Below are 144179 nucleotides of genomic sequence, written 5' to 3' on the forward strand. Positions count from 1 at the left end.
TCAAAAGTCCCCATAGTCTATCACAGTCTCAACAATGTTTAGAGGTCCAAAGTTCAAAGTCTCTTCTGGGATCTATGCAATCTCTTAACTGTAGTCCCCTATAAAATCAAAATAAAGAGACAGATCACAGCCTTCCAACATAGAATGGCACATTCCAGAGGTAGGGAAAGGAGCATAGTGAAGAAACACTGGACCAAGGCAAGAGTAAAACATCGGCTGGGCAAACTCCAAACTCTTTATCTCCTTGGCTGACGTCAAAGTGCTCTTCAGATCTCTGACTCAGCTTTGTTGACTACACACCTCTCTCTCTTTTCTGGTTCCACCCCCCTGTTAGCAGCTTTCCTTGTTAAGTATCCCGTGGCTCTGGCATCTCTCATCTCTTGGGGTCTCCAAAGCCATCCAGGCTTCACCTTCACAGCCTCACTCCATACAGAGGGACCCCACACAGGGATAACCATGCATGCCTGGCCTTGGTTTCAGAAGGAGACTCCACAACCCCTTTCTTCTATCCTTGACTTTCAAGCAAGAACCACATGGCCGAAGCTGCCAAGTTCTGCTACTTGCTGGGGCTGGAACATAGCCCCCTCATTCAATTACATCTCCAACCAAAATATGACAAGAATGATCTCTGGGCAACAAACTAAAACTCTTCACCTCTGAAACTTCTTGAGCCAAGCCCCCCGCAGTTCAAATCACCCTCAGGACCGCTTTCTTCCATGCTTCCGCTCCTTTCCAAATCCAAAATCCCAAAATTCACATTCCTTCAAAACAAAAGCGTGGCCAGGCCCGTCATGGCAATACCCTAGTTCCTGGTACCAACTTCTGTCTTACGGTTTTATTGGTGTGAAGCAACACCATCCTATAAAGGAAAACATTGAACTGAGGCTGGCTTACAGTCAGAGGTTTAGTCCATTATCATCACAGCAGGAATCATGGCAGCATCCAGGAAGACATGGTGCTAGAGGAGCTGAGAGGTTTGCATCTTGATCTGCAGGATGCAGAAGCCTGTTCCAGACTGGGCATAGCTTGAGCATAGGAGACCTCAAAGCCCACCTTCATAGGGACACACTTCATCCAACAAGGCCACACCCACTCCAACAAGGCCACACCCACTCCAACAAGGCCATGACTCCCAAACATACCACTCCTTGTGGACCACGACTTAAAACACACCAGTCTAAGGTGGCCATACCAAATTAAAGACTAAACCAATATATTTTGAAATATTTGTGTTTACCAGGCAGGATGACTCACACCTGTAACGCTAACCCTTAGCTGAAGTGAGCGAATAATAGCCATGAACGCGAAGTTGGTCTTAGCTACATAGCAGGCTATAAGGTGAGACTTAAAAACATACATACAGCAAATGAACATAAATTGCGTTGCGTTAATTCATTGAAAATAATAACAGCAAACCATTTCATGTTAGCATTTTTTTAATATAAAAGATTACACTTTCCAGGACAAAGCTATGCTAAGAAGATGGACCTCATTACCCTGTAGCTTCTCAAACTTCTCACTCTGTGAGGTGATGAAAGGAAAAGTAACACTCAAGGACTATTACTAATTCATCCTCTACCTTGGAGATCCACCAGAAGGGCCTCTGGGACCAGATAGAGCTCCTGGAGCACTCTGTGAGAACTGACATTATAAAATAAGCTCGAACCTCCTACAGATGGGGCCAGTGGCATTTCGGTGGTGGGATGTGCCGGTGCACTGTGCTAGTCTCCATCTGAGAATGCCGGTTTGCTTTCGTAAGCTTTCTGGGAGAGCTTTTCCTTGTATGTGCGCATGCGGAGGAATGCACGCATGCGCAGCAGCATCTGTTGATCTGTGCTGTGGTTCAGATCCAAGTTTGCGTGGGCTTTCACGTGTTCTTGGCATTTGGACCGAAAAGGGATGGGGATTGGGGTAGAAATGAACACCCCTTGTCTTAGCTTTCTCTGAGGTTCCGATGAGGAGTACAGCTATATGGGTAAGATTCTAGTCTTGCTTTTCTTCTGAAACTTTGTTCAAATCATGGCTGGAGGCAAAAAAGTCCCAGAAACCTCCATTGCCAGTGGGATGTCTCTGCTTCTGACCCACTCACAGTTGCTGGGCTTAGTTGACACAACATCTGTTAGAACAGCAGTTGGAAAAAAAAGAATTCTTTCTCCCCTCCTGAAAGTCTTAAGGAAATAATCACACCTTGAACCATCCCTGATGTAATCAATATTGATTTTCCTGACACAGGCTCCATGATACCAAGAAATATTCTCTGTGTCAGGTAAACCTGTCAGCTTCTGCCGACACTGTCTAGGCACCACGTCAGCTCAGTGAAGAGGGGGTTTAAATGTTGACTTACAACGCTGAAGTCTTCATGCCAGAGAGGTAATCAAGAGGTTTGATGTTCACAGATTGTGTATCTTAGAACAGCACAGTCAGAACTTCCCTTAAAACCCAATTTACACTCTAGGGTAGTAATTAAGAACAAAGTCTTTGAAATCAGGACGGGTCTACATAGGCATCCATCACTCGTCTGCTAATTGGGAGAATGCCAATCTTTTGAAACCTCACATTCTTTATCTACAAAAACAGGATGAATTTGTTTGGGTTCTTGCTAGGTCAAGGCCTGAGTCAGTGGGTTGACTGCAGGGAGCTTGGTGGGAGGATGTGCTGAGAATGACCACAGCAGGAAACATGTAGGAAGAGGAAGGGAGGTATGGGGCTGGAGGGATGCTCTCAGCCGTCGGACACTATCCTCTGACAGAGGATGCAGGTTCAGTTCTCAGCACTTACGTTAGACAGCTCACAACTGTTTGTGACTCCAGCTCCAGAGTATCCAACACCCTATGGGGCAGGGCCTCTACATATATGTATATATGTATGTATGCATGCATGCATGTATGTACGTTTGTATGCATGCATGCATGTATGTACGTTTGTATATGTGTGTAGTATGTATATATGTATATAACATATACATATAAACACAATACCTATATACATAATTAAAAAGTAATAAATTAAAATTAAATGAGAAAAGGAGGCAGCTTAAAGGAGCAGGAGTCGCTGAAGTGAGCTATTGAGCTGGTTTCCGTTGGAGATGACTGGGGCAAGCCAGTTACGAACTCTCAGGTCAGCTGTAGAAACTGCATCCAGAATGATCCCTCTGGAGGGTGGAGCATCAGACTTTGCCCCAGACTTGCCTCCCTCATTGGCTGAGAGCTGCCTCGAGAGGGAGGGAGGGAGAGAGAGGAGGGGTAGAGGGGACAGGGAGGGCACCAGTTTCCTCTGGGAAAGCGTAGCCTGCTGAGAGCATCCCGCTGCAGCTGCTTCTGAAGTCAGAAGTGGGTCATGCATGTGTTAGGAGGCTGGAAAGGTATCTGCTTCAGGAGACACATGATGCTCTCTGAACTGTTGTGGGGACTGACTGGCTTACCATGTACAAAGCGCGGGGCCTCGCGCCTCACGTCCAGTTAAGTGCTTAGTGTGTGCTTGCTTTACTGTTGCTGCTAGTGCTCTTGTCATTGGTTATTATCATTGTACCCCACTAAGTGGCAGGCAGGTTAGAGGGCTAACATGGGCTAGAGGTTTCCAGGAAGGACAGAATCTGCAGCCTATAAGGCTTGCTGTGACCTCTGACTAAGTAGGCCAATTATGGATTGTTCCTGGATAGCAGTCCGTGGGGGGGACACCTATAATACCTCATGTTAATGCTAGGTAAGGAGTCGCTATACTGTATTATTTAGGGACTAGGGACAAGGGAGAAAAATCATGGCATGCTCAATACAGATGAAGATTGTTTTCTAAATGGTTTCCCCCCATGAATGAATATTAACTTTCTCTTCTTCTTTTTTTTTTTTTTTAGTTACATTGTCAAATTTTGAATACAAGGATAAAATATGCTCCGTTGTCTGGGGTTGGAAAGCAAGCTACCATTGCTACAGAATAGCATATGACAGGACTCTCTGCTGTGACAGAAATATTCTGGATCTGTTTCATTCACTATGGTAACTGCTGGCTGAGTGTGGCTACTGGACACTTAACATGTGATCAGCTTATGTGAGGAGATGAACATTAATATTCCTGAAATCTACAGCTAAATCTACAGCTAGCTTTGAATAGTCACGCACGGGCAGAATACAGGGCGATCAGCCAGTGATTTCAGTGATCTTAATCGGAGAAGGAGTCCCCTCCCTCAGGCCTAAGCTGTCTCTGGTCACCGGCCCTGCAGAAGTCTGCAAGCCTTTAAGTATCATCGCTGAAATAAAGGATTGACAGATGCCCAGCCCATGGCACAGGAGCATGGATCTCACTCAGATTGGTCAGGAGAGAAGGGCAAGACCTCCATTCAGCTTTGGACCATTGTTCTGTGTGGAGAACTTCATTTTCAGTGGCCTTAAGGCTGGAGGAGTAAAGGGAGGTTTCTATAAAGGGTATCCCTGACTCCCGAGATGGTTATAGTTTCCCAGAGAGACAAGATTCTCATGTGGTAGGCTATTAACGTCAGCATCACCCCCTCTGGTTCAGAATCCGTCTCTGCTCTCCTTCCAACTTCCTGTGTTCTTGGGAACCCGCAATTGACTTTTATTTTCTCTGTTAACCCACAAACTCCATTCTGTCCACTCTGACACAGCACCTCAAATACTGCAAAATACCATTTGTTTGGAGGTAAAGGGTGAAGTCAAAGGCGGCCATGATAATCCTGAGGGGATTAGCTCAAAAATAAAGAGATTGAGGAAGCAAAGAGTCACAGGGCAGTAAAAGGGAAAAGAACCCTGGCGAATCAGGAAGATTGGCAAGGCAGGGCCAAGAGCTCTCGAGCCTTGAAGGAGGATGTACGTGGCTGGAGTAATGTGAAGCAGAGCATCATGGGATTCTAAGCCGGGCCATATCAGTCAGTCTGGCAAGGAGTTCAGTTACCTTGGGACGCCTGTTCTGCCCATGTGACCATGTCTCCAGTCCATACCTAGCTTGTGAGACCAGAGACGTTTGCCAGGCACTTTTCCTGGGACTGTCACCGCCTTTTCCCTGTAATTGCTGGCCTGGTTAGAGCTGATAGTGTCCACATGCTGCAGAGGGAAAACACAGAGGAGAACAGGGCACACGCAGGACACGACTGAGCACAGGAAGCCAGCTGGGTGTACGGTGGACCTGTTTCTGGGCTCTTCTTAGGCAGTTGTGACGATCCTGCCACCTGCAATTGAAGGAGCCCGATTCTAGACCACCTGGGTGCCGTTGCCGAGAGTGGGAGGATGTGAGAGTGACTGTAGCAGTGCGTGCGGTAGAAATTTGGGCACAAGCCACTAAGGGTTTGAGCCAGGGAGTGTGTGTGGCTAGCGAGGAACGTGTGCCGGGAGCTGAAATTGGGCTGCCTAGTGTTTGGGTCTTCTAGGGTTGCTGGCAAGTAGTGGCCTCCTTCCCCATTGTGTCCTCCATGACACCTGCTTGTCCGTTTTCTTTCATTTGGCCACTTTTTTTTTTTTTTATTTCGAGATGAGGTTTCTCTATGAGCCTTTGCTGGGCTAGAACTCACTTCGATACACCAGGTGGGCCTCAAACTCCCAGCTCCACCTGCCTCTGCCTTCTGAGTGCTGGGACTAAAGGCGTGGGCCACCATAGTGGGCTCTGTTTGGCCACTCAGTAAGACACATGAATTCAGTGGTCTTCCCTCAGTTTCATAGCAAGGAGTGTTTATGGGTTTGGGCCGAGATCGCATGGGAACCTGGCACCTTGTTCTAACTCTTCAGCTCACTCAGTGGGCTGAGAGTGAGTATCACATGTGCCTGAGGTCACCAGATACCATCAACCTGTGACTTAGGGCAGGGATGCAGTTTTCCAGCTCCGCTGGGAGTTCTCCCTGAGGAAGGGCCGGGAACCCAAGGGTCCCTTCATTGAAATCAACTCTGCCTAACTCTCCTGATTCTAAATAGAAGAGAATGTAGATTTGGGGCAGAACCAGAGGGAAAGGGATTTCCCTTGGCAAATTATTTGCAATTTGTGGATTGGAGCTGACCCAGCTCTAATTCCCTCTGTCACTGCGAGCGCTGACTAAAATGTGACTGGCTTATTAAAGAAGGAAAGCTGGAGAAGGTCCTCCCAGGGGGCCCAAATGAAACAGGAACAGAGCCAAAGCCCACCCACATCCTCCTGACAGGGGCTCAGGCCAGGGGCTGGCTGGCTCCTCACCTGCCTTTCTGTGTTTACTCCTATGCAATCGGTGCCTTTCTTTAGCAGCAGGAGAAGCAAACAGCGCTAGAGAGGGACCAATAGTCAGACAACAGGCGGCATGCAAGGGAATGCATGTTGTTAGGTCAACATCAGAGAATATGAGTTTATGTGTGTGGTGGGGAGGGGCAGGATCTTTCCTTTGAACATGCATCTCAGGTAATTCTGAGAAACAGTGATGGACTTGGGATCAGTAAGGTACGAACTCCGCCGCATGGCTCCTTCACCCATGGGTTAGAGAAGCCGACGATGCTGACGAAAGTCCTAAGGGAGCCAGCGCCTCCTTCTTCACTAGGAACACCTACTCTTGGTGCCATCTGACGGACAGTCAGGAGGCCTTTCAGCAGAGTCTAAACTTTAACTTTAGCCTTTAACTCCACTTACTGGGGGAGGTGGTGTTGAGACAGGAGGATTACAAGTGTGAGCACTGCCTGGGATGTAGAGTGAGCTCAGGGCCAGTCTGAGCAATACGGTGAGATCCCGTTCAAGTGTTTTCAAAGCAGAAGACAGAGCTGAGCTTCTAGCTCAATGAGCTTTTCCAGCGTTTATGCAGCCATAGGTTCGACTCTAGTACTGAGGGGGGTGCCTTTGTTGACTGAGGCCTTCAAGGAGCTTCTGGATCTAGAATGCAAAGGGCCTGACTTCTCTAGTAAGTTATAAAACCAGACAGAATAATACACTCTGAGTGGGTGGCACTATCGTGTAGCTACAGCAAGTTAAAATCTCTATACAGCTAATTGGTCTCTCTCTCTCTCTCTCTCTCTCTCTCTCCTCTCTCTCTCTCTCTCTCTCTCTCTCTCCCTCTCTCTCCCTCTCTCTCTCTCTCCTCTCTCTCCCTCCCCCTCCTCCTCCCTCCTCTCTCTCTCTCTCTCTCTCTCTCTCTCTCTCTCTCTCTGCTCTAACCCGCAGAACTCTGAAGATGCTCCCTCCAGTGCTTGTTTCTTCCTGAGGGCTGTATATAAGGCACAGTGACTAAGGGAGGGGAGATTTACACAGAGCTCCAGATAATATGCATTTCTCTCTTCTTTAAATCTGCTACGAGCTGACTCCTCAAGAGAATCCTTTTCTCTGTCTCCCTGTCATTCTGTATTTCCAGGCCCCTCTCAAATCAGTACTGATGTGGGAGGTGGCCCACAGGTCCTTGCAATGAAAGTGACCCCACAGGAAATGAATCTGAAAATTCCGTTTATTAAAACAAACACACAGTTCATGTGGGATAAAGGTGTGCACATCACATTCAGGTTTCCCTGCTTCCGCGGTTTTTAAGCTGGGCGTGGCAGCTCACGCCTTTATTCCCAAGCACTCAAGAGTCAGAGGCAGGGGAATCTCTGAATTCGAGGCCAGCCTGGTCTACAGAACAAGTTCCAGACAGTCACAGCCACATAGTGGGACCCCATCTTGAAAAAAACAAAAACAAAAACAAAACAAAACAAAGTCCAGCCAACCAAGAAACCCCCAAAAGCAAAAACCCCACCAAAACATAAGATAACCCACCCCCATTTTTTCTGTTTTCTCCTCTTCAAAGACACATTCTACAGATCTTATACAGGAAAAGCGTGGCGATCTGAACCGTGGTACAATTGTTGGCCTGTGAGACACAACAGACACATAATAATTCATCATTTTCAGGATTGGCTAGAAGCAAACACCAAGGGGGGAAAAAGCATTAAAAAAAAATCTGCTAAAGGTCACCAGCTTGATTTTCTCAAAACTCATGTGAGTACAAGCATGTGGGGAAAAGTATGATACTTGTCCTTCTTCTTAAATCTGATGATTTGACTTACATCACACTTACTTTCAAACTTGAAAACATTTTAAATTGGAGTTGATAATAAAATGGTTCAGGTATCTTAATAGACACTGCATTATAAGTATGATATTTATTATTTATTAATTCCAGGGCAGATTTTAATTATTTTCCTGGTATAGAGAAACGAGGGTCTTAAATGGTTAAACTGAAGTTTCCTATTAGTTAACCCACGATAAAATTATGCTGGTGACAATGGTGGTTGACATCCCGAAAGAATTAAGCTCTTTGGAGCCAATCCAAGTAAACAAACCCTTTTTCCCCTTTAATTAACACAAGCATCAATGAGTCAAAACTGATTCCAGCCATAGCTCCATACCGAAGGATATGAAATTGTAAAAAAGACGATTATTTTCCTGAAACTTCTGTGTGGAAGAGGACAGAACTTCCTGCCCTTTTATCCTGTGGGCATGCTCACAAGTAATTTGCAAGTCCTGAATGTTTAATTGCTAGACCTGTACAAGGGGCACTCCAAAGATTAGGTTCCCGTTTTAACTGCTTCAGAGATCTAAATTTGCACAGAAGTCTGGAATCCTCCTAGTGTACCCCACAACCAGCACAGAGTGCCCCAGTCACGGATGTTGACATGTGAACACAGGTTCATGTCTCTGCTCACTTTGAATGTGATTCTTTTACCGGATTCTACAGTGTTATTAATTGCATTATCTGTAAGCTGACAGTGGTTTGGTGTTTTTTTTTTTTTTTTGTTTTTGTCTGTTTGTTTTGACCATTAAATCTTCATGAGCATCCCACCAACTGTAACAAACCCCCTAGACCCTCCGGAACAGAAGTTTCAGGTTACAGAATTGCATTTGCTCATTGATAATCAGTCCTGTACCCTCTTCTCTCCCACCCCCGGCAGAAACTTTAAATGGGCATAATTCACTCCTTTAGCTGAAAACCCATAAGAGTTAGGAAAAATATCTTACCAAATCTATTTTGAAAATGTGTCCTTGCCATAGGAAGTCTTTTTACCCTCTCTTCCCTTCAGAAGTACTACCAACTTTTAAAATGGGAAGAGAATGGCAAGAGGAGGAAATAGATTTTACTTGGGTTTAGTGGTCTTTTAGGATTTGAAAACAAAAAGACGTACGTGTAAGAGGCTCTCCTTGACTGCGTAGATGACAGAAAGTCTGGAGGCAGCCGAGGCCTTCTGCTATTGACGGAGGGTTTAACTGTAATGAAAAATACTCGCTCTCGGTGCCTTATTGTGGGAAGAGAGCACTAGCCAGAGGGAGTTGTAAGTAAGGCAGAGAGGCTCTGAGAAACAGGGTGGAGAAGAAAGCAGTGAATGCTTTGAAATCTTGGGGAAGTGAAAAACTGGGGCCACGTCAGCCGGAAGAAGAGCCAGCCTCGAGGTCTGCTCAGAGCACAATTCAGGGACTTTGTCTCTTAAACAAGCATCCCGAGGCTGGCCGCCTCCCTTGGAGCCATGGGCTTATTTCTTCCGATGCTTGAACTATAGAGGGCCGTGGTTGCCTAGCTATGAACATGGAAAGTGTTCCTTTGCACATGCTTTCCACGGTTCCTGGAAGTGGGGACGTGCTGATGTTATATTCTGACAGTGCCTTCCCAAGCCACGATGGACACCTGCCTGGTCTCCAGTGCAGGGGTAACCCAGCTGCCCTGGACCCCGGGTGAGCCCGAATGCCATGGGTCGGGGTACTTAACACCACAGGTCACTAGGAGGTATTTCAGGCATGGCTAAGGCGCTGAAGTGATTCAATTATCAAAGTACAGAGGATCCCGCCCCCCCCGCCCCCTGGCCTCTTTTTTCTCTCACTTCTCTTCTTAAGTTTTCCAGCTAAACAACGAAACTTCTGAATGGATGCGATGTAGGGACATGTTCATGCAGCGTCACTCAAAAACTACCACGGATATGAAAGCACCTGTCACAACACATGGTTTACTTTTACTCGCAGAATCGAAACTATCATATACAAATATCGAGAATAGTGGTAAGGGGACACACAGAGAGCCGGCATTGTGGTGTGTGTGCGTGCGTGCGTGCGTGCGTGCGCGTGTGTGTGGTGTGATTTCTTTGTTTTCTTATCGTTATTCTCATGAAGAAATCCCATGGGGGAACATCTTTCTAAACATCTCAGCTGTTCACTCCGCCTTGGAGGTGAACACACAAACCCAGCCTAATCCCCCCAGCCCTCTAACAGAGAGGGGTAGAGAAAGAGAAAGGGAAGGAAAAGAAAAAGGCACAAAAGACTATAAACGTGGGAGCCATTAAACTGGACTGTGGCTACACGGGGCGACATCTTATCAGAGGGTACTTGAAGGACAATTCTCATTCCCAGGATGTCAGCCATATCTCAGCTCAGGACACCAGCTTTAATGTTTATTTTGTTTGTTTATAAATATGAAGCAGAAATGTAAGGTCTTGGGGGGTGGGGGGTAGCAGAAAAGAAGTGACACCAATCTCGTTTTTTTTTTTTATACACTCCCCTCCTCCAGGCCGGTCTGCAGGGTCAGATCTCTAAAGTTGGGACATGGAATCAGCTTTCATTCTCATGAGGGGACAGTTCTTTAAACATGCACAGCCCGGAGTGTCCAGGATGGTTCTCCTTCCTCTCTTTAAATGCTGCGGACGAGAAAGGCGCCCACTCTGCTAGGAACTCTACATCAATGTCCCGGGAGCCCCGAAGATCTTCAGCCTCCTCTCAGAGACTTAAAGGATGGCGCAGAAGAACTTCTTCTCCCGAAAGGGATTTTCTGAGGCCGGGACTGGGGTCAGCAGGGGATCTTCCTTGGCATGTGCCTCACAGTAGGCCATCAAGTCTGCAGCTGCCTTGGACACCTGCATGGGAAGGCAAAGACATCTGAGAGGATGGACAGGCACGGACCCAAACACCACCGCTCAGCCACTCAGGACCCCAGCTTTGGGGTCCTCCACCTTGGCGTTCTTCCGGCTAAGCACTTGAAAGCCAACGGATGTAAGTGAAGGGCTACACCCTGCCTGCATAAGCTCTGCTTCCTGGTTGTCAGCGGAAACCGAGCTGACTGACAGCGCTGTGGCCAGCAGGTGGGGATTTAGGAGCGAAGCAGTCAGGGCCTCAAACAGAAGAGCCACTCAACTCGAGAACCGGAGAACCGCGCAAGAGCCAGCTTTCCCCTTAAACCTTTGTGCCGTGATACCTTAGTTGCTGCCCATGAGTCCCAGCACTGGTGGCAGAATTATGCCAGTGAGATAACCTAGGGAAGATATCGAATCCCACACAAAGGGTGCTCTTGACCTAGGAGAGTGATTGCTATCTCTCTATAGCCACGCCCCTGCTTCTGGAATGCTCCTTAGAATGCCTACAGCCAGACCCTTTCTAACTAGAAGGCATACTAACACACACACACACACACACACACACATGCACACTGATATCATATAGTATAGAACATATACATTACAGTAGCACCATGTGACTCCAACCAAGAAGGCTCCCCCCATTGGAGGAGCTTCCGGGATTGGGGAGGTGAGGTGCGCACTGCCAGCTCCCTGTGAGGAATTACCAATGGTGCTATCCTCTGCAGTTGTTGCACGTTTTTGTTACTTGAGGAGCTAGATTTAACTCTGAGAGATAAGCTGACATCTGTCGATGGGGTAGGTGATCCCCCAGAAGAATGTCATTTGGAATCAGAAACACGGAATCAGTCATTGGATTCTTACATGACACTGTATGCCTGTGCTGAGGGTCACCAACTGTAGGGCATGAAAGTCTCTCACGGTGACCACTGCAAGTATAAGCTTCTCTAAGACTCGGGCAGATTATACTATAACTACATTCCATGCTTCACTCCAGGTAGGCTCCATATATCTGCACAGTGATAATCAGACTAGCTTATATCACAAGTGATTTGTCCTGGCCAATGAGATGTGAGCAGAATCGATGCTAATTACTCTGGGGCAGACGAATCAGTGCATGACCTGCCAGGCACGCTTCTCTCTCCCTCTCTGTCCATTTGAACGAACAATCAGGACCTTGGCCCAGTTCACAAGTCTCCAGGAAGGGATCAGTGGCCACACCCTTGCTCTGGTCCTTGCCCGAGGACCAAGTGGATTAGACGTCCATCGCTTAGAGCTTACAACAGTTTTAAGATTAACAGGTTGGACACAGAAATCAGTTTTACGTTCTCAATCAGCAAACGCTCAGCTTTTCTTTCTCTGTTCTCTTAGCCGCCGGCCAGACAGAAGCACTATTCTAGACACACTGTGCCATAGGCCAGGGTGACAGTGACTCGGTGTGGAGTGGCTGCTGCTCTGGTGAGGGAAAATCTCACAGTAGCTCGATAATCATAAGCCTACTTTGTTCTCGACATCAAGTTAAAATTTCTCTTGCTCTATAGTAGAAGTAAAACTTCTCTGCTCTGCAGAGTAGACCTGTGTAGAAAGTGCCAAAAAATAGGGGAATGATTACTGCTGGGAAGGCCAGCTTACCTTGATCTGGATATAAACACAGAAATAAGCATTTGTTCCCCGTGACTGCCTTGATGCAGCATTACCAACCAGGTGGCTTAACGCAGCGTCAGAAATGTGATGTTTGAAATGAAGGTGTCAGTACGGTTGGTGCCCAACCCTCTGAGCGAGAATCTGCCCCGTGACACTCAGCGCCCAGTGGCTGTGGTGACCTTTTGGGATTCCATGCCTTGAGCACAGAGCACTCCAATGCTGACCCCTACCTTTTATGTGGCATTCGTCTCTTTGTTGCTCAAATCCGTCAGTCATTGCACGAGGGTCTGCCCTCACCCTGCTCTAACGCGAATGTTAGACGTGTCCCACCGAGCATCTTTCCTTCCCATCTCTGTGACAGTGCATTGGTATAAATCACCATCCGCCTTGTGTAGATGAAGGCTTGAGACTCGGGAGATTCCCGGAGCTTGCTTGCAGGCGGGCAGAGACGCACGCCGCAGAAGAACTCGGATGCTGATGTTTTGCCATTACGGGCGCAGCTGCCCGCATGCAAACGACTGAAATGCCTGGCTAGTTCCAAAGGTGGAAACGAATTCTCCATGCATCTTCCCTAAACTCAACGATGATGAAATGAAAGGAAAAGGACTGTTCTAGCCGTGGCTCCCCGAAATGAGGGCAAAGGTCAGACTTTGAGGGGAAATAGTGAACATTTTTTTCCCTGTGGCTTTTACTTATTCGAGCAATAGGAGTGGGTGGGTTTAACAGGACGCAGCAACTGTAAAATCCGCACTGCCGTACCCACATTTGTTAGGAAGAGCTCTACTACTCAACCACGGTGCTCGCACACAGGCACACCGCATGACGTTTCTGAAGCACTCTTTACCTGAGATTTTATTTTCCCTTTGTGTGTGTGTGTGTGTGTGTGTGTGTGTGTGTGTGTGTGTGTGTCTGACCGCGTGCACGTCTGTGCACCCCATGCACGCAGCGCTCCAGGAGGTGAGAAGAGGGCACTGGATCCTATGGGACCGGAGTTACACAGACTGCCACATGGGTGCTGGGAACCAAACCCTAGTCTTCCGTAAGAACAGCCAGTGCTCTTATCACCAAGTCATCTCTGTGCATCTCAAAGTACTCTTTATGGCACAGAAGATACTAGAGCGGGAAAATTAATAACATGGAACCGTTTGTAGTTTGTATCTGAACAAACAATTCTGAGCGATTTCCTTTTCAAAATATATTTTGTTTCCTCCCGAGATTGCTGTCTCTTGAGGATGATGACCCCACACAACACCGGAATCTTGCTGACAGCTGGAACAGCTGCTGGTATTTATGGCCTTTGCTGTGTCCAAACTGTGTAAACCGCTTTACGCCAAGTGTCGTTGTTAGTCTGTAGAAGAGTTGTATGAGTCTGTAAGTTACTAATACCCTCACGCTTTTTTCAGTTGATTTCTTTGAGACAGGATCTTCCTATGCTGTCCCGGCTATGTAGCTCAGGCTGGTGTGAAACTCTGGATCCTCTTATCTCTTGGGCACTGGGATTCCAGATGTGTGCCATCAGGTCAGCGTCCTGTCCTCAACGTGGGCGTATGGATTCTAGATTTCACTGAGTAAGTGCTTGGCTTAGGCGTCAGCTCAGAAGCAGAAAAATGTTCATGTTCATGTTCCTACATAGACCGTTACACATGTCCCTTCCCTTACAGTAAATCATGTGGTGCTCTTCCTGGATCTCACGCTTTGGGGTTATCCTTTCTAACACTCTGCACACAGCGTCTTTTATATTCACAGGCCTAGTTGTTCATGAAGACTCTCTCTGAACCTTGGAACAGTCCAAGAATAGCCTACGCTTAGATCCCTCGCCGTCACCTCCATTCAGCCCCACAGTTGGAAGCCCTTCCTTTCCAGGACAACCGAAGGGGCCCGAGGATAGAATTAAAAGAGTGGTTTGTGAAGTTGGATGATAAAAATCATTCCTTTATTTTTCACTAACCTCGAATGGAAATTTATCATCTCCTTTCATTACAAACATGAGCTGAGCAGGAGAGCGAGTCAGTCAATAGAACAAGATATTACAGTCACCTTCAGATCTCAACATCGTGCTAACAGTCACCCACTTTATGGTTATAGACATGGTATTAGACACTGTAAATAAAGGGACATATCTATAACCATAGTATATACTATATGGGTTTTTTAAAGTATTTTTTTAGAGATGTGCTATTATCTAAAGTGCCTTATAAAAATATTCTGTATTTCAACATAATTAGTTTCCTCTGTAATGTAAAAGGATCATTCTGAGAAGGGGAGCAAAAGCTTCAGCGGACAGCCAGTTGGGTCAAGGACATCAAAATGTGAAAGGAAGCTGGGTGACCCCCCTTGCTTTTGAAATGGTCATGAGTGCTGTCGCCATACTGTGACTCTTAACAGTAGTTTAAAAGTCCAGATTGGCTTATGTAATCCCCCATTTGAAATCACCAGTTCTTGCTCACTACACCTTGTAGAAACAAAACCATAAACAATATATTAAGTGATGGGCCCTGAATGTGTGGAACTCACTCCTCTCCTATTTCTTGTCCCGTTACTTTTCCCTTTCAGTTTTGAAAGCCCCAGAGTCCTCTCTGCCTTACGGTTTTGTATGCATGATTCAGAAGAACATCCTCCCACACACCCTCTGCAGCCAGCTCCCCTTTTCTCCAGGAAAGCAACGGAAATCTGACTCCTGAAAGGGCACTCATTGATCCCTTCCTCCAAACCGGCTTCCTTTACCTTTTTCTGTTCGGGCGGGACACTCTTCTCAGGCACAGAAGCCACCCCCTCCCCAGCGTGATTCTCCTTCTGAGCCCGTTTACTGGTTGCTTAATATGTTCTATCCCTTCAAGAACTATGCTGTCTTCCTCATCACTGTGTATCAGTGCTGATGCATGGAAGGGGCTCAGGTCAGTGCTAAAGGCGTTCTCAAATGCAACCTTCGTGAACAGACACTTCACTCAGCTAATGGCGGTGCATTCTTAAAAACCCCCGTGGAGCGAGAAGCAGGCATTGCATTTCTTGGTGCTAGAGCTGCAGGCAGCTTCACAGCATCCAGTGTTCATAAAATATCGCCAATAGCAAATAAGAAGAGGAGGGTTCTACTCTAGGGAACAGATAAACTCATCGGACAGAAGGACACGACTGGTGTGGTCCGTGGAGTTGGTGGACAGGGATGCCATCAAAGAAGCTATTGCAAATACTCTCTTTATGACCAAGAGCACAGGGTAAAGACAATTATAATCAAGACAGACACAAAGGATGAGCAAGACTCTTTCTTGGAGAAGGGGAGGTGTGGAGTGGAAACTCGGTTCCCACCAGGGGGCAGTCAGACAAGGATGAAGGGAGATGGCGTCTCATTGGCAGTAATGGGGGCTCTAATTGTGGAGATTAAAAAAGATGACACTGAACCCTACGGTATAGCACAGGACTGGTGGTTTGGGTATAAATGCATGGTTATAAATCCACACACATACAGACGTAGTAAAAAGGAAGACGTGAAGTGTGCATGAGCATATACGTGTGTTTGTATGTGAACACGTGCGTGCACTTTCTAGCTTTGTCCAGGGGAGGACCCGGGAGCAGTGAGCATGCCGCACATCCAGATCTGGGTTCTTAAATACCATTCTCCAAGGACCCAGGGCTCACCGGAGGAAAGGCTGACTCTGCGGCTGAGAGAGAAATAAAGAGGAGAACCTGCTTTCGCTCCAAACTAGGCAAATGCTCAAAGGAATGAAGGATTCACACCCAAAGGACACAGTAGCCAGCTTTTAGCCTGTGCTAATTTAAGATCCAAACAATAGATTACAGGAGCTGGAGAGAGAACTGGTGGAGTGGTTAAAAGCATGGCTGTTCTTCCTGCAGGTCTGGGTTTAATTCCCAGACATGGCTGCTTATAGGGGATCTGTGTCCTCCCTGCCCTCCTTGAGTGCCAGGCACACACAGAAATGCATGCAGGCAAAAGGCATGGACCCAAAAAATAAAGTAATAAATTGACAAAGATTATAAACCATTGATTAATGGGGAATACCGTAGCAACATAATTAAATACATAAAAAAAAAAAACCCAAACAATGTTTTATGAGGAAGAAAAGAGATACCCAGTCTTGGGCTACCTCTCCTAAGTTCCAAGATACTGAAGCTACAAAGGGAAGAAGAATTACTTCTCACGGGGAGACCGTGAGGATGCCACCTTAGGTAATAATCAAAGCTAATGTCACTAGTAAGTGACAAAATCAAGTGCCACTGGGGTGGGGTTGGGGCGGGGGAAAGAAACACTTTATATGGTCAAGGTTTTCTAACTAGAATTTAATCAGACCAAAATATCAGATAAGGGAGACGGCAAAATAGTTCAGTGGGTAAATGTCCTTGTCACCAGGCCCCAGAACCTGAGTTTGATCCCCAGGGCCCACATAGTACAAGAAAAGAAATGTCAGACAAGCCCAAACTGAGTGACCTTGCATAAATAAATGGACCACAATCTTAAAAAAATGTGTCAAGGTTACGAGAGGAGCTGTGTTGCACAGGACAGCTAAGTGAAGACAGGATTTCCAGTCAGGTCCTTTCGCTAAAGAAATTATTATTAGGGTAATTTAGTATTTAGATGGGGTCTCAAGATTAGAATGGAAATATGGATCACTATTGGGGCTAACATTGCATTACGATCATGGAGAAGAATGCCCTTAGGAAACGGACACTGGAGGCGGTAGGCCCTTTTCTTGACTTATTCTAAATGTTAGGAAAATAAAAGCCCTTGGTACTGTACTTTGTGACTTGTCAACTGAGATGCCTCCAGGACAAGAATAACTTTACAGAAGAAAGAATGTCATCACGTTTGAAAACACATTTATTTTTATTTATGGATGGTGTCAAATGCCCAGGGCTGGAGTCCCAGGTACTTGTGGGTTGCCTGACATGGGTGCTGGGAACTGAACTCCTAGCTGCTAAGCCTAAGGCATCGCTTCAGTCCCTGCTTTGGTTTTTTTTTTATTTTTTTTTATTTTTTAATGGGTTTCTTATTGGTCTGGGGCTTTCTGATTAGCTAGGGCGGCTGACCAGTAAGTTCCCCTCTAGCCCATGAGTTTACTTCCCACAGTAGCATTGATCTTCCCAGACTGACAGTTGCTGAAATCCAGGTTATGGGTAACCTCACCAAACTCAAACCAAGGAGTGAGGAGAGGGAGAATCTAGACAGCCCTGACAATGGCCACCGGATTACAGTTATCAGCTTTGAAATAAAAAAACAAAACAAAACAAAACAAAACGATTCTAGGCAGACAGATGAGATGCCTTGATGTGTCTGAGAAGTTGCTAATAGGCAGCTGTCTATGAAGACAGAAGTCAGACCTCCTGTCACATTGAACTGGAATGAAAAGCTGCAGTTCCACCTCTATTACGTCCGGAAATGGAGCCCATCTTCAAATTCATGCCTCAGAATGCACACAGGCCATCAGGCAAAGAAACACGCCCCGACAGGCTGTCATGGCCTCTGCCCATGGGAAGTTGTCTGTGCCCTGAAGGTTATCAGTCATGATGTCACTTCCTCAGCTGGTTTGCCTGCATGAATGCAGTTACCCAGAGCTGCCTCAGTCTTTAGTGTAGTTGATATTACAAGCTTACCCCACCAGGCTTAGCCGAACAGTCTTTCTTTTCTCTCTCTCTCTCTCTCTCTCTCTCTCTCTCTCTCTCTCTCTCTCTCTTTCTCTCTCTTTCTCCTTTTTCTTTTCTTTTTTCTTTTTGAGTAAGGGAGACTCCACTTTCACTGAAAACCAGGCTATTTCAAAAATTTAATTTCTCAGGGACTTGAAACTTCTAAACTTTTGTGGTATAAATGGAGGATCTCAAATTCTTGGACCACTGTGTTTTAAACAATTTTAATAAAAAGTGGAACACACACACATACACACTTCTTGTGGCTAAGACACAAGTCAAAACACAAAATTCGTTTATATTTCATGGACCTCATGCATCTAGTCTGAAGTTAATGCTTTCTAGTATTTTTAGTGAGCTTATACTTTCACTATGACCCTTCAGTGTGTGGAAGTTTCCTCTGCTGGCACTGTCTTGGTGCTTAGGACGTTTTGGATTTGGGAATGTGTTGGGTTTTTGAACTTAGACGCTTCCCCGGTGGCTATGTAAAATACACAGGGAGAAGGATATACTTGGTGCTGGACCAATAGCTACTGAGTTCTTAAGTATTTTATCAGCCTTCATGAAACAGACATTTCTCGCTCATATCAACCCAGACCAGAATTTAACTGAAATGCTTTTGCTTCATTTCCAGCAGCTACAGTAAATTAAGGCTGGCCACACTTGAATGTCTATAAGGCTATTGTATGTTTTACTGATTTTATCATCTACGGAAAATGTTATCAATTGACCCATAAAGAAGGGTATACCTTGTTTTTCCTAATAAAATTGAATATATCACTTTGAAGAAGGGATATTAAAGCTTTTAGCTCAAATGTTGGAAAAATATTTACAAAGTCCCACACCGAGTCTGTGTCCATTCTCCAGCACTGTGCATATCTAACTAGCTCACTTCTTGGATGCCTCTCTGTCTCTAAGCTCTCTGTCTGTCTGTCTGTCTGTCTCTCTCTGTCTGTCTCTCTCTGTGTGTGTTTCTTTCTTTCTCTCTCTATGTCACTGTCTCATGCCCTCTACCCCAGGGTCTTGTTATGCAGCTCAGGCTGCCCTCAAATCTGGTTTAAGCTAGTTTATTTCTCAGTACAGGATTCTCTGAAGTTCATTTCCTATGTGGTATATGGGTCTATATCAGCAAGATGATAGAAATTAGAAATGTTCAGACTTGACTCCCTAATTTATGTAGCTTCCAATTACTGAAACCAGCCTGTCTTTTATTTTTGGATTGTTTTAAAAGGCACACTGCAAATGGTGTCTACTTGTAGTCACACTGTAACACACAACAATTTGACTTTAAAACCACCTCTCCTACCCCTTTACGGATGTCGTTTGAATTCTCTCTGATTACTGCAGTTTTATTTAGCTCATCACATTCATGCTTCGAATCTTCAAGGAATCACAAAGGACACAAACACCGTCTTTGACTTTAGGGACCATGTAGTCTGTCAGGAAAATTTATCTAATAGAAGTTAAATTAGAAAATTTGGTAGGAATAGAAAAGAATTAATGAACAGATGAGAGTTTAAGCTAACACTTAATGAAGGAATATAATTTACACAAGCAAAGAGGGGTGTGGGATGGGGTGGAGTGCTCCCAGTGAGGAACTCAGAATAACCAGGTAAGTGGGAATTTACACAACACGTTGCTAGAGCAAGAAGGAGAATCTGTTGAAAAGGTATATTAGAAATATTTGGGAGAAATATGTGGGATCAATTTATGAGTCTAGCCAGATAAGAAACAATCACTCCCTTCATGCTCCTGGGCTTGGATTTTTTCCCCTTACCTTTAGAGTCCTTTTTTGTAACATTAAGAGTGGCCTCTGTCAAAGGAGTTCACCCTAGCTTATAAGTTCCTGGCTCCTTTTTTATTCTTAATTCCTAGAAATCATGATTTTTATACTGCAGCCTGACTTTGATGGCTAGAGATGTTTTATTTTTGTTAGCCAGAGATGCCAGACTATGGTGGTGAAACTGGAAAAACGTGGTAATAAGTCTTGCTGTTTACCTTGGGAGCTGAGGACGGCCATCTTGTGTCTGTCACATGCGCCAATCAGCTGAGAAATTCACTCTTCCCAGGAAACACCAATGGCAGGAGAAGCAATGGCTCATCATGGAGGGCCTACAGTTCCCAATGGCTCCCAGTCATCCCTTCAATTGCTGACCCTTCGACTGCATTCCTGCCCCTGTATTCTACGACATCTTGTGTCTTCTATAATTCTGTTTGATACCCAAAGAGTCCTAATATGGCAACAGTGAGATACTTCCTGAAAACCTACCGTCCTCCTCTTCTGTACACCCCGCCCCGCGCACTCTAAGGAGCTTTCTCCCTGTTTCACTATTAGCCCTTGTACACTCCCTGCTTTAGAAATCCGAGCATCCCCGTTCCCAATCCCTCTCTACCCCTCTGCTTCCACTCTCTTGCTTTTACTTCCTGCCCTTGATGGAAATGCTAACAAAGAAATCGAGAACAGCTGAGAAACTCATTTATTTATTCCTGGACTCATGAACAGATCTGAGTCCCATTTAGTCCAAATCTCCCAGGACATGATACAAAGGCTGAAAACCAAGGAAGGTTTCAAAACAAAAAAGTGTTGTCGGGCTGGGGATTTAGCTCAGTGGTAGAGCGCTTACCTAGGAAGCTTAAGGGACGTGGGTTCGGTTCCCAGCTCCAAAAAAAAAGAACCAAAAAAAAAAAAAAAAAAAAAAGTGTTGTCCAGGTCCAGTAGAGCAGGCTGGGCTACTCTGAGGGATAGGACACCTCTTGCTTATGGGTACTTTGGAAGCTCCAGTGGCGGCACCCTAGCTCCTCTTACTAACGCTCCTCCTCAGGTCACTTGGCTATGGCTGGTTCTTGCAGATGCACAGAAAGCTATTATGTGATGAGGCAACTGGAAGAACCACAAGCCTAGAATCATCCAAAAAGTCTGCTCTTAGCAGTGGTGGCACACATCCTTAATCCCAGCACTCAGGCGGGTCTCTGTGACTTCAAGACCAGCCTGGCCTACAGAGCTAGTTCCAGGACAGTCAGGGCTACACAGAGAAACCTTATCTAGAAAAACCAAAACAAACAAGCAAACAAAAGTCCTCCCCCAGGCTTCTGAGAGGCTCAGGCCTAGAAAGTAAGTGGAGCAGCTGAGAAATCTCGGCGTCCCTGAAGGATCTCTGAATGTGGATAACCAGCTAGCCGAGAACGGTGTCAATGTAGTCACAGTGTTCCCCAACAGTGAAACTAAAAATAATCTGTCATTTCCCCACAGTGTGCCTGCCTGGCTGTGAGGTACAGACAGATGCCAGCGTACAGGCTGCTGCAGTATTTCCATCAACAGAAGGTCTGATGACATCAAGGAGGACTCGGATGCGACTGTGAAGACCACCTGGGTACTGGCCACTCCCTGCACGGTTCACTGGGCTGACCCTTGCCTGTGCTCTCCCCCCCAACCCCCATCTCTCAGAAGCTATCTATTTGTCTCTTCCAAGGGCAATCACGAGTAAGCTTTGACATCTGTGGTAACTATCCTTCCAGGATACTTTCGCTTGTTCTGATAACAGGTCATGTTCGTATCTTCCGTACCTACCCCTCACTAAACCACACGTAAGTGAGGGCACGAATCCTATCTGTTCATTTCTAATCTCCCAAAGCTAACGAGTGCCGGAAACATAGAAAATCTCAGTAAAGTATTGATTAGACAAACAAATGAACGAATGGATAGATGAAGGAAATCTACGCATCACGGGGAAGGTTCTGGAAAGCTTCTTTGAGAACCTAATGATTGGCCTGAATCATCCCCAGCGAGACCATGCCCTTCTCGTTAGTAAAGCGAGAGGGGAAAGGCAGAAATGGAGGATGTTCAAGGCACTCGGGGCTCCTTTCGAGGGAACCAGAGGTGGCTGACATGACCAGTGTGGGCAAGAGGAAGGGGTCAAGCTGAAGAGACGCGCAAGGGGACGCCGCCGGATGGATAGGGAGCTATGGAATAATACAGTTCTCTGTGGGAGAGGAACACGATGAAATTTTATTCTGGAAAGCTTTCTTGGCAGCAGTGTGACAGACAGGTGATGGACAGCTGATGGAAGCCGGTTGAAGCAGACTGCAGGGACCAGGAAGGCAAGAACCATTGTAGTTAAGGATTCACTGAAGGGATGGCCTGGTGGAAGAGGGCTTTTCAGCTCCCTCTCCTTCAGGACCAGTGTCTAGCGATCGTGAAGAGTGGTGGAGATGCCAACCACAGCAGAGCTTCATGGGACAAAACCCCTGTTTCTCAGGACGATGATTGGTGGAGTCTCGGTCCCTCATAAAGGAAATGGGTGTCTCTCTGATACAGCAGTCCCTGGGCCACCTCCCGTCTCCCAGCGTTTAAAACGCCCACCAAGCTCTGTACTTTTTTTTTTTTTTCCAGTAAGGGAATGAAAAAGAAGAAGCAATGAAAGAGGAGGAGACAGAGGAAGAAAACACACAGGAAGGAGCCTTTGTCTCATTCACATGCAAGGAAAAAAAATAAACACCACAGAGAACAGCGGGATCTGAGGATGGTGTGGCCCAACACTAGGAGCCCGAGTTTCCAGGGGAAAATGTCCTGAATATTTATCTGCCCAGCTTCCTTATGAAGGTAGACAAGCTCTCCTTTCACTACCGAGGACTGAGTAGACAAAGGGAAGAGGTTCAAACCCCTTGCCCTGAGGTGGCAGGTCTTAACCGTGGCTATATATTGGAATTAACTGAAGATTTAAAAAAAAAAAAATACTGGGACCTAAGCCCTAAACCCAAGAGACCCTAATTTAATTGGCTTTCCTTTTGGCATATTTTGGGAATTGGTCTGTTTATAGAGTCCTTTGGGTGATGTGAACACCAACATGGGCTGAGACAGCTGCTCTAAACCGAGAACCAACAGACTCACTTTGTAAAGGGACGGAAGGTCATTATGTGGAGTCCTGTGGGCTGCGTAATCTCTGCTAACACCTCTGTTCTATGGCTGGAGTGCGACTAGAGCCACCCACAGAATGTAGGTGAATGACTGTACATGTGTTCCAATAATACTTGGTTTATAAAAACAGCGTGGGCTGGGTTTGTGTCCCGAACCACGTTTTATTGCCTACTGCACTGTCCAATGCATACGCGGACCGATCCAGATTTTTTTTTTTTAAGGTGTAGAGGAAGGAAAAGTAGAAAAATGCTGTAGGTCTTTAAAAAGGCAATTGGAATAACGTTCTATTTTTATTTTAGTACAGTGAGATATGTTTCTGAGTTCCATTTCCTGAAGTGTTTCTAAGGAAGTGCAATTGAGAGAAATTTACCTCTCCGGCAATCCATCCTATAATAGCCGTCTACTCCCAGTGACAGTGGGGCTAGCTTCACACTCGAAATACGCCAAGGGACTGAACAAAGCCTGGCCTTTATCTAAATTAGCCCCAGTAAAGCTGTCAGGTTAAGTCTGGGGCATGAAGTGACAGCAGATTACTAACCTTCCTTAAACATCCACGTTGCTCGACTTTCTAAGGGAGAATAATAATGACTCTGTGTATGGACATTGGAGGCCGGAGGTGAATGCCGGACATTGTCCTCCATCTTTCCCAACCTCAGTGTTTGAAACAGGGTCTCTCACTGGACACAGAGTTTGCTGTTTTTGTTAACTGGCAGGCTGGCGAGTCCCTGAGACCTGCCTATTTCTGAGCACTACCACACTTGGATGTTTTCTTTTTCCGTCATTTATTTACAGTGCCCCCTTAGTGTGCGTGCGTGTGTGTGTGTGTGTGTGTGTGTGTGTGTGTGTGTGTGTGTGTCTGTAGGGGGTAATATGTATGATGTGTACGTGTATGGTGTGTGTGTAGTGAGTGTTCGTGTATGTGTGTGGTGTGTGTGTGTGATGTGCACATAATGTGTGTGTGTGTGTGGTGTGTTGTGTGTGTGTGTGTATGTGTGTGGTATGTGTGTGTGTATGTGATGTGTGTGGTGTGTGGTGTGTGTGTGTGGTATATGTGTGTGGTATGTGTGTGTGTTGTGTGTATGTGTATGTGGTGTGTGTGGTATGTGTATATGTGGTATGTGTGATATATATATATATGTGCATGTGGTGAGTATGTGTGCAATGTGGTATATATGTGTATGTATGTGGTAAGTGTGTGTGGTGTGGTATGTATGTGTGTATGTGGTGAGTGTGTGTGTGTTGTATGTATGTGTATATATGTGGTAAGTGTGTGTGTTGTATGTATGTGTATGTATGTTGTGAGTGTGTGTGTGGTATGTATGTATATGTATGTGGTGAGTGTGTGTAGTGTGTGTGGTATGTATGTGTGTGTATATGGTAAGTGTGTGTGTGATATGTATGTGTATGTGTGTGTGGGTGTTGTGTGGGTGGGTGGGGGGTGGGTGGTTGGGGTGTGTGTGTGGGTGGTGTGTGTGTGGTATGTATGTCTATGTGTATGTATGTGGTATGTGTATGTATGTGGTATGTGTATGTATGTGGTGAGTGTGTGTGTATGTGTGTGTGTGTGGTGTGGTATGTATGTGGTGTGTATGTGTGTGTATGTGGTAAGTGTGGGTGTGTGTGATATGTATGTGTATGAATGTGGTAAGTGTGTGTGTGTGTGTGTGTGTGTGTGGGGTGTGGTGTGTATGTGTGTATGTGGTAAGTGTGTGTGTCTGTGTGTATCACAGTGCACACATGGAACTAAGATGGGGTCAGTTCTTTCCTTTTACTCTGTGTGTTCCAGAGCTTGAACTCAGAATGCTGGGCTTGGTATCAAGTAACTTTCCCATGGAGCCATCTTGCAGGCACCCAAATCCGACTTTTGTGGGGATGCTAGAGATGCAAACTCAAGCCCTGATGTTTGAAGGAAGGCACTCACTCACTAATGTGTCTACCTAGGCCCCAAGTGTGAAAAAGAATCAGTAAGATATAAAGATGAAAAAATTGTCAGTGATGAATGAATAAAACAGATTAGACTCCTAAAATCAGCACTAAGTCTTAGGTACTGAATGGGACAGAGAAGGTTAGAACCCAAAATGAGAAGATCCTTATGGGGTCTGGGAGGCGGCCATTGATGTCTCAAGTGCCCACCCTCTTCCTTGGCTGGAACTCAGACTGAGCCCATTTTTCTTTTTGCTGTGGTATTTATTTGTTTATGATTTTTTTTTTAAGACAGGGTTTCCTTGTGTATCCCTGGCTATCCTGGAACTCACTCTGTAGACCAGGTTGGCCTCAAACCCAAAGAGCCGCCTGTCTCTGCCCCCCGACCATGGAGATTAAAGGCCTGCACCCCCTGGCTTGTTTCTGGTTCAACCGGGACCCCACTTCAATGCCTATCATCATTTGACGTTGGGGAATCCTCAAGAAACCAAAGATACTTTAGAGAAATTAGTATCCGTGGGATTGTTAGATCCCTCTCCCTTCCTTCCTGGTATCACCCATCTCTGTGAAAAGCCAGTCGAATGGCAGTTGGGCTGCAAGGCGTTTGCTCCCTCGTCAAGTTAGACGAGCTGCAGATGACATCGTCCTCACCTTTATCCTGTCGATGCTGGCTTCCATCTTCAGCTGCTCTACCAGTTTCCTGGCTTGCGCTATGCTGGCGGTATTGTTGCTGGCCATTGGAGAGCTGGACAGGGTCTTCAGACACTCTAGAAAGCACGGAGGAAGACGGCGTCAGAGAATCCACAAGCTGCCAGACACGCGGTCCTTCACCGCTGGTGGCTCTCAAAACAATGCTGGTAACCAGGCTCAAGTCTCCAGCCACCTATACATCCCAGTCAGCATCATGTCTAACGAGCAGGCATTGATTTCCCATTTCTGCCCTGCCCCAAAGAGTTTCACCTAGTCAGGCAGAGAAAAACGCACTGACATATACATATACACAATACGTATATATGATGTTAAACCACTTTAATTTAATTTGTAAATGCCCTGGAAGCGGTAGGGTTCTGGTACACACCATCACTGTGCGGCTGCCGTCGGTTGTGGGCTGTCTATTGTCTGGGGCTGGGTAAAGTGTCCTTAGAGAATGAGAGGGAAGGCTGAGCAGAGCGATCAAGGGCAAATTTGATTTTCCTTTCAGGTCTCACATTTTCCAAGAGCCTCGCAGACTCAAGCTCTACTCCGCTGCTTAGCTGTGACCACCTCAAACTGCCTACCACAGGGATGCCAAACTGGGACAGCAGGGGTGGTGATGAATATGGGGGTGGCTTTCCAATGCCACTTAATTGCACACTGTGAAGAGCTGTCCCCAAGTACTCTGACTGTGTCTGAGTTCACAGCTCTTTGCCCACAGCTATTTTTCTTAGTCCTTCAGGGACACGTCCACAGCGTCCAGGGGAGACAGAACCTTGTCTCAAATGCTAAAAGTGTGCCCTTGTGCTTTGAAAGGGAAGTTCTCTGCCAGTGTAGATGGAGAGACGGTGTTTCTGCTAGAGCTCCCAGGCCCCCTCCTGTGGCATGCCTCCCACACCCTTCCAAACCTATCCTAGGTTTTATTGCTCTTCCAATTGTTTCTTGGCTTACCAGATACACCATCTTACTGTATTCTTACTGTTCTTTTAAAAGATCATTCTGTTTCATGTTTGGTGGTGCCCTCCCCCAGCTCTCGATTGGGTCTTGCTTCTCATCAAGGTCCCACGTTATCATTTTTAAAGCTGCCCCTGGAGGTTGCTGACATTTGATAGGGTAGCAATATCCAAGGGCTTTAATTTAACTACAGTGCCAGACCCAGGAAATGAAACACGACACATGGCAGAGGTCAACACTGGTCCGTTCTTGTTCTGGATCCGTTATATTAGCAGCTGAAATGCTGGCTCACTTTGGGGAACGTTTATTTTTGTGTAGGGATGGTAGAGGACCAGGTTCTTCTCAAAAATGAACAAGGGCACAAAGAAAACCCAAGGGATGAAGAATAACACATAGACAATGTTACCCATCACTTACAAAAGACTATAAGTTATCTCTTTAGTATTAAGAACAAAAGTCTGTAAACTATCTCTTTGGTATTTTTCCATGCATAATTCTTCAAGATGAAAGAGGACATTTTGTATAATTCTCTGTCAAGTTCCTTCTGAGAATGAATGCTGAAAACAGGCCGCTCAACATTTGCAGTGTAAACGGGGAGGCAATTAACCGTTCCCTCAACTTTGCTTCAAAGGGTTTCGAGACAACACAGTGAGGGAGAAATTGAAGCTATGTCTGAGGCAGCAAGGAGCTCCAAACTGCTGTCAGTCACTTGAAGATAAGGAGAGGGAGAAATTCACGTTTAAAAAAAAGGCTGGGTCTTGAGGGATGGGTAAATGAACTTGCTACAAAACCTGACGACCTAGGTTCAATCCCCTGAAGGCCCATATGGTGGAAGAAGAGAAATCATTCCTTCCAGTTGTCCTCAGTCCAACACATGTGTCACACACACACACACACACATACACACACACACACACACACGAAATAAAAGACTATGATTACGTCAGCATGGCTAAGAACCTAGTCATTGCATAGGGATATTGTATGTCCAAAACCCAAAAGACATTTGACATCCTAGCAAAAGTTTATAAAGCCAAGACAGAGTATTGACTTCCAGTCAGCCTGAGATAAAGACCGCCGTGATCTCCAAGTCCCTGGACGCTCTTCTGTGAAGCTAACATTTCTGCTGAACTGGAATTCATTCATTACATTAGAGTGCAGGTAATCATAGGATTACTGAACCTTCACTGGGCCCGAAAGAGATTTGGGAGTCTGGCCAGCTACTCTTCTGCACTGAATTGAAACTAAATCATACAGTAGCCTGATGTGCAGACCATAATTTGCCTCCCAGTACCCTTTCCTCATAATGGTACCTTTTCTTTCAATTTCTTTTCTTATGTGTATGTGTGTCTTACCTATTTGTCCATGCTCATGTGTCTCGTGTGTGTGTGTGTGTGTGTGTGTGTGTGTGTGTGTGTGTGTGTGTGTGTGTGTGTGTGTGTGTGTCAGGGGGTGTAGGCCAGAGGTCAATGTCAATTGCTCTTTACCTAATTTTTTGAGACAGAGTCTTTTATTGAAAAAAGAACTCAATGATTCTTCAAGGCTGGCTGGCCACTGAACTCTAAGGGTGGGTCGTCCTGTTTCTGCCTTCCAGTCATAGGATAACAGGTGCAAGCCCCTGTACCCAAAGGTTTTGCGTAGGTTCTGGATTCCATGCTTGTGTGGCAAACACTTGACCAACTTAGCCATTTCTCAAGCCCACATTTTTCTGTTTCAGAGATTACAGGAACCTTGGACTTTAGCTGGGTATTGTCCGCTGAATGATCTGTTTTCTAGCCTCCTTTGCAACTCAATATGACTATCCAAGCCTTGGCTAATGAGAGACAGCAGCGATGTCCTAGAGGAGTGGCCCCCACTGTCATTTCTCTCCTGTTTTTGGCCATCTTGAATATTACAGGATGAGCAGAAGGAATCTGTGCTTCTTCCCTCTTTTTTAAAGTTTTAGGGCTGCACCCTCTCTTCAAAAAAAATAGATTCATTAAAAAAATTCCTGTGTCTGTTTGTTTGTGTGTTTACACATGGTGTGGAGATTGAAAGAGAGTGAGAGATGCCCTAGAACTGAGGTTATAGACAGTTGTGTATCCCCTGAGCTTGGTCTGGGAACGGAATTCAAGTCCTCTGAAAGAGCAGCTCTTAACTTCTGAGCCATCTCTCCGGGCCAGTGTAAAGATACCATGTTAGCTGTAGACTGGCCACCTTTTATGTGTTAGAGAAACGAGGGGTACCTTGATTATAGCACTGTTATCGAGAGTTTCCCTGTTGCTGACCAGCAAACCAGCAACTGATTAAATGCTCCAATCTTGGTTTTGTATCCCATGGAAGTCTGTATGTTGTTGGCTCTTCTTGCTCTGGAGGGGACAGATTTAGAGTGTGCAGTTCTGCTGCAGTAGTGTATCATGCACATGCATTCAGCTGTCAAAGCAGCAGAAAACTATCTTGCGCTTCTGGACAGTAGAGGTATGGAATGGGTGTCACTAGGCTAAAGTCTAGGTGTAAAGAGAGGTGGCCTTCTGGAGGGGGGAGGTCTAAGGAAGAACTCGTTTCTGGGTTTTCATGTCTTCCAGGGAATTCTTCATGGCTGGAGAAGGTGAGCAGATTCCTTCTCAGATCACTGCCTTGACTTTCTGGGAAGCCATTTCTCCCCTTGACTCTAATTTCGATTGTCCACCTCTTCAAGGATTCTTCTAATTCCAATGTGACTTCCCTACTCACCCCAGGTATTCTTCTTCTCTTTAGATCAGATAACCAAGGGCCTTAATTTCACCTGCAACCTGAAGTCCCCTTTGCTGTGTAGTCACGGGTTATAGGAAGTGGAACCTGACCAACTTCGGGGAAGTTGAGAATAACCAACGACTTTCTAATTGGATTTAAGGTCGACTCCATGAGATAGAACCCAGAGCTAACACTGTTAAAGTGGCCCAGCCTTGAGAGTAGATAGGGCATAAGCCTAGGGGATAATTTAATCTACTATTCTGCTAAAGGAACATAATGGTAAAATGGCCCCTAATGTCATTCTGCTAGACGGTAGATCAGTGTCCCATTCACAAACAGACATGGTGCAGAGAGTAGGAGACTTTGAAACACTTAGTTCTAAATGGGGTTTTCATCAAAGCCCTCCCTTCGAGGATCTATGTGGAAGAGGAAATGGAAAGATTGTTAGAGCCATAGGTGATGGTTGACTCGAAGGCAACACTGTCCTCCAGACACAACAGAGAGATGAACCATCAGAGACTGGGGAAGCATTCACAAGGCCTGTGCAGTTTCAATCCAGAAGGGGTCCCAGCACTGTGGATAGAGAGGTAGATACAGGCTGCAGACCCTCTCCAAGAAGCTATCCCCAGTAGATACCCATCAGAAAAAGAAAAACCAGCTCTCTCCAATGGAGTCTGACTGAGAATATTAACCACACTTCATGACAGGCCCCTCCCCCATGCATAAGAGTAGAACAAACATAGAACAAACTATACGGTACTTTTGTACATTTTTTTTTTGGTCTTATTTTGCTTTGTTTGGGCATTTTTTTGTCCTGTTGGTCTTTTGTGTGTTTATGTGAATGTTTCTTATTTTGTTTAAGGAAGAGGAAAAGAACATAAAGTTGGGTAGGTAGGTGGGAAGGATCCGGAAGGAACTGGGGAGTATATTGTATGAAATTTATTTCAATTAAGAATGAATGAATGAATAAATAAATAACATAGCATGATAGCTTAAAGATTCACGAAGGATGCAATGTATATCAAATGTTCTTTCTCTTACAACTTATTGTGTGTGTGTGTGGTATCACAACTTAAAAATCCATTCATTTCTTGGTTACCTCCATATTTTAGCTATTTTGAACACTGCTATGAAGATATACCTCTTCCATATCATGCTTTCAACGCCTTAGGGTAGAATTCAAAGGGAAATTTCAGATCTCTCTCTCTCTCTCTCTCTCTCTCTCTCTCTCTCTATATATATATATATATATATATAGTGTGTGTGTGTGTGTAAAGATATAAATATATAAATAGAAGAAAATGATAAACTATATAAAAATAGACTAAAGGATGTACAAATATATAATGACAAGAACGTATAAATATACAGAAATATACAATATATAAGTATATGTGATATACAGTATATATTCTGTGTTTGTAACTATTATACTGGTTTCCAGCATGACTATGCCATTTTATATTTCACCAAAAGTGCATAAGATTATAATTTTTTTCAAAGGCGGTTAGTTATCTTAGTATTATTTTGTTGTTTTCTTAGATTTACATTTATGTGATCAGTGCAGTCGGGCTTCTTTTCACTTGGGAAATGGTTGCCTTCCTTTGGAATCTATTGCCCATATAGTTTTTTTTAAAAAAAACCTAAAATGTATTCTTCTTTTATCTATTATACCCCACCCACAGTTTGCCCTCTTTCCTCTCCTCCCTATCCCTCCTCCCCACCTCCACCCCCAACCCCATCCACTCCTCCATTTTTCTTCAGAAAAGGGCAGGCCTCCCATAAATATCAACCAAACATGGCATATCACGTTTATTACTCCCTTAAAAAACACTTTTTATTGATTCTTTGTGAATTTCAAATGATGCAGCCCAACCCCACTCGTCTCCACGTCCCTTCCTTTCCACCCTCCACTCCTGCCATCTCCCTCCCAAAAGAAAATACAAAATAAAATAAACAAATTAAACCAAAGCCAAAACCATCTCGTTGGCTGTGGAAGCTGTAGAGCGTCCCACAGCATACGCCTTTGTCCACACGTCTTTACTCGCAAACGTTCACTGCAGTGAGTCATCCCGACCCTGAGCTACAGATCAGCCTTCTTTGATCCACTCTGAGTTCATTTTGCTTATCGTGTCGGGTGTGTGTCGCTATTTTGCCTATCTGATTCTTCCAGCTCCATTTGTTGGGGGAAATATCTTTTCCCTCACTAATTATAAACTAGGAGTTTGTTTTGTTAAAGCTTGCTACCTGCCCCCAATTTAAAAGTGGGGCCTTTGGGAGGAGTTACACCATGCAGAGGGAGGTCCCATAAATGTGAGTAGGAGGACACATAAGAGAGGATGTTGCCCCCCAACCCCCAAGAAAAGTAAGGAAAAGCTCGACACCAGCACAGTGGGAAGAGGACCCATGGCTGTGTTTTTGTTGCTGCAGACCAAACCGATTAAGATACGTGGTCTTAATACCCTTGTCACAAGTTGTCTGACTAGGTAAGACATTATTCTGAGTGTTCTCTCTTGTCCCACCGGTCTATAGGCAGGTGGCCTCTCTCCACTGCTCTGCTAAACTGTTTTGACCACACAGCTGTAGTAGGTTTTGAAAACAGCAAGTGTGAGGACTACTTTGATTTGCCCTTTGAATGATTGTTTCAGATATTTGGGACTTTATATAAATGCTAAGAGGTCTTGCTATGTTGGCTTAAAACCACTGTTGGAATTTTGGTAGGTGTTCTTAACGTAAAATTCTTTGGGGGTAGTGTTGGCGTATTGGTGGTCATTCTTCAATCCATGGATCTGGACTATCCTTTCGTCTGTTTGTGCTTTCTTCAGCCGCATTGGTCAGTTATCATTGCAGTTTTATCTCTGGCTAATTACTAAATATTCTTTTTTGTTGTGATTATAAGAGCAACCACTTAAATTTTCCCTTTGGTTCATTTCTTGTTCCTGTATAGAGACGGCGCCTCACTAATTCCCAGGCTGAGTTCGAGGTGGCGGTGTACGTACATGGTGAAGCATGGTTGAGTCATGTACTGCACTTTGTGAGCACAGCAGATTTAAGAGAAGTGTATCCCACCAGATTCTCAGGCACTTCAGTAGCGAATCACCCACACAAAGTCAACGCCCTGCTAATGTTCACTTTCATCTCATAGGTAAGTCTAATTGGACAGCAAATGGCTGTGAAAAGTAAGGGAAATTCTTTTGGGAATCACACAAAACTCCCGATCATACATACCTCTTAAAGACCAGTGGACAAAAATAAAGCGTCTTTGTGTTAAAATGTATTGAGTGGTAGAGCATTTTTCTTAGCATGCCAAGGCCCTGAATTCAATTCTACTTAACTCAAATCAGTTCATTTCAACTCAATCCCCAGTATAACAAACCAAACCAAACCAAACCCCAATCCAACCCAACCAAAGCCAAACCCAAACTTAAAGCGATAATTTCCACACACTTCTTCCCTGCTCTCTCAGCAGCCTGGTCCTTGGTGATGCATTTGAGTTCTTCAGAGTCCAGCCCTGAGCCCTCCAGACTCCAACAGAGAAGTGCCGGGCAGTGGTGGTCATCTTGTCCAGGAGTCCAGAGGGCAGAGAAAATTGAGTCTGGTTTTAGTTCTTTGAAGGAAGGTCTAGAAGACCTCAGGGCATTTCTGGGAGTCAGCTGCAGAGATGGTCAAAAGCCAATCACTAGAGTGACTTTCTTTTGATTGGCAGGTTGTCCTGGGCCTAGCAATTGTGGTAGTCACCAAGCCCGTATCATTTGCCAGTCATCATGTAGCATGGGATGTGTGTAGTTACATTCTTGAACTCTTGAACTCTCTCTCTCCCTCTCCCTCTCCCTCTCCCTCTCCCTCTCCCTCTCTCTCTCTCTCTCCACCCTCCATTTGCATAATCTACTTTATGGTGACTTCAAGTGGATCCAATCTTTGTCCCGCACTCTCCACTTGACCCACTGTCAGTGATACCAGAAGGCATTTGGAACCGTGTGTCCTTTTGGTTGTGACAATGAATGGAGACATAAGTGGTATATAATGTGCTGAGGCAGACACTCGGTGTTCTGCACATGCCACTTAACAATGAAGTGCGCTGTTCCAAATGCCCCTGGTGCCCTCGGTGGAAGACCTCTCAAAGGACAGCCATCAAGCCCTGCACAACAAAGCGGCTCACAGAACACACACCACGCAGAAAGCATCCACTGCCTACTTTTTAGAGCCCGATATTTTATGATTCCCGTGGCCCTCCCAGTGATGAATGGGGGCTAAGAGTTCATGATCTCATTAGCATCTCTGTGCTTAAGGGATCTGTGATTCCTGGTCCTTTAACATAGAACGCAGTCTCTGTGTGCCTCATCCTGGTAGGCTGAGATTATGTGGAGCTGGATTTGCCCATAGTCAAAACAAATAAAATAAAACAACAACAACAACAAGAACCTCAACACCCCCACAGATATCTCTAGAAGAGTCACAGAGATGGTATGTGACGGACGGTAGAAGTCTGCAGGAATGTCACTCCCACCTGAATTCCAAACCCAAGAAGCACACACAAGACATTGTTCTATTCAATTCACAAGTCCCCACCCAACCCAAGGACTAGGAGAATTAGACAGGGGCAATAACAATTTCCTTTCCTTCAAAACACAAGTAAAACTTTCATTTTCTTTGGGAGGAAATTTTTGGTTAAAGAACCATACGTTTCCCTGTCACTTGGACTTTGTAAAAGAAAAAAAAAATTACAAACCCTTTATCGCCATGACACAAAGATAAATCCGTGTTTTGAAACTGCCCTAGAGAATCAGTTAATTGTGGAGTGTTTTAGGTTTTCATCCTTCAATGGATTTTTGTTTTTTTTTTTTTTAAAGCATTCTGACAAATTTCCCTGGGAACTTTTAATTACTGAGTGCATTTCTCTGCACCACATTTTGATATTTGCTGTAGGCTTGTGTGTGTGTGTGTGTGTGTGTGTGTGTGTGTGTGTGTGTTGGGGGGGTTGATTAGTTTGTTTTGTATTAAATTGTTAATGAACAATCTATAGATCTGGAATACAAATTAGAGGTTATGGTCTCCCAGCCTCTTGATAATGACTTTGCTGTCTTCATTGGTCAGCTGGCCATATCACTGGTGCATAATGGTTAGTTCATTTTAAATTAGAAGACCAATTTTAAAATGTTCCAATTAAGCATTTTTTCAGAGGTTTTACAGTGGTTTATCTTCATATATATATATATGTGTATGTATATATATATATATATGTATATATCTGTGCTAAATAGTTCCACCATAACCATCCAAGTTGAGCTTGGGCACTTTGTCATTCACATTTTGATTCTTATTCAAATTTATCACAAATACATTGACGCTATATATTGTGTATAAAATATATGATAAATGACATTACACATATATCATATATATCACGAAATTGATAGTATCCTATATACTGATGAGATTAGCATTTGTACTAATATCAGGTTATATGCGCTCATAATTTCACCATCAGGATATTAGTGGGCATCTGGACCAATGATGGCTGCACTCCAAATCAAATAATGGTAACAGGAATCTGCCCGGTCTCATGGTAGCTTTGAGTCTTGCATCTCTTCCTGCTACCCGTCGGCCACTTGGACTTGGAAATAGCAAATCAGCGAATGGATCAATTGGCAGGAGCTGGGGCAGGGTGCATATGTGGTAATTATGGTCAGGACGCATGTGCGTCCATATGTGTCCACGCCAACACATATAAGAGCTTGGACGAAGAAGGTGCTGAACAATCCTGGGTTCCAGTTGTCCCTGACTTGTGTGTAGAGGGAAGACAAGGGACGGGAAGTGGACCGGGGGCAGAGGGCAAGAGGAACGGTGGGAAGATACAGCAAGACAACCATCCTAGGTAGCCTCAGGGAGTTCACAGGTCCGCCATCATGCCATGCATGGGATGGAATGATGGCACTGGCTAAAGAGTAGATTGGACCGTAAGGAAAACAGAAATCTCCCAAGTCCCCAGCCCCGTTCCGTCTCCTGGCTCTATTCTTTCACTGAGGGACAAGGAGTTCACGTGAATACGTTTCACTTGTACACCAAGAGTTTGCCATGCGTCATGGGTGGACCAGGATCATTCGAGCATCACCCTACTCAATCCTCTGCACAACGCAGGGGAAGTGCAAGCACTCGCTCCCTCCTCAGAGGAGACACTTAAGTGGAAGGTACATTAGTGAGAAAAATGTCCCTGTCTTCCTGGGAAAGGCTTTCTTTAGCCGTTTCTCAATTCACATCTTCAAAGCGCCAGTCTGGTCCTAATCCAGGGTCTGCACAGACATAAAAGGCATTTCTTGTGCTCTGTGGGTCTCTGTACCTTCTGGGGGAGCTAACGTGAATGAAATCAAGGAGCAGACCCGCTACTGGGCTAACTGGGAAGGCATCAGGCTCAGGGAATGACTTCAGATTCACACTTCTATCTCCCTGAGAACCAAGGGCCACTTAGGGAAGGAGAGAAAGCCTACTGCAGTGACTTCCTTCTGCCCACACGGGGCTGACTCCCCGGTGTGGGTAGTGAAGTGAGGCAAGCTCTGCACAGCCGGAAACGACAGCTCTCCCATCCCCAGCCAGCTGCTGATTTTGAAAACATTTTCTTGTACGAGACAGAGCCTTCCTCATGAACACAGGGCAGCTGATTTTCATGGCCTTCATGAAAAACACAGACCTCGATAAAAGTGTTACTTTCGAAAACCCCAATTTTGTAAAAGGAAACAGGAGAGGTTGCACTGCCACCCTAAGATGGCTGCCAGCTTTCAGTTTCCATCCGAGCCTTGGATGGAGCCCTGGCTTGTCTCATAAATGGGAGCTGGTATTCTGGATATTAGGTAATCTTTGTTCCCATCAAGGAAAGATTAGCATTCTGTATTATATATGCTTTTTTTTTTTAAAATTACTATTGGAAGGAAGCCTTGATCACAAACCACAGGATTCCAAGGACAGAGAAATACAAGCTAGTTTCTATGGCAATGGCCGTCAACACCTACTGACATCTAATCCTCTGTAGCAGCAGGCCATGGGGAATCCGACGGCCGGCAGCCTTCTGCTTCCTTGACGAGATTATCTATTGGCTAATTAATTTCTTTATAAGAAACTGGCGCATCATTCTAAAATCCTTAATAGATCCCAAACCTAAAAAAAAAACGCTTCCTGGGGTTCGGAAGACTTCTCTGCCTGAACTTTCTTGTGGAGGCTCCAACATTCATGCTGGCTTACTAAACGAGACAAGTCAGCTGGTCAACAGAGATGCCGGGCTCTCGGAATGCGACTGGGGTCTCTTCTACTCAGGTTTGCTTTCCTCGATGTATTGCCTGGGAGTTCTCCTGATGCACGTGATAAACGACACAAGACTGAAAAAGCATGCGTCAGGTGACAGGAGCGCCGGATTCCAGTTGGCACTGGAGCTTCTGGCTGTGACACGGTGGAAATGCCAGACTTCCTAGGGCCTTTCTTGTCTAACCATAAAGCTAGCATTTCACAGGTGTGTCTAGCCTTGCAGCAGTAAACTGCGGAGTGCTGTGCAAAGTACAGAAAACAGCGACTGCTACTGTTTACAGAACCACCCCTGAGCACAGTGACCTAAAAATACTATACAAACATGTACATTCCGTACGGCAAAGAACACGGAAAAGGAATCATGGAATAGAAAGGCAAAGGGGAAAAAATCTATGAACTCTAGTAATAAAGAACTTAAATAAGAAATGAGAATTTAAACAGTTCAGGGGCAGAGATCTGCTTTGGAGGAGAGAGCAAGGAAATCCTCAGGTCTACCCCTGCCATTTCCAATTTTCATGAGCAATCTGTCAAAGAGATGACGGTAATTTGAAAGTCAATCATGATTTTAAATTATCAAGGATTAATTGAGTACTTAACGGGTGGCATCCAGAAGCAGCAATCACGTAGTCTATTAAAGTTTCTACGAGAGCCAGCTGCTAGGCGGACTCTAGAACACGCTGTGAGCTTTCTCAACGATCTAGAAAAACAGCTCCTCTCACTGTTCCCTTCTGCGGGGCAGACCCGTGTCCACAAGTGGCATGTGTGAAGGTTCCTTTGTACCACAGAACAAGCTGGCAAGCCTAGCAGGCAGGCTTGTGGAATTGGCTGCTGCGTCTCTCCTCAGGCCTGTTTCCTGTATGCAGAGGGCCAGCAGAGCCCACAGCAAGTGTTTCTGGCAAGAGGAATGCTGCCTGCCCAGGGCTCACATCACCAGCTCTGGTCTTCAGCCAAGTTCTCTGCTCTCCCAACAACGTAGCTCGCGTCTGTAGCAGCTGTGGTGATTTTGCATCCACAGCAGTTTAGAAACCTGCACCAGGAGAAACCGAGCCTTTTCTCTGACGTTGTTGTTGTTGTTGTTGTTGTTTTTGCTTGCTGACTGGTATTATTCAAGATCATTATTTTGCTCAGCCATTTATACAATTTAGACCTGCTACTGAACCACCGAAATAGCTGTGTATCTGTCCTCACTAAATGGTCTGGTCCAGGTTTCCCCAAGGGCCCTTTGCACATGCACCGTGGCATTGCGAGTGGAAAGACTGCATACCCCGCCCACTTCGGCCTCTTACATTTTGCCTCTAATCACTCCTTATAAGTAAAAGGATGTTGGCATGGCCATTTGTTTTATGCACGTAGAGAGGGAATCTAAAGCAGTATCGCAGGGATAGAAGGAGGCTCTGTGCTGTGCAGTGTTGCTGACGGAACTTCTCATTAGGAGGTATAATAAATGTTGACACAGGAGTGACAGGGAATGTTAAAGTGACTTCATTTTCTAGAGGAGGTGTGTGTATAGTGGTAACTCTTGCAGTGTAAACAATGACTCGCCCCAGAGAGTCAGCCACTGCATGGGGACCAGCAAATGAGGACTTCTATTTAACCTCCCCTCAACCCCCATCTGCAATGCTGTCACGTGGTACTGCCTATGACCTTTTCTCACGCAGGGCCAGGTTCAAACATCAAGTCCCTGATTGTGTCTCTGGAAGGGCCTCCACCCAGCTCTGGCAGACCACCCTAGTTCTTTCCTTCAGTGCACCATAATCCCTTAATGTAGTACGATACTGAATTAATTTAGTTATCAACAATTTCTTTCCTTCATTAATGCAAACTAAGAACAGCAGCGGCTTGGAAGTGCTCCTAGTACATCCTGCTAGCTACTGTTTAATGAATGAAAGTCCTCCGTGGCACTCTGCACTCGGCCTTCCTCTATATCCTCAGTGTTCAGCCTTAAGGATGAGCAAATCATCAGCACAGGCTCTTGCTCTCCTACCACATGTGCTCCTGGACTCTCTGGTGGTACAGGGGCCACCTGACAACATCCCAGGAGGGAACTACCCAGCTTCTGAGTCTGGCTCTTCTCCCCTTGGAGCAGTCAGTCACACATTCTTGAGACAAACAATAAGCCGAACACTAGTGTTAGCATTTTCTGGCAACCGCTCAAAAAGGGCTAATCTGCAGCTGACCAGACGCAATCTAGGTTGGGTTTTTGCCTTTTCGGGTAGACAGTGACGCACACACACCATTAGAAAGGGAAAATTTGGCCCAACTAGGAGCTCTTCTGTCAGCCTTTGTTCACTGGTCTCCGATAGAATATGGAGTCAAAGGCCCAGGCCACTGACAACACAGTATGCCTGGGTGAGTTGAGCTTTCTTTTGTAAGTTCAGGGTTAGGAAGAACAGGTAGGACATTGCCACTCAGTTCTCATTGTCTCTCCCATTATCTCCTCTTCCTTCCTTCTTTCCTTTTCTTTCCTTTGTGGTGTTAAGGATGGAACTCAGAACCCCAGGCTTCAGGCTTGCTAAGCGTGTGCTCTACCACTAAGCTGTCCTTCTGATGCTACCACTTTCCGATGCTACCACCTCCCTGCTTTTCTTTTTTTAAATAAATATTTGTGTGGGGTGTGTGTGTGTGTGTGTGTGTGTGTGTGTGTGTGTGTGTGTGTACATGCCACAGGACTTACGTGTGGGTCAGAGGTTAGCTTTCAGGGGTTGGTTCTCGTCTTCCACCAGAGAATGGAAATTAGGTTGTCAGGCTTGGTGGCAAGTGCCTTTACCTGCGAGCTCTCTAGTTAAACTGGCCCCCTTCCTTCTCATTCAAGAGCTACATAGCTATTTTTAGGAAGCCAAAAGAGCATAGTCAGAAAATAAGAATTCCATATAATCCTTTCGGCTAGACAATTAAGTCAACTTCTGCAGTAATTTCTCAGTGTTTTCCCCCAACTTGGAGTGCCTCTACGTGTGTGTGTGTGTGTGTGTGTGTGTGTGTGTGTGTGTGTGTGGTGTCCCTGCTGAGAAGATAATGTTAATGAATAAGTCTTCATTTGCTGGTCCCCGTGCAGTGGCTGACTCTCTGGGGCGAGTTATTGTTTACACTGCAAGAGTTACCACTATACACACACCTCCTCTAGAAAATGAAGTCACTTTAACATTCCCTGTCACTCCTGTGTCAACATTTATTATACCTCCTAATGAGAAGTTCCGTCAGCAACACTGCACAGCACAGAGCCTCCTTCTATCCCTGCGATACTGCTTTAGATTCCCTCTCTACGTGCATAAAACAAATGGCCATGCCAACATCCTTTTACTTATAAGGAGTGATTAGAGGCAAAATGTAAGAGGCCGAAGTGGGCGGGGCATGCAGTCTTTCCACTCACAATGTCACTAAGCTAGAAAGTAGACAGTTACTGCCTTTGTTCATCCAAATAAGCAGAACTCTGAAATGCAGCCAAAAGCTAGGATGGCACAAAACTCCGTATCTGACCTTCGTGATGGGCGGTGGGCGAAACACAGGAAGACTAAAAGCACTATATAGAATTACCTCGAGGTTCTCTGGGATCTCTCTCTATAGGAGAGTACTGTAAAGTCCAGAACAAAAAGTCCACACTTCCGGGTCCCAAGTTTTACAGATCAGACTAATACAATACACACATGATGTATACCTTTTATATACCTTATCACTTGGAATTGCCAATAATTGTGTAGATTCTAAAGCCACCATCACCACATGTACTACCTGAAGGAGCTGTGAAGCCATCTGTGATGCCCACCTCCTTCCATTCCAGCCTACCTGGATAGAAATGAGGCCCCAGGCTCCAAGAGCTGTTCTGAAAAGGCCAAGGTTGTAACCTTAACTGACCTTAGGTAACACACCAAAAGTTCCTAAGTACCAAGGTTAAACAGAACCTAAAAGTTGTCCTGTAGACAGGACCATATATCCAAAACAGGGATTTTTTTTTTTTTCAGAGCTGAGGATCGAACCCAGAGCCTTGAGCTTGCTAGGCAAGCGCTCTACCATTGAGCTAAATTCCCCAATCCCAACAGGGATGTTTTTTATAACCACCAATTAAATACTTTATGCGTATGTCATACGAGTTAATGGTACTCAGAGTGACACTGTTTTATTTAATAAACGTGGTGTCTTTTTTATTTTTGCAGGGGGTTAGGGAGGTAGCTCATAAGAGAAGGCCTTCTCCAGGAACTGGCTGAGGATTTTTCTAGGAATAAGCAAATTTTAAAAAGGCTCTCAAATCCGTTCCTTTCATTCACTTTAAACAGCTATGAACTATGAGGCATTTGAAGCCTGTTGAACCACGGCCCTTATGTTCTAGGTAAATTAAGTATAAGAGACAGGAGGCTTATCTGAATTGCCTTAGAAAATATGACTACATCGTTGGCCCACTTCGGTGTACTTTTTTTTTACCGTTTCTTGAATTTTTAGAAAAGCGTCTGGCAGCCCTTTTCCCTAACGCTGGACGCATTATTGAAGTCCAGACTTCTCACTAAGTTGTCTTTCCCTCCATTCAGATCAACAGCCACCACTAGCCCATCCGTGTGCGGAGAACATGAAGACGGTCAGTGAGTAGCCCTCCAGCTCTGTGGACCCCGTGCTCCCTGGTGGTCTTTCTGTTCCGATAGAATGAGATCAAAGGCGCCAGCCCAGATTCACTCACCTTATTATAATTTTCGCGCTGCTTTACGAAGGTTTTAAATGAAAGGGGGGAAAAAGTGAACTACAAAGGCTTCCTGATTAGAGTGTGAAGAGTGTTTGCGGAGTGGGTTTCTGCACGCCAATAACAAGGCTTAAATGTTGTGCAGGGGAGAAGGGTAATTGGGTCGCTCACCATGGAGATTTTGGAGGACGTCTTTCTTTTGTAAGTGTGGTATCTTGTGATGGAAATCGGAAAGGAAAGATAGAGAAACCAGGAGGCTTAGAACTGAGCTATGTCCTCAGCAGACAGCCCTGCAGGGCACGTGAGGGCACGAGGGCACGTGAGGGCACGGGGCACGAGGGCACGAGGGCACAGGGCACGAGGGGCACGAGGGGCACGCAGGGGCACGCGCAGGGCAGGGCACGAGGGCACGAGGGCACGAGGGCACGAGGGCACGAGGGCACGAGGGGCACGAGGGGCACGCAGGGCACGAGGGCACGAGGGCACGAGGGCACGAGGGCACGCAGGGGTGAGGGCACGCAGGGCACGAGGGCACGAGGGGCACGAGGGCACGTGAGGGCACGCAGGGCCCCGAGAGCACTGGCGCAGAGAAGGGCCCTGCAGAGAGAGACTTGGTGCTGCAAGCTCAGGCTAGCACTATGGATCCGAATTTCAGCTTTAGTGAGTGGCTATGCATGATCTATCTCACAGCGGAATTTCCAGTACTAGCCTTCACGATGGCTGCTTCCTTTCTAGCTCTGTTAGCTCAAGAGACCTGGTGGGGTATTTATTGCCTCTCTTCCTGTATCAGTGGATCCCACAGATTTGGGCTGTCAGGCCACACCCCAAAAGCAAATACCTTAGAAACATGGGGGAAATGTATGGAAAATCTCCGAGGCCAACAGCAACCCAGGTGAAAAGGGGGTTTCGGACATTCCCACCCAAGGCATCATTCTTGGTGATTATTCCCAGACTCTTCCTCTCTTTGATCCACCACCCCCAATCCCTTACCCCTCCCCAACCGCACCCCCAGCCCGAACTGCAATTTACTGAATTCACTGCCGTTTACCTGTCCCCCAAAGCTGCTGGAGACAGATCTAACCGGACTCACACGCAGTCATCTATCAAGGTGCCTCCCCTGCTCCCAGCAGCCTGGACTGGTTCTTTTCCTATGACACTATCTGGCAAGCTCCCCCCTTCCTCTGACCCTCCCTCTGCTCTCCACACCTCCCAGCCCCAGTGCTGGCAGAACAGGACACTCAGGTGAATCTGGAGCAGTTAGAGAGTGCTAAGCGAGCACAGACCACAGGACCCATCTCCATGAGAACCCACAGTCCACCATAGCAGACTCTGCTTCCCACCCACATGTCCCTAGTTCCCTTTGAATAATGTTTCCATCCTTCTCTTCTTTCCTCAAAGCCCTTGTACCTCCTTGCTCCCCCTGCTCATTCTCAGCCTGTCACTTTGCCTTCCCCTCCCCCCATCCCACCTGAGCATCCTTCCTAAGCTTGGCCTCTAGGGTGAGTGAGTACCTCCTGCCCTGTGTCAAAGTGGCTCCTTCTCAGAGGATTCCTGGATACCATCTTCTCCTGCCCCTGAAGGTCCTGCCCCTGTGTTCCTGGTTTTCTCTGACACCAGTGTTTGCTCTAGTCTCTTTATTGGAGCACTCTCATCAGCATGTAAACACACCAAGCTGCCCCTCATCTTAGAAATAGATAAAAGGGCTGGAGAGATGACGTGGTTGATAAGAATGCTTGGTGAGCAGGCATGAGCCTCGGTGGAGATCCCTGGTACTCAAGTTCTTTACAAAAGGGAGGGGGAGTGGTGGAGCAGTACACCCAATGACCTCTTATGTATACAGGACATGCTACCCAGCCAGTCAGTGATGGTTAGTTGAGTCCCTGTCACCACCTGCTATTACCAACACTACTGCAGGGAACACACATCTATAAACAGCTTCTAGAGACTGAGCTTGAGTGGGATTGCTGGACTACTAGACCTCACTAGAGGCTCCGCAGCAAGCTTTCTACCTCAGCCTCCTAAGCTGCAGAGACTATAAACTCGTGTCACGGAATCCTGTTTATTTTTAATTTTTTGAGCAACCCACATACTGTTTTCCATAACACTGGCACTGCGTTGCATTACTAGTAACATTGCTTAAAGCTGACTCAGCCCGCTGTGGTCTTCACGTCTGGAAGAGCTGTCCTGATTCCTCAGTTCTTAACCCATTGCCCGGCTCTGCTTGCTTGGCACTTCTGACCACATCCTCATCAATGCTCCTTAGTGCTGGCATTTCTAGATTCCTGTCTTCCTGTCCTATTACCTCCTTCTTAGCTGTGCCTGCTTGGTCTCCACTGTCTCCTGAATCCCCACATCTTAGTCTGTTTGCTTTTCTCTACGCTCACGTTCATCACCCTATATGATCCTGCTCATTACCAGGGTTATAGAAACCGACTTAGATCTCCCAAGTTTGTGTTTCCATTACCAGTCTTGTCCGTGACTTCTGGAGCCATGGATCTAACCACCAGCCTGCCTTCTCTGGATGTGAACAGGCAGCCCCCACCTGCTGTCACTCAAACCGAACCGTTGATTTCCTCCAGCAAACTGGCTCCTGTGGCCTTTGCCACCACAATCCTACATACAGCTCTGTGTTTCTAAAGGTTCAGACTGAAAACTCTCAGGGAACCTCCCTGCCTTGAGTAACTCTTCTCACGTCTCATTTCCACTGGACCACCAAACTCCAGGACTCTTCCTCCGGAATACACGCAGAATCCAGCCCCTCTCCTCACTGCCACCACCACCTCACGGGTCCAGCCGCATTTTGTTCCTTCTTGAACATATAAATGGCAGTCTATGGGTCACAAACCCTTGTCTCCTTCAGTCCACTGAAAAGTATAACACCCACGGTGTTCTTTTGTAAAAGCTACATCAGGTGGCGAGGCCTGTAAGCCCAGCTATTTGAGAGGTCAAGGCAGGGGTCTCTTCAGTTCAAGACCTGCTTGGGCTATAGCTTGAGTTTAAAACCAACTGAGACAACTTAATGAAATTTTGTCTCAAAATTAAAAAAAAAAAATAGAGCCAGGGATAGACCATTGACCTAGCACATGTGAGGTCCCAAGTTCACCTCTTACCACTCCATATCACAGACACACATACACACACACACTCATACACACACACACAAACACACACTCATACATACACACACACACACACACACACACACACACACACACACACATCCCCCAGGATGTCAGTCTGCTCACAACTCACACTCACACCCACAGGTCTAAATCCTTCCAATGGACTCCAAGCTCTGAACAACTAGGGACCTGGTATCCCACTTATGGGCTTTCTACCGGATCTAACTTTTATTCCAATATGATGGCAACATCAACTTGCTATTTCTAGAACAGTCTTGGGACCTTTGAACTTCCCCATCCCCCTGTTGGGCATACTTGTTTTCTATTCACTTTAGTCATGCCTCCTCCAACAGTAGCCTTTTCATGCTGCTGTATCACTAATGGCGCCTGACCCCTGGAAGAATGAGTGAACAGCTACTGGTTCATTTCGAGTGACTAGTCATAGTATGAGTTAACGAATGAGCGAATGAATGAGGTGCACATGTTGTTTTTGTCCGAGAGTAATTCAGTGGTGGGCTTTGAAAGGTCTACTGCTTTGGGACTTTGTCAACAACAACAGAAGTTTGCTAGAAGCTAGCTTCAAGACTTCTGTTGATGAGAAGAACAGCAAGTTATCCCGAAAGGCGCAGTGATGGCACCGATATCCAGGGGGTAATCAACAGCCACCTAATTGGGACTGAGGTATGTTTAATAGAAGGGGAACTATGGGTGTCCTCACCCAGGAGTCCCAGAAGAGAAGTTCTGTTGCGTTCCTTAAACCAGGACAATCTCTAACTGCATTCTAAACACTTACCCCTTTAATCGACGGGTAAGTGTGTCCTCATCTCTCATCAAAGAAGCCTCTCTTTGCAGCACGCAGAGACCATGACAGAAAGTCACAACTAGTCAAAAATGAAGAAAACAACGGAGCATGGGGTGCTCACTCGCAATCAATATGTCTACAAAGCAATTCCTACACCTGAGACTTAGGAAGCATCTCGGAAGGTGGAGCGCAAAGATTGTAAGAGCCAGAGACTAGGGCATCTGCCGAGAGATGGTTTCCCTCTATACAGACAGAGACGCTGCACCCATGAACCCTCTACAGTGCGGTTGCCTGAACAAGACCCAAACGATGACAATACCAACTGATAAACTAACATGGATGGAGGGGACTCTCACAAGATCCTGTGCTGGTGAGATTTTGTTGACACAAGCTACAGTCCTATGGGAAGAAGGAACCTCAATTGAGAAAATGCCTCCATCCGATTTTCTGTATGGTGGCATATTCTTATTAACGATTACTGTGAGAGGTCCCAGTTCACTGTAGGCCGTTCCACTCCTGGGAGGGTTCCTGGGTTGCATAAGAAAACTAGCTGAGCCAGCAGCATCCTCCGTGGCCTCTACACCGGTTCTTTCCTGCCATGGGTTCCCGCTATGACTTCCCTCAAGGATGGACTGTGGTTGGGGCATGAAAGTCAATGAAAATCTTCCCTCCCCATGCTGATTTATCACACCAGTGGAAAGCAAACTAGGACAGACCCCATGCATAGATAAAGAACTATAGGCAATCAATGACTGCTGAGCAAGAGAAGCCCATCGTCTTCAGAGACCAGCTCCATGAGAGATTGTCCAATCTCAAGAAGTCAGCTCTAAATACAGATACATCCGAGCAAAAGTAAAGAGACTCGGCAGGTTGTATTCATAAACTCTGTGTGTGTGTGTGTGTGTGTGTGTGTGTGTCTGTGTGTGTGTGTATCTGTGTATGTGTGTCTGTGTGTCTGTGCGTGTGTGTGTATCTGTGTGTGTGTGTGTGTCTGTGTGTGTGTATGTGTGTGTGTGTATCTGTGTGTGTGTATCTGTGTATGTGTGTCTGTGTCTGTGTGTGTGTCTGTGTGTGTGTGTGTGTATCTGTGTGTATCTGTGTGTCTGTGTGTGTGTTTCTGTCTGTGTGTGTGTGTGTCTGTGTGTGTGTGTCTGTGTGTGTGTGTATCTGTGTGTGTGTGTGTCTGTGTGTGTGTGTGTCTGTGTGTGTGTGTGTGTGTGTCTGTGTGTGTGTGTGTGTGTGTGTGTGTCTGTGTCTGTGTGTGTGTGTGTGTGTATGTATCTGTGTGTGTGTCTGTGTGTGTGTGTGTGTGTGTGTGTGTGTGTACGCGAAGCAGTAGTAATTGAAGAAGAGACCATGAATTTAAAGAGCGCAGGGGCAGGACGGAGGCGCACAGGAGCAGTTGGCCTCTAAGCTTTGCACTACCTACACAGAGAAGGCGATCTGAGGTCGGCCTTACGTGGTGGCACTTCTAGGGACTTGCCAATCTCGTTTACTCTTTAGAAAAGGTAAGCAGCAGAAAGAAAGGACCTCTCCAAGGACTCACACTATACTTTTCCGTTTAGGGGAAACACCACGAAAGGAAACCAGAAACAGATTTTTGTGACTGAAGAAACAATGGGAAGGTCGCGTGACTAAGACCACAGACTGACTGGAAGTGACTCTCACGCCCTCAGCACTAGAACTGACGCTAGAAGCCTCCAGAAAGCCAGAGAGAATCTTTTCCCAGGCAAGGCTCGACCTGCAAACACGACTTATTTCTTCCACAAATTAAAGCTAAGGGCGGAGCTCTCGCATCCTGAGCCGTTTAGCTTCCTGTGGCTAGGAGTTAGCAAGCCTCCTGGTTACGGAGTCTGCGGGACTGTGTAAGCGGAGCTAACTCTGCCAGGAGGAACGAGAGTATCTTGACCATATTTGTACAGCACATTCACCAAACATACCACAGGAAGCTCGTACAAAAGAGCGGAAACCAATTCCCGCCTGGCTAGGCTGCCAATCACTTGAGAATGGAGCACCAGGTTGTAGACTGAGGCGGATGCTGGCTGTTTGGGAACGCAGCTCAGCGGTCCTTGCACAGTTAGCTCTCCAGAGGAACCAGGAGTGCTAAGCATAGAGAATTGTCTTTCCAATGGGAAAGATGCAAAACCTATTCTCCCATCCAGAAAGCTGGGAATTTGGGAAGTGGCTAATTTCCTGGTTATCTGTGTTATCTGTTGGGCCGTACCAAGCTCCCACAACCAATACTGCAGGTGGCTAGCAGTCTAAATGACACTTAAAGCCAGGGGCCCAAGCTCTCACAATGAAGACTGAAGAACTTCACATTATCTGTACAGCCAGAGGCTCTCCAAGTTCCCACAACCACGCCCAGCAGTGGCTAAAGCCACACAGCCTCTGTGCTGTCTGATGGAGACCAGGGCAGACCCTTCCTAAGGTCCTTAAGCTAGTACAAGTAGAGTACCGCTGGAACCCATCTTCTTGGAAGAAATGACCTGCACCCTGAGTGGAGTTTTGATACAATTAAGTGTCCTTCATGTAACATATTGGGATTATGTTACACTAGGAAATTTCCCCCCCAAATTATATCGTGCTTGAATTTGTTGGGAATAAACCTCCTGGCAGCAGACTCCTCAAGTTTGATCCGGGCTGACAACGTCAATCTGAACTGACTTTTCCACCTTACCTTTCCATAGCTCACTGCCTTCTATGACCATTTGCGGGGATACAAAATCAAAACCCGGCGTGGGCAGGGGTCCCCATTACAGTAGCTCTTTAAAATCGCCGGAGCAACAGCGACCGCCCTGAAGCTCAGCCTGCTGCTTGCTGGGCTTTTTAATCTGGGGAACTCTTCAATTAAACAAATCAGCCCAAGGCACACTATAACACCATGGAGTCGGTTTTGAACTTCAAGCCCTGGAGAATGGTCCCAAAACTGAAGTCAGCCATACAATTGTAGATGTCCCCTGCCCCCATTCCTGAGACAGACATACGCACAAGACACAGCACAAAATATATATAGTGGTTCTTTAAAAGTTCCTGAAGGCATGGTTTGTTAAAGCTAAGGACAGGTCTACAATGGGCTCCGCTGCTGTTCAGATACGTTACTGTGAGGGTGCAGAGGCAAGAGAAAGGTAGTACCCAACAGGGCTCTACAGGAGCTTTGGTGTTTCTATGGAGGGAACCCATCACAGCCGTGATTACTTATGGCTAACTTATTTCTCAGTGTTTGCAAAGGACATCAGAAGATTGTGTGTGTGTGTGTGTGTGTGTGTGTGTGTGTGTGTGTGTGTGTGTGTGTGTGTGTGTGTGTGTGTGTGTGTGTGTGTTTGAAGCTTTGGCTTTCCTTTCCTTAGGGTCATTCTGCCAGAGCATCCAGGAGGCTCACTTACACTAACTGGGTAACTGCCCTCTGGGGTAATGCTTTCCCCACATGCAGAGTCTTGGGTACGGCATCCACTTGTAGGTCCAGTGCGCTGAGAGCCAGAGTGAGACCCTGACCAGGACAAATTCCTTGCTCATGAACACAACACAAACGCAGAAATCATTTCAAGGTAGAATGGTGGTACCAAGAGAAGCCCAAAGGCCACCGGAAGGACAGTAAAGGACACTATGATGGCTAATTTTATAACAATTGACACAGACTAGAGTCATTTGGAAGCAGAACCTCAATTGAAAAGATGTTCCACCAGGTTGGCCTATGGGCAAGCCTGGGCTACTGTCTTGTTTGATAATTGATGGAGAAGGCCCATTTCACCCTGGGTGGTAGCACCTGCTGGGTAGGTGGTCCTGGGTTCTATAAGAAAGCAGACAGAGCAAGCCATGAAGACCAAGCCAGTAAGCAGCACCCCTCATAGCCTCTGCTTCAGTTCCTGCCTTCGGGTTCCTGCCCTGTTTGAGTTCCTGTCCTGAAATAAGCCATTTCCTCCTCATGCTTCTTCTGGTCGTGGTGTTTTATAATGGTGATAGAAACCTTAACGGAGACAGACAACCTGCTTGCTCCTGCCTCGCTCTCCTCAGAGGTGGGAGTGCATCGTCACACCGGACCAGGGTACTTCGTGATCTCCCGAAGGCCTTCCATCTGTGGTATGACCTCCGGCATCCTAGCCATGCTAAGATACGTAGACGGGCGCCATCACTCTTGTTTTCTGATTTCAAATAAGTTCACCAGTTCATTTTAACAGTAGACAAAACTGTCAAGCAGCCCCTTGGTTGGGAAATAAAGGTTTCTAATGTGGTCCTTAAAGCCAATCAAAAAAAGAATAATGTTTGCTTAAAGTAATTAACACTAAAATGTCAAAAGCCAATGTGTTACACTTAGAGAAAGACACTTGGCGTTTCAAAAGGTTAATGGATTTATAATTGCACAATGAAGGCGGGATGGGGGTGCAGAGTGGATGTGAGTCTTTCAAACAGAAGCTTTCTGACTTTTTTCTCTTACTAACTGTCCTAAACTGAGGTGACCCGCACTGTGGGTCTACTAGCCCGTCCTGTCGCTCTGTTCCAACCTAAATTCAAGGGCATCTTGCTTATTAGCTCATGCTTTATAAATAAAAAAAGTCCGGTGCAGTGAAATAAAACTTGTACCCTTCCTCCTGTCTGAAGAAGGTGGTGAATGGAATAGAATCCATTTAAAGTTTGCCAAGCAAATGCCTTTCCATTGAAATCGAAATCAAATACCCAGAGAGGCTAGGAAAAATACAAATGTGTGTACGTACAGATTTGCTTATGCATGGGATAGTCAAACAAACGAATCTGCCCTCAGCTCCCGACAGTGCTGCCACAGTGCAGAGCCATTCCTCCTGTTTCCTAGAAGCTGGGTTGCCCATTGTCATTCTGAGATTTGCAGTGAAGGCCCTCACCACAGTCCCTATAGCTCTTCACAGCCCACTGGTTGCAGATGCTGGTGCTGTGCTAGCCCACGGCAGAAGACCTCACATAGAGGACAGCATTTCCTACCCGCTGACTTATTTCCTCTGCTCAGGGTGGTATTTTAAAATAAGGGTATTATGACAAATAGATTGACCCAACCCCCACCGATCCACCCACTGACTGACCCCACCCATAACCACCCTCCCCCACACGCATTCTTCCTCCTCATATGAGAAGCCATAAAGAAAGGCGTTTGCCACACACTGCCCAGCTCACAGATGCCTATCGTCCTGTTTAAACAGGAGCTCTAGCAACTGCTCTGGGCAAATCCTATGCCAAGAGTCTGCAGGGCAGCCCGGCCTGCACTGTGGCCCAGCAAAGCAGCTGCCATCTCTCTCTGGACCACTGACCCACCCTCCCCACTGCTTAGGAATCGCTGGCTTGGGCGGAGTGAAAGGGGTCTTTGTGCACAGGACGTTGTTATTCTTCAGCAGACTCCCACATAAAGGCCTTCTTGTTTTCCACTCTTTAGAAAAGCTGAGCTCTTTCCCAAGTCCTTGGAGAGGGAGGGGATGCCGGACGCAGGAAGGACGCCAGGGGAGAACGGTGCGAAGCCGGTGATGTGGCGCTCTAGTGGCCGTCTCGGCAGGGCTAGTGACCCCACGGTGGTTCCTGGCTCTAGTCTGGGAGCTGAGCCCCACTTTCCCAAGGTGAGGGTGATGGTATCCGGTCGCTGCTAGGAAGTGGGGACAGGGCTCAGAGACCGGATTCAGAATAGACGTGGTGCCTCACAACCATGATCCCAGCACATGGGAGGCTGAGGCAGGAGGATAATGACCTAAAAGCTAACCTGGGCTACATAGTGAGACTCCGTCTCGACCAAGCAAAGATTTACAAGCAAATTATTCTAGCTTGGTACCATAAAAATCAGTTCTTGGGCTGTCTGTCTCCACTTGGGTGCATGTATGCCAGTTTGTCTATGTGTGCACGGGAGTGTGGAGGTCAGAGACGGCACAGAGGCAGAACCTCCCAGAACTAGATTAGACAATTCCAAAACAGTCTCTGCAGAAGGCGGGAAACGTTAACCTTGGACACAGAGTTACTTTTTTATTTTTTGGAAACAGGATCTCCTGTCATCCAGGTTTGGCCTCGACTCCGTATGTAGATGGAGCTGGCTTTGAACTCCTGGTCCTCCTGCATGTACCTCTCAGGGCTGGGATTACAGATAGCCGCTATCACGCCCGGATGATGTAATGCTGGGGCCGGAACCCAGGCCTCTACGGATGCTAGGCAAGCCCTCCACTGACTGAACTACATACCCTCGGGGTTAGCTTGTTCTTCATCGATTCAGTATTTCACAATAACTTATCATTATATCCAAGGGTTATATGAAAGGGGAAATTATGAGGTTTGCGTTAGTGGCGGGCACATTGTGAGATTGTGAGAACTCGGCGCTGGCTGGCAGGACGTTGAATTGGTTCCCCGAAACATTCTCCATGGGGGATGGGCATCGTTGGAGTGAGTACTGACACATTTCCCAGTGCTTTCAATCCCTAAAGTAGAGGACTGTGCTAGGGTCCCAGACTGGCACACTCTTCACCCTCACACTGCCTTCTGTCTATGTGTCTATCTGTGTGTCTGCAGTTTTGCCTCATGGGCGTCTGGTCCGTAGAGGAGATGGCATGATCACAGTCTTGTCTTGCAGGCACTATTCTACATACCAAGTTAACTCAGCGGCTCTCGCTAGTATACAGCGACCTCACTGATTAGGAAGTGGACTCACAGACTTAGTGAGGAGCCTACCTAGACACACAGCGGGCGGTTGGCCCAGCTGGGATAAGAACCCTTGCAGACTGGATGCAGGGTATGAGTTTTGATCTCTGGACACCATCCGGCCTCTTAGGAGTTTGAATCCAAATGGATCTTAAGAGATAGACTCGATTATTTCCCTCTAAAGGAGAAAAATGAGCCTCTAGGAAGTCGGGTGGGCCACCCCGGGGAGGGCAGCCGGCTCTTGGTAAGGTTTCAGCTGAACCACCAACCCTCTGATCCTAGGGAGGTGTAAGCTCAAGTCTTCCCCTCAAAGCCACACCCCCTGAGCATCCTGGCTCCCTTGTTGCCATGACTGCAGTGGTTGGCGCTCCTCAGGTCTGTGTAAATCCATGACGTCCTGTGGGTGCACAGGTAAAGCTCACAGCTGGATCACCCCACCGTTTTCTTTCACTAGCTATTCTGAATGTTCCGTGAGGACAGGGGAAAATACGGATTTACTCAGAAATTCCTAGAACCTCATACATGGTAGGTCCTCAACGACTACATTTTAAACACGGCTATGCCACACTCTCGACTGCGCTGTTTGAAAGATGGTCTTGGTTACCTAAGAAGCACCTAGTGTTCTGAGCCCACGAAGTCAGCCGTGTCACCACATCACGGGACCACGTCTGTCCCCAGGGCAGAACATATTCAAATCAACAGCGAAAGCTCACTTGACTTCCAAATCTTCCTGTCAGAAACCCTCCAGGTACCCTGGAAGTGGGACAGACAACACGGTAATGTTTCAACACAGCAGGTAGCAGGGACCAAATGGCCAGTCTGAAACCTCCAAATTATATACTCCTTCAAGGAGACACTTCTGTGAGACCCTAACCGAAAGGCTAGATAAAATGATTGTTTGTGTTGGGATTTTTTGTTTGTTTGTTTGGTTGGTTTTGCAGGGGTTTTTTGGTTTTAATTTCTTTTGTTTGTTTTTTGCTTTGGCATGTTCAGTAATTATGTATAAGAAGCTGCTTCTTACCATCCTCCCTTCTTTTCTTCCCTCGTTCCTTTCTTTTAAAGCCACACCCTCTCTCTATCCCTCAGGCTGTCCATGAACTCACAATCTCCCTGCCTGTACTTCCCAAGTTCTAGAACCACGGGAGTGCACCACCCTACCCGGCTCTAGGGCTATTCCCACAGATGCTTAAAACAAAACAAAAACTATTCTTTTATGTGTTAACCACCGTTCGCACAGAGTGTTATTGTTAGTGCACTGATGTTGCCCGCATCTCTACAGAGGGTGGGTTTGCTGAGGGAAGTAACTGCCAGTCACTGTCTGAGATAAAGTGCGCATCACAGAACTGAAATGAACATGGTGTTCACTGCAGCTGAATACGAAAACGCTTTCTAAATTCTATTTCTTTGGCGATGGAATGAGAAGATGTTAAAAACACTTCTTGTGTGCCCTTTGGTTTTTCCGACCCCTCACGACGAAGGCACACAGTGATTTCTGTGGAGAAGTGACAATCTGCTGGGTTCTACTCCAAAGCTGTTCTCCAAGCAAAAGCCTTTTATATTTGTCTTTTCTGTGTGAGGAATTTTATTTATTACTTATGTCAAGAAGCACAAGTGATTGGGCAGACTGCAAACACAAGTAAGCACCCTACTGGGGACAGGCCAGGATGAACAACTACCGGTCTCTTTTAGAAAACACCTTTGTGAAAGTTGGAATGGAGAGATGATTTTAAATTTGAGCTTGCCCGTCTGCTTCATTTTACCAAGAGGAAACTGGCAAACATCGGTAAAACAACATATTTTTGTGACCTGCTCTCAATGTAGACTTTTGAGCTGCACGGCTCTGAGGTGCCGAAGCAGTGAGGTGTTACAGACAAAAGGTGGGGTGCAGAAGGGGTGAGGTGTCACACAGGGTGTGTTAGTCACTGTTTTATTACTGTGAAGAGACAAGATGGCCAAGGTGACTCTTGTGAAAGAAAGCTTGCTTAGAGTCTCAGAGGTTTAGTCCATTATCATTGTGGTAGGAAGCATGGTGACATGTAGGCAGACGCTGGAGCACGGGCTGAGACCTTTACATCCTGATCTGTAGGTGGAAAGAGAGAGTCTAGGCCTAGCAGGGACTTCTGAAACCTCAAAGCTCACATGTATCTAGTGACAAACTTCCTCCAACAAGGCCACTTTCTAATCCTTCTAATCCTTTCAAATAGTGCTGCTCCTCCAGTGACTAAGCATTCAAACATATGAGCCTATGGCGGCCATTTTTGTTCAAACCAACGCCATAGTGGGTGTCAAGGTGACATAGCCAAAGCCCTTAGCTCCCAGCCTGATAAGTACCTAAAGCTCTGTTGAATAAAGTTACTTCCAGGCATGTTTCCACCCACGTCTAGCATTCTCTTACAGCTTTTGTCTTCTTCCTTGGAAGGGAGCTTGCTAAATCCCACTCTACTACCCGTGTGTGTGTGTGTGTGTGTGTGTGTGTGTGTGTGTGTATGTGTATGTGGAGAGAGAGAGAGAGAGAGAGAGAGAGAGAGAGAGAGAGAATGAATAGTGGGTGCATGGGTGTTTGTGTGCCAGTGGATACACGTTCATGTGGAGGCCACAAAACAATCTGTGTTCCTCAGGAGTCATTTGCCTGTCTTTGAGGACAGGGCTTCTCACTGGCCTGGAGCTTACCGAGTAAGCAGGGCTGACTGGTCAGTGAACCCCAGGATCCACCTATGCCAGCCTCTCCCGTGCCATGACACAGGCATGCGCCTCCACGCATGTGTTTTCACATGGTCTCTGGGACTCAAACTCAGGTCCCCATGGTTGTAGAGCAAGTGCTTTACCCACTGAGCCATCTCATCTCCCCAGCCCTGTTTGTTCATTTCTAATAAAATGTTTCTGATGATTAATAAGGAGATGATCAAAAGTTCAGATTTCCTTTTGTAATAAGAATAATAATTAACAAGCTCCGAGGTATAAATTAAAAAAAAAAAAGACTCGATTTTTCACATTCAGGGAACAACAAATCTCTTCTGATTAATTCTACATACTTTTAATTTGAGGAAATTTGGTGTCTGAGGGTTTAATTCTGCTCACTGGATGTTAAGCGATAAAAAAGAGAATTCTAATCAACTCGGCCCCAGGCTGAGGTTCTGACACTAATCCTCCAGAGGGTGGTGATCTCTCAGGAAGATTACAGAGGCTACTGCAATGTGAACTCAACCCATCCTGTCACTGCCCTTTGAAAATGGAATGGCATTTTTTTTTTTAGTAGTTTCTTTCCTCCTGGGGTTCAGCAGGTACAACATGGGGAAAAATATTTCTTCCTTGTTCTTTTTCTGGCAATATATGGGGTTTTAGAGAAGTGGGGCACACAATCTACTTACAGCCCTATTGGTCATACTGCTTCCTAAGGCCCCCATGGCCCCTCCCCACCATCCTGCAGCTGGCTCTCCCTGGGGCAGCTCCCTCTCCATTAGAGCTTCAACCAGCTCAAAGCCTGTTCTCCCGGGAGAAAATGTTCAGTTGAATTTATTTCTTCCCCCAGAATTATTTCTGAGGAGAAAGTTTCCTACTTCAGGATATTCTCACACTGGTAGAGAGTGAAATATGAGCTAACTCAGCATCAAACAGGTTCTCTTGGGAGGTCAGCATGCAGTGTGGCTTTTCCCAGTGTGGTTTTGGAGAGTGCTACCCTGGTAACTATTCCATCTGTCTTTGGAGGGCACAGGATGGCTGGGTTCTAGCACCTACTCGGTTTCAATTTTTTTTTTTTTATTTTCTGACTAATGGCTTTCTCCCTAAAATTAGCCCTGTTTAGAGATGATCTGCTGTCACTGAAACCAAGACTGGGGAGACGAGGGGCTGGGTTTCCCTCATTCACCCCGCTGGTATGGATTGTTTGCTGTACACTGTAGAGATGAAGAAACACACAGCGAGAGGCTCCTGTTCTCAAGGGGCTGGGCTCTGAGAAGAACTGTTGTAGTCCTACGGTATCTCTGTCCTTCAAAGGCCTCCCTCTCTAAAAATGGCCCGCCATAGGTTTATCTTCCACGAAAGCTCAAGAGCTGTGGTCCACCGCCCTAGTCCTGAGTGCTGCCTATGGTTGAGGCCTCTGTGTACCTCCGCCTTAACTCCCCTTGCAGGTGAAAGTGTTCCTCGAGGGCTGAGGACATGCTCTTGAGGGCACTTGTTTAGAGTGACAACATTTCTTCATGAAGTACTTTAGGGAGGGCAGGAGGGAGGGAGTGTATTCAGAATTCATCATATACCACATATGAATTTGCTAAAGAATGAAATTAAATTAATTTAAGAAAGCATTTGAGAGACATACCCATTTTCTATTAGGGAGAGAAGGGTAATTGGCTTAAAGGGCTGAACTTACAGTCACAGTAACTGTGTAGCTTGTTTACCCAACACCTTCAAGTCTCCATTTGTCTCCAGCGATCTTCCTGCCTCTAATCTAAGTCCCCTCCGTGCCCGGAGGCCGACCAGCTTGTGAGCTCACTTATGCTTCTATTCTTTAACTCAGAGCCAACAGTGTACAAAGGATAAAACACACTGTTAAGGTCTGCTCTGGTTTCTACACTTAGACACATCCTTTCCTGAATAAAAGTTGCAAAATATCGAGTGGAATTTCATGTCCAAACATTGGTGTTCTTATTCAGAAGGATCTGGGTTGGCTCTTCCTTGAAAATAGTGTCCTTGTATGCATTTCCCCTTCCTTCTCTCCAGCTCTGTCTCTGTCTCTGTCTCTGTCTCTGTCTCTGTCTCTCTGTCTCTGTCTCTGTCTCTCTCTCTCTCTCTATCTCTCTCTCTCTCTCTCTCTCTCTCTCTCTCTCTCTCTCTCTCGATGCTGCCTTTGGATCTGTATGCACACCTCACAGGCTCCTTCTCCAGTACCATGTCTGCCTGCCTGCGTGCCTCCAATGTTTCCTGCTATGCTGATAATGGACTAAACCTCTGAACTAAAGCCCCAATTAAATGTTTTCTTTTACAAGAGTTACCATGGTGTCTCTTCACAGCAACAGAACACTGAGTAAGACAACAGCCAAATCACAATGGTGAACACCTTGGGTGCCCTACTTATCTGCCGAATGACTGAAGTTAAGCAGAGGCCTAAGGAGAGAGAAAAGCCTTGAAGGTAAACAAGGCAGTCTTCACGAAGCTGCAGTTCTTCTGTTGGTGCTGTGGGTGACCGCTGGCCACAGGGCAAGGACAAGAATCGTCTTGCTCCTCTCCTCCATGCTAACTGAGAGAGACTACACATTCTGTTCCCTGGCGTCTCTCAGAGCTACCAACGGGAGGCTGGAAGACAGCAGGGCCAATTGATCTCACATGACACTTAACACACTCCTACCAACATCAGAGAAAGCACCAGGGCCAGTCCCACACTGGTCATGGGCTACAATCTGTGACCACATCCACCACAGCGTGGTTGCTGAGGCGATCCCCAGCCTGCTTTAATTAGGCATTTCACTTACAAATGAATTAATTGATTAGGGAGTCTCACCTGAAGCATCTTACTCTTGTGGTCTCTTTGAAGCTTTATGTAGATTTTAAACAACTACAACAAAAAAACAAAGACATCACTCTCTCATCAGATGTATGTTGTTACTTGGGACATAACAGCAAACGTGGAAATGACAATTTTTTTTCGTATGCCCTGGGCACCCTCAAAACCGAGGGTCCATCAGGAAGACTCAGAGGAGAACGGCGAATGCAAGAACAGGGGCCTGTAGGCAGAACTTCTTCCTCCTCATTAGACTACGGAGGTAGCCTAAGAGAGTGGTCCTCTCCCACCCAGCTCTGTCTGACTTGTCCAGTTTGCTTCCAAATGACCACTATCCAGTCACCTCCAGCTGTATTAAACTGGTGACAGTGGATGGAAATGTAAGCCAGTGGGCAGAACTCTTGTCTAGCACGTATCAGGCTTAGGGTCACATTCCCAACACCAAAAGACAACACAAAAGTGGACAGACACAACCCTGAGGACAAACCGGACTACTGCAGCCTCCAAACCCAGAGGCTGACTGTAAGCTAAGTACCATCTGGGGCGACAGTTTTGTAATTTTGGTTTCTTTTAAAAAGAACAGAAATAGTATAAGAATATAGTTTTGTTTTCGTCTCAGGCGTGGCACATGGGGATGCTTCCGGTTGTCCACAGCAGCTGACTATGATTTGCCTCGGGCTCTAGCTGGGGCACAATTTTGCCAGCTGCAGGTAGTTTCTGTGATTGTGCGATAGCTGGAATTCTGGGGGCTTTTCAGAGGGTGTATACATTCTAGGGCCCTGAGAGGTGTGGCAGATCGATATTGGCTGTGGTTCGTTAAGCAGGCATAAGAAAGAAGAAATCAGATCTCCTGACAGTGACAGTTAAACTTGCCCCAAGGAACTCAATGCCGCTGATCAGCAGGAGGCAATGTGATGATAACATTGCTCTTACTGATGTCTGACTTTATTCAAGGATCTTTTCCCTCTACCTTCTATCCCATTTGTTCTCTCCTATCTAGTGTTAGAGTTGAAAAGGGGTGGAGAAAGATGGAAAAAAGAAGACCTCACAAAGTAGCCAAAACAGCTACAACCATTTGTAAAAGTATATTTAAAAAAAAAAGAAGAAGCAAACCCTGGCAGGCAGTGCACACCTGTAATTCCACCACTCAGGAGGTGGAGGCAGGAGAATGGGGAAGAGCAAGGTCAGTGTCAGCCACATAGCAAGCTTGAGGTTCACTCAGGTTATCTTGGATCCCATGGTAAAGAACTGAAGAGTATGCGAGAAGCAAACAAGCGGACAAAACCCCTTGAACACAGGGAAGCCCTAGGTCGCCACACACTGCTAAGAACGACTGCGCGTGGATACCGCCCCCCTTGGGCGCCACCTCTGGCCTCTTGTGAGACTCCTTCCCATCTCAGGAGAAATAATCTAGGCTGGCAAGTCCCGAGGGTCGGACTGGCTCTGGGATGTCAGGTTGGGTCAATCATGCCGTTCTGTTTAGGGGAATTTCTCCCCCGGGGAACTTGTGGTGTTTCTGGAGAAGCCCAACAGTAATGAAAGCTGACAAGACACACCAGGGAGGAGGGCTTCTGCACCAGGCATCCGAGGAGAGACCCGTGCAGCCTCCACACGCCAGGGAAGCTGCGGTGAGAAAAGGACTTGACCGTCTCTACCACCCAAGTGTGACCAACGAGTGGAATGTCCGAATGTTATCTCGACAGAGTGGCCGGCGGGCTCACTGGAATGAAGGATTTGTAGGGTAGGGCAGGGGGTGGTGAGGGCCTCAGGTCCCGCCTGCAGAATGAAGGCACTGCTTTCTTCTCTGTTTCACTGGCCACCTCCTACCTTAGCCACTCAGCTTGCTTTAGTTCTTCATACTGCTCCTTGGGGCGGGAGAAGGCTGGAGAACTGCTGAAGTGAACCCTGAGAAGCAGTGGCCCAGACTCACTGCTCCTGCCAGTGGCTGCTTATTCAACAAGATGAGTGCTGGGGTTTTCATGGATGGAGTCCGTAGGCTGTGAAGAGCTGGAGGGACAGAGAGTAGACTCCACTGCTCCACTTGAGGGAGCTGGTCAATGGCTCCTTGAGGGATTGTTCTACCTCTGTGGGCTCACCCTTCCGCTCCACCATTTCTGCCCACTCCTGCTCAGAACTCAGGCCTCCACCTACTGCAGATGTGACTTCTGGGAATGGCAATGCCTCTGTGTCTCCTTTTCCTGATCTGGGAGGGGTTGGGACAGGGCGAGAAGAACATGTACCTCCTACAATCTTGTGCAGGTGAGATAAACACTGATGCTGCTGGCTTTCTTTTCCATTTCCTAACAAAAGCCACCAAATAGGATGGACTTTTTCACCCTCCACTGCTTTAACCAGAACCCTACGAAGAACCCATGCCTGTATGACCATTAGTCAGCGTTGGAGAATGAAGCTTGGGTAAATTCATTAAATACTTGAGACTTCCCAGTTAGTAAGTGATAGTGTCAGGATTTGAACTCTGATGATGGGTCTCCAAGACCACAGTCTTGGCCAGTTATTTCTGTGGCATCTAAAGTTCATGAGGACACTGCTCATTTAAGGGAGCATTGCTATCTCGCTGGCAGGGGTAACCATACCCTGCTGTGCTCTAAGAGACTTTCCGTCTTCATCCCTTGCCCACTGCATACACATATACACTCAAGACACGGTTTTTATGAAGCAAGCCCTTCTAGGATGTCATGCCATGTGACACTTTTATTTTGAGACAGGCCGGCATCAAATTTGCTATGTAGTAGAGGAGGACTTAACTTCTGGACTTCCTGCTTCTACTTGCCAAATGCTGAGATTACAGGCACTCACCACCATGCCCAGTCTATGTGGTCCTGGGGACCAAGCCTAGGGTCTTGTGGGTGTCCTGTGAGCACTCTACCAACTCAGTCACATGACCCATGCTCATGTTGCACTCTCTGCTTCATAATGCTAAGCTACCAGATGGTTGAGCATGACCGACAGACCTTGACCAGTTCCCAAGGCCCCGTCCACATTGCTGGCCACCATGAGGTTAATTCAGAAGCTAGAAGCATAGGCCTCTTTGTTAAATCATGGCTCAGAACTGACTGGAGCCACAGCCATACATCTCAGCTGTTGAGTTCAACAGCTCAAGGCAATGGGAAGGAAAGTAGCTTGTTCTGGAAGCTTTCGGAGCGAACTCCGTGTAGACAGGTGACCCACACTGTCTACACTACCAGTAAATGATGCTGCTGAGGCACCACTATGGGCTTATTACAGCTGCGAACACTTGAGGACCTCATGGAGATGGCGTTCATCTTCACAAATGTCCCAGGGCCTCTTGTAATTCAATTCATAGCATGGGCTGTGGTGGAATGCTTCCGGCTGGCAGAAAAGCAAAGTGGAAAGAGAAGGGAAGCCTGGTGAGGCTGCTTACCACATGCAGTAAGGGTCAGATGAATGGAACTTGGCTCACAAAAGCCCAGCTAGATAATGAAGACCAGAAGGATGAGACTAGTGGAGACTCTAGCGGTGTCTTTTCCTAGTTGAGGTGTCTCCAATGAGTCCAATGGCAAATGCTACTTCCATACCATCCTGAGCTCCCTTTTAACATGACCATCTCTTGGGTCTACATTTCTGAAAACACCGCTCCCAGCAGCCTGTATGGCCCTATGTAGTATGGCTCCTCCTTCCCCCTTCACTACCTCCGCTCACACTGGCTTCTCTCTCGGTCCAGTTACTGCCACCTGAGGACCTTTCCATGCATGCTCTTTGTGACTTGGCTTCCTGACTTGCACAATCCTCCCAGCTTCCTTTCTGATCTCAAATTCACCTTTAGACTTGACCTCCTGGGATCTCTGAGGTACTGTCATCTCTTAGATATAGTTGCAGTGTGGAAAGACCTATTTGTGGCTATTTGGTTGTTGTCAATTTCCCATGGTGGACAGAAGCTTCGTGTCCCTGACTCTTGTCACTCATACCTAGGGCTTCTTCTAGCTTTAGCACACAGTGGTCCTCATTAATCCTAGGAGACAAATCTGTAAATGAGTGGATGAATGGGAGCTGTCGCCATCATGTCACGTAACCCAGCAACTCACCCTCTGTCTTAGAAAGGGTTTTACTGCTGTGAAGAGACACCATGGCCATGGCAACTCTTATAAAGGCAAACATTTAGCTGGGGCTGGCTTACACTTTCATGGCAGGAATCATGGCAGCATCTGGGAGGACATGGTGCTGGAGAAGGAAGAAGCCAAGAATTCTGTACCTTGATTCGCAAATGGGGACTGGAAACAGCAGATGGGGACTGTTTCACACTGGGCATAGCTTGAGCATATATATATATATATATGTGTGTGTGTGTGTGTGTGTGTGTGTGTGTGTGTGTGTGTGTGTGTGTGTGTGTGTATGTGTGTATGGCCACATCTATTTCAGCAAGGCCATACCTCCTAATGGTGCCACTCCCTATGGCCAAGCATTCAAACACATGAATCTCTGGGTGCTATACCTATTCTAACCACCATGCACTCCTTACAGCCCTGCTATTCTTCTCTATTCCAGCACTTACTGTTATTCTCATATTCTCTCTTACTATGCTATGTCCTCTATCCTTTGCTGTCTCCACTATTCTCTCCCTCTCCCGCCTCTCTATCCCTGGCCATGGCCAGTCTGTTGGCCATAACCAGTCTATTTCTTTCTCTCTCTGATATAAACTCTTCCAAATTATTATTATTATTATTATTTCTTCTTCTTCTTCTCCTTCTTCTTCTTCTTCTCCTTCTTCTTCTTCTTCTTCTTCTTCTTCTCTCCTCTCCTCCTTCCTTCTCTCTCTCTCTCTCTCTCTCTCTCTCTCTCTCTCTCTCTCTCTGTCTCTCTCCCTCTCCCACCCCCTCACATCTACAATAACAATATTAACCATATCATGGAGTTGCCTTTACTACAGTCCTTCACATGGCCCGACATGTATAAATTCTAGACGGCAAGTGTTCAGTGGTTTTCAACAGGACACTTGGGTGTAGCCTACTCGGTTCTTAAGCCTGTCCCCGAGTTGTGGATCCCGTCTCCACATTCTAAACTAACATCACGCCACTCTGTGTGCCAACTCAGTGCAAGACATTTTGTTCTGTCCTCAGGTGTTCTGCCTCCTCAGGATGGTGGGCAGGAGGTGAGGTCAGGGAAGGTCACAGGAATCACAGCAGTGAGGGACTGATGTGCTACTGAGCCTTCAGATTCAAGTCCTGCACTTGACTTCTGCCGTTTGTGTTTGTCCCAACCAACTGTTACATCACTGAGCAGACAGTGATGTCACAGGAGCACACCCTAACAAAGGGAAGAGGCCAGCATGTTGGACAACTGCCTATTATTCTCCTGCTAAGTGGGATCTCTGACGAGCGAAGAAATGGACTCCTTTTGTATGGAGGTTTAATTTCCCCCAACGCTGAGAGCGCAAAGGGGAATGAGGTTGCACGTGACAGAATTCCCAGCTGCCATTTTTGCTACTGTGTTCCCATCCACAATCTCTATTTGCAATGGTTTCAACCCGGCCAAGAGTATCTGCTCAAGTATGACTAGGATTCCTCTTCCTTTCTGTTTAAAATAATTTATATATGTATTATTGTTTTTGTATACGTGAGGAACATGTGAGTACAAATCAGCGCCTCTAAAGTCAATGAGAGGCCAGAGAGGCATCGCAGTCTAAGCACAGAGAGCCATCTCTTCCATGGGTCTAAGACTCTGCAGTAGTTGCCAGCCTGAATCCAATCTAGGAGCTGCCATACCTGTGCCCCCAGCTTGGCTAAGAATGAAGGCTCAGACTCTCTATAAAGGATTCCCCAGAAGGCTGTTTGCGAAATACATTCTACACATGCAAGTTCTGTTTTCATGGACGTGGGACGATGGCAAAACTAGGTGGATTGCAAATTCACTTGAAACACTTTTCAGCAAATAGTTTTCCAAATAACAGATATCAAAAGTTCATTTCCTGGGATTAGGGAATGCTCATACACTAAAGTACTTGTCACCCAAGTATGAGGACTTAGTTCTGTTCCTAGTATTCAAATTAAAAAAAATATATAGGAGGGGCCATGTTAGCCTGTAATCCTGTTGCTGGGGAGTTGGAAACAGGAGGGTCCCTGGAGCTTGCTGACCAGTCAGTCGAGTTGAATTGGCCAGCTGCAGGCTCAGTGACAGGGGTGCTACCTCCTAAGATTGACAGTGATAACAGAGACACCAGCTATCTACTTCTGGCCTCTGCACACATGTATGTGCACGTGGGCACACACAAGCTCATCTCCCACCAGGTACTACGCTGGGATTTGAGAAGCTGGATGGAGAAAGAATGTTTGCAATTTGAAACTTGGGGAGTTAATGGTGTCCTAGTGATGCTACAGGAAGACAAAGCCTTCTTCTCCGGTGAGACTAACTCATGTACCCACCCCCCAACAGGAAAATCCAGGGCATTGGTTAAGCCAATGACTTAACCATGGATTTCTATTTAGAGAGCACATTTCAATTGACAAGTAAACTCACACATGATTGAGCACAATGCAGAAAATAGTATGTGATGCCGTACCTCCTGGTAGGTCAAATAATCACATGACATGGTAAAATGAAAACAGGGAGGCCAAGGAAAAAGGGTCCTTGTTTTAGTTAGAGTTTCCATTGCTGAGAAGAGGCACCACGATCAAGGGTCCTCTTGTAAGGGACAACATTTAATTGGGGCTCACTCACAGTTTCAGAAGTACAGTCTGTTATCGCGGCAGAAAGCACGGCAGCGTCCAGGCAGACATGGTGCTGGAGAAGGGAGTCAATAGTTCTACGTCCTGATCTAAAGGCAGTTAGGAGAAGACTGGCTCCTCTACTGGACGGAGCTGAAGCCTAAGACCTCAAAGCCCACCCCCACAGCAACACACTTCCTTCAACGATGCCATACCTATTGTAACAAGGACATACCTCCTAATAGTGCACACTCCCTATGGGCTAAGCACTCAAACACGTGAGTTCATAGGGGCTGAACTTCTTGAAACAACTACAGTCCTGTAAGCCAGGGAGTAGAAAAGGAACAGAAACTGTTGTTTCATCCGGGAAGTCTAAGTTCTAGCACTTTCCATGACACGAAATGAAAGCAGTAATCATCTCTGAGTCTGCTGGCTTCAAGCTGTAAGGGAGACGCTGTTGGTCTCGGGGTGACTGTTCTGGGTGGCATCCTGCTGAGGAAAGCCTGTCCTGTCACATAGCCGACTTAACCCCACGGCAAATCTGATTCCATTCTTCACGAACCTGCCTAATATTCAATCCAAAGAAGGAAAGGCATCCGCCATCTCCAAGTGCATGTTTGCTTTTAACGGATTCATAAGAAGGTAAGAGTTAATATGCATGCAGGCAACATTATGGACTGAGCAGGATTAATTTATTTTTTTTTAGAAATATATAGGCATGTGATAAAAACAACTAAAGGGGCATGAATTTGAAAGAGAGCAGGATAGCGCACATGGGAGGAATTGAAAGCAAAAAAGAGGCAATGTTGTAAATATATATATATATATATATATATATATATATATATATATATCTCAAAATCAAAAGGTATCCATGGGCTACCATGTGCTAATTTTTGTTTTATCCAAAGTTGTATTCAGGAAAAGTTCAGCTGAACCAGAAGTGCCTGGGTGGAAACTGCATTGCAGTTCCAGCCACAGTAACTATGAGCTATTGTTTTTAAGTTGCTGACCACAGTTTTCGCTGATGTGGTAAACAACCAGAAAGCAGAAACCCTCTCTAAAACCAAAACTACAGCTGTCTCACAGGAAATGTACATCTTCTACAAACAAAACTTTTCAAATAAAATATTACTGACTCCCCAGTGTCTGAGAAGCAAGCCTAGGGTTTTCTGAGGGCTAGAGCCATAGCAAAGTATAAATAGTTCTTGGGGTCTGTGTTGGTTACTTTCCTATCGCTGTGATAAGACGCCATAATCAAAGAAGTGACAGAAGAAAACATTTGTTTGGGGCTGACAGTTCCAAGGATTGCAGTCCATGACCATCATGGCACGAAACAAGATGACAGCAGGCAGGCGGGCATGGCACTGGAACAGTGGTTGAGATCTCACATCTTGAGACACAACCACAAGGAAGAGTGGGAAAGGGAGAGAGAGAGAGACTAGAAATGATGTAGGGCTTTTGAAATTTAAAAGCCCACTCCTAGCGACACACCTCCTTCAACAAGGCCACACCTCCTAATCCTTCCCAAACTGTTCCACCAACTGGGGGAGGGGCAAACATTCAAATACATGAGCCTAGGGAGTCATTCTCATTCATACCACTCCTTCTGGTTCCTGAGTAAGAAGGTAAGAGGCAGAGAAACAGGGAGCCATCATCAATTCAGACACCACAGAGATCTCAACCCAGTCAACCTCTTACAGCCCCTCCCACTCATAAAGCAAGGCATTTAAGTGACAGTGTTAATGCAGCTACACAGACCCAGAAAAGTTAGAGCTAAGAGAGAGCACAGTTCTCTGCTACTCTCAGCATAAGCTGCTTGATTAGGATTGGAGTTGATGCTACTGCGTCCCTACCCAGGTTCTTCCCACAGCACAGACTTAGGAGTAGTTATCACTCGTCCAGTCTCGAGGGAACACAAGAAAAAAGTGCTGCACAGGTCCACCAAAGAGGATGTCATCTTCTCAGGATTTATTGTCCCGACCCATGATTCTCAAATAACAATCTGTTAGAGAAAAGGGATCTAAAGGAGCAACGCTAAAACCTTCAGACGATGGAAACCCTCTGCTTTCTTTAGAGTGAAACCATGTGGGACCCAGGGGTCAATTCCAGTCCTCGAGGTTGGCGAGCACTTTCACCCATTGAGCCACTCTGTGTATCCTCCACTGTCCTAGTTTGCTTTCTGTTGTTGTGACAAAACACTGACCAAAAACAGCTTGGGGAGGAAAGGGCTTATTCCGTTGTACAGCTCCAGTCCATCATGAAGGGAAGCCAGGGCAGAAAACGAGGAGACACTGAAGCCGAGACCACAGAAGAACACTGATCACTGGCTTGATTCCTACGGCTTGATCAGTTTTCTTTCTTATACAACACAGGATCACCTGTTTAGGGCGGGACCACTAATCCCACAGAGTTACCGAAGGAGGCGTTTGCTCAGTTAAAGATCTCCCTTCCCAGAAGACCCCAGCTTGTACCAACTTGACGAAGATTTAATCAGCACGTCCACCTTATTTTTTTGAGACAGGGTCTCACATTGAACCTGGAGTTCATTACTAAGGGTAGACTGGCTGGCCGGCAAGCCCAGGGATCCTCTTGCTTCTGCTTCTCCAGTGCCGGGGTTACAGGCCAGTGTGTGCCACCAGGCCTGGTTATTATATGGTTGCTGGGAGTCTGGGTTTAAGTCCTCAGATGTGCACAAGTGCTTTACCCGCTAACCCACCTCCCCAGCTCACATCATGCTGGTTTGGATATGACTGTGTTCAAGTACATTACTTCAGAGGGCTGCGTAATGGTCCATGGAGTAGCTGGGTATGCAGCTCATAGCTTGTTTCGGTATTAAGAGTTCTACTATAAACAACTTTACCATTGATTCCTGATGATAATTCTTCAAAACGGGTTGAAGAAAGGAGTCGTCCTGGGCACTACGAATAAACAAGTCCTGTCAGGAAGGGTTGTGTTTTCCCAAAGGTCCTTCAGCGTGGATTTTATTCCTTTAATTTTGCTGAATTAATGCAGGTATGAGATTATATTTCATTATTGTTTTAATTCGCATTTGTCTAATCACTGGTCAGGCCAATGAGGTCCTCGTGTGTTGACTCGTTTTTCTCATGTTATCAATTAATATTTTTCATCAAGTCACTTCCAGGTAAGCCCAGCCGGGTCAGCCACTGTCCCCTCCCTCAGGAACCTGTCATCACTCCTCTACAAACTGCCTGTGAACGTTAACTATCTACTGATTGGAAGCCTCCGCCATCTTTTTAGCTTTGAATAAAGACTTTCTGTAGATTTAGACAGCGATATTTTTAATACACTTACCTAGTGCGTGTGTGTCTGGGGAGGTCTGAGGACAGTTTGTGGCAGTCATTTTTTCCTCCCACCGTACGGATTCTTGAGGCTGGGCTAAGGTAACTGGGCTTTGCAACGAGGATCCTTACCCACTGAGCCATCCTGCTGGCCCTAGACAATAAGACTATCTTTTATATTACCAATATTATTTTTTCTTGGTTTTGACGGTTTGGCTAAAAATTTCAATTTTTATATAACCAGCCATACCCCAAATAAAAACATGTAACAAACGGCCAGATAACGTGATAAACCCAAAATATTTAAAAGATGTTTAACATTTCTTTTATTGGATAAGCTAGCTACACCATTTTGTGCCTGTGTGTGTGTGTGTGTGTGTGTGTGTGTGTGTGTGTGTGTGTGTGTGTGATCGCTGTTCTGGAGCTGTGGACGTGGTTCCCTTTGCCTAGCATGTAAAAGCCCAGAGTTCCATTTCCACCCACAGCCCAAACAGGTAACGGGGACACAATTCTATAACCACGGCACGTGGAAGGTGGCAGCAAGGTCATTCTCAAGTTACATAGGGAGGCTAGCCTAGGCTACCTGAGAGGTCATAAAACTTAAAAAAAAAAAAAATCAGACTTCCGCAGTGACCTTTGCTGGTGCTGTGGCTGTCCAGCTAAGTGGTGTCCTGGTCAGAGGGCGTTAGAATGACATTGAGACTCAGTGAGAGTCACTGAGACTCCAGTGTCTGCTGCAGCCATGTGTACCACAGAGCTACCAGACAGTGCACATCTGGATGGTAGAACCTCCCATGGACCTCTGCTTCGCTGGTTCTTCCTCTGCCCTTGTCCATGGGCTGCCCTTCTCATCTCAGATCCTAGGCACTCATGTGCCTCCATTGTTGCCCTGGGCACTGAGTGTCCGCTGTAATCCACATCTGCTTTGTCAGTCTCCACGGGTCCCTTACCACTCTCCTGGCCACCAATGGGTCACATCATTAGGTACTTTAAATGTCAGTGAAGAGATAGTTTCTTTTCACCAACTGTAAGAACTCATTTCAGTGTATGAACACTAGAGCCCCCCTGGTTTATACGGCCCCTGGGTACCTCCAAACAAATACTTTAATTAAGCGATAATTCAGAAAAGTCATTCCCAAGGTTTACCATGCTTAGACAGCAGGTCCTAAGTATTGTTCAGACATTGGAGATGTTAACACGGCAGGATGTGAGAATGTGGACGTATTCTGTTCTACATTTGAGCTTTCTATGCACTGCCTGTCTAACCCACATAAATAAACACCAGAGTCAGCCAGGAGAGCATTTCAATGCCAGTGGGCACAATTATACCACCATTCTTGTTCAGTCATGAAAATGGTGCTACTCCTCCTGGCAATTAGACAGTAGATCCCAAGGATCTTAAAAACGGTTTTAAAAATATTACATTAATTGGCTTAGCTATGTGTGTGCATGCATGCATGTGTGTGTATGTGTGTGTACATGTGCGTGTGCATGCATGTATGTGTATGTGTGTACATGTGCATGTATTCGTGTGTGTGCATGCATGTGTACATGTGTGTGCATGCATGCATGTGTGTATGTGTACATGTATTCGTGTGTACATGTGTGCATATGCATGTGTGCATATGCATGTGTGTGCATGTGTGTACATGTGTGTATATGCATGTGTGCATGCATGCGTGTGTATGCATATGTGTATGCATGCATGTGTGTATGCATATGTGTTTGCATGCATGTGTGTGCATGTGTGTGCATGTGTGTATATGCATGTGTGCATGCATGCGTTTGTATGCATGTGTGTATGCATGCATGTGTGTATGCATATGTGTTTGCATACGTGTGTGCATGTGTGTACATGTGTGTATATGCATGTGTGCATGCATGCCGTGTGTATGCATATGTGTATGCATGCACGTGTGTATGCATATGTGTTTGCATGCATGCGTGTGTGTGTGTGTGTGTGTGTGTGTGTGTGTGTGTGTGTGTGTACATATGCCACAGTACACAGGCAGAGGTCGGCAGACAACTGAAGGCTGGTTCTCTCCTTCCGCCATGTGAGTCTTGGGGATTGCACTCAGGTCATTGGGTTTGGAAGCCCAGTACCTTTACCCACTGAGCCAATCTGCAGGCTCCAAAGTGGCTTTAAGGCCACATCTATCATTTCAAAATCCTGGACATTAGAAATGAAAATTCTTTTCGTTCTGCTCCAGACTTATCAGTATCTTCTTGCAGAAAACAAAGGAAAATATTTCTCTCTAAGTAAAACTTTTAAGTCTGTGAAGACAATATTTCCAAAGCTGAGACATAGAAAGACAGCCGTTTGCCTCCTAGATGTCACGCCCAAGCCCAAGTTCATGTGACACTGCTCACTGCTACATAGGACCTCTGTTCATTTAATGTGTATTAGAGCCACGACTCCAGAAAGTTCGAAGTCTACACATAGATTGATAAGTTAATTGTCAGCTAGCTTCGCCTGATACGGGTGCAACTCTCTGAACGAGAAAGTTACCCAAAAGGTTGCAGCTGTCCTGCTCTGCGGGACGCAAAACGGTTTTTATCTAACAAGGCAACCGTACTTCAGCATTCTCTCTTGTTCCTCAGAGATCTGAGCTTCAGGCTTCTTAAAAACAGGTTTTCTATAGATTTTTCCCTCTAATGTGTTAACTGAATATTTGCCTCGTTCCTATTTTATATCTGTGTGACATTTATGCTCGGACATTGTGACACAACGAGCTGTGATAGAGATTTAGAAAGCTACCATCAAACACAGACAATGGCCCCCATTGGCTGAATTGATTCCATCACATGTTGATGAGAAAGAGGAATTTGGAACTTCTGAGCAATGTCAAATGTTGGGTGTCACCATGAGAGTTTAGTGGGTAGAATCACTTGCCACAAAAGCTGATGACTTGATTTTGATTCATCGGAGGACAGAAATGACTCCCCAAAAGTGATCTCACACCTTCACATGTGTCTCGTGGCACATGTATACACACACTGACAGACACACACACACACACACACACACACACACACAGAGAGAGAGAGAGAGAGAGAGAGAGAGAGAGAGAGAGAGAGAGAGAGACAGATACACACACATCAAAATTTCAAAAGATGTCCATCCATGTACACAGTGACCAGGGGGGGAACGTGGGGCCCATGTAGTAGGTAGACACCAGGTAATATAGATCACCACCTGCTGTCACTAAACGTATGTCATTAAAAAGCCATAAAGTCCTTTTCTTCCCTTCCATTCCAATCTCATTAAGTATTATCTTGGTACCAGTGGGCTCTGCCATCAGGAACTTGGTGTGAGTAGCCCTTCCAGATGGGAAGTTTAGTTTTTCATGACAAACGTGTAAACCAGCCACGCCGTGGTGTTTTGTGGGACCAGAAGGCCAGTGTCTGTGTTGTAATGAGATCTTCTTTACTTGTTCTATTAGGTCATATATATGCTGTGCTCTGCCTCAAACCATAGGACTCTTCCAAGAGAGACCACAGTGAATAATCCACAGTGAAGATATGGCTTTATTTGTCCATTTAAAAAAGAATCGTGGGGTTGGGATTTAGCTCAGTGGTAGAGCGCTTGCCTAGCAAGCGCAAGGCCTAAGTTCAGTCCTCAGCTCCGGAAAAAAAAAAAAAAGAATTGTGTGTGTGTGTGTGTGTGTGTGTGTGTGTGTGTGTGTGTGTGTGTGTGATATATATACATACATATATATATATATATATATATATATATATATATATAGAGAGAGAGAGAGAGAGAGAGAGAGAGAGAGAGAGTGTGTCTCCCGTGGGCTAGCTGATGCAGGTGCTGGGAACTGAATGCTGATCTTCTGTAAGAACAGGAAACACTGAACGGCTGAGTCATCTCTCCAGCCCCTTTTTGTCTGTTTTTAATTTCCAGTGCTATGTAGTCTGGTGCTATTATAAAATCCAATAATTACAATACATAACTAGAAAAAAACGAAACAAAGCATTCATCAAAACCAGACTCTTTTTAAAAAATTATTAGAGCTAAAGAGTCCAAAATACTCTATAAAACACAAGCTTTTCGCCTAAGAGAAAAGCTCCTAGGTGCTCCCAAGTCTCCGTTGACGTACTCGCTTAGGGAGGACGCTGCATCCGGAACTTGTTGGAAAGGTGAAGCTTCTGGCTCCACCCCAGACCTACGGAAGCCCAGTCTCTGACCTAGCCAACAGGACCTGCGTAACCACACGCTACATGCTAAGCTTTCAGATTCACTGACAAACCCACGCCTCCTACGCACGCACAGCTTCTACCGGCCAGCAACAGCAGGATTTATTACCTTTTTTCAGAGGCAGACAAAAGCTTCCGACTTAGCGAAACAACGAATTACTTTCCCTGGCAACTGCAGATGTAGGGTTGCGCGTGTCTGAATCCTGAGTGTTCGAAGGTCTGCTCTTGAGCCCTTGGTTTTGTATGATGACCCACGTTTCCATCTGTAACTCTGTCTACCGCACGCCATTTTGAACTGTGTCAGATTACAATGTACTTTAGCAACTAGTGGGTTTAACCTTCCTTGACGTCCGTGAGCTGTTTTCAGAAATTAATTCTTATCGACCAATTTTAAAGTGACTTTGTTATCATTTAGACGGTGTCCTTCCTATCAGTATCTCAAATGAAACTGTTAAATTGGTTCATATTAATTAACTTGATGGTGAAAAGGAAAGACAGAAACTGGTTCAGTGGCTGCAAGTTCGGATCAAGATAAAGAGCCCACACCTGGGAGATACAGCCATGTCCCCGCCTCAGGGCCACTGAAGAAATTCATAAAATAGCATGCAAGTCACCTGGGGGACTGCAGCTGTCCCAACGAGGTCTCCCACGTGTCCACCCTTTCTCTTCTCTACCCAATTAACAGTCATCTTGATTTGAATTAAGACAGGAATGAGGAATAAAACATTTGCAAGCAATGCATTTCCCCCTTTATAGTTGTTTGCCCATGACAGAAGGATTATAAATCGTTGTTGTTGTTTTAAATCAGCATTATTTTGGGGAGAGATATACGATGGGTTGTATAATTTGGCATATATAACTTCTGATCTCTCAGCCTTTACTAATATTTTCAATATGTTGGAAGGGAGGATTCACTTTTATAGATTTTTTTTTTTATGTTTCAGGGAAGATTTTTCTTCTCATGTTCAACAAGACCTAGATAATTGGGGCTGGAGAGATGGCTCATGGTTAAGGGCACTTGTTCTTGCAAAGGACTCAAGTTCCATTCCCAGCATGCGTGTGAAAGCTCACTCTGTCCAGAACTCCAGTTCCCGGGGATCTGGCACACTACTCTGACATCTGTGAGCACCAGGAATGCACGTGACACACAGATATACACAAGAAGAACACTCAGACACACAAAATATACATCTAAAAAAAATTAATCTGAGCCTCAAAGGTGGGGCGGGGTGGGGATAGCTGTCCAGAGTCTGTGATCTTCCAGTCCAGAGTTGAAGGGCAGGAATGGATTGGGTGGGCTACTCCTCCAAACTTCCCTGTTGCCAACTTGCTTTTGCCAGATGGGTCAGGACCAGACTTGTGTGGCACAGAGAAGAGCAAGTCTCATTCCTCGGCAATCAGTGCGTTCTCGAAGGTCTCTCCCACAGTAGAGAGATGTTTAAAGACAGCCCAGCGACGATCCTCCAACCATGAAAGTCTGGTCATGGAGGAAGCTACACTCCCTCCCCTCTGCCCCCATCTCTCCTCCTTTCCCTCAGAGTGTGTCTTTAGGAGGTGGTGGTCACTTCACTCAACTTATTCTATCTCTGCCCGTTCCCTAGGGTTTTGCAGCAGCAGCACATAAGGGGAGCGTTGACCTTGGCCAAGTGCTATTGCAGGCTGCAAAGCCGGCAGGGCTGGTGACAGGGTCCTAGCTATGGGCACAGAGACAGGCCTCATTAGGAAAGCTGTGGACTCACAGAGCTTGTGCCCTGTGCAGTGAACGAAGCATTTGCAGTCAGCTCACATCGTGCTGTTTTCAGTTATTTTTAATTCAGACAAAAGACGTTCCCTGGTCCTTTGTGGCTGTTTTGTTTTTTCCATTGGGCTTCGAGGGAGCTGTTGCCTTAATCTCTCTCACTCTCTCTCTCTCTCTCTCTCTCTCTCTCTCTCTCTCTCTCTCTCTCTCTCTCTCTCGGAAATCTTTTTTTCAGCTTTGTTTCACTTGACTTGCATCTTTCACTTTCATTAAATGAGGATGAGGAAGCCCACGAGACTGTCTTTCCCTCTGGCAGGTCAGAGCTGTTCTGTTGGGATGACCCTGGCTAATGATCCTGAGAGGAGGGGCTGACCAGAGTGCACAGTGTACAGCAGTAGCTGTGTGGAACCTGAGTGCAAGTCAAGGGCTAGTTAGGGTTGGTGGGATATGTCGAAGTCTTCCCTGAGCTCTTCTAAACGAATAGCCATCTTGCTTGGATTTTTTTTTCCCCTATAAATAAATTTGCAGATGTTGTTTCAATGCCTTGGGGAGTTCGTGGTCCTAACAGCGGCTGCACTGAGAAGGCAGTATTTGGAATGTCATCTGCAGAAGCCTCTTCCACCCTGGAGGGTGAAATGCTACCAGTCCAGTTTCAGCCTCTTTCCCTGGATGCTAATGTAATGCATGCACCATGTCTTCAACAAACCCTAGGAACACTCTCTCTCTCTCTCTCTCTCTCTCTATATATATATATATATATATATATATATAATATATATATATGAAAAAAGTTTAAAAGCAAAAACTATGTCTCATAGCAAAAATGCACCAACTTGATCTGGGATTATTTCTGAGAGCTTATTTTAGCCATCTAACTTCTTATTTGATCTTATAATTAATAAAAAATGCTTTCCTAATTAACTACGCAGTCTAGTTAGTTCTCCATATGGCCATGTCATCCCTTCTTCTTCCTCCCTTTTTTATTATTTCTAAAAACACTCTCTCTTTTTGTTCTCTCTCCCTCCCTCCTCCCCCTCCTCCCTTCCTCTCCCTCCCCCCCTCTCTCCTCCCTCTCCTCCCTCCTCCCCTCTCTCCCTCCCTCTCCTTCCCCCCCCGACTGTTATTCAGGTTGTGGGGTTTTGTAGCTGTTCATTCTCACTGAGATTTTTTTTTTTTTTTTGGTGGTTTCAAATCAAATCACTCTAAAGTTCACTGGTCTCCTTTCCCTATGTTCTCCGGAGTCATGGCTTTTAAAAATCAAGTGGATATTTTGGAAAATTCCTCTCGGCCTTACACTCTGAAGGCTGAACTTCTGTTATTTTTAGGGTATTTGTTGATTTCTGTTGGTTTCAATAAGCCTGGGGAAGGCCATGTATATCCCCCAGGCCATTAGTGTCTCAGAAGTAATCAAGTTCTACTTACAGATTCTAGTCTTCAGAAATGAGTGCATATAAGACAACTATAGATTGCTTTGCACAGATAGCAAAATTCCTTCAGCAAATGATAGTCCTTATCTAACAGCACCATGCATCTTGCAGGCTTTGTCAGAAAATGAGAGTCTAACCAACAGATAAGGTTCTGCTTCAAGGAGCATTTACACTTAAGTATAATAATTCATCTCCTCTATTCAGATTGCTTTTAGCAAGGCTGTGGCTGTTTGAGAACTGAAAGAAATATCACTCCTGTTGAGAACTGAAAGAAATATCACTCCTGTTCACAGGCGGCTCCAAGCACTCCTGACAAGCACTGTGACACTGGCCCGAGTTCATAGGGGCATAACCTTAAGCAAACCGTAGCAACATATTGCAAAATATATGCACATGAAAATATTTTAAAATATCGGGAGAAAAATAAGGAATCTATATCTAATTACTCTGGATAAGGGCAAAGTCCCTGTGCAAGGCAAGAAATGAAGAAGCTACACAAAATAGACATGTGACTGAAGATGAAAACAAAAAGAAAACCATTATAACTAAACTAAACAGTAGTGATGGTCAGGGAAGTAGATAACTGTATTAAACGGGCAAATTATGATCATCGCCCACATAAAACTCAACGCAAATGGAGTCAAACAACCTTGTAGAAATACAGGCAAAGGATAAGAAATGACAGCCCACAAAAGAGGACATGCAAATGATTGATTAAAAGATAGGAAAATATTCTCAGCCACCTCAGATTTCAAGAGGACTCAAATCCTAAGAACATCCACCTTCATGTCTCTCTGCTCAAGCCACATCGCCCACCTTCCCACCTTCCAGGCTCACTTCCTGTGACTTTTAATCCATGGATGACTAGAATAAAACCCAGAGACACATACTGTGGCGCCTTGCCCTCCAGTGTCAAGATAAAATGGAAGATTGTGCAATACTGTTTCGAAGTGTGCCGGAAGTCGGAGAACAAACAAACAACAGTAACAAAAGGCACACGGCAAACAAAACCTGCCGAATTACAGGGAAAGCAAAGGCAACATTTCTGAGCAGAGGCATGCTGGTTTTGCATTCGTCTTAGGCTGGCCGCACCAAAGTTCAAACCTTGGCTAGTAAGATTTTCTCTAGCGAGGTAGGGGAGGAGATTTTTCCCCCATTGTAAAACTGTGAGCACAGTTTTCACAGAAACACAAGCTTACTGAGTTAGCCAGGGTGGGCTGTACTTGAAGTTGCTACAGTGGCGAGTGGTCATCCTGCCGCACAGCACTGGGAGAGCTAAAGGGGTTTGAAAGGAGGTCATGTTTTCCCAGCTGAAGGATGACAATTAGAAAGGCAGGAAGCCTGTTCTTCGTCCACACTACACTGCTGCCGAAACCATTCTGCTTTCTGCCTCTGCTCCTTTTCCGTTTGTGGGGGGCTGTGCTGAGTGTCTGGGCTTCCACTTCATGGGCCCTGTTCCGCACTGCCGGGTATTCAATACATCAGTCGGCAGAGTTCAGATCCTTTGCACACAGGCTATCCTGTATCTAGTTAACACAGTGAAGCTAGGGGGACGGGTGCTTGGATAATCAGATTTGTGCCATTTTAAAAAGGAAAGAAAAAAGACAAAAAGGTCAAGATGGTAGCAGGTCCTCTATGATCTAAGTGCACCAAAGCAACATGACACTCAGCCCCACTTCCCGCAATGAAGAGCGGTTATCTGCAGGTGCCATTTCTACTACCTACTGCTGGACTGCTCTGCATTGTGTTACGGACCTGGAAATAGATGTGGCACAGGGAATTGGAAGGAAGAATTAAATCAATTGCTGTTCCGGAATGCTTTTTCCCCAAGCAAAGTTTCTCATAATATATGGTTTAAAAAAAAAAAAAATAATAGCTTCAGGCTAGGGAAATGACTCAGTAAAGTGTTTGCCACAAAAACAAAGGACCTGAATTTGGATCCCTCGAATCTGTGTAAAAGCAAGGCATGATGGCTCTTCCCTGTGACCCTAGCGCTGAGGACCCAGTGACAGGGATCACTGGCAAGCTATCCTTGCTCAATTGGTAAGGGCTGCACACACACACGCATAGACACACACACACACATGCACAGACACACACAGACACATACACACACGCACAGACACACACATGCACACACACAGACACATTCACACACAGACACACACAAACACACGCGCACACACATGTGCACACACACAGACACATGCACACGCACACACATAGACACACACACACACACACACACACACACACACACACGAACACACTTCCACAATCCCCCACGTAGCTTTATTGGGATACCACACACAGTCACGTATCCATCATCAGTGCTACGTTCCTGGATATTTTCATCACGGCAAAAGCAGAGTCATATTCATTTTCTCCTGCCTCCCACCAGCTCCCGACACCTCCGCTCTACCCTGCGCCTCTACGATTGTCCTCTTTTTGGATACGTCGATGAATAAAACCACAGTCTGTGGTTTCTGTCACTTAGCATAACGTTCTCTGCTTTGCCCATGTTGGAGCCTGCATCACGACACCGTTCCTTCTTGTGGCTATCACATATCACAGTGTCATTCGCCGTTTATCAGCCGGTGACCACTAGCTTCTTTCCACCGCCTTGCTTGGCTTTAGGAAGCTTAGGAAGCTTAAGGAAGCGACCTTTAGCTTTGAACTCACACACACACACGTGCACACACACACACACACACACACACACACACACCACACACACGGTAAATGCGACTATTGCAGCCTCTGCATTGTACCCACTGTGTTTACTGTGTTGCTCCAAAAGGATGATAATGGGGCTGTCAGCTGTAATAACATGGGATTTGGGGGAAAACCTCAACGGTAGTAAATACTGTTTGTCTTAAAGGAAGAAGCACGCCTGCCTCTGGATGTGATTATGCTGGGATGGGGAGGGGATCTGGCTGATCACTGTGATAAAGCAGCTCGTGAGTGGACGTCATCATTTCCTTGGTTATGGCTACGGCTTCATACGGCTTAGATTCATGAAATCACATTCTTTAAACACATCATTTATTGCGTATCAGTTATATATCAACAAAAGAACTAATGATTTTATAAAGTGAGTCTAGACATAAATCTAATTGTAAGTTTTCTTGGTTTAGCTTTGTTTTGGAGACAGGCTCTTGCTTACTTCTCATCTGTAGCTCTCTGCCTTCCGTCCCCCGTGTTCTGGGATTACAGGGACCTGCTGCTGCTCCCTGATCCACCCATCAGAGCACAGACATTAACTGCGTCGTCTCAGTGATCGGTTATTCTTGGACCCAGGTATTTAAATATGGATACGCATCTCTGATATTACTGGACGGAAAGCAATGTCTTCGCTTGGTACACATGATGTCAGTTAATGCTGAAGCCAGTCAGACTCTTCTCATGGTACGAAGACCTGAGGGAGAGAGAGTTGAGCGGCTTGCCAAGGCTAACGGGTATCGTGCTGAGATGTCTTACTTCAAACCCAGCATCCTTCATTGTTCCTCACACTCTCAAGTCCGCCCATCTGGATTTCCCAGGGATTTTTTTCTGGTCCACAGAAGAGGTTTAGAGCACAGGGCAGAAAGACACATTTGTTTCCTTTTGACTGCCATTTCCCTGCCTTTGCTAATTATGAACGTGTACCCAGATCAGCCGGTTTGCTCATTCTTAGTGGTTCAACGTAGCTCACCTAGGCTGATCAAAGTAAGGAATCCTGGCTTCTTAGGCAAAGGAAGGAAAATAATTGAACTGATTTAAAAAAAAAATAGAAGCAAGCAAACTTCACTCTTTAGCCCTCTGGCTGGACTGGGCACTTCTTTCGAATGACAGCCATTCCTTCCACTGTGGGAGACCCTGACTGTGGGCTAGACACGTTTGTCAATGGCGCCCAGCTATTTGACACCGTGAACTCAAACTGTTAGCTGAAGTTGCCATCCTAGCTCTGAATAAGACAAGAAGGATGGTCTCGAGATCCCGTAATCGCCTCCAAGCCATCGCGTGCCCCACGACTGAGCTCCGTTCAAATGCTACTGCTGTATTTGGGGCCACTGGAACATGGGCTCCAGTCTGATTAAGTAAAATGCAGGCAAACATGAAAATACTGAAGCAGTATTTTCTTGAGTTACATCGGAGGGAAGGGCAGCCATTTGTCTCACGCAAGACTTTCCTAGATAGACCAGGCTGAATATCTTCCATTAGCCGTTCTCCCGGCTCTGTGCCCCGGCACACTGAACTGCCTGGACTCCAGGGCAGACAGCATGTCTCTGCCTGCCCGTGGGCCTTGGCCAGTGGAGAGCACGAGCATCAACCCAGGCTGTTTCCTCGGACTTCTGTCTACAGGATCGTAATATGGCCTTTCCTGGTGGCCTCAAGCCCACTCCAAAGGTCCTCTCCTCACTTCTGTCATTGTTTCAGGCCGAAAGGCAATGCGGGCAGCCACACTTTCCTTCTCATTGTTTCCTAGACCCTGCCCACATCCTTAGCCATCACTCCCTGCCTTAAGCTCTGCTGAAATGCACCAGTGTGAAGGTGCCAACTGTTTCCAATACAGCCGGCATTTCCTGCAGCTCGGGGTCCTAGAATCCTATTCACAATATGAACGTCTTCTAAGTCCACAGCTTGCATCAATGTATTGGTGTTCGTTGTGTCAATGCCAGGCACATAGGTGAAGGCGGGGATGTGTGGGGAGTCCTCCGGCACAGAGTGACAACCTCATGCCCACAGACATTGGTGGCTGTCAGGTGACACATGCTCACGGACTTGGGACTCCAGTGAAGGAGATTTTTGTCAAATGTGACAACTGTGAAGCCCGATGAGACTGATGGGTCATTTCCTTCACATTTATAAATTGATTTCCACACTGGCTCTGACTGTTTTGTGAACAGCCTCATATCACACTGAGACCTTAAACGACTTTGGGGGAGGTTCTAACTATCAAACATAAAAAAGTGTATGTTCGATACGATGAACGCTTCTGAAACAGCAAAGCTAAGGATTTTGTAGAGGCCCCATCTGTTTTCTTTCATTGGAATGCATTATCATACATAGTGAAAATTACTATAAGACTGAAATATGACTCTTTACATCATGAATACATTATAATCTCAACACTCTGAGCTTCCAGCTTTGAAGAAGGTGAATTCTGAGCCCACCTAAATCCCAAAACAACCAACTTCCAACTCCCAGAATCACCTACGCAATGTCATTCTAAAAGAGATATAGTGAGAATAGGTGCTTTACGCCTTATTTTCTGCCGTGATTTTCCTTTGATAAGGCCAAACTGCTATCTGGTATGACTTGGTAAAGCTCTACGGATGGCAAGCTAAATAAAACACTGAAGTAGTAATTCAACGGTGTGTGTATGTGGTGCAGGCGATAAAGGAAGTAGGGAGAGTGGAGACAAACATTGGACGAATTCAGGTCTATCCTGAACTAACCCAGGTCTATCCTTGGCATTCGCTGTGGGCACCGAGAGAGCCTGAAGGACTGTGAAAGCAGGTCTGAGAAGAAACACGAGGAAACTCTGGCAGCTTCCTTAAGACCAGATGGCTCACAAGCTCTCGTTTCTTATTTTCCAAATGAGTGGTAATTTCGGTTTTGTTTTTTTGTTTTTTCCAACTCTGCCTAGTTCAGTGTAACAGCAAGGAATAGTGCCATCCTGCATTCGTGTCACATTTTACAATTTACAAAGCGCTTTCCTGTCCCTTATCTCAACTGTTGCTCACAATGGCTCAGACACCGTCAGGGCAATTATAACCCCAGCTCACGGGTGAGAAAACCGAAGCCCAGAGGTGTCGGTCAGGACTCCTCTAGTAACAACTTAAATTAGATTAGACAAAAAGTGGGAACGTGTTGGCTCGCACTGACTGGATTCTTGGAACCTGGTTGTTACTAGGCGTGCTGGAGCTCATTCTGTTCCCTGCATGGTCTCTCTAGTCTTCAACTGTTTCCATTTTCTCTCCTCCTCTTTTCCCTCCTCCCCCTTGCTCCTGACACTCCCCCTGACCCTCTGTGCACCGGACTTCATCTTCTGAATAGACTGAAGCAGCCAGGCACAATTCCTACTACCTCGGCACCTGAAAAGATGGGGCCTCCCCCAACCCACTTGACTTTTGGATGACCCAGAGAAGAACTCTCTGGCCCCTGCTGTTCGTGCCAAGTCTCCAAACTGACTGTTGTGGTCCAAGGATGGAGTAGTATGCTTTCATCCATTTGGCTTAAGGTCTCACATCCAGAATTCACTAAGGAAATAAAATGGGGACAAAAGTGGGAAAAAATGAAAGAAGAGAGCTGGATCCCCCAGTTTGCACTGCCTTAAGTAACTTGTTGGTGGCAGAATCAGAATGACTGTGTAAACAGGCCTTGAGAATCCACTGTCCCTTCCAGCCAGTTGCTTCAGGATCCAGTGCAGTGTTGCTAACCTCGTCCTCCCCGTCATCACTGTGTTCTGGTTTAAGACTGGTGATGCTGCAAATAGGAACAGCGCCCACAGAACCGTATATTCGAAAGCTTAGTGAGTATCATTAGAAGGTGTGGGCCTGCTGGGGGAGTCTGTCACTGGGGGGGTGGGGTGGGCTATGAAATTTCAAAAGCTTGAGCCAGGCTCAGAGGCTCTCTCTCTTCCTTCTTGCGGATCCAGGTGTAGAACTCTCTGCTCCGTCTCCAACGCCACACCTGCCAGCACGCCACCACGCTTCCCCACATGACTATAATGGACTAAACCTCGGACGTGTAAGCCGGCCTCAATCCAAAGTTTTCCTTTGTAAGAGTTACCTTGGCCCTGGTGTCTCTTCGCAGCAGTAGAGCACTGACCAAGACAGGATGAAACTCGGTTTCTGCCCTGATCCTGATCAGCTATGTGACCTCAAGACCATGAGCAAACTAATGTAACTCTGGGAACCATAGCTTTCTCTTCTGTAAACAGTCGCTCCGTCACAGGTCACCCAAGGGCTACAGGGACACCGTGTACTCCAGGTGATACGAAGATTACAGAGAAGGACAGTAAAGACTGTTCCTTGGTTGCTATGCACGCTGACACTTCTGCTGGCCTCCATGTCCTCGGCCCTCTCCATCAGCCCTGGCAATATTTGAAAGGCACATTTGAAAAATAGATATTGAACAGCACTTCACATTTTTAAAGCTGAGCTTAGAAGAGGAGCTGGGGGGACAGATGGTCATGTACTACTCCGCACACCCACCCCCTCTCTACAGAGTAACTAGGACAGGAAAATCTCGAACACATACCAGAAACCGTTCACTTCGGTTGCCTCTGGGCAATGAAGCCGGAAACTGATGGAGGAAGACTCCGTCACTTTTCATCGACTTCCATCTCTAATACTTTAATTTTTAATAATAAAAAGCTAATTGAAATTTTAAATCATGATTATAACCCAAAAGGAACACAGCACCTACCTAGAGGGTATTTGAGATATCAGATGCTTCCAATAAAGTTTTGCTTGCTTACTGATCAAACTCGGCGTTTCTAGTTACCACATATATAGTAGAGTAAAAACCAAGTTCGTTAGAGTAAAACCCAGTTTTCATCAATCATGCTGAAAAAAAAATGCTCGTTTCCACCTACTGAAGATAGATGTCTAAACTTTTACACATTCCCTCCTGAAGAATGAAACCTACTTCCTATTGTTGAAGACATCATCCACATTGGTCACAGGGCATGGAGAAATCAAGTTGGTACTGACCAGGATGTTTCTCCCTAATGGCTGACTTTCACAGTTCTGGGAGGTGCTCTGAAGGCTGCTTGGGGGATGGATTCATCAATAGTTGTACAAGCTGTGAACCTTGTGACTGCCATAATGGACAACCGACGGGGCAGTTGCCCGTGGGTGCGATCCAACGCTCAGACACCAAAGAGGGAGAGGAGGTTGAAAGATTCTAAGAGCCGGAAGTAGGACAGGACTGAAGCAAAACTGTCTCCTCGGCATGCCAAGGTAACTGCGCTCATGAAGTCATAGCAGCCATGATTGCCTGTGTTTGACCTGCGAAGACCAAGCCAGTCATGGAAGGGGAAGGACTGAGATTCTGTCCCTAACTGAGCTGGATTGCTTCCGGGAGATCAGCTTTCTTTAGGGTGTGGCTCCAGTGAATGTGTTGACACCGAGGACTATTTGACACCATGAACTGGACTAGGTTAAGTTAAAAAGAAGAAGATGATGATGATGACATAAAGGCTGAGGGGCAAGGTAGGTAGAGTAGATCAGGAGGGAGTTAAGGGGAGGAATGGGGGGTTGATTGTGATCAAGATGCATTGTGTGAAATTATCAAGGATCAATAGAATTTTAAAAAACATTTTACAGCTTCTTTATTAAAGTAGTGCCTACCATCTTAACCTCAATGATAAAGCACAGAGTATGTGCCCACTGTTAACCGTACCATTTCTCCTCCTGTGTGCACGCTGCCTTATTAACAGGATGCTGGCCTTCTAGGAACCACACCACATTCCAGCCTGGGGATGTGTGTGATATTTTCAAAGAAAATAAAGGTTATATGGCAGCATATGCCAAAGCTAAAGAAGAGATTTAAATAGTATTTCTTTAAAAAAAAATATGATGCAACGGCTACACGCTTTGAATGCTAGGCAGAGTCCAAATGCTATATCGGTTGCCTAGTTACGTCTCTGTAGAAAGGTTAAATTGGTTACCTCTAAATCTGGCAGAAATTTCAAGCCCCAAGATTTCGTAATTAAGCCCAATTCGCTCTTGATCCCTTGAAAGAAGTCTCCATCAATTAATGGTCCTTGGGGTGTCTAAGGAGAAAGTTTAATAAAAGGTATTTCTATATATGAAATGTGCTATCCTGTTCACATTTCATTAACATTGTCACATCTGGACTTCCTCCATTTTTCCAATTACAGTCTGTACTCCTGGAGAGTGAGAGTTTCCAACCCTGCTGAAGAGAACTCTATCCCAGCACCAGTGGAAGGAACCCAAGTCACTTTAAATGGCTAAACTTTAAAACTGTGCCCTATCGTGACAAGCTTTGCCCAGGATAGACCAGTCAATATCGTAGTGACAAAGCTGACACATTTTAACAATGTCCAATTAGTGTCTGATGACAAGATGTTCCACTTGCCCCTTCATCAGCTCCACGTCTGGTGCCACCATGGCTCTGAAGCTAATGTCTCCTCCCAGTAACGAACAGAGCAGACAACAATTAAAGACCGGGTGTTAACCATGAGTGCATTACAACGGGTGCAGACTTTCCCAGAGTTTGAAGGCAGGAGGAAGCAGCTTTTTCCCCCTTCCAGAACTTTAGTCAGTTTTTAAAAATCAAGGTTTAATGCTTTATCTTCCATTGAAGTGAACAGTTGGACAGCATTTTGTAATTACACAAATGTCAGCTCCATGTCCTGCCAGAAGTCTTTTGGATCCCTTATTTACATGTGCTCTCTCTCTCTCTCTCTCTCTGAAAAGAATAAGAGAACCTTGGTTTAACTTATTGTATAGTTTCTTTCTTTTATATACAACATATCACTGTGGCTGTCTTCACACACACCAGAAGAGAGCATCAGATCTCATTGCAGATGGTTGTGAGCCACCATGTGGTTGCTGGGAATTGAACTCAGGACCTCTGGAAGAGCAGTCAGTGCTCTAAACCACTGAGCCATTCTCTCCAGCCCTGTTGTATAGTTTCGTATAGAACTTGTGTATTTACGAAAATACCAGCAGACGTTGAATTGAAGGTTTGGATATTGTTTTGGCAGTTCGTTGTTTCAGGTTTTTTTTTTGTTCCTAGACCACAGAGTGACTGATTATGGTGTGTGCACTCAAAACCCCAGCATTTGGGAGACTACACAATGAAACTGTGCCTCAAAACATGGATGGATGGATGGATGGATGGATGGATGGATGGATGGATTTAGATAGATGATAGATAGATAGATAGATAGATAGATAGATAGATAGATAGATAGATAGATAGATAGATAGATAGATAGAAGATGGATAGATCATAGGTAGACAGGCAGATGTGGTAGACAGAGAGGTAAATAGACAGACAGGCAGACAGAGTGGGGATCAGAAGCCTTAGAAAGAAGAAATTCGCAATATGGTTGAGGAGGAAGTCAAAGCAGTTCATAAGTCTAGGGACAGGTATATGGCTCAGCATGTCACGGGGCTTGCAGCAAAGCCTGATGACCTGCATTCAATCCCTAAATCCCAGGTAGGAAGACAGAGCCAGCTCCTGCTAATTGCCCTCTTACCCACACACGGGCATGGCAGTACACATGTGCATACGCCATGGCTCGTGTGCACACACACGCAAACATACCATGCACTTACCCTCCCACCCCTACACAGTGAATAACGAAACAAATAAATTCACAAAGCTGACCAGCATCCCTGTTAAAAAAACACAGCTCCCTTGATGATGGCTGACATCAAGTCTTCTGTGAGAATGAGAGGAAGAGAATTCCTTGGATCTCTCAAGCAGCATGATTTGGAAGATAGAAAACGACGGAACACATTTTAAACTATCAATCGGAATTCAACAACAGCAACTCAGAACCCTGCCAACTCTTAAAAGTCAAATTCCTACCTGAGGAAGCCAACACACGGCTCTCTCCAGTACAGCTGCAATCCTCTTTGTTTAGTCCTAATAGTTTAGAGAGATCAAAGCTCCAAATAAAAACCACAGAAGAGCAAGGGGTGCCACCCTGGGACGAGAGCATCTCTCGCTCTAAGATTTTGCTACGGATGGCTGAGCAGGTGTCGTTAGCAGATACAGCAACGTCCAAGTCATTGCCTGCTCTTCCAAAGCCCTATTTCTTCATAAACACTCCATGCTGTTCACCAGTTTTATTATACAAAAGGCAGGATTAAAACTAAGAGGACTCTGTGGGTATTATAACCTCTACACATGCTGACATACTGAAGAAGATTCAGGGAGGTCCCACGGCTACCTCAGTAGCACAGTTCTTAAAGCTTCCATTATCAGAGCCAGCCCGCAGGAAGCGGCAACAGCCACTGGGGAACTATCCGGGCGCAAGCAACCACTTTTAAACGACCTTGTGATCTCAAAAACATTGCTGATTCTTCTGCATCCTGGGTGTTTGTTGTTTCTGGGTCAAGTCTGTGTGTCTCAAGCTATCCTGATGTGTGCATCGTCTATGAAGGACTGTTTCCAAGACACCCCCCCGCAAGAATACCACAATCTGTAGCTGCTCAACTCCCTTATGTCAAATGGCATAATATTTACATAGAACCTCTTATACATCCTCTCTCTAAATTACTTGTAATGCCTAACTCATTGTAAATGCTAAGAAAACGTTGTTAGGCTGCATAGGTTATGGAACAACCAGGAAAAAACACCATGCAGATGCACACTACAGGACTGGGTGTGGTTTTATTGCTTGTTTGTTTGTTACTTGTTTTTGAAACAGGATCTCACATGGCCTAGGCTGACCTTGTACGCCCTGTGTTGTTGGGGATGATCTTGAATTTCTTTCTTTTTTTTTCGGAGCTGGGGACTGAACCCAGGGCCTTGCGCTTCCTAGGCAAGCGCTCTACCACTGAGCTAAATCCCCAACCCCGATCTTGAATTTCTAATCCCCCTGTCTCCACCTCTCAAGTGCTTCTATTGTAGGCTGTGCTTTACACGGTGCTGAGAATCAAACCCAGGGCTTCACGCATCTCAAGCAAGCACTCTACCTACTGACATACATTCCTTACCATCAGAAGCAAGGTTTTAAAACAATGTCTTCCTATTCATGATTGGTTGAATCTGCTGATACAGAGCCCATGCGTGCAGAGAACAATCAATGCCGGGTTTTCCAAAGAAGTTCCACTCTCCTCCATTTTCAATCCAAACCCTGGGAGGGGGGGCTGCTGGAGCATTTTCTTCCACCTTTCAAGGTGGCCCACTATCCTGATATGCTTAGGATTCTCCACGTTTTAGTTTGGAAAATCCTGTGTCCTGGGGGAAAAGAAAAACTGTATTCCACCAACTCCACCACTTTTGGGAAAATCAGGACATTTCGATGCTCTACCAATATACTCCTAGACGGGGTTCAGACCTGAGGGTTGGCGTATATAACACTGACAGAAGGGAGACTTGCTACAAAAACAGCTGAAAAGCCTAAATTATCCACCCAAACCTTCAAGCTCACAAGTTCCTATAGGGAAACAAACAAACAAAAAACCAACAACAAACAAACAAAAAACACAATATCCATTTTATCCATAGGCCAAGAAATGGTTTCTTACTTTCAGGGATCACATGTAAAGGCAACTGAGACACGCCCAGAAACCGGCTATAGCCACACTACCTAGAGACGCTGAATAGTATGTCACTCCCCTCCCAGTCTCCACATCTCGGGGTCAAATAATGTGTGATGTGGCAGGCAGACATCCCCGCCTACGATAAAACTCTCACACTCTTCGATGCTATTCAAAGTCCTGGGAACCGATGAGCAGCAGACAAGCATTTGGGCTGGAGAAACAGCAAAAGCGGCAACCTTTCCAGGCCACGCCTACAGGACCGCAAAGTCTAGCCAAGAGCAGGGAGGCACTGGATCTCGACCTGTCTGCTTCATTGCCAATCTCTAAGGAAAGCGAAGGTCTCCAGTGCCGGTATAATGATGTGTGACATGACCCCAACTCTACTATCTGAAGTGTTTCTACTGTTCTCAACAATTGTCTGTTTCCTCAATGGTAGGCAGAACAACAGCCTCCAAATATGTCCAAGTCTCCATCCCCTGGAGCCTGTGAACGTGCAACCTGACCTCAATAAAGGGACTCTGAAGGTATGGTTAAATCAAGGACCTTCTGACGAGATTAGCCCCGTTCATCTAGATGTGCCCTAACGGAATGGATTTTTTATGGCCGGGAGTCAAAAAGTGATGTGCCCGCAGTGCAAAGTCACACAGATACAGTGTCACAGGCTTTGAAAATTGAGGTAAATGCTAAAAAGGAGATGGATTTTCCCCCCTTGGGCCTCTTAGTACATGGCTCTTAGCCCAAGTGAGATCCCTACAGATCCTATCCCACGGCACTAGAGTATGCATTTGCATGTTTTTAATCTATTCAACTTACAGTAGTTTGTTACGGCAGCACCAGAAAACTAGTAATCTCTTAGCACCGTTGGACCGTTGGCCTGGTGCCTTAGCAAGATTTTGTTTCAAAGCCTAATTTGACCATTTCTTACCTAGGGTCTAATTTGCTTCTCTGTTTAGACTTTTAAAAAAAAGACTTAGTACTACACCAAATCTACTCAAAGTCCCCATGAGAGTAGAAAACAGCACCACCTTTTACATGTCTGCACTGTTTAGTGTCTTTCTTTGTCTTACTAACCCAGGGATGATTGGTTAAGGGAACACTGAGTTGCACTGAGACCGATAATTTTGTTCGACTGAAAAATACCTTTCAGGGAGCGCAGAGAAGGCCAACTAACTCCTTTACAGTTGTGTGCAAAAGCGCAGTAGTTCTCAGTGTGTCCCTAAAGTGTTCCAGGGGCCACAAGGACTAGAGGATGCCACTGCCCTTGATGAGCTCCGAGTACCGAGAGAATGATGAAGCGCTATCCCACCGAACACGTGACGACCTCCACTGGACAACTATGCTCAAACTCATTTGAAATGGTTTCTGTGTTTGAGCACGAAACCCACACAATGTAACAAGAATATCAGAGATGTATAAAACATTCTTAGCTATTAGTAACATCTAAAGGAATATTGGGATGACCTGGTGCTCCCCAAGAGAGGTTCTAACATCTAATGATTACAGGGTAGCAGACATACCACATGGTCTTACACACACACACACACACACACACACACACACACCACCCCTCTTCAAATAAGCTCTCAACTAGAAATCCTCAACCCTGACTGCACTTTAGAACGCAGAGAAGCCACAGATATCCAGGCCTCTCCCCTAAGTCTTCTGATTCAACTGGTCTGGTCTGGGTGGTCCCTGTGTAGCTATATGTCTCCATGTTTTTCTGTAAGTTCTGATGGTCAACCCCAACTCCGCCTGCTATAGGCAGACCCACATGGAGGTACACATCCTGAGATCAGAATTCTAGTCTCTCTTCTTGCATCTGAAGATGGCTGACTGCTCCCCAGCTCCTCTTCCCACAGAGAGGTTTCGAAGTTATTCTAGATGTCTCTTCTCTCCTCACTTAGTCATCAGTTCCGTCCCCTTATTCCTAGACCCAAGTCTTCCCAGTGGCCTGCCTTCCATTCTCTCTTCTGCCTGTAGAATCATCTTTTCCAGGAAAAGTTCTCATTGTATATTCTCTTCCCCATGCTTGGCTGGCCTGCTACTGAAGCCCCACCTCTTCAGTCAGCTACTCTCTGGCCACTCCAAGTCTCTGAAGGTTTTCAGACTGCACCGTTCCTTTTCGGGTCTGTGTGTATTTCGATATGTGATTCCTTATGTCTAAGCTGAATTTTCTCTCCCTTTCAGTCCAAAGACATCTCAACACTACTCAAAGCTGTTCTCCACAGGGCCACCGGGCCAGCGCCCTCCTCCACCTGCTGGTGACTCTTTGCTCACACCTCACCCATAGGGCCTCTATTACTCCCCCATGCAACTGGTAGCACTGTGGCCCATGTCGTTTCATCCTCAGGCTCATGCGTCTGGCATTCATTCCTTTGTTCATTCAATTCAACACTTTTATTAAATATATAACAAACGCCAGGCACGCTGGCTACAGGTTGGAGGCAAAATTGTTAAGTTGGAACCCATACCTGCTCGCTTGCGCTCTCTCTCTCTCTCTCTCTCTCTCTCTCTCTCTCTCTCTCTCTCTCTCTCTCTCTCTCTCAGCTTTTCTTGAAAGGGGTCAGATCGCTGGAAGAACATTCACAATAAAACAGAAGAGTTGGGAGTTTTGTTTTGTGTGTGGTCTTTACAATTCCACCATATTAATAGGTTAAGAAAGAAAGCTCCCACCGAGTCTCTAAAACTGTGGTATGCGTCAAATGCTTACCTTTGACTGTTAAGGCTGTATGGCGAATGCCATCTTTCCATTCTGTCAGTGTGTCTGTGATAGATAACTTCATTTGACGATCTTAAAGGACCTCATTGTTGTGAGTTGAAAAGAAAAACGACCCTCTTATCCAAAGGAGGGTCTTGGGCCTTCTAACTGCTAAGTATGCATTTGTGGTGTGAAGAAACAAATGGATGACAAATTCTAGAAACCAATTAAGCCAGGCTATGTGGCTTTCTGTTCTAATGGGCATTTTCTATCGCCATTAGACGTGAACATAAATAAGTAATGGAAAGTCCAGCCATCGACTTCCAGTGGCCATGTCGTTCAACCCAACGGAGAAGGGCGAGAAGGCTGAGAGTGTAAAAGCATACCTGAGCTGTGAGTTGATGGTAACTGACACTGGATGATAAGGACCTGGGGACTTCTTGTGACCATTATATCTTTGACATATACTTAAAATTTTTCATAATGAGGTTGAACTTTAATGTAGAGTGAAAAATCCCAAGTCAGTGGCTAATGAGAACTCCACATCTGGGGTAGTTGGGCCTCTCAAGTCTGCAGCCACTTCTGACGGGCTTTAACTCATCTCCAAAGTTAATTAAGTGTCTTCCAGAAGAAGCCCACCGGTCCTAAGCTGACCCTTTGTTCTGCTTACTGCTAAGGGAAAAGTCTTGCACCTCTATAACCAATCCATTAAGATCAAGGCTTACTTCTCAAAACTAATTGCTCTGCGGCTCTGTCTTGCACAGGTTATTGTAATGTCTGAAATCCCTTAATCACTTTTGGCACCACAGGGACAACCATTATTAAGGTAACAACTTCAAATGTTCTCCAGCTCAGATTTTTCTTTTCGACTCAGTTTTTTGTTTTGTTTTGTTTTGTTTTTTAAGAAGATAAGGGTAAAAGTGGGCGAAAATCCAATTTTAACTATCACTAAAAAGATCCATGTTTTCTTTAATCCAGAGCCAGACCAGCATTGTTAAAGACTATAGGTGGCTGTTTTCTGTAAGAACACCAAACCTAAACACCCTAGTCTATAAGACCACTGCGACTTTCGTGGACCCTTCTGGAGTCCTACTTAGGTTCATGACGATCTTAAAAGGAAAGATTTTAGAATTCTTACCTGGTCAGTGTTCAAGGCCGGAGGCTCCCTGGCAGATCGGACTGTTTGAAAGGAAGAAGAAAACATACTTTTAAGAAAGTAAGAAATAGCAAAAGCTGTAAGAGCTAAGTGAGCGAATGAAAGCTTCTGTGGCCGGGGCTAGTGGTAATGGCGGTACACGTCAGAACCTACATTTTGTGAGCTTTCTCTTTTTGAGAAATATACAGAGTACATTCCTATACAAATAAGAATCCTCTGCTTTGTGAAATTCAAACAGAGCAAGCACACACCCAGAGAACACAAAGGACCAAGGACCGCCCCAGCAAAGCAGAACTCTTGGTGGTAGAAACTAAGTACCCTGGGAGTACTTACTTAGTACCTTGTACTTGGTGGCAGAAGCTAAGTTCCCTGGGAGTACTTACTTAGTACCTTGTACTTGGTGGCAGAAGCTAAGTTCCCTGGTAGTACTTACTTAGTACCTTGTGCTTGGTGGCAGAAGCTAAGTACCCTGGTAGTACTTACTTAGTACCTTGTGCTTGGTGGCAGAAGCTAAGTACCCTGGGAGTACTTACTTAGTACCTTGTGCTTGGTGGCTGAAGCTAAGTTCCCTGGGAGTATTTACTTAGTACCTTGTACTTGGTGGCTGAAGCTAAGTTCCCTGGGAGTACTCAATACCTTGTGCTTGGTGGCAGAAGCTAAGTACCTTGTGCTTGGTGGCAGAAGCTAAGTACCCTGGGAGTACTTACTTAGTACCTTGTGCTTGGTGGCTGAAGCTAAGTTCCCTGGGAGTATTTACTTAGTACCTTGTACTTGGTGGCTGAAGCTATGTTCCCTGGGAGTACTCAATACCTTGTACTTGGTGGCAGAAGCTAAGTACCTTAACTCTCCTTCTGGTCTAAGCTAATTGGTTCCCACCAAGGCCAAGCAAAGACTGTACTTCCCCTTGCCCTAGTTGCTGTGGTTGTAATGGTCTCTTCAACCTGTAGTCTTTCACAGGTTGTTCTGAGGTCCACAGGCACCTGCACTCTTTGTTACTAAGGCCCCTGTGACCTCAAACTGAGTCAGCCTAATTGTGCTTCCCACCAGAAGGAGCTTCCTCTCTCTTGGAGAACTTGAGAGAACCCACAACAACGCCTTGGGGAGCACCTTCCCATTCCTACTTCCTTTTGGACTCAGAACAAAAAGGTATCTTGCACCAAGAGAACCATGACAGAGAGTGGAAGGCAACTTCACATCGGGTCGTAGGACTAAATGGACACCGGTGTCTCCAGAGATCTCACGCCGGGTGAGACTGGCACGCGTGTTTTAATCTCAGCCCAATCAACTGTATTCTCAGAGTGCTAGAAGGGGGTCACGTGTTTTTAAATGAGCCAAAGTTATTAAAAAAAGAAAATCATTATCTTGTGATTAATGACAGCAGAGGAAAAGAAAACAAGCCAAGGGCAAAAAAAACAACCTATTTTCAGAGAACGAACCCTGGGGATAATAATGACTAAATGGGACTTAGAAAATAAGCCTGAGCGAGGGTGCTCTGGGGTGTGGGCTCACACATCATGGCTGATAGCGTAAGCTGGCACAAGGGTCTGGGAAGCAGCTTGGTACTATTCATCAAGGGACTTAGATGTTGTTCTCCATCGTCATTTTAGTGATTCCACTCCTTGACTCCAACAACAGCTGCAGACAGAAATTATTACCAAGGCGTAAGAAATAGCCCAATTATCAACAATACAACTTCCTACGCAAAGGAAATCCTGCATGGTGAACCAACAACGAGTGTGAACCTGTTTTTGTTGGGGAGGATGGTTATTGCACATTCAAGGCAAGCCCTCTATCAGGGAGCTTCATCCACAGCCCGGATGCAAGAAATTTAAATGAGGAAAATGCACCTGGTACAGTCAAGAGACACAAACGCAGAATGTGATCCGCCGTGGAATGCCAGCTAGCTTCCTAACGTAGAACTTTGCCCATCTCGCAATCCCATTTGAAATTTGGTTCTTCTAGGTCTTAGTTACTTTGCAGTCTGAAAATGTTAATACATGGGAAATGGAAAATTCCAGGAATGAATAATTCATAAGTTTTAAATTATGCCACTCTGATCCCCTCGATCCTGCCCAGGATACAAATCATCCCGTTGTCCAAAGTATCCATACTGTGTATGCTGCCTGCCTCTTTGTCACTTGCTAGGGCCATTTCTCACACGTCTTGTGGCAAAGCATTGCAGTCAGGCATTGATTAAAGAGTAGCCTAGCGCTATGTTAAACTATCTTTATCATTTAATGTCCTCTGTTTTGTCCTGCAGGCACATCGGGTGAGTACACAAGACTAGGGTACTTTGAGAAAGACTACACGCCTGTACATGAAGCTCGTTTTCCCAGCCTCCCTTGCTGTTAGGTGTGCAGCCATACCACAGAGTTGGATAGGAGAACTGCGAAGGTAGTTCATGTAAGCTGCGGGCCCACCTCTCTCCCTCTCCCTTCCTGCTGGGTCTTTGTAACAAACCACCTCAGACCACAAGAAGGAAAACCTGGCGGGAGAACCGGGTCCCTGAATGATCTTTAGCTAAAGTCCTTGGTCATCCATCTTTGGGCTGTGGTATTAAAAAGAAATAAAGACTTTCTAACTCCCTTCAGCCACTGTGAAATCGGGCCCCTGCTACATCAATTACTTGGACCAATAAATAACCAATTACTTGAACTTAATAAATGAAGGCTACCCTTCCTTTCGTTACTCATAATTTATGTTACTATTTCCAAATTATTAACGCTCCCCAAGAATTACTTTCATGATTAATAAAATATTAAGTCAAGGTCTATTGTTTATGTTTTTAAAATGTATTCATCTTGCATGTTCTTCCTTGTGGGTACGTGTGTGAATATGGACACGTATACCGCAGTGCACGTGGGAAAGTCAGAGGACAGCTTGTGAGAATTGGTTCTCTTTTCAGGTAGTGGTCCCATTCAGGTTGACATTTTTTAGCAACAAATGCTTTTGCCACTCATGCCATCTTACTGGCCCGGGTCAAGATTTATTGACTAAGGCTAAGATGGTCAAATCTAGAACAATGTTTGGATAATAATTATTTCTGCTTTTGAGAACAAGATAATGTAGTTTAGGACCAAAAATGTTGTAGAGGGCACAAAATCAAGCGATTTCGCTTCATTTCAATTTTAATAAAACTCCAAATAAAATCTGCCTTAAAGAGGCCTGGTCTAAAGAATAAAAAGTCTTAGCCAATATATAATGATCACACATGTGAGAGGAGGCCCCAGCCTGGTGAAGGTGAATTTTGGAAAGCTCTAGATTGGACTTTTGCTTCCTCTTCAGTGGAACTGAAACTAGTGACTTCTAGAAAATTCTACTAATGTCCGAGGCCCTGGACATCCTGGATGTCCATCAAACAAGCGTGTGCTTTGATTTGGGTATCCTTAGGAGCAATGGCAGACTTAGCAGAACTCTTCTAACTTCAGTGGTCCCTTGGAGACCCACTGGTCTGCATTCTAAGATGGTTGCCCAACATAAGGGAGTCAAATCCAGTCCGTAAATGACGAAAAGGTAGCAGGTCCATGCACGAGTCAGATCAGAGACATGAAGCCAGCCTCTAACTGAGTAGTGGAGGGAGAATCATTTAAACCTGCAATAATGATATTCCAGATGTATCTGGTGCCTTTTAGGAGATCATTAAAGCCCTGTGCACAGACACTCAAAATCATTTCATCAGGTTGACCTTAGAGACTTACCTGTAATTATATATTAGCTAAAGAAACCATTTGTCCTTTCCTTCCCCCAGAGAGTGCCAATCAGTCCCTTTCTCCCCTGTGAACTGCAATCCCCAACACTAATAGTGCATTAGTCCCAGAGTCTCTCCACTCCCCTCCAGGACGACTGTGCCAGTATCTGCAAGGGGAACCCTAAACTCTCTCCCACAGTAGGCAGGCTGAAGCCTAAAGCCAAAGCTCAAGGTTCAGCTTTTCTTCCCCTTCTTCCCTCTGCAGGAACATAAGCAAGGCAGCTCGGCAGGCCTCATTACCATGGAAACCACAGGCACTATGAGATCATGAGTGTATTTGTTAAAATGACTCACAGGTTGTTCCCCCAGAAGCCCCAGACACACGGCACACAGGTTTCTGGCTGGTTTATAAAATCCATTTATAGGTTTTTGAGTTTTTCTATTTTTCAGCTTTTATTGGCATATTTGTCGCTATGAGGAGGGATTCATAAAGTCAATAGGACTTTCTCCTTGGAAATGAAAACTCACAGAGAGCGGGGGAGGGAAAGGAGGAAGAAGAGAGTAAGAAGAAGAAGAAGAAGAAGAGGAGGAGGAGGAGGAGGAGGAGGAGAAGAAGAAAGAAAGAAAAAAGAAAGAAGAAAGGAGAAGAAAGACAGTAGAAAGAAAATGAACCAGTTCCCTCTGTTCCAAGATTAATCTATTTATACCTCAAGTTTACAATTGTCTATGGGAGGTAATTAATCTCTTCCTCATCTAAATAATTTAAGTATTCCATAAAGCAATTTTAGAGACTCAAGTGAAATAATTAGGCGAAATAAAATATTTATTAAGAAATACCAAACAAAATCACTTAAATCCAGGAGCACAAACTGTTGCAGAAGAATAATTAGAAGTCTTAGTATCAACGTTTTTTTAAATGGATGCCGTGGTGACAATTTTGGATTTCTTTTAAAAGAAAACACAGAAATATTATAAGAATACGTTTTCATTTTAATCCCAGATGTGGGATGTGTGGCTGCTTCAACTTGTCCCCAGCAGCTGACCATGATTCGCCTCCTGCTCTAGCAGGGGTGTGATTTTGCCAGCTGCAGACGTTTTTCGTGATTGTGTGACATTTGGAATTCTGGGGACTTTTGAGAGGTGTGGTGGGGTTGTTGGTCACAGTTTGTTAAATAGTCGTGTGTAAAAAAGAAACAGCAACAAGAAGAAATTAGATATCCTAACGGCAAAGATCAAACTTGCCCCAGGAATCTCAATGCCCCTAACCAGCAGAACGTAGTGTAACAGTAACACCATTCCCTTTCCAACCCCTGACTTATTCAGGATCTCTCCCCTTTCCTCTCTATCCTTTTCTCTCCTATCCAAGGGGTTGAAAGGGTGGAAGGAAAGGGGTAGAGAAGGGCGGAAGCAAGAAGAACCCACAAACTAGCAAAGACCAGCTACAGGATGCCCCAAGTTTAAATATTTTAATTTTTACAATTCGAACATGAAAGAATCCAGACACTTAAAGCAAATGAAAATGACTTCTTTCTATCTAATAAACATCATTTTAATTTTTTTTTAAATAAACATCATTTGAGGCCCTGTACAAACTGTGCATCCTTGTCTGTAGCTGGAAGACGGCGATGGGGTTTAGGGAGGTCTGTTCCAGACAGAGGCCAGGCCTGGCCTGACTCTTACCTTCTCTTTGAACACTGCACTTCAAACAAGGCGTTCTTGTAGACAGAGCACTCCTTGCCTGCTGAGCACCACAGGTCTGACTTTGATACTGCTACTGACTCCCTTTAAGAAAGATCTGCTAACCATTTTAGCATACCAATTTCCTCTGTGAGAAATGGAACTGAGTCTTATTTCAAAAGAGCAAAAAAAAAAAAAAAAGAAACACAAATTACTGATCTAAACCTAATTATCGTCCCCGCTCAGTAACATTATATAGACACAAGTGCTACAAAATGGGCATTTAAAAAAATCACTATCTTCAGAATTCTGTACATGCTTCATGCATTAATCCAATAGCCACCCTGATGGTTTTTTTTTTTTTTTTTCGGAGCGGGAAACCGAACCCAGGGCCTGGCACTTGCTAGGCAAGCGCTCTACCACTGAGCTAAATCCCCTCCTCACTCTGATGGTTTTTAAGGGAAAACCAAAGGACTCTCAGTCAGGGCAGACAAGGCTGTATACCAGGATAACGGCCCTTCTCTACCCAGAAAAACCTGTCTGTCACTTCGACTCCACAGTCATTACAGGTCAGTACAGAGAGCTCTTCACTTTCAAACCCAAGCTTTGGGGTGCGGCTACCATTGCTTCCCTCCCTCCACCCTCCCTGCCAATGGCCAGGGAATATGTTCTCATACGATTGTTACAACCCTTCGGGTTGGTGGCAATATGAAACCTATGGAATAGCAGGCATATGACAGATGAACACTCTACATCCATCAGACAAGGAGACAGAGGCATAGAAAGTTTTCAGCAACTTCCCCAAGTGATTCTCACTCCACAGTAATCTCAGGTAACCACTCAACTCCTATTCACCCTCTTTATTTTCCTACACTAAATACATTCATAAAGTTTTTATAAAGGGGGGGGAGGCAAGAGATCAATCAGTTCACTCCAGGGAAGCCCTTAAAAATGGCAGTGAATACCTGTATGGGGGAGGGGAGGGAATGGGGGCTTACGGACAGGAAACCGGGAAAGGGAATAACACTTGAAATGTAAGTAAAGAAATATATCTAATAAAGAAAAAAACGGCAGTGAAGGTTTCTGTTCCTATGTAATTTTTTTTCTTAATATGGCTTGACACAGATCAGATGAACACCCTTCTTAAACAGGGCTCTGTTGGCAAAGCCTAGAAATTAACTTTACTTTCCTGTTTGAGAATGCAAATGTAAGAGTAGGAGGCAGGCACTCCATCATCGACTGCAGAGAAAGCATACTCCCACCATCGCCTGTCTGTTAGGATGAGAACACACAGAAACGTGTCACAACACTGAAATCTCCCCTCTTCCCTACTGCTGCAGGCCTGCATTGCCGGGAAATACACCACCTGAGGGGAAGGCAGGCGGGAGGAGAACAGGCTATCCGCTACCGGAACCACACCCACCACGAAGCCCAGCACATACTTCCCTCCAGAGGGGAAGAGTGGAAGCCTGTTGTCTAAGGAACTTGTAATCAGAAATGCCAGAGACCATTTAAGCCTCACTTACAGGCACTGTAATCAACAAAATACATGCTTCAGGAGAAAACAGGCTTCTCATTTAAGTTAGACAAACACTAGTCACGGAGTCCTTGGCCTTTGAGCTCAATACTCAGGCCAGGCTGGATTTATTTAGATCAAATCGATTTGCATGACCAGTAACAGAGGACCAATTTGTGTGTGTGTGTGTGTGTGTGTGTGTGTGTGTTTGTGTGTGTGTGTGTGTCTATGTGTGTGTGTGTGTGTGTGTGTGTGTGTCTGTGTGTCTGTGTTTGTGTGTGTGTGTGTGTGTGTGTGTGTGTGTGTGTATGTGTGTGTGTGTGTGTGTGTGTGTGTTTGTGTGTGTCTGTGTGTGTGTGTGTGTGTCTGTGTGTGGGTCTGTGTGTGTGTGTGTGTGTGTGTGTGTGTGTGTGTGTGTGTGTGTGTGTCTCTGTGTGTCTGTGTGTGTGTGTGTGTGTGTGTGTGTGTGTGTGTGTGTGTGTGTCTGTGTGTGTGTGTGTGTCTGTGTCTGTGTGTGTCTGTGTGTGTAGATATGTGTGCGAGTGAGTGCATGTTGCTCTCAGAGACGGGGAAACTCTCATTGCTTCAGGGAAACCACAAAGATCAAGCTATGTGATTTGGGGAAGCTATTTAATCCTCCCGAGCCCTGGTACCCTCACTTGCAAAGTGGAACTAACAATAGCAGAATATACTGACAGCTGTCCTGGGGCCACTAACTCTTTGTTTTTTGTTAACAGTAGTGGACTTTTCTCTGGGGTTCTATTGATCGTATTTTTCATAGAGGTTGGGCTGCTCCAAGGCCTCTAGAAGGAAACTCCGGAATTAGCCAATCACAGTGGCTCCTTCTGCTCGTGTGAGTCAGGAGGGGGAAGTCAGCTAGAGAGGCCTCTTTTTCTTTCCTTCTTTCTCTCTCCGTCCTTTCACAGCGCAGTGGAGCACATCTGAGGTCTTGTGCATACAGGTCACTGTTCTGTGGTTGAGACACATCTCTAGCCTTTATTTCTTAAGACAGGAGCTGTCTGTCCATGTAACGTCTATGCACTGGACTGCCCTGTGGAGCCCAGGCTAGCCTTGTACTTGAGAAGTTCCTGCCCATTCCTACCCAGTGCACAGGTGACCGCACAGGCTGCTTTTTCAGCTTCTGAAAGGGATGCCTGAGTGACGGGTGTCGAGGCTCGTACCTGTAATCCCTGTGGTTAGTAGCCTGGGGCAAGAGGGTTATGAGGTTGTGGCCGGTCTGGGCTACATGATGAGCCCTAGTATGCTGAGTGAGACACTGTCATGAATAAGCAAACGAACTTCATGAGAAGAACTCAGGCCCTCAGCTGTGCCCGTGGACACTGAGCTACCCCCTGGGTGGACTTTTGCAGCACCGCATCCTGACGGGAGCTAGCCCAAGCGCAAATCAGCTGAGGGTGTCAGAGTGGACAGTCTAAGAGTTCAGCCCCTTAAGGCGCTGCCCAGCTGCTCAGTAACAAACTCTGGATCTTGAGAGAAACCTCTATTGTTTCTGTTTAGGCAATGGCTTTTTTTTTTCCCCCTCACCAGCAGCTCAAAATATTCTGACAGGAAAAAAAAAAAGTTCATGTGGTTAATTTAAAGACGAGTCGAAAACTGTAACACAGAAAGTTTAGGGCACACACCAAATCAAACGCTGGCTCTCAGCTGGTTGGTTGAAGGTGGGGCTGTTCATCCCTTCTCACAGGAGGAAGTGCTTTTACTCTGGCTGAATGACTCTTCTGTAAGCGGTTTTTGCTTCTTCCCCCCAAACATAATTAAGGGCAGAAATCATCGCTTTCTGCTCTTTACTCATCTAAGAGGTGAATATCGTGTGTCTAAGGTTACTTTAAACAATAAGGACAGTGTTTACTTCAGACAACAAGCCCTGTTGAGTTGATTGCCGTGTAGGAAAAAAAAATCTATAATTAAATGGAGAAGTCTTCCTGACTGTGCAAATCAATTTGATCTAAATAAAATCTAACCCAGGCCAAATACTCAGTGGAGTAGCCAAGCATTCTGCCTTGGAGCCTGTCTGGGTTGACCGAAAGGCGGCTTCCAGTAGAAGAGAGGCTGTAAGCCATCCTGCCTGTGTGGGAGGAAGGGCACAGTGCCTCAGGGGTTTCACCCCGGCCTTACTTCAGAAAGGTACCTCTACTTTCTGTGTGGAAACACTAGATCCTCATCGTCTCCACCATCACCTATGCAACAGATACAACCGCCACCCCTTTTACCTAAGGCAACACACAGTGGCGGCTGATACGTTCTTGTATTATGATTTGTCTTTGCCTGTGGTTTCCAGTCCTGAGTGGCTTTAATGGGGGAAAAAAGCTGGCACCGAGCTTTTATTTTCCTTCAAAGTACCCCTTGCAGCTTCTAATGAGCAGCCAGATCCACCAGCCTCCGGTTTACATGTTTGCTAGGTCTCTCTCAAAACTAGAATTTAAGTTCCAAGAAAAGAAAGAACTGGCCTGTTGTGTTCCCTGGCATCTCAAAGGGCAGGTGGCAGGGGGCAGACAGTCATTCCAGACTTGTGGCCAGACTGGCTAACTGAATTGTAATTTCTTTTTCTGTATCTCTCTAGCTGTCACAGTGGGCTGCGACTGCCCAGAGAACAAGTTTTATGTCCGGCTCACTCTGCGTCAAAAATATGGGGTCGCTCGAGCAAGTTCATCGGACATCCGGATGGTAAGCAAATCACAGGGTGTGCTCTGATGGAGACAGACAAAACCCGACGTAGTCGCTCTCCTCATGGTGCTTGCTGCTGCGTTGTTCGGAGGAGAATGCATGTACAAAGTTAACAGGTAAGCCAGAATGAGGCAAGTGCTATGATGGAGGAACGGATAATCAGGGAATTAAAATACCGTTGCTTATTGGGGAAGTAGCAGAAGAGAGCAGCCAAAGAAACCAGAGACCCTTCACGGACGATGTTAACCCCCTGATCTGAGCGTTATGGAATAAACAGGATCTAGCTCTTTACAAATGCTGGGCTATGAAAGAAATGAAGAAGGGGAAGTAAAGGAGTTAATCTAGAGGAAGGACAAACCAGGCCGGCTAGAGACCAAGAGGCCCTGACCAAGAGACTGTTATCACCATAGAAACCAGTAGACAGTATGGGGGTTACTTCCAATCCCAAACCCAAGAGCTTCTCAGCTTTACTGCCACTCGGGTTGCTTGGTAAGGAAACAATGAGAGGAGAGCGCCAATCGTTAGTAGTCATGGCGGCATCGGAGGGGTGGATTCGAGGTGTGAAAATGCAGTTGGCACCTGAGAGGTTAGATGCTCTCCTGAGTTTGCTATGCTTAGAAAGCAGGAAGAGATCAGATATGAGAACTGACCCCCACACGCAACAGTGATTGGAACCAAAGGGAAGAGTGTTGAGTTAGGAAGAGGGGAAGAGAAGGGGCAGAAGAACCTGACATTCCACTTCAGAGTTAGTGGAGCTGGGCACCCTCAACAGGCCTGGAGAAGACCAGGGAGCCAGTAGAGGTTACAAAAGTCGAGTGGAGCCGGGCATGGTGGCATGCACCTCTATTCCCAGTACTCGGGACACTGAGGCCCGAGTTCAAGGCTAGCCGAGGCCACACTGGGAGAGCCTATTTCAAACAAAGAAAGAAACAAAGTCAAGGTAAGCTTTGTCGGCAGTAGATTCTGTTCAAGTTGTGCGTGTGAGGAAAAACAAAAACAAGGTAGTAAATAGGCAAGGTAAAATAAGGTAAAAATAAATAAATAAATAAATAAATAAATAAATAAATAAATAAATAAAGTAAGGAATGAAATCCTGGGCTGATGAGGTGTTTGCCACCACGCCTGACACCCTGAATTCAGTCCTTAGGATACACATGATAGGAAGAGAACTGACTCCCACAAATGGCCCTCAGACCATTTTGTGCACACACATAAATACACACAGTAAAAAACAGCCGTTAAAAGTGAAGAAACCCATTACGCAGGAAGGAACATCATTGTCATCGCTTAAATAAGAGAGAACGGAATAAAGTCTGGGTGGAGGGTTTACCCTCGCTTCGAAGGAAAGGCAAAGAAAGGGCAAACACAGATTGAACGTGGCTCTGGTTGGTGCTTGTGCCCTTCCCCCATTCATATGTTGGAACCTAACCCCTCGTTGCAGTGGGTTAGAGGAGGAGGGGGTCTTTGCATGGGACAGATATCCTTGTAGAAGAGGACAGCACCAAACACCTATAATCTGCTGGCGCCATGGTCTCCCATCTCCAGGCTCAAAAACTGGGAGAAACTAATTTCTGTTGCTTCTAAATGGCCTCAATTTAATAGTGATCTGTGCGACCTAAGACCCATGAAGACAAACAGAAAACCTGAAGTAATAAGAACTCTCCAGTCCTGTAACACGTTAGAAACAGAGAGGCGTGGCCCAACTGCAAGGAACAAAGCGAGGAGGGGTCGAGGCTGTGCAGACTTTGTTGTGAGTGCATGGGAGAGTGAAAGTGAATGAAGAGGAAGAGAGGAAGAGGAGGAAGAGGAGGAAGCAAAAGAGAAGGAGGAGAAAGAGAAGAAGAAAAAAGAAAGATGGGGATGGGGGAGGAGAGCTTTCAAGAAACAACCACCTGCTGACAGGGTGGTAAATCCCAAGGAGAAGCAGCAACCTAATTTCCACGCTCTCTCCTGCCTCAGAGACTAGGCACAGGAGAGAGGATCAGGAGAACGCACACATGATTCCAACTAGGCCAATGGCGCAGTTAAGACACCGACTGGTCTTTCCGTCTTCCCACTAAGCAAGCGCCAAGTCCTACTGCGAGTACTGCCTACAGCTAAAAGGCTCCGCCTGCCTTGTTCAAGCCTCTGCAGTCAAACTACTTGAAAGAAACAGGCAATCACTCAAAGATAACTGAGCACCCTCTGCTGTTGATTGTGCTGCTTGTGCACGAGTGTGTGAGTGTTCATATAGGACAGTGTGTGTGTGTGTGTGTGTGTGTGTGTGTGTGTGTGTGTGTGTGTGTGTGTGTGTGTGTGTGTGTGTGTGTGTGTGTGTCGTGTGTGTGTGTGTGTGTGTCTCTGTGTGTGTGTGTGTGTCTGTGTGTGTGTGTGTGTGTGTGTGTGTGTGTGTGTGTGTCTGTGTGTGTGTCTGTGTCTGTGTGTGTGTGTGTGTGTCTGTGTGTGTGTGTGTGTGTCTGTGTCTCTGTGTGTGTGTCTCTGTGTGTGTGTCTGTGTGTGTGTGTGTGTGTATGTGTGCGTGTGTGTGTCTGTGTGTTTCTGTGTGTGTCTATGTGTGTGTCTGTGTGTGTCTGTGTGTTTGTGTCTGTTTATGTGTGTCTATGTGTCTCTCTGTGTGTGTCTGTGTGTTTGTGTCTGTGTATGTGTGTCTATGTGTCTCTGCGTGTGTGTCTGTGTTTCTGTGTGTGTGTCTATGTGTCTCTGTTTGTGTGTCTGTGTGTCTCTGTGTGTGTGTCTGTACGTGTGTGTCTGTGTCTGTGTGTGTGTGTGTGTGTGCATGTGCGTGTGCGTGTCTGTGCCACAATGTGGTCCCAGGGTTGTTCCTCAGGAACCATCACCTTGGCTTTTGAGATAGTCTTTCCACACCCATGTCAGGCATCTCACAATTTCCAGTAACTCCAGTTCCTGAAGATCTGATACCTTTGCCTGTACTCACATTCACACACACACATATAATTTTAAAAGTCGGAAAGCGTTTGAATGGCCATTTCTTCAAAGAAGATGCACCAGTGGCCAAAAGCAAATGAAAGACGGGAATCATTGGGAAAACGTCAATCACATAAGGTCTGCTCTTGCAAGATGGGGTAGGGAGTGTATGAGACTCAGTGACCACATCCAGGAAAACGCAAATCCAGTCACAGAGAAATTCCACCTCACCTTAGGGTGGCAATCATCAAAACAAATAAACAAAAAGGATCAACCACAGGCACCAGGGAAGAGGCAGGTAAACTAGAAAGAACTATTGTGCTGGACTGGTGGAAGGTCGGGCTGTGTAGCTGCTACAGGAAACAATATGGTGGCTCCTCAAACACTGAACACAGAGGCCAGGGACTCTCTACACCTATATGGATAGCAGCATTGTTTATAATCGCCAAAAACTGTTCCAAGTATTCATCAAAGGATGAATGGACAAACAACATGTGGTAGATTTATGTTGTGGAATGTTATTCAATCTAAAAAGGTAAGGAATTCTCAAACGTGTTCCAACATGGGCGAACCTTGGAGACAATGTAGAAGATGGACTAAGCTCATCATGAAACACTGTGTGATTCCATCTCCTTCAGGTTCCTAGTCAAACTCATAAGATTTAGGGCAAAGCGTGATGGTTCTTGATAGAGAATGAGCTACAGAGAAAAGGGGAGTTATTGTTTAATATTTATCAGCCTTCTCTTTTATAAGATGAAAAAAGAATTCGGGGGTGAACAATGGAAAAATAGCACATTAATTGACTAAACTTAATACTAGGGAACATTAATGTAATTATGCTTAGTGCTAGGGAACAACCTGCTTAAAAGTTACCCAAGTGGCGCATTTTTATGCGGACGTTCTTTTACAATAAAGAAGTCTCCATTCTGAGCGGCAGTGATAGAGACCAAGACTAAGCTAACTTTTCCCGATGTCACTACAGAGGGACAAAGTGAGCGTCAGCCCCTTTCTATACCCAGCACTCACTTACCCACCACACGCATGAGCAAAGGCCGGGCGGGTCACATAAAACCCTGACTGTGTGCTGTTGTGCTTTCTTCACGAGGGAGAAACGAAGGTGCACACGCTCATGCCCTGAGTCACATAGTAAGAAGCCGTAGTGGGGTGGGATCCAAAGGCAGGGCGTTTTGCTTCCAAAGTGTGCCTTTGGCCCTCTTCCTCCTTCCTTTCTCTTCCCCACACTGGTCTTTTGTGAATAGGTTTTCTACTTTCAGACTTAAGAGTTGGAGAATCGGACTTAAAAAGTTACTCAGCTAAAGGTATCACTACACGCCCATCACATGAGGCCCAGGGCTGGCCATAAAATAATAAGAGTCATGTTTCCATTCAGTCATTGACCATATGTCAGGAAAACACACACGCGCGCGCACACACACACACACGCACACACACCATTAAAATTTCAGTGTGTGTTGACACCCTCTCCAGCCGTCAAATACCCTGAGCAAAAGAATGCCTGTTAGTGTTCTGTATGGCCAGAGCGGTGGGAATAGCCTCCTTCTGCACTGTAGAAGCAAGCACACCCACCCATCTGTTTCTTGCTTAAGAAAGAATTCTGCCCTCATCCTCGCAGATCTGCTGCTGCTCGCTCGCTCGAGCTGGAAATTTAACAATTAAGGAAGTGTTTTCCTGCCGTGCACAAAGCAGGCACCTCTTGGCTGCCTCCAGACAGATAGCAGGGGCTCCCTTGACTCTACTATGCCTGCTGGCCAAGGCTTCATCTCCTCGCTCTCCCATGAGACACATGGGAGGGGTAGCACACATTTTCTAGACGTCCCCAAACAAAGCAGGGTGTCGGCAGCATCATCTGCAGAACAGGCTGTAGATGGATGAGTATGAAAGGAAAGTCCTGCCCTCCCTCCGTGTAGTCCAGAGGCCCAGCTTCCTATTTCGTTTAGGGACACACAGCTCCATCACCAGACTCTGAATCTAGTCTCCAGCTAAAAGAATGGTGCTACGTGTTTCACTCTAGGACGGGGACGTTTGGAATCCTGAAACGACTTGCTTTGATTAAATCCAAGAACCCCTTCCCAAGAGCCCAGTGCTTTTCAGCAACTCCTACACATGCTCCGGAAAATAGAGATTTATTTCTTCCCTGCCCCTGAAAGCGCCCTGCCTCAGAAAAGGCACCGCTACTCCACAAATTCTGAGAAGCTAAGCTGATCTCATAAAGGTGACGAAACAAAACAGAATCTCAATTGTGTGGCATCTCCAACTGACAATAATTTTGTCACAAAAGTGCGTACTTTCTCTATTGGTATATCTGGTTGTTTAAGAAAACTTGTATTTTAATAATTCATGAGCATTCAAACATGGCATTTTATTGTTTTCATTCTACCACACGAGGCTCTTTCTTTGCTTTGAAAAATTATCTCCTTCTAGCATATATATGTATATATATATATATGTAAAATCATTTTAGTCAATGCTCTCTTATGCATAACCACACTTCTGTTGAGGATTTTTTAAAAATCATGCCACTGTTTATTAAACTATGCATCCTACATGTTCTGCCAAAGAAAGCCCATGATCCCAGCTCAAGCCCGTCAGACCCCTTTACTGCACTTTTACATATGCCATTCATAACTCGAACCAGTCACCGTCTCACACTCGTCAGCATCCAGTGCTTAAGAAAATTTACAGAATAAAAACTGCGTTCTGACTGTATTCCTTCAGTGTACAGCATACACACAGAAGGAAACAAACCGGCTCACTTTGATATTATCTCTGTCTGGAATTAACAATCGCTTTGATCTAGGGACGGGTAAAGTCCATACAGGCATTAAATCCATTCACACACGGGTATCCGATTTTCAGCAAGTTACGGGCAGGCCATGGTCCTTTAAATAAGGATGCAACTTTAGGGTAAGACCTTCTAAGAAACGGTAGCAGCAAAGAGAGGAAGACAAGGGTTCCTTAGAGGAACCATATAGTACTGTCCCTCGTTCTCGAAATGCGAGCCTTTGTTGGTATTAAAAAAAAAAAATCTACGTACAAAAGATCCCAACCTCCTCACAGCCAAACCACAGCCATAATACTGCAAAGAGACGGCCCACCGAAATATATACGTACATGAATGGGCTTAACATCTTTCACTTCTTACAACCCAAAACAAGGATCTGCCACGCTCGGGTGCCCAGACTGCAGCTTCACAGCCCAGCTGACTGCAACTCAGCCCTGCCGGACTGCGGAGCTGGCGAAGCAAACCACTTCTTACACTCAGCTTGTTTTCCTACCACTGAGGGTGGTTCCCCACACCCCGAACAAAATGTGTCACAAATCTGACCATCATTCTGGGAGGAAAAGAAAATTAAATCCCGCCATTAATCATTTCCCCCAAGCCTGAAGCAATATCCCTCGCTTCCCTAAGAAATCCCACCCTAAAACCCACAGGCACGGTCATTTCATTTCAATTCAAAAAGGAGCTACATGGAAAACGTGTCCTTTACCTTGCTTGGCTCCGGAGGCTTGGTTAGAGAGCAGCTTCCCCTGGTGGAGCAGATGGGTGGTGAGCTCGGCCCGCCCAGCCTAGCCCAGCCCAGCCCAACCCAGCCCAGCCCAGCCCAGCCCAGCCCAGCCCAGCCCAGCTCAGCCCGTGCAGCCCAGCCCAGCCTAGCGCAGCCCAGCCCAGCCCACCCCAGCCCAGCCTTTGTAGGAGTTGCCCACCAGGAGTCATGGAGTGTCTGTCTGAATAGCAGCCCCTGAAGCCCAAGCTAAGTCCCCACCCAGCTTTGTCTTCAATCATCATTTCTACAGGAAGCGGCGCATCTCCCACTTCCTCCTCTCTTAGTGTGGGGTAGCAAACCAGCTTTCTTGTTTGCTTCTCCCGCCACTTCAAGGCTTCCTCTAAGTGGCTTTGTCTGCTGCTGCTGCTCCTGCTGCTGCTGGTAATTTGGCTCTAATCCCCTCGACCCCTTTGTTCCAGTGCCCCTCCATTCCCAGCTCCCTACTGCACTGTCTCCTCCAAGCCTTTCTAATCTCCCAACAGTGTCCACACAGTGCCTCAGTGGGTCTCCTCGACACCTAAACTGCTTCCTCATTCCGAACTGGAGCTGCTGTTTTTATTGAGCCGGCTGGCCAGCCAGCAGCTCCTGATTTATCGCCTATCTGCATTCCCAGGCAGCTGGCAGCTTCTCGCTGCCGAGTTTTTCCTTTGTGGCCAACGTTCCCGGAGCTTCATTCCCCCAAGGTCTCCCAACCACTGAGATTTTATTTAACCCATATGCTTAGAAAATAATGGCCCCACAGGACTTCTTCTGGGACATGGGAGCTAGGCCAAGTCCTGCAATGCTGAGGTAGAAGACAGCAGTGAGAACAGGCTGAGAAGAGTATGAATGAAGTGGGTTGGAATGGCCCGAATTCCCAGCCCAGACACAGACTCCACCTCTGAGCTGTCATTCCTGCCTGTGAACTTAGACAAATGATTTAAATTTCTACGTGCCTCAGTTTCCGTACTTGCAAAAAGCATACCATATGCTAAAGCGAAAAATCAGAGAACTGAGTAAGACCAGATAGACACTCGGCGCTTCAAGCAGTTCCGGGAGCGGAGAAAATCCTCAGTTACGGGCTAGCATATAGTGTTTACAAGAGATTGAAACTCAAGTGGCTTGGGCAGTCAATAGCCAGTGGGAGGCCAGTGTTTGTCCCCCTGCCTGCCCCCACAGTTATGTTCACAGCTGAGCCCCGATGCTGTGGTAACAGTTTACCCCAGGCTTGAGTTGTTCTTTCTCTGGATTAAGGAAGCACTTTGGAGGAAGATACAGTTTAAACAGCCCCAGGGAGGTGAGGTGGGAGCCCTTGCTCCTGAAGAGAGGTGATGTGTGGTAGCCTGAGACAATAGAATGACTTCGAGCTCAAGGCTCCCCTGGGCTACCCAAATGTAAATAATAAATAAATTCATCCTCCCTCAGAAGCCAGGCCTAGAAAACTAACCTTCTCAAGTGTTAGAAATAATCTGCAACTGTATTTTAAGGCCCTTTCCTGGACTGGAGAGATGACTCAAAGGTTAAGAGCCCTGGCTGCTCTTCCAGAGGTCCTGAGTTCAATTCCCAGCAACCACATGGTGGCTCACAACCATCTGTAATGGGATCTGATGCCTTCTTCTGGTGTGTCTGAACACAGTGACAGTATACTCATATCAAATAAATAAATAAAAATATATTTAAAAAAAAAAAAAAAAAAAAGGCCCTGTCTTACCTCTATTCACCAGGAGGGAATCTGACAGGAAAATCTCACACGCCTTCCTCACACACCCTGGGGACTACAGCATGTCATCCTGGCAGGCACAGAATTTAATCTCGGCAAAATGTTCTGAGACAACCCCAAGATCCCTTTTATTTTGATTTCAAGTTCCATGAAGTTTCTCAGAAATCTTTTTATTGTAAGGGACTCTGATGTTAGCGTGAACCCTGCCAACATCAGAAACATCCAATGTAAGTGATATGCATACATATAGATAATATTATTGTGTGTGTGCGCATGTGTGTGTGTGCTCCCGTGTGTGTGTGTGTGTGTGTGTGTGTGTGTGTGTGTGTGTGTGTGTGTGATGCTAAGCCTAAGTCGGGGCGGGGGGCGGTGAGGTCTCTAAAGTTTGGGAAAATTATAAAAACAAGGCTTTGGTCATTTTAAAACCAGCTGAATCTAGCATTAGCAGTGGATTCAAATAGCTCTTTACTTTTAACCCCTCCCTCTTTCTCTCTGTCCCTCCCTCCCTCCTCCAACTTCTCCATGAGAAAAAGGTTGGTACTTCTGTTTAAGTTTTTATAAGAAAATCCCTTTTAAACAAATCACTAGGAATTTGTCCCCGCCTCCTAATCTATCCTGTCAGCTCTGGTCATAAACCTCCCTGGAGGTTCCTTTGCCCAACCCCAGGGGAGAGCAACCAAACTCCTCAAGCTAAAGAAGCAGATTTTAAGATGTCCACTTCCTGTTATTGACCTCATTGATTTCCGTTCCAGCAACTTCTTCTTTTGGGAGGAAGGAGTCAAGTGTGAGAGTTTGGCTCCACCAGGGGAAGAGATGATCCAGCTAGAGCTGGAACACAAACCTAGGAAGCCCTCACAGCGGGTCCACGATGTAGCCATTTCATAGAAGGAAAAAAAAATGAGTGTTTACTTATGGGAAGAAATGCTTGTGCACTCAACTGTCAGATGCGAGCTATTTCACATACACGTGATTGGTGAGATAGAAATCGGAAACACTCACTACTGCTCTTGTCTGCAGAAATTAATGCCCTGTTGTATTCCTTACATTTGTTTCATAGTGGGGGCCCATGGGGGGCTCAAAGGGCATCATTTTAGCCAGATGTCCTTCCTGTATTTTTGAGCATTCTGGCTAGCAGCTCATAGGCGTTCTAAATATTACTTTCATCTGAAGCCTACTCCTCTCTCTGTAGTCTCCATTTTCTTTAAGGAGGCACATTGACCAACTGGACACACAGTTATTGGGATAGCTGCAGACCCCCTTTTCTTGGCTATTCCAAAGTCAATCAGTCTTTGATTGCTACCTCCAAGTTACCTCTTTACCCAAGATGTCTCTCTCTCCTCCCCTGCCACCACCTTCTGTCCCCACTGCTTTGGGTTTTCCTGTGTGACTGCAAAGCTCCCTACTGTGGGCTTCTACCTCCGGCCATTCCTCTAAGTCATCCTCACCAGAATCTCAGTTCCAAAATGAAGAGCTGACCACGTCCCTGCCCTGCTTTCATTCCTACCTTCCTTCACTCCCCGCGGCTTATGATATGCAGGCCTAAACTCGTGGCACAGCACTCTGTGTGACATCATCCGTTCCCACTCCAGCCGTATTGCCTCCGTCAGTCTCATGTCTACCAGTGGGTAGAGCCCGCCGTGCAGCCCCCACCTCTGTACCAATGTATTTTCCTACTTCTAGCCACACCCTCATGCTCTTCTCTAGGATGTGTTCTGGAAAGCCCCCTGTGCATCGCTCAACACGGTCTGTCCTAGAAGACTTCTACAGTGGTTGACCTTCGTTGTCAACTTGAAATGAAAAGGACGTATCGCTGGACGTGTCTGTGAAGATGTTTCCAGAGGTGCTTAAATGGGGTTGGGGGTGGGGGGTGGTCATCATTCCATGGAATGAAAGCCCAGGCTGAGTGAACAGGGAAGAGGAGGAAAGCCGACTGCCTACTTCCTCTGCTAACCACTATCGATGATGCCCCTGATGCCTTCCTTCCTTAAGTGGCTTTTTTAGGGGGATTTTGTCCCAGCATGAGAAAAGGCGAAAGCCCAAAATCTCCCCTGGCCAGACAGAGCAGGGTCTCTCTTCTGCAGGTTCATTCTGCCTTGCCCCCACTCCACTTCAACACAGTTGTTTTAATGTCGACCCACTGTATGTCTGACTCCCCCTCTGTTCAGGCCACTTTGTGTTTTCCTCACTAATGTAGCAGCTTAGTTCATTCATAGAAGTTTGCTTACTGAAAGGCAACAACAGGGGCAGAAATTCTCAAGCCTCTGTATTTCTTCGGATACTTCGGAAGCAGGGTGTGTGTGTGTGTGTGTGTGTGTGTGTGTGTGTGTGTGTGTGTGTGTGTGTGCGCGCGCGCCTGAGATGAGAACTTAGCCAGACTGTAAAGAATTCCACCCTCCCCTCTCCCTCTCTCCCTTCTACGAACTGCAGGAAGCCATGCTATATGTAACCAAATTCTGAATATTAGTTATGTAGGCAACCGTAAAGAAGTCTGGGGGCAATGCCTTCTTCCATTTTGGCACCGACATGTTTATAAAGAAGCATAGTCTGGCCACAAAAACTAATTTAAAGAATTAAAACGAGATGGAGAAGAGGAAGGAAAGCCGTTCTGTGCTTGACTCTCTGGAGGAGCCTTACAAGAGGCCAGAGTACAGTCAGGAACACTCCTTACATCTTCTGTACACCCCAAAGGCTTTACAGCCTCGAAGCCGTCCCTGCACCTTTCATATGCCTAATCTCGTTATCATGCTTCATTTCCTCCACACCATTACCTCCACCACCACACAACCACAGCACCACCACCACCGAAACCTCCACCCACCACACAACCACCACCTCCACCACACCATTACCTCCACCACCACCACCGTCACCACCTCCACCACCACCATCACCACCACCTCCACCAGCGGCGCCACACTCCTATCATGCCCAGCGAGCTCTATGCTGTTCTGATCGACTTGCCTTCTCTGACTAAGTCCCCCTTAATTCCCTTTCCATGTCTTATCTCTCTCTGCTCTCTGTTTTCCCCCTCTCCCTCTTGCAGAGAGTAACCATGACCCGTGCCAACAAAGCTACGACCTGCAGGCACGTACGGGTAGTGAAAACAAAAGGGCACAATGGGAAAAACAAATTTACATACTAGTAACTCTTGCCCGCTTGCACGCATAGATGGACTTTGATGGCTCACTGAATTGCTGGGCAGCAGCAGTGAAGAAGGAATATGTTAATTCTTGAGCCGTTATTTTCTCACAGAAGAAACAGAGCGCCAGGCATTTTGCGGGCCGGCTAGAGGGAGTAGAAGGCTCACTAAAGAGTTCTTCAGAAGGTATCATTACGCCCTGATTTGTGTACTGCGGGCTCGTTCTCTCCCATAGCCATCGAGCCCAGCTGTTAAAGGCACTGAGACTATGGAATCATATTGGCTTAAAGAGAATAGGGAGTAGCATGCAGGACTAACCTTTCTTGAGAAACGGTAGCTAATAGTATTCACCCCCGAATATGTCAGCCTGAGTCTCAGTCTAGTGAGGCAAAGCAGATTAAGAGTGAGGACCATCTCTTTCCTCAGAGCATAGATTTGTCAGCACGATTCCTCAGGGATAACTGGGGAGCCATTTTGGTTACCTTTATGTGCTGGGACCACATAGGTGACAGAAGCAGCTTAGAAGATGAGAGATTTGTTTTGCCTCATGGTCAGGGGATATAGTCCATTGTGATGGGGAAAACACAGTGGCTGAAGTGGCCAGTGCGTGGAGGCAGGAGCTTGCCGTGGGGATTGTTCCCATTTGGTGGATCTTCATGATCCACCTACTTCCAAAACCTCTCATCAGCTGAGAATCGAGATGCTAACATATCAGACTTTGAGGAGGCCTTGAGATACCAGTCATAATGGGTTCATCCTGGCTAGCCAGTGTCTCCATGGTGACTAGTATATAGGAAGCACAGCACACATTAAATCTTTGTTAAGTGAATGAATGAAGAACCCCAGAAATAACAGAGACTATCGTATTGAGCAAATGACAGAATTTAGCATTGATAAGGGTCATAGCTTCTAGGCTGACAAGATGGCTCGGTGGGCCAAGCACTTGCCATGAGATCCCGACCACCCGAGTTCAATCTCTGGGACTCCCATAGAGGTAGAAGAAGAGATCCGGCTCCCAAAAGTTGTCTTCTGATGCTCACACACGCACCTCCCCCACATTCACACACCGCCATTTCAACTGTTATTAATAATAACAAAAAGTGCTCCTAGATGTGCTGGTGAGGACAAAGACTTGCTGGGGAGGACCTCTGAGTCCTTTGGTGTGCAGCAATGACTCTGTGGCCATGGCAGCAAGTCGCGTCTTTTGATAACTAGACTCTCTCCCTCATCCAAAGGAAATTGCTTCATAACCTGAGAGACTGGCTTCTCCTACCCTTGCCTAGAAAATGGCTCCTGGACAGGGTGCCTTTGAATACTGAGGGAGGAAAAGCACCCTTGCATGCATGCCTCAGTGCAGTTGATCCTGAGATTACCACCATGCTTGCATCCATCGACGGGAATATGCCACTCATGTGGATTGTTTGTACAGACGTGCTCCGCCGCTGTGAGCTGCTCTCCTCCTGGCATCACTGACTACAGTCCTCCACATCTTATCTGTACCACAGAGGACGAGACATTCCCAGAGGTGCTACTGGCTTGTTTCAAGAAGGACAAGAAGAATTTGTCTCCTAAGGACCCACTTTAAAATAAGATCTCCAAAAAGATAACTCAGAAAGGCCAGCCATGCAAACAAAACACAGTTTTATGTGTTATTATAAGAGGGAGAGGGTTGGGGATTTAGCTCAGTGGTAGAGCGTTTGCCTAGCAAGCGCAAGGCCCTGGGTTCAGTACCCAGCTCCCCCCCAAAAAAAAAAAGAAAGAAAGAAAGAAAAGAAAAAGAAAAAAAGTAAAGAGGGAGAAAGGTGAACAGTTGCTTTTAAAATTCAGGATCTCTCCCCATCCAATCCAAAACAATACAACTTTCAAGCGAGAGTCAAAGAAACTGAGGAGGTAAAATAGGCAACAGGTAAGGTGCTCGGAGACAAAAGTGTGTTCACTGAACAGCATTATTTTACTCTTTCAGTGGGGAGGGAGGAAATAAATTCGGTTTAAAAGGGATGGAAATGTTGCCGGAATTAGTCATTTAGTAGCACTTACTCTTTCTCTAAAATTGCGTATAATTACACGTTCAAACGTGCAAATACTTATTAAGGATCCTACTAGGAAACGGGATACGGCGCCTGTTTCACGAAGTGTATACAATCAAAGGGAATCAACAAAGAAAACCGTCAGCAGATAAATATATGTACATCGTGTCACATTAAACCCCGTGAAGGAAAATAAGGGTTCAGGAGGGTGGGAACGCATGGTCTATTTTAAGTAAGATGGTTTTCAAAGGATGCTATCCGTGCTGATTTTTTTCCTTTGATCTCTCTCTTCCCCCCACTCTTTCTGATTCACTCCTGGTTTTCTTTGCTCTGTCCTCTTCAGAGGACAGGATCTTCAGAATGGGCCTTCAGTCCTGACCATTCTTGTTGCCTTCTGCTCAAACTCAGCTGTCCCTCCTCGCACTGAACATAGCTGTGTGACTCTCAAGGGTAAGCCGCAAATGCACTAGAGCTTGGCCTCTTCGGTCAGTCATTCAGTGAGTCCAGGTGGCATGTGGTAAGGGCACTCAAGAGCAGCTCTCTGGAGAGAGAAAGACTCCCAGATCTCCTGTCAAGAGCCGGCAGCCACCTGAAGCCTTGCGAGCCACCTTGGGAGTGGCTTACAGACTCTCCAATTAGGGCAAGCTTACAAATAACAGACATCCTGACTATAATATCACATGACAAGGGGCCGGAAAATACAAAGACTAGCTCCCAAACTCATGACTCACAGACACTACAAGAAATAGTTAATGTTTATTGTTTCCAGCGGCCATGTGTTGGGGAGAATTCATTCTGCAATAACAATGTATCGCTTGGGCTCTTTCTGCCTCTGCTTCCCATCTGATGGGCTGGAAGTGAGGTCAGCATGTTCCTTACCACACTGCTTTGGTTCTGATTTCCTCCCACAAAAGCCACAAGTCCTCTGAACATGCCTGCTGTTTTCAGGACTGCAGCTGTCTGTGCTCCTGCAACACCAACTCCTTCAAGTCAGGTTGTGGCACTGGACCTTGCTGCGGTTCCCTTAACCCTCCACACACCCTGCAACCAGTCCCTTCCCTCCTGCAAAACTTGCCTGCCTTTTGTTTCCAGACTAGCATAAGCGATTGGTAGGGGAGGCTCTCTGCATAGACAACAGGGAGGAAAGTGAGAGAAAGCCTTCTCGTTTCTAGGGCACGGTGTTCAACAAGTGTGTAAAGGCCCTGGGAATGGGCAAAGCTTTCCAAGGAGCGGAGTGAACAGTGGGGAAGGAATACGGAGTAGGAGAGCTCTGGGGTGTGGTGTGGCATGGGGAGGGTGTTAGGAGCCACATTTGAATGGGTTTTGTGGTTGGTGCACAGCAGTGGGGTAGAGTGAGGAATAGGCTGACGGGCATGGCAGGCCTGAACTGCCTGATAAGACCAGAGTGAAGATTTCACAAAGGGAAACTGGAACTAAAACCAGAAGCTTCCCCCACGCCACCCCCGTGGGTTTTGTTTTGTTTTTGAGATGGGGTTCCTCTGTGTAGCCCTGGCTGTCTTGGAACACTCTGTAGAATGGGCTACCCTCAAACTCAAAGATCTGCCTGCCTCTGCCTCCCCAGTGCTGGGATTAAAGGCTTGTGCCACCACCAGCACTGGGCTACATGTTTGTTTGTTTAGAAAGATTGTTGGAGCATGGTTCAGGACGACGTGGAGGAGAAAGCCAGTGAATATTTTCAAATAAAGATTGTGAGAATTTGCTGCTAAGTTGGACACGAGAGAAAGAAGGAGAGGAGGAAGAAAGGTTTAAAGTGAGCGTGGATGTTAGAGCCGTGTTCAGGGATGAGAACAGAGGGGTAAAACGGGGCAGTCTGCAGAAAGGAGGAGAAAGTCAGCAATTTCCTCATCTCTGCTTGTACAGGAAAAGAACAACCTGTTTCGTATTTTAAAAGGAAGACTTTATTTTACGAGAAAAAAAAGCTTTTACAGCCACACCAACACTCTATTCCTATCTTGGCTTGTTCCGGTGTTGGCAATAAAAGACTTTTAAAAGCAAGTAGTGCTTCCTCAATTTTGCGTGACAGTCTTCCTCGAAAAGTCACACCAGTGAGCCTAGAAGGGACATCTGTGCCTGAGGGGGGTCCAGACCCCTCTTTGTCACCAAACAGGTACCTGCCAGTAAGTGGATTCTGTCAAGGTTTCCTCATTGAAGACTCTAATGACCAGGCCTATGAAAAACACGTCACAATCCTTAGCCAAATCCACTTTGAATCTGAAAGCCGATTAATTTCAACTACTAGACAAGTGTGACAGGAAACAGGACTCAACGGACACTTCTGCTTTTCTCCAGACAACACCCTGAGCTCTGTCTCCACTGCAGCCATACTGCACAGAGGCAGAGTCTTCTTCTACAACAAGGATACCTGAATTTCCCTGCAGACTGCTCACGTCAGGCAGCCTGGGGGTTAGAAGACTTCCTTTATCTGACTTGACCTGTCAGAGCCCTGGGTCCTGTGCAGCAGAGAAAGAGAAACCCTCTACTCTGTGTGGCATCTGCCACAAGTTCATCGCCTTCCGGCTTCATGATGACGGCGCCTGCACAGGCCTGTCTCAAGGCCAGAGTTTGAGACCTTCTTCTCTTTTCTTTCTTTTCCTTTCTTTTTTCTTTTCCTTTTCCTTTCCTTCCTTTTGCTTTCTTTTGGTTGCTGTTTTTCCAGAATGACCTTTGTCTAAAAATTCTGTAAGCTTACAACAAGGGACACAGCCCACTGTGATAAATGGACTTTTCCCTTCCCCCACATCTCTGGTTACCACGGCAACGCCGATGACTGATTTCCTGGTTGCCATGTAAATGCAGTGGGATCCCAGCCTTCTCTACCACACAAAGACGTCAGTGAGAAAATCGAGGAAACAAAACCGAACAAAAATCATATTCCAAAAGACAATTGCGTTGCCAGTGTTCTTGCCTCACACAAAGGGAGAGGGGAAGAAGCAGACGGAGTTAGAAGTAGCGCTCCTTCTGAGGTGGAGAAGTGGGTAGCTCCCACACTGTTGGGAAGGCTGGGAGAGAAAGGGGGAAATCCCCAGCAGTTGGCATGGTGACAGGAAGACAGATGCTTTTCTCAGGTGGCTGGAGCCCACCAGCAATCAGACCCGCCCAGAGGAAATCTGAAAGATTTAGTCGGCTTGGACTCAAAGCCAAACAAAAGGATAGGTCCTGTGGGTCCTTTAGACAATGCCTTTGCTTATATAATTTAAAAAAAAAAATGAGCGGAGATTCCAAATGCTTTCATTTCATGTTTGGTCACGTGGAATTTTCATTTCTGCCCAATAATTTTGTAAAATTAACGAGAAAATAGTAACTGCTTTTCTCCCTTTTGTCGATTGGTCAGTCTGGATTTCTGTAATTACCAGAGCCTGAACATTTATCTTGTGCTTAGTAAACCCATAGTGCGCTTGTTTGAGAGAAAAAAATGTAAAATATATTTCGTAATATTCTAATTATGAAAAAAAATCCTAAAATTATTGATAATCCCTCTGGGCTGTCCATCATTAGATTTCAGAGATACCTGATTTAAAATCTTTTTCCTTCTTTTCTGTAAAATATCTTCTTGCCTTTTGACAGATGCTTTCCGCGTTTTTAAAGAGTTAACTTGGTAGAATTTTCCTAGGTTTGCTAAAATGCACACAGAGAAACTGCAGGGGCCACAGCATCCTTTCTAATCGGAGCCGATGGAGAAATAAGTTCCAACTTTTCCCTTTTTTAAGATACTGGTGCTTGAGCCATAGTGCCCAGATAGAACTTACAGCCGAGAGACTAGAGAAACAAACACACTAGTTCCTTACAGCGGCATTCCCTGCATTCTTTCTAGTATTCATCCTAAAGTCACCCTGTCCCAAACTGAATCACTCGATGTCACATGGTGTGGTAGTATGAGTAAAATTATCCCCCTTACGCTCAAATGTTTGAATGCTTGACCCCGGGTGGGTGGAAGGAACTGTTAGGGAAGCATGTGAAAACTGCTAGCTAAGGTCAAAGTCCACCATTGACCAGATAGCCTCCTGGGGCTCTGCAGATAACCAGTGACTCCCTTCATTAACAGAGTTTCTCCTTCTGTGTCCTTGTCTGGGGAATTCTAAGTGCAGACGCTGGCCTCTACCTGAGGAGTGTCACGTAGCCTCAAACACTTTATAAGACCAATTTCCTTTCTCCTGACAAAACCTGTTCAGCCAACACCTGAGATTCCTGAAGTGCTTCATCCTGCTAATGAGGTGTGTCAGGTACTCTAAGCCCTCAGCCAATGACCTTTGCCCATCTTGGATGCCCCGCCCTCAGGCCCCCAAAACCTTATAAGCCTTGTATCACACTAAGCAAAGTTGATCTGCCTACTGACGAGTGTGTTCCAGTGTGGTCATTCACCTAATGCACTCACAGGGCTTCGGAACCACTTGCTGGCCGTCTCTGCTTCCACTGCTCTTGTGGAGCAAATCGGCCTACTGGGAGATCCACGGGGATTGACAGGTATGGCCTTGTGGAAGGAGGTATATCACTGAGAGTAGCCTTTGAAATTTTAGAAGCCTGGAGTCTCCCTCTCTGCCTGCCGGTTGTGCGACAAGACGTAAGCTCTTAGCTTACTGTCCCAACACTGTGCCTACCTGTCTGCTATCATGCACACATTGTGGTCACAGATGCTAAGCCCCTAATAAACTCTTCCATAGGTTGCCTTGGTCACGGTGTCTCATTGCAGTAATGCTAAAGTAACTAAGATGTATTAGGTGCAAGGTTGGGGTAGGAAACGAAGAGCTTTAATAATTTTGTGAGATTCCGTTGTGGAGTACCTATCAGATTTACTTAGTGGAGGGTCTGTCAAGACTAGTTGATATTCTGATGGCTATGATGATGCTCTGAGAGAGAAATCTAGAGAACACAGCATCTCTCAAATATACTTGACCACTATACAGTCTTCCCAGAACATCGCCCATGTTTTCAGACCACATTTTGAGAAATATGGGGCCAGACTGTCTCTAAAAAGCCAATATAAAGATAGGTGAATTTTTATTTGTGGTTAAAGTAGTATAATTTTTAAGATCCCTAATTGATCCCATAGGCAAATTACTGAGAGAGCCAAAAGGGAAAAGAAAACAATAAAGAAAGAACCCACAGTATTATTTCTCCACAGTAGATAAGATACCTGGTATGCTATTTTAAACGTTAAGTACATGAGCATGCATTTTCATTTGCAAGATTCTCTTATACTTTCTATAGTTCTGATAAGTGAGATTCTCTAGCAATAAAATCCACTAGAGGTCCAGTTTGTCTTTTGAAGACATGATGGGAAGGGCCAGTAGGGAGTGAGTAGCGTTGGAGCATGAAGTGGTGCCTCTAGCTTGGGGTCAGCTAGAAGGTGTAGTTGATTGTCCTTGGAAGGAGTTAGTAGTGGTTAGGGAACGTTGGGAAGGGTTTGTAGTATATGTGTGAGTATGTATGCACGTGTGCGTGCTGATGTGTTTTTGCACAAGGAGGCTGAAGGCTGATGTGAGGAGTCTTCCTCTATGATTCCCCAACTTGATTTTTGAGGTGGAACTCCCCCGTTGGCCAGCCATCAAGCCTCTAAGACAGTGTTTCTTAACGTTCCTAGTGCTGCATCCCTTTAATGCGCCTCATTTGTGGTGACTCCCAACAGTAACGTTATTCTCATTGCTACTTCATAAGTGTAATCAAACTACTGTTATGAATTGTAACATAGATATCTGATATTTCCAGTGGTTTAGGCAACCCCTGTGAAAGGGTCATTCAATCCTCAAAGGGGTCGAAATCCACAGGCGGAGAACCCTGGCTCTGGTATCTTCCCAGCTCTGCTTTCCAGTGCTGGGTGTGTATTTGCTTGCTTGCTTTACGTGGGTGGTGCTACGTACAGATCTAAACTCCAGTCACCCTGCGTGCTCACATTCCTTGAGCCATCTCCCCAGACTGAACAGGAGACTTTTTTTCTTGGCCAGTGCTGTCTTTGATGGAGATTTCAGACCTCCACATGTTGTTGGCTCATTATAGGAGAATCTTCCTGCGCCCAGCTTTGGAGAAGGGCCTTTTCAGCAGCCTTTCCACCACTAAAGGCAGTGAAGAAATCAGGAGTCAGGGGACCCCCTTCTCTTCCTCTCCTACTTTGCACACCATGAGCAAGAAGGGGGCAGTGTCACAGGGTAGATCTGCCACTGAGTTGCCTTCCCTGAAGAGGAGGGAGACTTGAGCCAACTATGCAATGGTTTACAAGACCAACGTGTTTTCCCAAATGCAAGTGACTGAAGACTTATGACTTAGAACAAAATGCTGTTGTAGGAGCCTGCTGCCCAGAGAGACAAAAGAACAGATGAGAAACACAGTCGGTAGCAGCCATTAGCAAGTTAAAATTAGTCCCTGTGTTTACCTCAGTGGGATGAATGTCTTCAGTCAAACCAACTGAATAGCTGAGGACAGCCATATAAGCACTGTGGAGGAGCTCGGAGGGTGGAAGGGAAGGGAGGGCAACCAAGGAGGTCAATTTACTTTGTCTGGGTTACCAAGAGAATCTGAGCCACAGAGAAAACTAAGGTGGTGGAAGAAGAGGGAGGCTGTGTGGGCCAGCGAAACTAGTGGGTGAGAGGCATGAGGTAGGACGGGACATGGCTGACTGTGTGGGAGGAAAGATTTGGCATCATGGAAGTGAAAGGCTGGAGTATGTCGATTGGATCACGCTGTACATGGAAGAGGTGGGTCGAGGTTGACAAGAAGTGTTTTTTATGATGCTTCAGTCAACACGGAAAGAAGAGCCATGGAAGACAGTAGTCCCGGGCACTGGATGTTGGCAATTCCTCTAGGCTGTGCCTAGCAACAGCTTGTGAAGCTGACTGCCAGGTGTGAGCCAACCAGGCATGTAAGAACCGGCTCAGCTACCCCAGTGCTCTCTCTCTCTCTCTCTCTCTCTCTCTCTCTCTCTCTCTCTCTCTCTCCCTCCCTCCCTCCCTCTCTCTCTCTCTCTCTCTCTCTCTCTCTCTCTCATGTCCCTGCTGGCCACTTTCTCTCTTCCTCTCTCTTTTCTCTGCCTCTACCCTTTTCCAGGTCCCCTTCCCTTACCCCAAAAATCTTCCCTGTGCATTAGGCCTGCGACATGGTGGTGATTCCTCAGGGAACGCTAGGCTAGGCCTACTGCCACCTTATACCACTGTCTTATAACACACCACACTGACGTGCCCAGGTTTATCTTCGAAAAGGCCATCCCGTGACAATGAAGAGGAGTCAAAAATGACCGCACTCTACATACTTGAATATTTCAGAAGGATTTTATGGTCAGGTGTTCGGGGATACGAGACAAGGCCTAGGGAATAAAACAATAAAGAGGCCAGGGTTCATTCAATCCATTCAGCAATTATTCATTACATTAACATTATTCTTCCTCTCTCTCTCTCTCTCAGCCCTGAAGACCTCCCCTTCCCTATGACTCGGAGAAAGGAATGTGTTGATTAAAAGAACCTGAAATAGTTCAGCTTATTGCAACTTAATTGGATGGTTGGTCTCTTCCTCTCCACGATGATACCGGTGGGTCTTTAGCAGCCGCATCGCAGCCTGTGACCTTTGTGACGACAAGATTACTTAGCGGTAGAGTTTTCCAGAGGGGGGAGAAATTCTTTTTTTTTTTCCCCTTTAATTGTAGTAAGTGGTTGTCCTTTGTGAAAACAGGTCAAGCACAGGGCAGCATAAACCAAATCACCTCGGTGTTAAATAATGTCGTGTCTGCCATTCTGGCAGCACCTCAGAGAAGCCGCTCCCAGCTTGCCACATAAGTGCCCAGCCCCTCAGCTTTTGTGCTGCACAGGGCCCCACAGCCGCTGCAGATGAAATTCTGCCTGCCAATCACAGATTCAATCATTGGTGGGCACAACGTGGACACAATGAGATGTTCTAGTCTCCGGAGAAAGCCTTGTGCTCGCTCCTTTGACAAAAATAACACATTAAAATTGGGTTTTCAGAAAACGTACCGCAAGACGCGCACTTTAAATGAAAAGATTCTAATTGCACCTTTCTTTCACGGACCCCCGTGTCTAGACTAGATATTATCGGCCCAGTCATCCCGGGTCTGAATCAGCTCCCTGTGTTCAGGCTCTGAAAGTATTTTTCCCAAAACCTTGCTTTCATTAAGGTTTGGAAATAAGCATGACATCATAGTTGTCATCTAGGTTAGACAAGAAGGAGGCTTTTAAGACAATAGGAAAACCGTTTGCCGTGGGCTAAGCACATCCTTAAAAGGGATGTTCAGAACCCCATCCTGTTTTAATTGGTGGCATTGCCAACATCACTCTGTGTGAACAGTTAACTCATATTAAAGGTTATACTAATTTTTCCTTCATGCTCTCCTGCAAACAATTTATTCTTTCTTGATAGCCTTTTCATTTTCTTCAGGCTGTCATTAAGGTCTCACTTGGGGCAATCAGAAGCCGAGGCAGGAGAACTGAAGGTCTGGGGCTAGCCTGGGCTATGGAGCAAGACTCCCTGTAAAACAGAACAGAACCTTAGCTGTCATTACACAGCCCTGAAGCCCAGTCTTCCACAGGCTCCATACCTACATCTACACGCCGTAGATCATGTCTGGCTTTCATTAGAACTTACTGATTCCTACAGAGGGGGTTTCTCATCGGCCTCTCCTCTCCCGCTACTTCATTCCTTCCCCATGTTTTGTCGTTACCTCTTAAGAGTTGTGTTGAAACATCATTGTGGGCTCTATAAAGCAGTCTACCCCATCACCTATGGAAGGGTGGCCTGCTTCTCGACTGCCACCTTCTTGCCTGCAAAGTGCTCAGGCCAATACTGCCTCCCTCAGAGGACCACATGAACTGCAGCAGAAGAGTACCAGGCTTGCCCTTCTGGGAGAACTTCTGACCATAGGCTTTCCCACCTTAGAGCCAAATATCTGAATGCCCTAGAGAGAAATCTTACAGGACAGACTCCTGGGTATCTGTCTCTCCAGTGGTTTCTGGGTGATATCTAAGATCCTTTGCATGAGGGGTTGGGGATTTGGCTCAGCGGTAGAGCGCTTGCCTAGCAACCGCAAGGCCCTGGGTTCGGTCCCCAGCTCCGGAAAAAAAAAAAAAAAAAGATCCTTTGCATGAAGTGTTTTCATGTGGTGGTAGGGTTTCTCCTCTGGTGCTGACCCTGTGTAAATCTTCATACAGAGCTATTCATGTGTGCTTCTGGAGTGAAGCAAGTGTTTTCCTGACCCTCAGTGTGTGTATCTGTTACATCTTCTCTTGGGGCAAAGGGATGCAGATGTTTATACTGAACCCATTTGCTGTGGTTCAAGTAAGAGACGGTGTCATGGGACTTCATACATGTAGTTACCTGGTATACCTTGCTTTAAGGCTTAGGATGCTGTGGGTAGAAGAGAAGGAGATATCCGTCTGCATAATATAACTAAAGAATATTGAAGTATGAGGCAAAGGTGTCTTGTGGCCTGTAATGTAAAAGGTATCATTTACAGTCCTCTGAAAGCTTGAGGCACTCCTCTGGCTGTTTGTAGGGCAGACAGATTAAGGTAGCATTCATTTCTCTTTACCTGCTATCAACTCTAAATGTCTAGGGTGGTGAGATGAGGGACATCACAGACAGCAAAATGAAGGAGCTAAACTTAAAGTGTAAAGAGTTTCAGGAGAATGGGACTCAGCAGGAGGGGGCATTGCGGAGAAGAGGACATCCTCGGACACCTCCGACCTGGAAAACTTAGTCTGCACCCAGAGAGCAGAGTTAAGCCTGTCCCCAACCAAGAGGATGCCAGCCAAAATGGGTGAAGCTCCTGCTGCTGATTTTCTGTTGAGTTTGGATTCTGTAGAGAAGGGTCCACAGAGGTCCTGGGAGGTACCACAGATAGAAACAAGGTTTCTTCAAAATAAGGAATCATAGCAGTTTGGATGAGAATGACCCCCATAGGCTAACATATTTGAATATTTGGTCCCCAGTTGGTGGAACTTTTTTTTTTTAAATCAAATATATCATTTGGTAAGAATTGAGGGGCGTGGACTTGTTGGAGAAAGTGTGTCACTAGAGGTGGTCTTTGAGGTTTCAAAAACCAATGCTATTCCCAGTTAACTCCCTCCCTTTCTTCCTCTTCTTCCCCCCCCCCGCCCCCCGGCCCCACCATGTCTCCCGCTTATTGATCAGATGTAAGCTCTTACCTACAGCTCCAGTGCCACGCCTGCCTGTCTGCCACCATGGTCCCCACCAAGATGGGTGTGGACTCACCCTCTGAAATTGTAAGCAAGCTCCCAGTGTAAATGCTTTCTTGTTTTGTAAGTTGCCTTGGTCGTAGCGTCTCTTCAGAGCAATAGAAAAATTAGAAGGGGTAAAAATCATTTTTGAGGTAAAGCAGAGAACAAAATGTAGTGCCTAAACGTCTAAACTGAAGTAAAGGTTTTCAGGTCTCCAGCTCCCATGGAAACGCACAGCTATTGCTGTAGCTGCCCGGGTAGAATACTGATTTCAACAGAGAAGAGGGACTCACCTTTGCTAACAACAGCATTCTAATGCTTCTCATGGTTGCACCACAACTAGTTAAGCAAAGAGTGACCCTGCCGGAGTGCCCAGCCACTGACTAACGTTCCAGGTCTGCTGGAGCACCTCCCCTAGGACAGAGGAAAAGGACGCACGTGTGAAGTCAGATGTGAACCAGCACACATACTGACTCCACTTATAGATTATGGAAAGAGCAGTGCGAATACCACGGTAACCAGGAGGCAGAGGCAGGCAGATCTTTGTGAGTTTGAAGCCAGCCTGGTTCCAGGACAGCCAGGGCTGTTACACAGAGAAACCCTGTCCTGAAAGACAAAAGTTTTATAAATAACTTAATAAATAATGCTGTCCTGGTGGAGGGGATGCAGTGAGCCAGGTCCAAGGGTAAGAGCTAGGGAGAGCTATCCCTGCCACTTATCTGCTATGAGGTAGAAAGGGCACAAGGATGACGCCCTCCCTCGCCCCTGCCCCTTGCCACCTGTGTAGTCAGGAAGGATTGCTGGCCCTGACTCTCTCCAGCTGCAGTACTCGGGAGAAAGGCCATGCTCCTCACCTGGGCTCAGCCAGCCCTGAGGTCATGAGAGCAGGAAAGTAGGCCCAGTCCCTCACAGGCTGCAGCGCTTGGGAGAGTGGGCCCTGCATCCATCTTGACTGGGCAGCACTGGTCCTGGTTCTGGTGAGCCAGCTCCCAGGGCAGGAAAGCAGGAGAGCTGCCCCTACCGTCTGCCAATGGTGGCATTGGATGGACTAACTGGAGGAGTGCTAAAGAGTTCACCCTGATGGTGCAGACAAGCAAAACATAGGTATAAAATTAAAAAAAAAAAAGAGTTTCCCATCCATGTTTTGGTATGGGAAATAGTATAAAACTTGGTGTTTTTCTTCACATCTGGTTTTACCATTGTTTTGTTTGTCAATGTTAAGATGAGGCCACCTAAATGTAATACTGAAAATATTTCACCGAGTTTGTAAGTACTAACTTTTCATGATGGGTTAGCATCAATTTTTTTCTTTAACTGAAAGTCAAAGGCAACGTTGGGAAAATGCTGCAAGGGTTCTTCTTGGTGCTTTCCTAACAGATGGGTCTGTTACAGTGAGCAGAGAATGGGAAAAGGTTAGGAGAAGGAGGTCAGCATTGTTAGACTTCAGTCAGGTTGCAAAACCACTGGTTACTGGTGTGCCTGTTAGAGCTGTTGGGGGAGAAGACACTTGTGAGCGAGTGGTGTGTGAAGAACCATAAGAATATTCATTTGTGTGGCTTCTTATGCTTATTAAAACATTTGTCTACACATCATTTCATGTGACTGCTAAAACAAAACCATACAACTCAATCTTATATTTCATGGAAAAGAAAATAGAGGCAGAGAAAGCATTCAAGGTCATTAAGCGACTGGTACTTTACAGAACAAAGACCAGCACCGAGGCCAAAACACACAGATTCCGTGCTTCTAAGTGCTGACCATATCCTCCCAGAACTCAAATGTTGAAGCCCAAACATGGTGATTTTTAGACTAGGGCCTCTGGGAGATCACCAGGTGAGGATCATGAGTCCTCCTACAGGGATTAGTGTCCTGTGAGACAGGAGTGAGGTGGCTGTGACCCTTCTCTGCTCTGATACACAAGCATGCACAAGAAGAGTTGTCTGAGACCCAGAAGTGGCCTCCAGTCAAGAGCACCTTGATGGTGGACCTCCTACCCTCTCAAGCGGCGAAACCACACAGCCCATAGTGTTCTGTTGGCCTGGACACCTACCAAAACTTTCCAGCACAGTTCTTACCCAGACATTTCTAAGGTTGAACATTGCTTCTTTGCAAATAATCCCCAAGAAAGGATCGAACGGTAACATGACTGTCATTTGTGAAACCTTTTTATTTTTGAGATTAATAATATAATTACATCATTTCATCCCACTCCGAACCCTCATATGCCCATCCTCCCTCTCTTGTCAAATCCGTGGCCTCTTTGCTCATTGATTGGTGCTACATGCACACACTCCTAAATGTATAAATACAGCCCACTCGCTCGGTCTGTATCATGTTACTTGTATGTATGTGCTTCCGGCAGTGACCATTTGGTATCAGATAATCAACTGGTGTGCTCTCCCCTGGGCAAGATTATTTCTCCCACTCTCAGCATTCCTTAGTTGCCTGTGGTTCTTTGTGGATGTTTGAGGCCTGTGGTCTTTCTTCCATCCATTTTGGCATGTCTGTTTTTTAATCTTTGTTTAGTTCATGGGCAGGCAGTCATGGTCCTGAGATTTTTACAGCTGTCGCTCCTGATGTTATTAGGAGATACAACCTCACAGCAAACTCTGACCTCTATTTCTCGCCTTCTCCCTGTCTTCTCCTCCGCCATGTTCCCTGAGCCTTAAGGGTGTGAGTTATTTTGTCGATCTATCTAATCAATGGATTCTACAACTTTTTTTTTCTCTACAGCTTTTTATCTTGACTGGTTATGGTTTCCATTTGCTTGGTAAGGAGTGAGGACCACACTTATCTGTGAATATAAGGACATATATATCTGTGAATATACTCAGAGTGCAGTTAGGAATTATGCCAGTTCAGTAAAGTGGTGGTTGTAGGCTCTCCTCCAGGATCCATGACTTCACCAGTACTAGGTCGCTGGCTAGATTTCTAGTACCAGGCATGGTCTCCCTCTTGTTGCATGGGCCTCAAGTACAATTAGAGAGTTGCTGGTTACTGCCTAGGCATGCATGCCACTGATGCACCCCGAAGGGGTTCCTGTACCACTGGTCATTGTTGTGGTCCGTAGGCCTTAAAGCTGAGTAGTGTTGCTGATTCCTTTCTCCTTTGTAAACCCACATGGCGGCTTCTGGTACCAAGAAAGCTACTCCTCAAGGCGGAGGCATTCAGGTCAGTTCCAGCTTAGGGAACTGTATAAACTAACCTATTTATTTTCAGAATGCTAAGTAGATCGATACTTAGTATTTCAATACTAAGACAAATACTTAATATTTCAGGGCCACTGAAGTATCACAGGTCTCTCTCAAGAGAGCTGAGAGGTCAAGATAAGAGGAATGGAATAGGAAGGTCCATTGAGATGGAGAGATAATCAAAGCCTAGCCTCTCCTGTACCCCACACCTGTCTTTTTTTTTTTTTAACATTTATTTATTTATTATGTATACATCATACGGCTTTCTGCCTGCATGTATGCTTGCAGGCCAGAAGAGGGCACCAGACCTGATTATAGATGGTTGTGAGCCACCATGTGGTTGCTGGGAATCGAACTCAGGACCTCTGGAAGAGCAGACAGTGCTCTTAACCGCTGAGCCATCTCTCCAGCCCCTCCCCACACCTGTCTTGATGCTTTGTGTCTCTTAACGAGAGCTTGGTGCTTCTTTCCCCTGATGGTAATCTCCAATGTGGCTTCGCTCTGGCCTCCCTGTGGACCCTAGCCCGTCAATAAACATCCAGGCAGCCTCGGAACTCTTTTGACTTGGCTTTCTCTTAGTCACTCATAGGGGAGCTTTTAAGAAGCTGAGCCAGTAGCTAATGCTTAGTTTTGTAAAGTTCTAATAATTTACAGTCTGTTCTTTCGTAAAGATTCCTCTGACCCTCCATGGCCCCAGCTATTTCGAGCACAGAACTCTGTCCTCGTTCAACTATAGAGCAAGGAATGCTGGGGCGTGTTGGGCATGGACTCTGCGTATAATACCACATGCTAAGGCCAAGCAGGACGGAGCAGGATCAAATGGAACCCTAAAAGGAAGGGAAAGAAAATGCATGCCTACAACACTTCCGTTTATTAATGAGCAGGTATGACTCTCCACAGCTTTGCGGGCTCCCAGAATTCATGTGGGCAACACCCCCAACAGAATCCTTTTCTTCTGTGACTGAAAAGGATGCCCTCTAAGCCTCTGTGTGCATTGGGGATGCTCTTGTCCTCAGTAGCCGCCCAGTGGTAACTCTAGCCACACTGCACAGAGCACAAAGCCCTTTGCACCTGACTTGCCACCCTCTGGAGGGAATAACATTAGCCTGTCGTCAGCCTTTTATCTGCCTCCTTCACCCAGCTTGGCTCTTGTCTCCCTGCTGGTTGACAAGCTCTGTTTTCAGTCACCAGGGGTGGCCTCTCTTCCACAAGGCTCTGACCTCAGCAGGGGAACCTGTGGCTTGCAGAAGGCAAGCAAGCCCAGGGTCCAAACCATCAGGGAGCAGATGTCAGTCCCTGCAGCTCTGGGTCAGGGCATCGAAGAGAAAAGGTGCTTCCAAACTTTATGAATAAATACAAAATTTGCCTCCCAGTTCACAGAGAAAAGAGTATTCTAAAGCAATTCCTGCTTTCTTTTCCTTCTCCAATCCTCCAAATGCCTTCTCCTTCTCCAAGAGTTCTAGTGTGTGACTTGTTCATTACAGTGTCTGCATGAGGTCAACATTTCCTTTGTCCACAAAACCATGGTTACTTACCCTGTAGGTGTTGATGCTGCATGATGGTGCTTTTGGAGGGCAGCATTGGGTAGCTCTCCACATCTACAGTAAGCCATAAAAACAACCAGCACTGTGCCCGTGCCCACCTAGGTCACTGCAAAAAGAGAGGGCAGATGGCAATGGTTCTGATACAAGGATGAATCCATCCATCATGCAAGCAGACAGGTGAGCCACAGGACTGATGCTGTCTGAGTGCTCTGAGTGGTACCCTGCATGCTGCCACTCCTGATAACTTCTCTAGAAATAAGCACTGCCCGTTATTCATGTGCCCCAGCTCTTACAGCTGTCCTTGTTTTACAAAGTTCAAAGAAATAGCAATTTTCATTTCTCTAAGTGAAAGTTTCTTGTCTACTGTGAACACAAGATTTCTTGACTACATCTCATCCCTGGGATGGCCTCAAACTCCTGAATCCAAGGGTAGTTTCCTGCCTCAGCCTCCTGAGTGGCAGACATTCCACCTTCATGTGAGGAGGCATTCAGGCTTTTGCTAAAGAGCAAGGGTTAGCGGGGAAATGCGATCGTTTGTCAGCCTTGCTCCAGGCTTTCGGGAACTCTTCTCATCATGGAAGTAACAGGAAGCAGGGACCAAGAATGATTACAGCGGTGTTCAGTGAAGACCGCTGATGACGGAGATTAGTGTGGGATGCCTAGAGGAGAAGACAGGTTTGGAGGTGGGGTAGCAGTTGCTCGGGAAAGAGAGCATGGGTAGATTGTCCTTGACAGTATACTTTTCTTCTGGGTCCCAGGAACTTGACTTATGTATCTGTATGTTTGTTTTGCATTCATATTATATAGCACCAATGCCCACAAATCATATGTTTGCAGCTTCGTAAATGTGATTCATGAGTGGGTTTACAGAGCAGCAAATGGGCGACAGTAAATAGTTCTCCCTCCCCCTGGGGCTAAGGATATGGCTCAGCAGTTAGGAGCCCTTTCTGCTCTTTCAGAAAACCCAGGCTCAGTTCTTAGCACACATACACACAGACTGGGAGGCTCACAACTGCCAGTAACTTAAGTTCCAGAGGATCCGAGGCCCTCTTCTGGCCTCCTCAGGCACCTGCATGCATGTGGTGCTCATGTACTCTGAGACACATACACATGCACACCCACAAAATAAACTAAAGATAAACAAATAAATAACGTGGGCCTTCCCTGATGTGTTAAGATAGTAAGCTTAGCTAAAGGTTGTCTGAATTTAGAAGTATAGGAAACTGTCCGACTGACTAAGCACAAAGCATTATTGTTGCTGTTGTTGATTGGAAACAGTCTTACCATGTAGGCCTGGCTGGCCTCGAACTCACAGAGATCTGCTTACTTCTACCTCCCAAGTGACATTAAAGGCATCTGCCACTACACCTAGGTACTGATTATAAATTATATCATTTACAGCTCCGTAAGTGTTTTTTTAAACTGCAAGAGATACAAATGTATCTACCTATGGCTACCGATTATATTGAAGTGTTTCCTCCCCCACTGTCACTGACATTGAATACTTTAGTTTCAATCTGACGATACTTGGAAGTGGGTCAGTTAGGTAAGCGGTAACTAGGTCTACATTAGGACATGAAGGTGAAGGCCTCTGCAAATCTATGTCCTTGGGAGACCCTAGAGGGCTTGCTTTTTATCTCTGTGTGCCACATGAGGACCCAGAGAGAAAGAAGTCATCTGAAAATTAGGAAGAGAGTCCTTATCAGAAACCGATCAAGCCAAAGACCCGATGTGGGACTTGCCAGTCTTCTAAACTGTGAAAGAATATATTTCCACTGCTCTGGCCACTTGTTCCCTGATATTTAATTATAGCAGCCTCAACCGACTAGCCCTGACTGAGAGAGGAGTTCTTTCCAAGGTGAGATGCAAATTATTTCTGAAAGCACAAAAGTTAACCCCAAAGCTAATGGCTTCTTGCCCTGCAGTGAATTAATACATATTGCATGTAATTAACAATCTTACTTCTGCAATTTCATTTTGATGATTTTATATGCACTACCTATCTTACTGCTTGAACTATCATCCTAATTTTAATGAGCTGAAATAAAATAATCGACACACACTCACTATGGATTTGTACCAGAATTATGCTTTTTTACTTAAAAATAATACTTTGAACAGAGAGGAGACTCTAAATTTATGCTGCATGTTATATTCAGTATACATACTTTTATATCTTCATGTGCAACCACTAAGGATCTACGTACTTTATGGCATTGGACTGAGATTTCTCTTGAAGATAATGTGTGTTGGCATTGCCCATGAGGTCACTTAATTATTTTTGGACTTCTCTAGTGTGTGTGATATTTGAATTTATTTTTGAGGTTCACTTTCTTAGAGCTCATGAAAGGAAACTGCTAAGTAATTGTAACCGCTTAAAAGGAGATGATGTTCTCCTTCCCTTCCCTCAGACTTGGTGTTAAAGCAACATACAGCTTGGTTGTGGACCACTTTCTATGGTTTTCTAAATATCTTTCCTCCTCCTCCCCCTCCTCCTCTTCCTCCTCCTCTTCTTCTTCCTCTTCCTCTTCCTCCTCCTCCCCCTCCTCCTCTTCCTCCTCCTCTTCTTCTTCCTCTTCCTCTTCCTCTTCCTCCTCCTCCTCCTCCTCCTCTTCTTCCTCTTCCTCTTCTTCCTTTCTCCTCCTCCTCATTTTTCTTCTTGGTCCTGAAGAGTGACCCAAAGTTTTGCACGTGCTAGGCGGCCATCCAATCACTAAGCTACAATCCCCAAGCCCTAGTTTCTAATACTGAGAATCTAGATTTTACAACTCAAGGTTGCTCTTGCATGTCCACTTCATCTTAATCCGTCCGTTCACTTTTTAAAATGTTTATCAAGTGATCATATGGCCCTGACACTGTTCTGTCCCCCAAGGTCTGCACAGTAGTCTATATTGGCATTAAATTCTGTCTATCCTTTTTCTGATTGTATTAAATTAGGAAGCACATGCAATAGATACATGACTAATTCAAAACAATATGTCAGATATGATTGGGTATTGGAAATAATTAAAAAGGAAAAGATGTTCTTTTAAAAAGTACAAAAAGGAATTGAGCTAAGTTGTTTAGTGCAGGGGTATCTTGGAATGTGACAATAAAGCTATTTACATTAAGTACTTTTGGATTAGGGAACTGGCAAAGCAGAGTCCTGGAGGAACAGTCTCCAGGCCAAAGGACTAGCAAGTGAAAACACAGAGAGGATGGGGGTTGGAGGAAGGCACAAAGACTGGGAGGGGCGGGGCAACAAGGCTGGGAGGGGCGTGGCAACGAGACTGGGGGCGGGGCAACAAGGCTGGGAGGGGCGTGGCAACGAGACTGGGAGGGGCGTGGCACACTTGTGGAAAGATGAGGGTAGAGAAGAGCACAGCCAGAGAAGCACAACTTGCTGTAGATCCCGTCAAGCCCGCATCCAAATCTTAAGGGTATCAGTTTCCGGAATGAAATTATAAATGAAGTGGGGAACTCTTTGGAGGAACAACATAGTTGTTGCTCAATGTTTGAAATGCATCTCCTCGGCTGCAGTAAGGAAATTTGACTAGAGAGGGATAGGGTCAAAAACAAGGTACTAGTTAGGGCATTATTTTGGTAATCCAGGTCAGAGAAGTTGGTAGCTTGGGCTACGGTAAAGATAATTGAAAGATGTGATTGGCTACCAGACACAAACTCAGGTTCAGCTCCCAAACCTACGGATGCCTGAACACGGAGTCCGAAGGCAACATGACGGTAAGATGACTCTGACTTTTGATTTGAATAACTGGAAAAAGAGAGTTTCTGTTGGATGAGCTGGGAGATGTAAGGGCAAGATCCCTCAGCTGCTCCATTCCAGACACACTGGAGATAAAACACTTCTTCCCCATCAAGAATTCCAATTAGTATGAGAATTCTTCATTAGATATGTAAACTCGAGAGTTGTCAAGGCAGAGAGGCTGATCCCAACGGGAGGGTAGTTCAGGAAAGAGGCCAGTATCAACACTGGTTAGGCCCAAAGGCTGAGCCCTGAAGAACTCCTTGATTCAAAGTCAATGTGATGGAGAAAAATAAAGGGCTCTGAGAAGAAGTAAAACCTGACAGGATCAGAAGAAGAGGTCAGGTTCCATGGCTCCGGAGTAGCACTCCCTGGGTTATGTGGTGTCTCAGCTGGGTCTGATGAACAGAGTTAGAATAGTGGAGGGAAGAACTTGAGGAGAATGACTTTAACAGAGAAAGGACTGCGAAAAATTAGGGATGGTAAAGACCAATACGACTCTCAAGTCGTCTTCCTGTGGAAGAGAGCAGGGCATTGGTCCATCCCTTCCTGGAATGGGGGAATGGGATGTGAGATCAGGATAGAGTTGCCCTTAAGATGGCTGCAAATGTAAGTCTATAGCATGTGGAGAGTTGGGGTTAGCCAAGAGGAGGCCTGCCGGGTGGGTATGTGGAAGAAGGCAGATGTGGGAATATTAATAAGTTCAGAGATCTGAGTGAAGGCAAAAAGGGACCGATGGGAACCTGGAGGATTAGTGAGAGGGGCGGAACTGATATCTCGTCCGTGTCAAAGAGCCGCTAAAACGAAAGAACACGGGATTTGGGAAGAGAAGTTGCAAGATCGATGGATAATGACTGCTACTGTTGATAGCAACGACAAGTCTTGGATATACTTATGGAAGTGACTGGCTATGACAGAGAAAAACAAAGTCACTTAGTGGGTGGGGCACTTAGCCGCCTCCTGGCTTGCAGCTTTCATCCCTTGTTTTCCACGGCTGTCTGCTCTACTGAGCAATTCCTATAGATTGTGAACGTTATGCCCGAATACCAAAGAATGAGACGCTTACCATTTCAAACCTTGGCATCTCCAAGAAGCGTGATGACAGTGTCTGGAGAACGGCAGAGAGGCTAAGAGCTAAAATTCTTAGGGAAGAAGGATCTGCAATGCCTGTCCATCTTAACCTGAGGCAAGAGGAGGAGAGAAAGGGCTGAGAAAGGGCTGAGATTCCCGAGGTTGAGATGGGCCTGAGAGGACTGGCACAGCCTACAGAGGGAGAGAATCAAGGTAAAGTTCTCTCCGAGTAGAGTGGGAGATGAGGCCTGTAAGTGGGGCACATCCAAGAATACACGTCAGCAGCTTCACAATTCAATCTTGGACTGCTCCAAGCAATTTTGCTGGTCTATAAATTAAGTTTTATTTTGCCAGCAGAATGCCCATTAATACCTGTCTGTAATGTATTCTAGAATCTTCAGTATAGTCATGAGTTACACAAGTGGTCAATCAAATTATTCTTGTCCGGCACAAAGGACCTGTGCTTTGTGTTATTATCTCGTTAAATTATTCCTTCCTTCCTGCCTGCCTTCCCTGCCTGCCTCCTGCCTCCCTCTGCCTACCCCCTGCCTACCCCTGCCTCCCCCTACCTCCCCTGCCTACTCCTGCCTCCCCCTCCCCTGCCTCCCCTGCCTATCCCTGCCTCATCCCTGCCTACCCCTGCCTTCCCTTCCCTTCCCCTGCCTACCCTCTGCCTCCCCTGCCTTCCCTTGCCTCCCCTGCCTATCCCTGCCTACCCCTGCCTACCCCTGCCTCCCTTCCCTCCCCCTGCCCTACCCTCTGCCTCCCCTGCCTTCCCTTGCCTCCCCCTGCCTCCCCTGCCTCCCCTGTCTTCCCTTCCCTCCCTTGACTCCCCTGCCTCTCCTGCTTCCCCTACCTTACCCTCCCTCTACCTCCCCCCCCCCAGCCAAAGCTGAGATAAGCAATAGCTGACAGTTTTTAAGAATCATTGGTCCTGCTGAATTTCATGATAACAACTAGGACCTGGCAGCATTCTGAGGCAGGCACAGACTCTCTGCTGGGTAGCAGATCCACAACTAAGTAGGTTTTGTGGTTCGTGTAAAAGAATTATCCTCTGGACAGGCTCTGCCACCGCTGGTTCGTGCTGAAGGCAGCCGGGCAGTCCCTGCAGCTTCCCTGCCCATCATGAAGCAGCCTTGCTGGAGACTATAGCTTCTGCCATAGGGGCGCAGATCCCGTGCACTGTCTGAGGTAATCAGCCACAGTAGAACCAAATAACTCATGTCAAGGAAGCTAAGCAGTTGGACCAAGGCCTCCCATACTGATAATCATGCCCTGTCAGGAAGACAAATCGTACTTGATCTCTCCCAGTTTCTTAAATCCAAGCGTCTATCCTGTAACTTCTGACTCTTTCCACCCTCAGCCCGTCTCTGCAAGCCCTTACCCTCTGCAGCTCCATACCACATAACGGAAATGCTTCAACATTGTCTTGTTCTACCTCTTAGTCCTCCCCTCCTACTCCCCTCCTCCCCCTCTCCTCTTCCTCCTCCTCCCCCTCCCCCTCCTACTCCCCCCTCCCCCTCCTGCTCCCCCTCCCCTCCTCCATCAGGGTCTCATGTATCCCAGGCTGGCAGCTAATTTTCTCTGTACCCAAGAATGACCTCATACTTGTGATCCTCCTGCTTTCCTCGTGCCCCCATCAATGGTGGAATTACAGGCACATGGCACCATGCTCAGTTCCATGCCACAGTGATTGAATAAGAATGGGTCCCAGGGGCTCATAGATTTGAACGTTTGGTCACCAGGGAGTGGCACTGTTTGAAATGATTAGGAGGTGTGGCCTTGTTGGAGGAAGTGTGCCACTGGGGGTGGGCTTCGAGATTTTAAGGACCCAAGCCAGGCCCAGTGTCTCTCTCTTCCTGTCTTCAGGTCTGGATACAGAGCTCTCAGCTACTTCTGCATCCGAGTGTGCTTGCGAGTCACCTTGCTTCCTGCCGTGATGAAAATGGACTAAACCTCTGACACTGTAAGCCAGCCCCAAATAAATGCTTTGTTTTCTAAGAGCTGTTGTGGTCGTGCTGTCTCTTCACGGCAACAGAACACTGACTAAAATACTGGTGACAAAACCAGATGTTTCATACACACTAGGCAAGCTGGGCTATAGCCAATGTTTTCTCCTTGACAATGTCTCTCCACGACCCTTGGATGAAGCCTGCCTTCTCAAACATGCATGATCTCTTGCTTCTGCCCTGCTGGAAGCCTCTCTTTCCCATACTTAGCCCTCGATAGGAGTCAGGGCTTCGGAGCAGAACACACACAGCTGTGTGGTTCTGTTTTCTACCACACGCAAAAGAGGATTTCCTCCATTAGCTTCGCTTACTGCTCAATGCTCCCATTCCTTTTTTTGTTTTGTTTTGTTTTTTCTTTTCAAGACAGGGTTTCTCTAAGTAGATCTGGCTGTCCTGGAATTTGCTCTGCAGTTCCAAATAATCCAGGCTGGCCTTGAACTCACAGAGATCTGCCTGCCCTTTTAGTTCTAGGACTAAAGGAGTGCACCACTACCACCCAGCCCCATTTTTTTTAAAATCTCTTGTGAACACTGATGCTCTCTAGACATGCGGTCAGCATTATAAGTTCCCCCACAATCCCAAAATCCTGCCACATTCCTGGAGCATTTGGGCACACTCATAGGCAGCCATCCAGCACAGAACCAGTTTTTATTTCCTTGTCCTTTCTGAGGCTCCGAAGAGAGTTAGTAATCATTTGTGGATGCCGTCGGTGGTTCTGCGTGCTGCCAGGCTCCTCACTACCCAGAGACCACGAGGACCAGCAGGCCTTTCTTTCTTCCCATTTGGTGACTGCCAGGCTTTAACAAAGTGAGCTGAAACCGACTTCCGTTACTGAATCTCTGACTCGGTAGGCTGGGATGGAACTGGAGAACATCTGCCTAGGTTTTTTAACATTTCCTTTTGTGTTTAGACTGGTTTGTCTTGTGTTTTTCCTGATGCCGTATCCTTTGAGAGCTGGCCTAATGCATACGCCTAGTATTTTCCAAAGCCATCTTCCATGTAAGATTTACGTGGACAACTTCAAAAGTGCCTGTGTCTATGTCCTGCTCCCACAAGGATCCTCCTATCGGCCTTCCCCGAAGGAAAGATCTGTTTATAATTTGTCCTGGAGTGTGGCTGGAGAATGCCATGCAGCCTTCACATCCTGTGAATCATCCCATTAACACTTATTTATCAGTCCTTTAAAAAGGAGTCCTTTATTTCCTGTAGCCCCCATCTCTAGCCTGTCTCTGGCCTTCACTTAACATTCCAAACCAGCCTCATTCTAGTTCTCCGCCTTAAACTCTCCAGAGGATACCACGTCCTGTCTCATGCAAAAGTAGATTCCATCATTCATGACACATTCCTGCACTTCACTCCGCCCAAGCAAAAAAAAAAAACATTATCTCTATCAGCTGGTCTTTCTTTCCCTTCATCTCAGAGTGGGATGCCTCCCCACTCCATGTTAAGTCAAGATCCTCTCGTCATACCATGCCCTGCTACCTTCTACTTCACTAATCTCCCCTCTTCTTCTTCTCTCACTCACCCTCCATGCAGCATCTGTCTGTGTAGTTATCTTTTGTTGTCTACCAGTGGCTGATTCAAGAGGGATAAATCCTCCCAGGAGCCTCTTGGATTTGGTATTCAGAATGAAGCCCTCACTGTTGGAATTCTACCTAAGCTCCAACCCCACAGCTACCTGGGAATACCAGGTATGCTCCGCCCCACGGTTGCTTGGCAATAACCAGTGTACCTGACACTATAAAAGGGGCTGCTTGCCCCCTCCTCACTCTCTTTGTTCTGTTCTCTTCCCTGCTCTTCCCCTCTTCCCTGTCCCTTCTCTCTACCTCCCCACTTTCCCCCATGTGCTCATGGCCGGCCTTTCCTCTTTTCTACTCTTCTCTCATTAAGCCTTTGCACGTGGAACCATGTTGGCTTGGTACGCTTTATCCAGGCGCAAGCCGAGAATTAAACCCCAACATTGGTCCTAACATTGGTGGCCGGTATGGGGAGATTGATCTCCCAGTGCTTATATGGCCTGGCGCCCTGCCACCACTCACCCTGCTCCTGCTGCAGTGCCCGCTAGCCCCCAGCCCACGGTCGCTCGGCCACAGACTACTGGGGCTATGACGAGGAGACATGGAGCCGCGCGCTGCTGCTGCTGCTGCTACTGCCCTGCGCTATGCCGCTTGTGCCACCATTATATCCACCGCCATGGCGCACATCACCTGCATCTTCTAGGCCTTCACTGCCACCTTCTGGCTTCAGTAACTGCTTCAGCTGGCTTGTAAGCAAACTTCTCCTGTGAGCTGCTGCCCTCCGTGGTTCACCACGTTGTGCCAGCTCTTGCCACTTAGACAGGCCCTCATCAACCACATGGTTCCGCTTTCCCTGCTACCAGGCCGCAGCTACAAGTTCCACACAAACACCGGCAGATTGGTAGGTCTACTCCAGTTGGCAAGAAAGACCCCAATTTCCCAGATAAAAGCCTGGCCAGCCTTTCTGAGATTACGGGAATTTCCTTAGCTAACATTCGCAATAGGACCTCGATCATTGGGCGAAGATTCCCTCGAAAGTGGTTCCTCGCTCCTCTCTCACTCTGGGCTCTTACAGCCAACATGAAATCCCAGGCCTAGCTAGGAACGCTTCTGGCAGGTCCAGGACCCGTCGTTTATAGCCTCCAGGAGTCTAAGTGACGACTCAGACACCTGGCCTGGCATTACCATTAATACTACCATTACCATTAATTTCTCCTGAGATACCAGTGAGAATTAATTGGTGACTTCTCCCAATGAGCTACTCGTGGTCTTCGACCATATCCCCAAATTCACTGTTTGGAAAATTAACACCTCACCTGAGGACATCGAAATTGATACACCGATGCAATGATGTCTGGACCCAGTATTTATTAGATAATGGTTCAAAATGGCCGCATAACGGCACTCTAAATTCCTCAACTTTACAGGATCTTCAAAATTACTGCCAGCAGTCCAGTAAATGGAGATTCTTTATGCCCAAGCATTCATACATCTTCACTCTAACCCCTCTCCATGTTCCTCTTGTAGCCCCACCCAACTCCTCTTAGCTATGAAACAGGCACCAATACAACTCTTGACCCAGCTATCGAACACCTCCTCTTCGCCTCAGGCCTGCTTCCACGTTTCCAAAAACCCAAGCCGGCCCCTCAGTTTCTCCTTCTCACCAGGTTACCCCAGAGCCTCCTCGATCGAACTCTCCAGACCCCTCCCCTCCCGTGCCAGCTGCAGGACATTCTAATCTCCCTGCACTGGCACCCACTTTCACCCCTCCTGTCGCCTGCTCCAAGACCATAGCCAAACCCCCAAACCCCTCATTGCCAGAGACGCCTGACCCAGCACCAGTCCTTCCTTTGAGAGAGGCAGCCGGTGTAGATGGGCTGGTCAGGGTACACGTCCCTTTCTTGCTGAATGAACTTCCTCACATAGAAAACAGACTGGGTTCCTAGACCTCTAACTCATTTGCCTTTGCTAAAGAGTTCCAGTACATTACCCAATCTTATAGCTTGACTTTCCATGATGTTACATACGATCCTTACTAATAATTTACTTCCTGAAGAACACTGGTGAGTTTGGGGGCAGGCGAAGATACATGCAGACAAGATACATCAGATGGATGGGACATACCCTATTGGATCTGAGGCAGGACCTGACCAAGGTCCCCGATGGAATTATAATTCCACAGGTGGTATCCTAGCCAGAGACAGATTCAAAACCCGTCTCCTGGCCAGTCTCCGAAGGGCAGCCTTAAAACCAGTAAATTTAGAAAAACTATGAGGTCATCCAGAAAAAATAGGAAAACTCATCCTAATTTTTAGAACACCTTACAATTATTACAATACACTAATTTATTTATTATTTATTACAATGCACTAATCTAGACCCTGAAAAATCCAGAAAGTAAGCAACTTCTGATGACCTATTCCTTTTCCCAGAGCTACTCTGACCTAAAAACAAACTTAAAAAGCAAGAGAGGGGACCCCTAACTCCACAGGCAGAAGTTTTGGCACTGGCCTTTAAGGTGTACCATGGGAAGTGATGAGAAAGCTCGTAGACTAAAATACCATATGCTGGCAAAGGCTGTCTGACCAGCCTCAGCCACTGCCCAGAACTCCTGGCTTTCTGAGGCTAAGGGACCACCAGGTTCCTGCTACAATCCTGGTCAACAAGGTCATTGGACAAGGGCTTTCCCTAACTTCCACAAGTCAAGAGGCCATGTCCTAGATGCCGTCAAGAGGGACATTGGACTGTCAGTTGCCCTCGTGTTGTGTAGGAAAGGAGGACATCACATCCAGGTAACCCTCCAGCTGATCTCCAGCTGATGGAGGAATGAAGGGGCCCGAGTTCACAGGACCCGACTATGGCCATCACCAGCAGGGAGCCCTGGGTAACTATCATGGTATGTGGGCAGCCCATCTCCTTTCTCTTGGACACTGAGGCCATTTACTTGGTCCTAAAGAAGTTTAGGGGACCCACTTCTCTTTCCCCATTGTCGGGGTAGGAAACAACTTTACCTTCCTCACCAAACCCCACCGTTTAGCTGCATTTTGGGGGGGTATGCCTCTCACCCATTCCTTTTTGGTAGTGTGGACATGCCCTGTCCCCCTTATTGGGAAGAGACTAATTTGGGAGCCTCTATTTTGCTCCACCCATTTGCCTAAACTCAAGCTCGCCTGAAACCCTTCTGCTCTCTCTAGTCAGCCAACCTACTAACACAGACATGTTGCTTCCTTTACCAGCTTCTCAGGTAGAGCCCCGAGTCTGGGAGGTCCACAACCCCTCTGTTGCTGAACAAACAGCCTTTCCAAATGGGATCTGGAACCTGCTTTCTCTGACTTTTTGTCGTGGCAAACCGTTTTAAGGCATCCGGGACACATTCTGTAGGACAAATTCTTCCTTCTGCTCCACAAAAAGCTTATCGTAAAGAATGTTCACGTTGTTAACTCATGTTGTTATCTCTTTTGTGAACTTACAAGCCACAGGAAACCCACTCAGACCTACCTCTCACAGACCAAATAGACTCCACCCAGATAGGTACATCTGCCCAAAGTTCCCACTGACTACCTATTCCAAAGGGTGGGATTCCTCTGGCTTTCAAATGTACATTTAACATTAAAAAAATTTTCCTTTCTCCCAAACACACTCTTAATCTTATTCTTTCCCTAATGTGTGTGTGTGTGTGTGTGTGTGTGTGTGTGTGTGTGTGTGTGTGTGCATTTTGTCAAGTCCAGGCGCTTACTACACCTGTGACAGCTCCAGAGAAACCACCTCCAGATGTCCATCCCCCTCTCACAGACACAGACGCTTCTATTGGACCTGTTCCTTCTGACCTATCCTCAGATGGTTCCACAGACCCTGGACAACAAGGAAACAGCTAACTCTAAGACTGGACAAACATCCCATACCAACTTCTCTAGGTTCCCTAGAGACACATTGCCCTAAAGCAAGCAGGAAGTAGTAAGAGATCATGACGCCCCTAATCCTGCTCCACCATTGTCTCTAATTTTTCTTTTTAATTAAACCAAAATGGGGCAATGTTGGTATTCTGTCTAAGCTCCACCCCCACAGCTACCTGGGAATACCAGGTAAGCTCCGCCCCACAGTTGCCTGGCAACAGCCAGCTGTGCCTGACACTATAAAAGGGGCTACTTGCCCCCTCCTCTTTCTCTTTGTTCTCTTCTCTTCCCTGCTCCTCCCCTCTTCCCTGTCCCTCTCTCTACCTCCCCCCTTCCCTCCATGTGCTCATGGCCAGCCTTTCCTCTCCCATACTCTTCTTCTCTCATTAAACCTCTCCACATGGAACCATGTTGGCTTGATGTGCTTTATCCGGACACGAGCTGAGATTTAAACCCCAACATTGGTCCTAACACTCGCCCTGCCCGCCCCCCCTGCAAGTGCCTTACCACATGAAAGGGACCCTGCAAGCTCCACATCACGGCTCTCTTTCTAGACCCCGGCGTTCTCAGTGTGCTCAGCACCAGAGAGAAAGCTGCTCAGAAGGAAGCCTGAGGTACAATGTTGAGGATGTGTCTGCTCCTCAGGTGCATGCGCTGTTCAACAAGAGGTAGGTCTGTTTCTTCCGTCCGCAAATGAAAATGCAGCAATCAAGAAGTCTTTGGAGAGACCATTTGTTTGGGGGCGTGAGGGTCTCCGGTCCACACAGTGATGGCTCCAGCAGAGGCAGGAAAAACATAAGGCAAAACACTCTACACACAAAAGAAAATGTCAAAAACACAAACGGGAAACAGCACAGGAAGGAAACCAAAAGGCAGGCAGAAGAGTATCTGTGGAGCTTTGTTTGCTCAACTAACGCAATTCGGCAAAGCCGTGTTTAGGAAGTGCACGACACGGCGGCCCGGGCGCGGCATTTAGTGCCCTGTACTAAGTGGTAGGAGGTAGATTTCTTTTACAGTAGCTTTGAAACCTTAAAATTATGACAGGGTGCTCCTTCTGATTTTGCTCCAAGTACAAAGTAGGTCAGATGGGGTGACGGGAAAAGCTTTAGCACAAATTCTCCTCATAAAATATATCTAATGTAACATTAAATAGTGCGCTGACATAGTACACATGCATAGTTTAATATGAAATATTGTATAACATTTGTGTGGACATAATATAAAGCTATTGATATCAAACATGTAATAGATAAGACAGATAATTGAATCTTATTAACGTTAAAACTGTCACGTTTTGGGGTTGGGGATTTAGCTCAGTGGTAGAGCGCTTGCCTAGCAAGCACAAGGCCCTGGGTTCAGTCCCCAGCTCCGAAAAAAAGAAAAAAGAAAAAAAAACTGTCACGTTTTAAAAGACATTATTAAGCTAGGCTTGGTGAGTCAGGCTTATAATTACTTGGGCAGCTGAGGCAGGAGAATTCCAGGACAGCCTGGGTTACAGAATGAGTCCAAGGTCAATTCGTGAAACTTAATGAAATCCTGTCTTAAAATAAAAAGTCAAAAGTAAATCTGGGGTCTAGCTCATTGGCGAAACAGTTGCCTAAGATGAGACCCTGGGTTCAGTCTGCGACATCACAGAGGGTAATAAGAGAATTCGAAGATGAATTCGAAGATGACTTACAAATTATACATGTGGCAGAGAATCTATAACCAGAACATGCATAAAAATTCTTACAAATGAATAACAGATCCAACTTTTAGATGACATTCTTTTACTCGTGAGAATGTCACATATGTATGTCAATGAAACATGGTCACAATGAACTTCTATTATTCTTCAGACACTGCTCGGATCCTGACTCGGCTCACTTCATGTTGGGAAATAATTTAGAGACTGCGCCAAAGGAGACACAAAAACAGAATAGACTATGAAAAGATGTTCAAGATAATTGACCATTGGCATCATTCACAGTAAAACCGCACTGAGATGACAAACAAACAGAACGGCATTCGTCAAAAGGACAGGTGATACTTCACGTTGGCAAGGATGAGATTAGGTGGGAGCCTCCCTGGACTGGCAGCAGGAACGTAAAATGATGCGGATTCAGTTTAGCAGTCCCTGAAAGCTAAGTGGAAACCGTATGATCCACCAATACCATTCTTCTCAGCCTTCCCCAAAGGAAGCAAAATATGTGTCAGTCATAAAAGCATGCATGTGAACATTCACGGGAGTGTGCTGGAACACAAGTGCTAGGACTACAAGGAACATACCTCAACATGATAAAGGCCGTTCACAGCAAGCCCATAGCCAACATCGACTTAAGGGGAGAGAAACTCAAAGCAATTCCACTAAAATCAGGAGCAAGACAAGGTTAGCTTCCCTCTCCAGGACTACTCAATATAGTAGTTAGCTAGAACAACAAAACAATTGAAGGATATCAAGGAGATATGAATAGGAAGGGAAGAAGTCAAAGTACCTTTTTTTTCAGAGGATATGATAATATACATAAGAAACCTGAGAAACCCTGCCAGGGCACTCCTACAGCTGATGAACACTTCCGGCAAAGCAGAAGGATACAAAATTATTTCACAAAACCAGTAGCCTTTTTGTAAACAAATGGCAAGCAGAACAAGAAAGGAATCAGGGAAATTATGCCTTTCACAATAGCCTCAAAACAATACAAAGTATCTAACTTTAACCAAACAAATGACTTATATGATTTAAAAAAAAAAACTTTTAAGACACTGAAGAAAGAAATTGGAGGGCTGGAGAGGTGGCTCAGTGGTTAAGAGCACTAACCGCTCTTCCAGAGGTCCTGAGTTCAATTCCCAGCAACCACATGGTGGCTCACAACCATCTGTAATGAGATCTGATGCCCTCTTCTGGTGTGTCTGAAGACAGCTACAGTGTACTTATATATAATAGATAAATAAATAAATAAATAAATAAATAAATACATAAACACACAAATAAATAAATAAATAAACCTTAAAAAAAGAAAGAAATTGGAGATGATAACAGAAGATGGAAAGGTCTCCCACGTTGATGGATCCGTAGCATTAATATAGTTAGAATGGCCATCTGACCAAAAGCAATCTACAGATTCGATGCACTCCCTATCAAAATTCCAACACAATTTTTGATAGACCTTGAAAGGACAATTTTCAGCTTCGCGTAGAAACACATAAGATCCAGGATAGTTAAAGCACTCCTGGATGGTAAAAGAACCCTAGGAAGTATCACCATCTCTGATCTCAAATTGTACCACAGAGCTATAGTAATAAAAACAGCATGGCATTGGCACAAAAATAGTCATGTTGATCAGTGGAAAAGAACTGAGAACCTAGAAAC

The 144179-nt window shown here is 46.0% G+C and overlaps 1 protein-coding gene across 2 annotated transcripts; it reads right to left on the bottom strand.

The window, feature by feature from the left end:
• Window positions 1-7378: 7378 nt before the first annotated feature.
• Gng2 (G protein subunit gamma 2) lies at window positions 7379-106847 on the bottom strand. Of its 2 annotated transcripts, XM_032918322.1 has the most exons (4): window positions 106749-106847; window positions 90731-90771; window positions 25588-25703; window positions 7379-10823 (listed from the first exon to the last, which is right to left on the bottom strand). In XM_032918322.1, the coding sequence occupies exons 3-4, from the start codon at window positions 25672-25674 to the stop codon at window positions 10695-10697; spliced, it is 216 nt and encodes a 71-aa protein (XP_032774213.1). In that variant the 5' UTR covers window positions 25675-25703; window positions 90731-90771; window positions 106749-106847; the 3' UTR covers window positions 7379-10694. The 2 variants fall into 2 exon arrangements, with proteins under 2 accessions (XP_032774213.1, XP_032774214.1); XM_032918323.1 differs by lacking the exons at window positions 90731-90771; window positions 106749-106847 and adding an exon at window positions 42763-42862.
• Window positions 106848-144179: the final 37332 nt, after the last annotated feature.

This window comes from Rattus rattus, chromosome 12, assembly GCF_011064425.1.
Source record: "Rattus rattus isolate New Zealand chromosome 12, Rrattus_CSIRO_v1, whole genome shotgun sequence".
NCBI classification, from domain to species: Eukaryota; Metazoa; Chordata; class Mammalia; order Rodentia; family Muridae; genus Rattus; species Rattus rattus.

What these genes read in the sequence shown, in the direction of transcription:
- Gng2 (XM_032918322.1), bottom strand. Translation starts at nt 25,674, where the DNA reads ATGGCCAGCAACAATACCGCCAGCATAGCGCAAGCCAGGAAACTGGTA. An exon ending in CCAGCATCGACAGGATAAAG is followed by an intron (nt 10,824 to 25,587) that starts GTGAGGACGATG and finishes CTTCCCATGCAG; the next exon opens with GTGTCCAAGGCAGCTGCAGA.